This window comes from Nannobrachium achirus (genome assembly GCF_963921795.1).
Source record: "Nannobrachium achirus genome assembly, chromosome: 6".
NCBI lineage: Eukaryota > Metazoa > Chordata > Actinopteri > Myctophiformes > Myctophidae > Nannobrachium > Nannobrachium achirus.
The window spans coordinates 72,409,983-72,554,161 of record NC_137815.1 but is presented as its reverse complement, the minus strand read 5'-3'; the positions used below and the strand labels follow the sequence as shown (position 1 = coordinate 72,554,161).

General features: G+C 42.4%; 2 protein-coding genes across 3 annotated transcripts in view; both read right to left on the bottom strand.

Moving 5' to 3' along the window:
- Positions 1-29,517: 29,517 nt before the first annotated feature.
- ptpra (protein tyrosine phosphatase receptor type A) lies at positions 29,518-97,148 on the bottom strand. The gene is made up of 20 exons (XM_080728631.1): positions 97,034-97,148; positions 95,469-95,489; positions 91,096-91,195; positions 89,885-89,958; positions 87,336-87,472; positions 82,185-82,275; positions 60,788-60,864; positions 60,640-60,676; positions 60,374-60,471; positions 54,125-54,244; positions 48,556-48,722; positions 45,608-45,743; positions 42,022-42,171; positions 41,079-41,172; positions 40,036-40,112; positions 39,617-39,751; positions 36,550-36,675; positions 35,826-35,977; positions 33,939-34,074; positions 29,518-30,306 (listed from the first exon to the last, which is right to left on the bottom strand). The coding sequence occupies exons 1-20, from the start codon at positions 97,107-97,109 to the stop codon at positions 30,232-30,234; spliced, it is 2,079 nt and encodes a 692-aa protein (XP_080584757.1). The 5' UTR covers positions 97,110-97,148; the 3' UTR covers positions 29,518-30,231.
- A 42,955-nt stretch (positions 97,149-140,103) lies between these two features.
- idh3b (isocitrate dehydrogenase (NAD(+)) 3 non-catalytic subunit beta) overlaps positions 140,104-144,179 on the bottom strand; it is a 26,496-nt gene continuing 22,420 nt past the window's right edge. Inside the window, exon 11 of one of the 2 annotated variants that reach the window (XM_080728499.1) lies at positions 140,104-140,235. In XM_080728499.1, the coding sequence (XP_080584625.1) occupies positions 140,158-140,235 (78 nt within the window). In that variant the 3' untranslated portion in view covers positions 140,104-140,157. Of the gene's footprint in view, positions 140,236-141,733; positions 143,247-144,179 lie in introns of those variants that run through there. The other variant, XM_080728498.1, reaches the window with a different exon arrangement.

Genomic DNA, 144,179 nt, shown 5'->3' with positions numbered 1-144,179 from the left:
CTTTTGCACATAGAACACACTGCGAAGTTGTTTACAAAAAGTTACAGTACAGTAGCTACTATGAGAAAAGAATGCCATTGGTGTATAAAATATACCACATTTTATGCACATGAGGATGCTTTTTTTCTTATTCTCTTTGCTCTTTTGCACTCTCTTTCTTCCTGAGTCATTATTACTTACTAGAAGCTGGGCCGCCCGTAGTCGGCGACCTGGCCAACTCGGAACAATGTAAATAGGGAATGAATGCCCCGCCCTTTAGGACCCGTTTTGACCATCTGTCTGCCTGTGTCCATTTATGCCCATATATGGAGATATCTGTATCTGTCTGTCGGCGTCCATTTTATGTCCATATATGGAGATCACTGCAGTTATAGTTCTGGGTCCATTTTATGTCCAGATATGGAGATATCTGTCTATCTGCGTCCATGTTATGCCCATATATGGAGTATCTGTCTGTGCCTCCAACTGTTTTGCAGACACAGTGCCGGTTCCCCCTTTAATGCAAACCTCATTATACCTGTTGTCATAGGACCCGTTTTGAACATCTGTTTGCCTGTGTCCATTTATGCCCATATAGGACCCGTTTTGAACATCTGTTTGCCTCTGTCCATTTATGTCCATATATGGAGATATCTGTATCTGTCTGTCTGCAATCCATTTTATGCCCATATATGGGGGCATTCATTGAACGCGCGTGCCTGTGGGACGAACGGTTCTCGAGATACGCGGATTACATACATACATACACACTCACAGAGATTTTTTGTTGACTCATGTGGCGTACGTGATGTCAGAGCCTTTTATGAAGTGATGTCACAATGAGTCAGAGCTTTCGCCGATTTCCTCCGGAACAGCCTGATGTCAACAATCAACCCCGCATAAGGAGATTCCGAACGTTTCGCGCCGGGTGCCCATATATGGAGTATCTGTCTGTGCCTCCAACTGTGTTGCAGACACAGTGCCGGTTCCCCCTTTAATGCAAACCTCATTATACCTGTTGTCATAGGACCCGTTTTGAACATCTGTTTGCCTGTGTCCATTTATGCCCATATAGGACCCGTTTTGAACATCTGTTTGCCTGTGTCCATTTATAACCATATATGGAGATATCTGTATCTGTCTGTCTGCGTCCATTTTATGCCCATATATGGAGATCTTTGACCATCTGTTTGCCTCTGTCCATTTATGTCCATATATGGAGATATCTGTATCTGTCTGTCTGCAATCCATTTTATGCCCATATATGGGGGCATTCATTTTATGCCCATATATGGAGAACGCGCGTGCCCGTGGGACGAACGGTTCTCGAGATACGCGGATTACATACATACATACACACTCACAGAGATTTTTTGTTGACTCATGTGGCGTACGTGATGTCAGAGCCTTTTATGAAGTGATGTCACAATGAGTCAGAGCTTTCGCCGATTTCCTCCGGAACAGCCTGATGTCAACAATCAGCTCCGCATAAGGAGATTCCGAACGTTTCGCGCCGGTTCGGGAAAACCGCGCGTCGGGTCGGGTCGAGACCCGGCACTGCACTCCGTGCCGCGGCGGGGAACGCGCGTGCCGAATCTGAAGCCGGTGGGACGAACGGTTCTCGAGATACGCGGATTACAGACACACAGACAGACAGACAGACAGACACGCAGAGACTTCTCGCATTTATAGATAGATTATTGTATCTTTAGATGTGTTGTTTTCTGTTCTGCTTTATTTTATGTATAGACTACCACTGCATTGTCTGTAAGGAAGCCGAACAAGAATACGTTTTACTCTTGTCTTATGTACCTGTACAAAAGACGTAACAATAAAGTACAACCTTGAACCTTGAACTCTTAACTCTGACAGTGTACAAATGGAACCAAATGGACCCGTTAATGGATTTGGTTCCATTTGTACACTGTCAGAGTTACAGACTTGTATATGGGTCCATTTAGACCCCCCTAAAGGAACCCACAGAGTCGCTGGAACCAGTGAACTATGGGTCAACAAACAACCATGGGGGTCAACTCTGTAAAGCAGTTGTTCCCCAAACACTGGGTCGGGACACATTTTGTGGGGTCACGCACGGACACGTTTTTTATGGGTCCCTTTATATTTTTTGTTTCCTACATTTTAGGTTTTTTTTAATTATTATTATTTCAAAACAAAAAGAAAAACATAATTTTTCATAATTTCATACTTGTGATTGTGAAATACATAGTGAAAATAGCCGATCTACAAGCTCACAATGCGGCACGATCTGCTATTTTCACAAGTTTGGGTCAAGGACCCCCAAATTAATAATAATAATAATACATTTTATTTATAATGCACTTTCCAATCAAAGATTCTCAAAGTGCCACATTGCAGAATAAAAACATAATCAACAATCAAGAACTTTAGCAGGGTTTGACATCAGACACATAATCAATAAGATTAGCAGAGTTTAAAAGCAGAAAAAAAATAACAAAAAGGTAAAAATCATTCGCATGATCATTAGCATGCAAAGGCCGTCCTAAATAAAAACGTTTTTAGGCCTGTTTTAAAAGAGTTCAGAGTCTGTGATGATCTCAGCTCAATATGAAGGCTGTTCTACAAATGAACATGCATTTGGCCGCGAACCTCCAACCTAGAAGCACTACTGTAATGTGATCAATAACAATAAGTTTTTTTTTTTTTTTTTTCTAAATTTTTATCCCACGATTTTTGTAACCCATTTTTTCACCCGGTGCCAATTGCCTAAGCTGTGATCCTGGGCTCTACTCTCCCTCTGCCAACCTGGGGAGGGCCCCGAACTGAGCTCATGCTTCCTTCAATGCATGAGGAGTGAGCAGGCCGCTTCTTATCACCTGACAGGGGGAGCTTCCCCGGTTGGACGTAGCGCGTGGAAGGAACACGTTATTCCAACCAGTTCCATTCCCCTCCGTCAGGCGCCCCGGCTGGCCAGGGGGAGGCTTTATAGAGACCAGGATTACTGCATGTTTTTGTGAGGGTATCTACCCTAGGAGACACGGGGAGAACATGCAAACTCCACACAGAAAGGCCCTTTTGCCAACCCCACCTAGGGTGTGGGCACTGATGACGCGGAGGAGGGAACACGCCCCCAGCACCCACAGTGTCCCCCGGCGGGAATCGAACCCAGGACCTTCTAGCTGTGAGGCGACAGCACTACTGACTGCGCCACCGTGCCCCCTATAATATCAACAATAAGTTGATAGAGTGGAAATGTTGAGTTCTTTTAAATTGATAGACCACGTAGAAACTCAAATAGATACATTATTGATACTGAGGAGTTTATTGATCAATTGTGACTTCTCTAAATAGCATCCTACTGTTTCCCTTGAGCAAAGGGATGGCGATGGTAAAATAGACCCACCATGAAAATGAACGTTTTTATTTTTTCTCTTTTAAATGTCTTCTGTCCACATGACCTCTGTTTAAAGTCAACAATTTATATATGTTCAGACACATTTAAAATAGAATAGAATTATACAGTGCTTCTTCTGGGCTACGTATAAACAATCTCAAATATTTATTCATTTATACTTTAAATACCATTCATCAGTGACAGGTGAAAAAACAACAACAAACAAACAGTGAAAGTGTGACTCCAATGTGGATCTCAGATGTTCCGTGGTCAGCCAGCTTGTGATGTTGACCTTGTATTTGGCCCTGAAGAAAAACAAATGCCATTCATACATGTGTAAGTCAAATCTAACTTAAACACATTTTCTTTGCTAGATGTGTAAGTTATTTTTTAGAGGACCTCAGTCTCAATTCTTTAAATGGGTCAGCATAGTGGTCCCTAAGCAGACATTTCTCATCACTGGTCCTGTGAGATATTCAAAGTAGACAGAACAGAATACAGAGAGAGGACCTCTACTCACCATGTCTCCAATGAGGGCTGCCAGGTTGGGGCCCACCTGGCTCGTCTTGTAGCTCCAGGCGCTACGCAGCCAGACACACTACGTGTACAATATAGAGCAGTGTTTCTCAACCTTTTTTCTGCATGGGCACACTTTTCATGTCCCAAGAATCCATGGGCACACCAACATAATACGGGGGTGTAAATATCGTCACTGTCGGGAGGAAACCTTGTATCTCCAAGTTTCAGATTTGTACGTTTCTTTCTTTGCAAAGTAAAGCCCTGCTTCATCATACAAGGCTGTTGCACAACAGTAGTGAAAACAGCAGATCTACAAGCACACAACGCCTCGCACCGCAAGGCGTTGTCTGCTTGTAGATCGGCTGTTTTCACTAGTTTAAATCATTTATAAAATGATAAATACAATAGTGGCTTTCAAGCAGTTTCAAGGGGCAATGACCCTTCTCAGGGGCACACCAAAGGTCCCCAGGCACAGTGGTTGAGAAACACTGGTATAGAGAACCGCTCTATGTTGATCAGGTCAGTTGGAGAAATGTCCATACCTGGAAGAAGGGGTGGGGATCAAGGGAATGTCTTAATAATTATCTCTCAACATGTTTCATGATAAAAAAGAGAAATATGAATTTCATGAATAAATACAAGAAAAATCTAAGAAATTCTATAAATTAGAAATCAAATGTTTAAGAAGTAGAGAAAATAGCCGATCTACAAGCTCACAACGCGGCACAGAGTGACACGTTGTGAGCTTGTAGATCTACTATTTTCACTAGTTTGGGTCACTCGCTAAGAAGATTTTTATCTTAAACCTTTTCATGTCAAGGACCCCCAAATGAACATGCATTTGGCCGCAAACCTCCCCATCTGAAAATACATCTGTGATGTTTACCTTGTATATAAATGCAATTCATATACAGAATTCATGTAAGTCTAATTTAACTTCAACACAATTTCTTCAGATTCAATGTTATTTTTATAGGACCTCAGTCTCAGTTCTTTAAAAGGGTCAGCATAGTGGTCCCTAAGCAGACATTTCTCATCATCGGTCCTGTGAGACATCAAAGTACAAGACAGTACAGAGAGTGGACCAGTACTAACCTTGCCTGGCGGTGCCAGCCTCTATCACACACTACCGCCAGGGGGTGGTGTTGAGTGCAGTCTGGTTTATTAACCAGGCAAGTACTAACCATGTCGCCAATGAGGGCTGCTCAGGGTGGGGGCCACCTGGCCTGGCTCGTCTTGGAGCGGAGGTACTCCTGTAGCCAGAGACACCACAGGTCAATTGGAGAAATGTCCATACCTGGAGGAAGGGGTGGGGGTCAAGGGAATGACATGTTTAAATAAGTGGTGTAAAGTAACTAAGTACATTTACTCAAGTACTGTACGTAAAATATTGAGGTATTTGTACTTGACCATTTCCAATTTCCAATAATTTTACTTCTACTCCACTACATCTGAGATCCAAATAATGTACTTCTACTCCACTACATTTATTTGAAAACTTTAGTTACTGGTTACTTTGAAGATAAAAATTATAATATAATAAAACATATATAAACCAATTTATCCTTATTGTATACAGTGGCTATTTGAAAATAGCCGATCTACGAGCTCACAACGCGTCGCCATGTGAAGCGTTGTGAGCTTGTAGATCTGCTATTTTCAAACATTTTGTACTTTTACTTTTGGTACTTTAAGTACATTTTGATGCCAACACTTTCATACTTTTACTCAAGTACATTTTGAATTCCGGACTTTTACTTGTAACAGAGTATTTCCACATTGCAGTTACTTAAGTAGTGGTTTACTTAAGTAAAAAATGTGAGAACTTTTTCCACCACTGATTAACACTGAAAACATTCTGTGAGTGACATATATTGCAGCTTGCAAAAATAAAGTGTGGGTCTTCTCTAGCCTAGTAAACTTGACTCCTCCCATCTTCTGGTTTACGAGGCTAGGTCTTCTCCCCAGATTTGTGCCATCACTGAGTGAGCTGAATCCCCCCCATGCACCCCCCCCCCCCCCCCCCCCCCCCACCCCTCTGTGTTATTTCGGAGGACCATCAGCACACAACAGACCCTTTTCTTAGTCAGCATAGTGGTCCCTAAGAAGAGGTATTTATCATCATTGGTCCATAGACTGTAGAAAAATATGGACGAAATGACGCCATTGGTTTCTATGCAGCGCAAACGGCCCTTTTCCACGCCTTGAAATGGGTGTCGCCATCATAGAAATAAATAGAATTGTAATGCTACCAGAGATGCTATTGGCTGCCAACGGTCACGTGCAACGCAAGGATACTTGGGAGAATGTGTTGAGCTCTGCCGAAAATACAGCAGACGAAGAAGAAAACGTGGATCGCCCACAACAAGCCAACAACAACGCAACAACAACAACAACAACAACAACAACAACACACAGCCTATTTTTCTACAGTCTATGACACAGACGGACCGCAGTGACAGTAAATGTCCGAATAACTTTTTAATTTTGCCACGGAGATTTGAGCACCGAAACGTTTGGACTCTGGAGTAGCCGCTGCAGCCGCCGCTAACCAAGCCTGGGTTCCCGAGGCTACCGCTAACCTGACCGGCCATCTAGGACTCTGTACCCCGCATTGGAAGCCTTGTTGAGGACTCCACTTTTGAAAGTGCCCGTGTAGTTCCGCTGGGTCTTATAATAATCCAGTTGTCCACTAGCCCCATATAGAACCTCACCCGTCGCTGCATACTGTTGTGTCTCGAGGTTATATGGGGCTAATTGTCCACTAGACTTTTCACAAAGCAAAGAGGCATTCGTCCAGAGAAATATGCATATGAATTGTCCATTGTGACTACAGTCTGTGATTGTGACATGCTAAGTAGCCAGCCTACAGTAGAAGAGAAGCTGGATTCACGAATGGATTCATGAACTAATTATTGAGCTGACATGCAGTATCGTGGGTTAATTATTCCGGGAGGCTAAAGAGGTTATTTCAATCAGCGATCGTAAATGCGCTTGATTCATGTCATTTGTTTGATTGAGTTTTTTTTTTACAGTAGCAGGCCTACATCATTCAGCATATTCCTCCTCTTTGATTCAGTCAATTTCATTCTGGTTTATATTTTGGAAATAAAATGTGAGATCAACCTATGTCTATTTGTGTGCGTTCCTATGCAAATTTGTGTGACATTTGTATGTGTGAGTGAATGTAAGTGCTAACTTAGTTTGACGTGCTGCAGACTGTTCTATTGACAATTATACTGTAGCCTCAGTGTTATTTTCAAATGTTTTAATTAATACCATTTGGTGAGGCTAAATGTTGAGTGTTTCTTTTTAGTTTTATATTATATTATAGGCTATACCACTTTATATACGAGTGGTTACTTGGGAGAAATACATTATTACCTAATAGCCGTTCTAAACCTACAAAAAGCCAGATAATTGCCATAACATCACGTCGCCGAAGTCTGCTATGACCAACTTCAAATTCCAAAAGTGCTCCCGACCGAGATCTCCCATCCTGCCTCCAACAACAGGTATATGAGGTATGGCAAGAATTATACAGGATAGCAGGACATGCAACTTCATATAAAAAGTGCTGTTTTCAGTTTCCAAAATGTTACATGAAATATTTGATAAATGGTCTGAAGTAGGCCTATAAAGTAAGTCTGTGGTAGGCATATGATTGACAAATTATCAAGAATGCTATATGCCAATGTTAAAGAGGAGTTTATAAAATAATATAGGCTTCCCTTGGCTTAGAACATAGGCTATTTTGGCTGTAAGTGGCCACTAATATGTTGTCTGGTGTCGATATGTTTATGTAGGGCTATTAGCTTAATGGCATGCCATACTTGCACAAATCAAGACGAGAAAAAACAAATAAAGACGCATTGTTTTGGTGGCATTATATATAGGCTTGTTACACAATCGGGCAGTAGGTAGCCTTCATAATAAATAAATACCAAGTCGTGTATTTGTGGCTGATATGCCTATAAGAGTAAATACATTGTAGGCGAATTAACAAAAACGATGTTTTAACATTTATATAATTATAGAGAATATATGTGTGTTTATTTATGTCCTCACTCATTTTAATAGCTCTGGATTAAGCGTCTGCTAAATGTACATTGTAACCTGGGTTTGTATAATAGATTTATTTTGTAAAAATGTTTACACGCCGTTGTACAAAATAAACCGATCTAGCTAACAATGCGTCGCATTACGACGAGTTGTTAGATCTGCTCTGCTCTGGGTAACCGAATTGTGCATCAGTGCATGCAGGCTGGCCGCAGATCAGTTTCATCAGAAGTCGGCCCCGCCCCCACCCTGCAACTTTATAATTTATTTTAAAATACATTGGACCAAATTTCGACAAAACGCATATGATGGTGATTGAAAGGCTAGCGATAACTAGCGATAGGAACCATAAAGTATTCATGAAAATGTTAATTAAGGTTAGAACACGAAAGGGGAAAATGAATGGGATCCAATGGTGAACAATTCTTTTTGCTATCGGCCGAGGGGGAAAACAGCGCAACTAGCGGCCAATCATAGGAAGTTTTACTTCCGTATTGGAGTCATTTTAAATCGGCAGAACTTGCCCCTTGCATTGGTCCTTAAAACATTGGTGTCCCATACCCGACCCAACCCGTCATCATCAATCAATGAGAATAAGCCTTATTCACGGCCCGCCCACTCAGCACATTTCTCAGCATCTCCCGGGTGCTGACATCAATTTAGAAGGGGAAACTATAACAGAAATAGCTGGACTTAAAGCCAACAAATCATTATTTCGAACGGTAAAGTAAATTATAATGCTTTGTGCCTTTTACTATCTTGTGTTCTTGATCATGCTAGCCGTATTTTATACTTTACTATTCGGAAATTGCATTAAATTTGCGATTTCTGTGTTAACTCTATAGGCTATAGTAGGATTTTCCCCTTCAAAATGTGACTTCAGCACCCGGGGGATGAGTTGGCGGGCCGTGAATAAGGCTAATAGAGATTTATACCCGAGGAAGAGACATGCCCATATCCTCCAGCTCTCTGAAGGCAAACAGTGTTAGCCTAGCACAGCTAAACTCTAACACAAGGGGAAAATACCAGTAAGACTCCCTAATCGGGAGATAAGCGACCGTAGGTGGCTTATCTCCACAAATAGGGCAAAAATGTGTTTTTCCAAAATCCTGATCCATGTTGATGACATGAGTGTAGACATGCTGTGTAGTGATATTCGTGATTTTAGGGCAAAAACTGTAGGAGCAGTGTCCAAAAATGTGTTTTAAAAATCGGCCTGAAGGTGGCGCTAGAATAGGGCCATGTGAGAAATGAGGGGTGGGGTCTCCGCGTTGCCTTGGCGGACGAATAGGTACCGGCCCCGGCTCTCCCGGACGCTCCTAGCCCGAGTTACGGCATTTTATGTGCGCTGCAGTGGCAGGGGGTCCTCCACTGGGGGCGCCACCACTTTTGCATCCGTTCTGGAGCACCAGGAGTCGGTGGTCCCCGGGAATTCCCCGTGAGCAGCCCCGTTGGGGTGGTGATTTGGTAATTTTTGCACATTTGGTAATTTTTTACATCTGGGGGTCCCCCGGGGGTCCTTGGAGGTTGTAGTTTGGCAGGCAAGGAGTGTGTGTGTAAAATCTGGCATGGATCGGGTCAACGGGTGCGGAGATATAAGCAGGGAAAAAGTGTGACGTGTGACGTGTGAGCACATTTGGTCATTTTTTACATCTGGGGGTCCCCCAGGGACCTGGGGGTCCCTGGGGCTCCGGGGGTCCTTGGAGGTTGTAGTTTGGCAGTCAAGGAGTGTGTGTGCAAAAGTTGGCATGGATGGGGGCAACGGTTGTGGAGATATGAGCAGCGCAAAAGTGTGACGGACTGACTGACTGACTCACTCACTGACAGACAGCCGGTGGAGGTTTTGGTAGTAAATGCGACCTACGGTCGCAATAATATATATCCAGTGAGTTGTAGTGTGATATAGTATGGCTAAGCCAGGCTAAAACAGTGTGCCCTCACTGTCACATGAAACTACACGTAACTCCTCCTTTGGAAGAGAGAGTGAGGAATTAGCCAATGACATAATTGTCCGTCAAATAGTTTCAGCAAATATTAGTTGGACAGATCATGCCAACTAGTCATAATGTATGTGCAACGTTGTAGAATGCTTCACATTTGCCATGATATTGTAATTGTAAATCGCTACATTTTTCATTAAAGAATCTTACCTGTAGGCCTTGCTGATCACTGCAGTTACCCAGTAAGAAGTCACACGGGCCTGTGGGGCAAGGAAAAGAAGGATTGGGGGGGAAAAAACATAATTTGCTGAAAACATAATGCTTTCACGTGCCTTTATTTTGTTAAGCCATTTTACAGGACCTCAGCACCAGTTACAGACCAAGATTCTTATTCAGCATAGCGATCGCTAAGAATAGGTTTTTCGTCATTGGTCCTGTGGGAAATAAAAGCCAAGTGCTATTAACTCATCTGGTGCCGATCCCGAACTAGTTCGGCTTTATTTCAATCCAATACAATCTTTTTTTTATTAATTCACTTACCCCGAGCTGCTTGTAGAGTCGTGGGTGGTCCTGGCTCGCTAGCCGCTAGCCAGCTAGCCATTCTACTCTGTCCGACGATATATTCCATTAAAAATGGTTTAAAATACATTTTTGAGCTCCCCAATGTTCACCCAATGTTCGGCGCCACTTCCGATGAGTACACGAGTGTGCCGATCCCGAAGTAGTCCGGCTTTTTTTAATTACATGAATAAAATGATAAGAGGCCTTCTGAAGCCTGGCTTGATTTTTGTAGCTACTAGCCGAAAGCTAACAACGTCCCGGCCGGCCGTAATTTGCGAACGCAATCGCCAATCTCCGCCTAATCCAATGAAAGACCGCATCTTTAAAGGCTTATATCTCTTTTTTGTGTTTTAGGAAAGCGGCGCGAGGTTTATTTACGGCGAAATCGCCCAAAAATGATCTTTTAGATGACAAAATGGGAATAGCCATTCTGTTAGCATCTTCATCCGGGACATTTCCATACCGTGCATGAACGTGAGCACGTCAGGTCCTGGAAGCTGAAGTCCTGGAAGCTAAAGCGCTCGCCTATGAGAGATGCGCTGGCATTCTTTGGCCCCTAGAGGGCGCTGGCACACAAAGAGTTAAGTACAGACTGGCAGGGGTGTCGCTCCGAATTCTGGGCCCTGGGTACTTTAACTATTGAAAAATAGCAGATGTACAAGGGCACAGCGCGGCACTGAGTGCCTCGCTGCGAGCTTGTAGATCTGCTATTTTTTTTAAATCGTGTTTTTTTTTAAAACCTACCTTTCTATGTCAGTGGCGCTCAAACCTTTTCATGTGAAGGAACCGCAAAATTATATGTATTTGGCCACGGACCCCCATCTCAAAATATTTTGTTCCAGGGACCCCCCCAGAAGCAAAATTTTAACTACAAATGTTTGCTTAAAAAATACCTATATTCAAAGATGTGCACACATTTTCACGACTTTTCAAAAGTAGCAGGGGGGGGGGGGGGGGTCCCCAAATTATTTTGGGGGGTCCCCAGATGATTAACTTAATGTGCAACATTGTTTTCTCACTCAACAGTAAACGAACCAACATCACAATTATGTGTATAGAGGGTGTCTGCACATTTCTAATGTGACAATTTAAGGACTTTTTAATACCTCTAAAATGATAAATTAAACATTGGCCAAATTGTCAAATATTAGAGGCAGAAATTGTGAAAAAAGATCTACATGCTCACAACGCCTGCTATTTTCACAATAGAACCGTGTTATACAAAATATAATTACTCAACTTACTCAACTTAGTGCTCGTCAGGGTGGGGCGGTCCCCAGTTAAAATATGATTATTTGGGGGGGTCGCGGCCTGGAAAGGTTGAGAACCACTCCACTGTCCTAAAACAACTTGTAAGAGAAAATAAATCCATGTCCTTACACATAACTGGTCAACTCAGGATGTTCAGGGATGATATGATGCTGTCAGCTCATCGTTCAGGGGATTGAGAGTTAGATCGTAGTGACATCATTACATCAGCACAGCTGAAAACTCACCTTCAGAGAAGGCATTGATGTTCATTGAGGGGCGCAGCCTCCTGGGTGGGGAGGCCTGAAGGCAGGCAGTCTCCGCCATTTAACTTTAGGCCACCTTTCCTGACCTACAGTAGAGAAATGTAAAATGTAATTGAAAGAAGGTTAGTCGTGATGTGCACATTCTATCCATCTGGGTTTAGATCTCTATTCTCTACAGCAGGGGTTTTCAGGGCACCCTGCAAATAACGTTTTCATCCACGGCACCCCTGAATTACACTGTTCATTTTTAGAATCTTACATCCTATTGGAGAAATATCCGTTTCCATCAGAACTGACTGAATATAACCTACATACTTGGCTTGACTTGAACCCCAGCATGCCTATTCTGGGGGAAGGTTCACCAAAAATAGCCGATCTACAAGCTCACAACGCGTCACGTTGTGACGCGTTGTGAGCTTGTAGATCTGCTATTTTTGGTGAAGAGTGTTGTCGTAGACGGAAAAAGAACTCATCAAGTACAGTGCAAATCAGGTCTGTTTTTGCGACCGTAGGTCGCATTTACTACCAAAACCTCCACGGGCTGTCCGTCAGTGAGTCCGTCACACTTTTGCCCTGCTCATATCTCCACAACCGTTGCCCCCATCCATGCCAAATTTTGCACACACACTCCTTACCTGCCAAACTACAACCTCCAAGGACCCCCGGAGCTCCAGGGACCCCCAGGTCCCTGGGGGACCCCAGGTGTAAAAAAATGTCCGTCCGTGAGTCATACGTCACACGTCACACTTTTGCCCTGCTCATATCTCCACAACCGTTGCCCCCATCCATGCCAACTTTTGCACACACACTCCTTACCTGCCAAACTACTACCTGCAAGGACCCCCGGAGCTCCAGGGACCCCCAGGTCCCTGGGGGACCCCCAGGGGTAAAAAATGACCAAATGTGCAAAAATGACCAAATGACCACCCCCACGGGCCTGCTCACGGGGAATTCCTGGGGACCACCCACTCCTGGTGCTCCAGAACGGATGCAAAAGTGGTGGCGCCCCCAGTGGAGGACCCCCTCCACTGCAGCTCACATAAAATGCCCTAACTCGGCCTAGGAGCGTCCGGGAGAGCCGGGGCCGGTACCTATTCGTCCACCTACGGTCGCTTATCTCCCGATTAGGGAGTCTTACTGGTACAAAGTATAGTGAAGTGATGTTGATATGGTTAGGATATTGATGAATTGATAAACTGAAATTGATGAATTCCAAATATTATCAAATTATCTTGCGGCACCCCTGGACTGACATCACGGCACCCCAGGGTGCCCCGTCACCCACGTTGAAAACCCCTGCTCTACAGACAGACTGTTGGCTCACATAATCTTCAAGTGCTTCCGCTGTACAGTCTGTACTTTGGAAACGAAGACATTCTGCAGAGCATAAGAGCGGACGTCCTGTGCACCCCCACCCCACCACCACTTCCGTTCTTGCCCTTGGTGTAAACAAGGCCTGAAATTCTGCTGAAAATAACGCGGGTATTTTGTGCCCCCAACAAACTTCTGTTTCACGCTTGCAGTCGCAAGCGATATAAAGATATTATAAACTGCAAGTACAATATTTTTAAGGCGTGTTTTTGAGAAGGTAAAGTTGACAGCTTCCTGCACAGAACCTTTTAGGAGGCAAAGAGAGGTGTCTGGCTTGAGAGAGTAATTATGCACCAAGAGGCCTTTTGTACGTTTTGAAAAGCAACATGCTTTTACAAGACACATTTTATAGGCCCAGTAATACACCGCATAGCATTCTACCAATGACAGCTGTGTCCATGTTGATTGTACCATATTACAGCTCTGATTACGTGTTTGATTAATCGTAGGCTATTTGACATACTATAATAGATGAGGCGAGTGTGAGTCTCATTCCTTTGAGTGTTCCAGGACTTCAACAGGGGGTCCAGGACCCCTAGGGGGTCCTCAGAGTTACTACAGGGGGTCCTCCAAATCTTTGTGTGATAGAAACCTTTTTTCCCCTGAGAACTTTAGCCAAAAATAGCAGATCTACAAGCCCACAACGCCTCGAGCTGCGAGGCGTTGTGAGCTTGTAGATCGGCTATTTTAGGCAAAGGGGTTTAGTGTAGAGGAGAAAAAGAGCAGACAAAGTACAGAGTGAAAGGTCAAGTTTATTAAGTATTGACGTTTCAAGTGGTTAAATATCTGAAAACACAAATTGACATGAATCCAAAATACACTGATGATTGTGCTGTCAAACGATGAAACTATATGGAATCTGGGGGCTCCCGGCTTCATCTCTCTCTCAGCTAAGGGGTCCTCGTTGAAGACCCCTGACCTGTCGTAGGCTATTTGACATAATAGATGAGGCTTTTTAGTGCACGTCTCATTCATTTGAACCTGCTCTTCACATGAGTGGTGTACAGGAAGTTGCCTGTTTCCGCATGCATAGCTACACTACTGACAGTGTTTCTCAACCTTTTTTCTGCATGGGCACACTTTTCATGTCCCAAGAATCCATGGGCACACCAACATAATAATACGGGGGTGTAAATATCGTCACTGTCAGGAAGAAACCTTGTACCCAAGTTTCAGATTTGTACGTTTCTTCACAAAGTAAAGCCCTGCTTCATCATACAAGGCCGTCGCACAACAATAGTGAAAACAGCAGATCTACAAGCACACAGGTGCGAGGCGTTGTGTGCTTGTAGATCGGCTGTTTTCACTAGTTTAAATCATTTTTAAAATGATAAATACAATACTGGCTTTCAAGCAGTTTCAAGGGGCACACTTGACCCTTCTCAGGGGCACACCAAAGGTCCCCAGGCACAGTGGTTGAGAAACACTGGACTACAGTATAGGCCTAAGTGGCACTCAAATCAAATGTGTTTCTCCCTTGTCGCACTTCTAGGTCATTTTAACGTCTACTCTGGATTTTGAGTTTTTGAAGTGACTTTATTTCAATATTTAGATTTACACAATTGATATTCATTATACTACTGAAGCTGAACTTCAAACTCCAGTTTAAAGGAGTAAGTAGTTCACCCCCAAAATTACTTTTTTTCTATCGATTCCTCATCCCATGGGCATTCCTAAGACAATAATTTGATTATAAAAAAATGTACCCCCATTGTTTCCGGATGGAGACACAAATGCATTTGTGTCTCCATCCGGAATCAATTGGGGTAAATCTGTTATAATAAAATTATTGTTTTAGGAATGCGACAAAAACAAAAGAATATTATGCTATTGAACACAAGCCTCCATGTGGTGTGTAATCGTCATCCTTTAAAATCTAGGCTAAACTGTTGCACCCCTCTTTGTCCTCTGGTCAGGGTTGGTTGGTGGCAGGGTGGTCTCAAAAACATGGCCTAAAGGAAAACTGGCCGAAAAAGACTCACACTCCACAAAACCTTTAGGGATGGTCCTTAGACATAGTCACAGAGACTAAGAAAATACATTTTAGTTTTATTTTATCATGCTAAAGTGCAAAAAACAAGCCTGCAATATGCAAGTCTTATTTTTTTCGTGGCAGTTTTCATATTGGTTTTGATGGAGTGCATCTCTCCACTCCGACATGTCTCCTTTCCGACATGTCTCCATTCCGACACTAACCCTATCTCTAACCCTAACCCTAAACCTTAGGCCCATGGGAGTGTCACCACTCCTACAATAAGAAGTCAATTTCGGAGTGGCGACATGTCGGAATGGAGAGAGCCTCCCGTTTTGATGAGTGATATGGTTGTTAGAATGTACAAGAATGTTTTTTTTTTGTTTGTTTGTTTCTTAATTTATTTTTTAATAGCCACTATTTAATAAAATAAATTATATATACATTAATTAATTAATGATCAAAGTAATTGAAAGCATTTTCAAATGATTTTTACATTTTATTCATTGGGAAACTTGTGAAATGGGACATTTTGCATAATGAGTACATTTTGATACCAATACATTTGTACTTTTATTCAAGTAGGTCTATATTTTAATTCCGAACTTCTTGAAGCAGAGTATTTCTACATTTCAGTAAGCCTATGTCAGGAAGTAGGCTAATACTACAAGTCAATGAAGGCTAAGCGAGTCAACAACAATCCTCATAATTTATAAACTAATAATTACCAATTTAGAGTATTAATTTGGTGCGATCCAATAGATATAGGCCTAGGCCCGGATCAGCTGGTCCACGGTTCCACGGACGGACCACTTGCTGCCTGGGTGCTCTGCATTTGATTGAAACCTTTATTTATTCTCGAAAAGAGCATTGAGGTTCAGCCTCATGTGCAATGCTGACGAGATTACACAAACAAAGATCAACAATAAAAACAATCGGGGCGCCTGGTGGCCTAGTGGACCAGGCGCATACCATATAGGCATTGCCATTTCGGCATCAATGCCTGTTGGCGTCGCCGGTTCGATTCCCGATCCGGGCGACCTTTGCCGCGCGTCACTCCCTGTCTCTCCCCCATTTCCTGTCAGTCTAACTGTCCTATGCAATAAAGGCAAAAAGCCCAAAAACTAATATTAAAAAAAAAAGAAAAACAATAAAGACAATATACAAATATACAGCAACAACAGGAAATAAAATGAAACATCATAGGAAATTAGTAAGGTTAAAAACAATTGCATACTCAGGTAGGTAAATTTAAGAGCATGTTATTAAATTGACCAAAATATATTGGAGCATTAATTTTTAGCAAGCATTTCCTGTCTCTTTCCCCTGTCCTTTTCAAATAAACGCGTTAGACTGTAGCGCTTAAATTATTTAAATTACTTTAAATGACTAATAATGGTGTTTTGATTACATTAACCTATAGCATTAATTTTTTTGCAATCGGCGGAATATAAACACTATAATATCCAGATCTTACCATGATGTGTTCTGTTGCTCCACCGCTGAACACACAGAGTAGACTCAGTAGACTCAGTAGAGGAAGCAACTTTTACGCTCAAAACCCACATTTATACTGATACGCAGGACGGTTACGCGCGCCGAAAATAGAAGTCTACAACAGTGGTTCTCAACCTGTGGGTCGGGACCCCCAAGGGGGTCCCCAAATTATTTTGGGTGGGGTCCGCAGATGATTAACCTAATAATGTGCAACATTGTTTTCTCACTCAACAGCAAACAGAACAACATACAGTATAAGCGTATGGGGCTTTTAAGCCGTGACATCATTTTGTAGGCAGAGGAGAATCTGCCCCCAGAGCATTTTCTGTCCCTCGCTATTTTCAACAGATCCGAGACAAAAATAACGACTAAAGTATAATTCTAACACTTTCCTTTCAACAACAAAGAGAAGAAAGATGTGTAAATAGTAAAAATAGTAAAAAGATTCACGGAAACTGGGGGCAGAAATTCTCCTCTGCCTACAAAATGATGTCATACTTAACAGCCCCATAGTATAAGGGTCACATTTCTAAAGTGGACAATTTACTGACTTTTGAGACCTTTTTAGTACCTCTGGTCAAAATTGGCCAAATGGTCAAATAACTGAGGCCAACGTTGCGAGGCGTTGTGAGCATGTAGATCTGCTATTTTCACAATGGAACGGATGGAGTCAAACTAATGTTATGCCAATCTGGCTAAGGGAACACCCTCTCTGTTTTGTTCCTTAAGACAAGTCTGTTCTTGAGATTAATGTAATGCCAATGTAATGCCAACTCTGGGGGTCCCCAGCTGAAATATGATTATTTGGGGGGTCGCAGCCTGAAAAGGTTGAGAACCACAGTAACCAGACCAGAACCAGAACCACAATAACCAGACCAGAACCACAGTAACCAGACCAGAACCAGAACCACAGTAACCAGACCAGAACCACAGTAACCAGACGTAACCACAGTAACCAGACCAGAACCACAGTAACCAGACGTAACCACAGTAACCAGACCAGTACCTCAGTAACCAGACCAGACCAGAACCACAGTAACCAGACCAGACCAGAACCACAGTAACCAGACCAGAACCAGAACCACAATAACCAGACCAGAACCACAGTAACCAGACCAGAACCAGAACCACAGTAACCAGACCAGAACCACAGTAACCAGACGTAACCACAGTAACCAGACCAGAACCACAATAACCAGACCAGAACCACAGTAACCAGACCAGAACCACAGTAACCAGACCAGATCAGAACCACAGTAACCAGACCAGATCAGAACCACAGTAACCAGACCAGACCAGAACCACAATAACCAGACCAGACCAGAACCACAGTAACCAGACCAGAACAGAACCACAGTAACCAGACCAGACCAGAACCACAGTAACCAGACCAGAACCACAGTAACCAGACCAGATCCACAGTAACCAGACCAGAACCACAGTAACCAGACCAGATCCACAGTAACCACACCAGACCAGAACCACATTAACCAGACCAGACCAGATCCACAGTAACCACACCAGACCAGAACCACAGTAACCAGACCAGATCCACAGTAACCATGACAGAACCACAGTAACCAGACCAGACCAGAACCACAGTAACCAGACCAGATCCACAGTAACCACACCAGACCAGAACCACATTAACCAGACCAGACCAGATCCACAGTAACCACACCAGACCAGAACCACAGTAACCAGACCAGATCCACAGTAACCATGACAGAACCACAGTAACCAGACCAGACCAGAACCACAGTAACCAGACCAGACTTTCACCCCAGAGACAGAGCATGGTGGAAAGGTTATTCACATGTTTTACTTAAGTAAAAGTATCAATAGCCTTGCAATGTAAAAATACTCTGTTTATTACAAGTGAAAGTCCGGAATTCATTATGGACGTAACTTGAGTAGTCTAAAAGACAAAGCCTACGAAAGTAGCCTATAGCCATAGGCCTACTTAAAGTAGCCTACCAAAATTTAAAGTAGCCTACCAAAATGTTTCAGAATAGCAGATAAAAAACTCACAAAGCCATTATAAAATAAATAGGGCTATAAAGTGGTTAATGAATGTGTTATAATTATATGTGCAAAGAACTAGTAACTAAAATAAATAAATGTAGTGGAGTGAAAGTACAATATTTGGATTGAGATGTAGTGGAGTAGGCTAGAAGTGAAAGTAAAGACATTTTGAAATACTCAAGCAGGCTTCTACAAATACCTAAAAATTTGGAAGGCAGTCATTGCCACTTGGAATGAGATATTATGTTGGTAGCCAGTACGTAGCCACTACCAAAACCAAAGGGGTAAATCTCACTTTTGCGAACGCCCATCGTTTCGACCGGAGGGTTAGTGACTCACTCCACGGAGGTTAAGGTTAGCGTGAGGGTTAGAGTCGGGTGTCGAAAAGATGACATGTAGAAACAGCGACACACTCCCAATCAAAGCTGTGGCTGTCAACCATCTCAAGTGCATGCATGGATATAATGATCAAATCCAACAATGTATCACCTTATGAAATTAAAACATATATTTATTCTGACTCTGCAGTAATTAAATGTATCACTGGCAATCTCATCCTATCCTCCTCCTAAATTAAAATTGCCAAGAGGGTTCCCAGTTGGATCCCAGGCTCCCCCAGAGTCAGTGTTGAAGAGTCCTTGAGCAAGACTCTGAACCCCTAGTTGCTCCCCCAGAGTGTTGAAGAGTCCTTGAGCAAGACTCTGAACCCCTAGTTGCTCCCCCAGAGTGTTGAAGAGTCCTTGAGCAAGACTCTGAACCCCTAGTTGCTCCCCCAGAGTGTTGAAGAGTCCTTGAGCAAGACTCTGAACCCCTAGTTGCTCCCCCAGAGTGTTGAAGAGTCCTTGAGCAAGACTCTGAACCCCTAGTTGCTCCCCCAGAGTGTTGAAGAGTCCTTGAGCAAGACTCTGAACCCCTAGTTGCTCCCCCAGAGTTAGTGTTGAAGAGTCCTTGAGCAAGACTCTGAACCCCTAGTTGCTCCCCCAGAGTTAGTGTTGAAGAGTCCTTGAGCAAGACTCTGAACCCCCAGAGTTAGTGTTGAAGAGTCCTTGAGCAAGACTCTGAACCCCTAGTTGCTCCCCCAGAGTTAGTGTTGAAGAGTCCTTGAGCAAGACTCTGAACCCCTAGTTGCTCCCCCAGAGTTAGTGTTGAAGAGTCCTTGAGCAAGACTCTGAACCCCTAGTTGCTCCCCCAGAGTTAGTGTTGAAGAGTCCTTGAGCAAGACTCTGAACCCCCAGAGTTAGTGTTGAAGAGTCCTTGAGCAAGACTCTGAACCCCCAGAGTTAGTGTTGAAGAGTCCTTGAGCAAGACTCTGAACCCCTAGTTGCTCCCCCAGAGTTAGTGTTGAAGAGTCCTTGAGCAAGACTCTGAACCCCCAGAGTTAGTGTTGAAGAGTCCTTGAGCAAGACTCTGAACCCCCAGAGTTAGTGTTGAAGAGTCCTTGAGCAAGACTCTGAACCCCCAGAGTTAGTGTTGAAGAGTCCTTGAGCAAGACTCTGAACCCCTAGTTGCTCCCGGTGAGTAGGTTGGTGCCTTGCATGGTTTCCTCCACCACCGGTGCCCCAGAGTTAGTGTTGAAGTGTCCTTGAGCAAGACTCTGAACCCCTAGTTGCTCCCGGTGAGCAGGTTGGTGCCTTGCATGGTTTCCTCCACAATCGGTGTATGAATGTGGTGAATGTAATGCACAATCTATGTAAAGCGCCTTGGATAAAGGCGCTATAAAAATGCACCATTTACCAGTACTGATTTGCACCGAGTGAAACGCAGTCTCCCACTCAGCAAACAGACAACCTACCGGGTCAATAGAGCAGAGCTGTTGGTCTTGTCTGGAGCAATACATCTACACAAATGCATTGAAAAAGTCTGAAGAAGAGCAAGTGTGCTCAAAAGCCCCTTTTCGACTGGTAGCTTTAGCTACATTTTATTTATATACAAAAATATCTACATTTTCCATAACACAAAAGTACCCCATATTGGTAAGAAACAAATTGACCCTTTTAACTGTGATCAATAAAATATAAAATTGTATTACAACTATCCTAAATTATAATACACTATAATAGATTATAACAGTGATTAACACAATAGAATCTATTATCATGTATTACAACTATATCTAACATCTTACAACTATGGTCTAAACGAAAAGTCAGTGAGTGATCAGTCATTATGAAGTGTTTGGCCCTGTTTGGCCTAGCTCAGACCTACTCTATATTGGATACTTTTTAGTACCACGTTTAGTACCACTTTCACACCACTCTACCCAGGTCCTTGTAGTGGAAAACCTGGCACAAGTGGGCGGTGTGGTGTGGTGTGGTGTGGTGTGGTGTGGTGAGGTGAGGTGTGGAGTGGTGTGGTGTGGTGTGGTGTGGTGTGGTGTGGTGTTGGGCCAGTGGAAAAGGGGCTTTTTTTAAATGTCACTCAGCCCACTCAGGTGGTACCAAATATCTTTTGATTCTCGTATGACCAAACAGGGCATCAGGGCCTAATTTACAAAGACAATTTAGGTTTCTGCCTGAAAGCAACAGTAATGTACAGATAGAAGAACAAACAAGGAGATTGAAATGATAAAATCTCAAGCACTTTATTAAGTTTCAACAGTATCTTGCTTAGAAAGGCCATTTGGCATTATATAATTATATATAATTTTATTATATATATAATTATATACACATATTTTCAAATGTTGAATATAACAAAAAAAAAAACACTAGAAACAAAAAAACGGATGCAAATTAAAAACAAGGATTTTCTTAAGACAATAAAGTAACCAAATTAAAAATGGCCAAAAGCAAAAAACATCTCTTAATACATTTCAGAATGGTCCCCGATACAGTTCAATATACATCCTTAAAAAAAGAGAGAGAAAAGAAAATAAGAATAAGAAGCAAGGCAGCAGAAAAGGAATGAAATATAAATAACATTACATTATGTACAATAGGAAGAGAAGAGGGGGTGAAGACCATTCAAAAGCTGGTCCAAGGGAAAAATACACAAGGGGGGGGGGGTGAGGAGGATAAAGCAACGGGAGGTCAAAGTATAAACCCTAATTTATGCTCCGTTGCACAACCTACAGCAGTGTTTCTCAACCTTTTTTCTGCACTGTCGGGAAGAAACCTCGTATCTCCAAGTTTCACATTTTTAAGTTTCTTTGCAAAGCAAAGCCCTGCTTCATCATACAAGGCTGTCGCACAACAGTAGTGAAAACAGCAGATCTACAAGCGCACAACGCCTCGCGGTGCGAGGCGTTGTGCGCTTGTAGATCGGCTGTTTTCATTAGTTTAAATCATTTTTTAAATGATAAATACAATGCTGGCTTTCAAGCAGTTTCAAGGGGCACACTTGAGCCTTCTCAGGGGCACACCAAAGGTCCCCAGGCACAGTGGTTGAGAAACACTGTCCAACACGCTTCTCAGCCGCGACACCAAGACAAGAGCATAAACTAGGCTGGAGAGACACAAGGAACGTAGTGTAGAAACATAGCGTCAGAAAGAAGACGTGGACAGATTCACCAGGAGAAACGGATTGGGTGAACCTCGTAAAATAAAAAAAGGGTGAACAAAAAAGATCAGAAAATCACTCCTCATTCCTGTCTGTGGAAGAGACGAGTCTCCATTCACAGGGACATTCAATGCTCACCTTATGCTTTATAAAACAATACAAACTCAGAAAACAATGGGTTTCAAACCTGGGGCTCGGGACCAACCTGGCTTCCCTTTGGGATGAGTAAATATAAGACAACCGTCTTTAATGTCTTTGATTCATATTGCAACTGTGGGGCAGAAACGTCTCGTAAGGACCTTATAATAAGACCTTATAATAAGACCTTATAATAAGACCTTATAATAAAGACCTTATAATAAGACCTTATAATAGGACCTTATAATAAGACCTTATAATAAGTCACTGGTCTGATCTGAAGTGAAAGCGAAAGGAATGAAGGAAGCCATGATATTCAGATGGAACGGAAGTGAACTCGGCATGAATGTGAAACTGAGTGGAACTCTTATGTAGAAAAGTTGTCCAACGGGAATGGGAATGTTAATGGAATGGGTCCACTCCTTGCCTTTGGCCCACTTTGGTACAGAACGGCCCGGTATAGGCTATATGGAAAAGCTCTACATCAGGGGTCTTCAACGTTTTCATGCCAAGGACCACTTAGTTAAGAGAGAGATGAAGCAGGGACCTTTGTCCTTTTCAGAGATTTCTTAGTTTCATTGTTTGACAGTGTTTTGGATTCATGTCAATCTGTGTTTTCAGATGTTTAACCACTTGAACCGTCAATACGTAATAAACTTGACCTTTCACTCTGTACTTGGTCTGCTTTTTTCCCCCGCTACACCAAACATCTTTGCCGGCTAAAGTTTGCAGAATATGGACACTAGGGTTCAAGTGGTTAACATAAAAAAGAAGAAAAAGTTTCTATCACAACATTTTTTGGAGGACCCCTTGTAGTAACTCTGAGGACCCCCTAGGGGTCCGGGACCCCCTGTTGAAGACCCCTGCTCTACATGAAATGGTTGTGAAAAGGAATATGAGCAGGAGCAACGCATGGAACATTTTAAAGTGATTACATCAACCATGTTTAAGAAGTGAAGGAAATAAAATGCAATTCTTTTTGAAAACCCACCCGTGAGGCACTTTGCTCCCTTAACCTGTTAGAGCAAAATAATGACACGTCACGTTGGCACGGTGTCACATTTCTCTTGGAACTCCAGGCCAGCGAGGCGACAGTTTCGTTTAGCATTTAAGACAGGAGTCTACAACGTTTTCAGGCAAAGGACCCCTTAGTTGAGAGAGAGAGAGGAAGGGACCCCCACAACCTTTTTTTTTTCATAGATTCCATATAGTGTCATCGTTTGACAGCACAATCGCCAGTGTATTTTGGATTAATGCCAATTTGTGTTTTCAGATATTTAACCACTTGAACCGTCAATACTTATAAAACTTGACCTTTCACTCTGTACTTGGTCTGCTCTTTGCCACCTCTACAACAAAGCTGAAAATAGCCTTGCAGTGCGAGGCGTTGTGAGCTTGTAGATCTGCTATTTTTGAAGTTCTCAGAATATGGACACTAGGGCTCAAGTGGTTAATATAAAAAAAAGACAAAAAAAAAAAGGTTTCTATCACACAAAGATTTGGAGGACCCCCTGTAGTAACTCTGAGGACCCCCTAGGGGTCCCGGACCCCCTGTTGAAGACCCCTGATCGGTCACACAGCAAAATCCTCAGTGTTAATTTAACAAATGGAGACCATTAAGGAAGAGGTGTGAAATAAACGGAGATATTATTTCTCACCAAGGTTGAGTCTCTTGTTTTGGTGCAAACAATGCAGAGCATCAAACAGCTCAATAACCCGGCCAGGCTGGTCCTTCAGGACTTTGATCACTTTGTGCGCATCATAAATTAAAGACTGATTGATTGTGCTCCTTCCTTTGACAACAGCAAGCCAGATTTTTAGAATTAGTGGACAATGTGACGACGCAGGTTTGATAAAAATAAATAAACTATTTACTGTTGACACAGCAGAACCTGCTTAGTGATGTCAACCGAGTGACATTCAGCTGATCTTTATAAATCAATGCATGGCCACTACAGAGTGAGTAGAACCAGGGGCGGGGGGGGGGGGGGGGGGGGGGGGGGGAGGAGTGGGACTGAGTTACCAGGGCCCAAGGTGGGGGGGCCTTAATTAATTTATACTTTAGCTATTGAAAAATAGCAGATATACGAGCTTGTAGATCTGCTCTTTTTGAAAAGTCGTGAAAATGTGTGCAAATCTTTGAATATATGTATTTTTGAAGCGAACATTTGTAACTTCAATTTCTCCACCCTCCCCCTATGAAGAACATCCATGGGGGGCCCACAGTGAATCCTTGTACCCAGGGCCCAGAATTTGGTGCGACACCCCTGAATAGAACACACGTGTCAGACCAAAAATATGATTTTTCTAAAATAAACTATGTGGACATTAATTTAAGTGGTGGGAGAACCATTTGAACTGTGAATGTGAATTCAAATTGAATTTGTAAATCGAGGACATTTCCGGCATCAGTCATTTCGTGCGGTGACCGAGTTCAAACGGCACAGACCCACAAACCCGCCGACGAAGTGACATTAACGTATCTTTCATTACCATCACAGGGGGGCAATGGTGCTGGGGCGGCGGGGGAGGGGGGGGGGGGGGGGGTGGCATTTAAAACACGTGGAATTTTCAAGCCTGAGAGTTGTCATTGGACAGTTATTCATAAAAAGTCACTGCACATATTTCGTGGCACATTTCCACAAATTAAAGTAACAATGTATCCATTTTCCGAGGAATATGCAAGCTACCAACATATCAATTTCCGAGGAATACATAAGCAACAGCAATTAACAATTAAAAACAAACATTCTTCGGCATCAGTGACGATCGTGATAGAAAGGAGAAAAAATAAAAAGGAATAAAGTTGTACAAATGTTGACAATACAGTGTTGTGGCATGAGAGCAGTTTTAACGCATGCTGATTCTCTTAGCAACCAGATCAAAACTAAAACAAAGGAATACTGAATGTCCGTAAACAGAAAAGGAAATATACTGGTTTGCTGAATAATAATGTGTCGCAAACTGTTGGGAATTAACAGAGATATAAAAGGTAGCTTATTTCACCTATAGCTTTTCTTTTACATTAGGCAAAATAAAAATAAAAAACATCACCTACCAACCCTTTCATCCCATTCATATCAGAGAGTTGCCCATCCACCAATAAGTAAAAACGGGTTAAGCCTGGTTTATACCTTGTTGCATTTCACACCGGTGTTGCGTTCCTAAAAACAACCAATCTACAAAGCCCGTGGTGAGCTTTGGAGACAGGCTTGTAAGAAGATAGATGAATAGCAAACGTGCAAAGCTCACACACGCATCACACCGTGAGACACGCATCACACCGTGAGACACGCATCACACCGCGAGACACGCATCACACCGTCAGCTTGTAGATTTTCGGCACGCCACAACAGCGCCCAATGAAGCATAAATTAACCACTTAAAGGTGATACACCATGAAATTTCACTTTTCCTATTTTAAAACCTTTTTTTGAGGTCCCACTAGCACCTTATATCCTCACAAAGTCCCATTTCTGACCGATGTGTCTTTCTCTGGTTTTGAGAAGGCGAAGGTTAAAAGTATCCCACGGGTTCTCAAAACAGGCTGTTCAGATTTGCTGCCAATTGTGACGTCATCTGCCGATTGTGACGTCATCACAAAAAAAAATCTAAAAAATATTTTTTTTCAAAAAAGAATTTTTTCAAAAATAATTTTTTTCAAAAGGATTTTTTTTTGGGGGGGGGGGGGGGGGGGAAGGTGGTACTGCAGCTGAAATGCTCTGAGAGCCATTCAAAAATGAGAGAGGCTCTCTATTCAAGAGTGGTAATTTAGCCTCAAACCTTTTGAAAAACGTTTTTGGGAAATAAACAATATGACATAAATACTTTTTAAATGCATGGTGTATCACCTTTAAACCCCACAGCCTCCGTGCTGTGGGGAAAGCTTCTGTGTAAATTAGCAGATCAACGCGCTCGCAACGCGCTGTGAGCTTGTCGACCGGCTAATCTTCAACGAAAGCTTTCCCCACAATAACAGAAAACGGAAAAGACACTAGTATAGAGCCCTGAGGGACTCGGCTCAACCATAAGATGGGGTTTAAGTGGTTTGTGTTGGTGCAGTAAATCATGTCTCCGATTGGCTTCCAGAGTTAAAGGGCTTTGGCACTAAAAGTGGGGGAAAAGTAGTTCTGGTCCAGAGAGTCAGCGGCACTGACGCTCTGACAGGCTGCTGGCTAAAAGACTGGACCAGAGAGTCAGCTGCACTGACGCTCTGACAGGCTGCTGGCTAAAAGACTGGACCAGAGAGTCAGCTGCACTGACGCTCTGACAGACTGCTGGCTAAAAGACTAGAGCAGGATTTCTCAGCCCCTACGAGGGCTCAACTTCAGTCAAAATAAACTAAACTACTTCACTGCTCACCTCAACAAAGGTAGTTTTGAGTTGTTGAAAGTCTATTCTCCGCAGTGGGAAACCTCTCAGCACCCCACCCACTCTGTAGAATACATTATTTTTGTCATGAAATAAAACACACCCACATCGAGCCACCCAGCGGCCACCGCAGACACAACCTGGAAATAAGCGGCGGTCGAGGTGAGTGCGGTTTATTTCATGACAAAAATAATGTATTTTACAGAGTGGGTGGGGTGCTGAGAGGTTTCCCACCGCGGAGAATAGACTTTCAACAACACAAAACTACCGTTGGTTTGGTGAGTAGTGAAGTAGTTTAGTTTATTTAGACTGAAGTTGAGCCCTCGTAGGGGCTGAGAAATCCTGGTCTTTTAGCCAGCAACAGGGACATGATGGGCCCCTGATTCAGCCCGGGAAAAAGAGTTGTAGAGGCCCTCATTGCGCGCTATAGAGAGAGATCTCTCTCTATAGCGCTGCTGCTACTCAAAGATTTGTGACAAAGTGACAAGCCAGTGGGCCAATTACATGAGTTATATTTCGTCGTTGTCGAGTGGAAACCGTTTGTTTTGTATTTATCATTTTAAAAATGATTTAAACTAGTGAAAACAGCCGATCTACAAGCACACAACGCCTCGCGGTGCGAGGCGTTGTGTGCTGGTAGATCTGCTGTTTTCACTACTTTTGTGCGACGGGCTTTGCTTTGCGAAAAAAATTACAAATTTGAAACTTGGGAGATACAAGGTTTCTGCCCGACAGTGACGATTTACTTTGTTGGCCGCACAGCCCCCAAAATGGAACGAAGGCCGACATTTTATTTTACATTCTTTTGCTAATGGCCGGCCTGGACCGGTCGGGAATGAACCGGCCATTCGGGAGTTGTCCCGTTTTTCCCAAAGGCCAGCACGTCCCTGGCCAGCAATCTGTCAGAGCGTCAGTGCAGCTGACTCTCTGGACCAGAGCAAGGGGGAAAAGGTGAATTAGTGACGTGAGAAGAGAACACACAGCATCACCTGTGGAAGCTGGCTGGGTGTCAGTCAGTGTGTTCACAGTTCCCTTGTTGCTGCCCTGAGAACTACATGGCTCTTTGGGGGGAGGGGGGGGGGTCCTGTGGGAGCAAACTACATCAGTGGTTCTCAAACCTTTTTTAATTTAAATTCTAAATCAAGGACCCCCATAACTCTTGAGTAATATTATAATACATTTGTATCCTCTATGAGTTAAGACCTTTTAAAGCACTGTTTCCCAAACAGTGGGGGTCTCTGGACCTATTTGTGTGAGTCGCCGGTAAATATTTCAAAACATTCATTCCTCCCCCCCGAAAAAGGGATAATGCAACATTCTTGGGGAAGAAAATCTTAACATTTTTTTCAAAATAAATTCATACAATCAAAGGAATTTCATGAAAAAATTAAACAAAATTAGGAAGTAGTGAAAATAGCCGATCGACAAGCTCACAACGCGACGTGTTGAGAGCTTGTAGTTTGAGTCCTGGGAAAACGTTAAAATGTCTCTATTGGCTGAATAAAGATGTTCTTTAAAAAAAAACTTCTCTATTGGGTTTCGAGCTAAAAAGGTTTGGGAACCAGTGTTTTAAAGGGTCCATTTAGAACGCCCTCAAGGAACCTCAGAGGGTCCCCGGGCCCTACTTTGAGAACCCATCGATCACAGTGATACTGATTGGCCAATCAGAATGGCCTCCGCGGGGGTCACAACTCTCTACAGGGCGCGATTGATGGTGTCCGTCCGTAGGAGACGCCTTGTTGGCCGTGGCTTGTGATTGGCTGAACCGGGGGTATAGGGAGCGCTCCGCTGTGTTCACTTGGACCGCGCGGAGGCGCCGAAAGTCAGGGCGACAAAGATTTACTATTCTCGGGACATAACGTAACTCGGATGGCACCGAGACGGCGCGCCTCCGTCGTCTCCACCGAAAACAAGCGCTCCTTTACAAGATATCTCCTACGGATACAATAATAGCCTACAGCTGGGGTCTTCAACATTTTCAGGGACCAAGGACCCCTTAGCTGAGAGAGAGATGAAGCAGGGACCCCCCACTACATATTGTATAAATGTGTGATGCAGATTTACATCAATTTCACAGATAGATTCATAGACTTGTTTGACAGAACTGTCATCAGTCTATGTTGGATTTGTGTTTTTAGTAAATTTGACCTTTCACTCTGTACTTGGTCTGCTCTTTTTTTTTACCTCTACGCCAATCCTATTTGCCGAACATCTACAAGGCGTTGAGAGCTTGTAGATCTGCTATTTTTGGCTAAAGTTCTCCTCAGAACAGCGATGCAAAGATTCAAGTTATTAATTTAAAATAATTATCCTGCTGTATCAGACAAAAATTTGGCGGCCCCCCCTGTAGTAACTCTGAGGACCCCCCAGGGGTCCCGGACCCCCTGTTGAAGACCCCTGGCCTACAGGGCTCAGACTAAGTGTTCACAGAGGGCGGGTATAAACAAATAAACAAGTTAAAAAATGCAACGGTCCGTCTACTGTGTGTGTGTGTGTGTGTGTGTGTGTGTGTGTGTGTGTGTGTGTGTGTGTGTCTGTTGTTTGGGAGTGTGACTGAAAATAAAGCCTCATTTATACTCTAGTTGGTGGCGAGTGCCACAAAAAATAGCCGTCCTACAAGCTCACAACGCACAGCGACGCAATGCGTTACGGGCTTGTAGATCGGATATTTGTATGCACGACACAGACGTGCCACCCACAAGTACAGATCAGGTTTAAGAGAGCCATCCAGGTCGATTCCTGGGGTTTCGCTACGGCGAGGATGTTGTAAAGTCCATATATTTTCTCTCTGTCACTAAAATAGTAACAAAAACGTATAATAAAATAAAATACAATAAACCCACCACAAAATAAACCCCCCAAATACCTTTCCCTCGGCTCTGGACTTTTGACAATAGCCTCTAAAGCATTAGATTTATATTCATATATATTTATATTATAATATATATTTATATAGACTGTAGATACCAATAAAATACATTACAAATGCCACCCTAAAATGCAGCCAAACTCAAATTTGTGTCTAAAAAAAAAAAAAAAGAAGAAAAGATGCAACATGGTAAGTATATACAGAGGCAGGGGAACCAAATGAGGGGGAGGGGGGGGGGGGCGTATTAACACACATTTTACAAAATATTCAAGAAGGCATTTCAGTTATTTTCTCAGTCCGACTGCACTTGGTGCCGTTTGTTCACCGTCTGTCCCAGAATCCCGTTCCCTTTTCCCTCTGGGCAGATCCTCATCCCCGCGTCCACCGTTATGTTATCATCCATCAGAGTGGGAATGTGCGGTTGTGTGCATCATGTTTGTTGTATGTTGGTTGGTTGGGAGTAGTGTGTTTATGACTTGTGTGTTATTATGGACGTCCACCCTGTGTGCCCGCCCGGGGGTCCCTGTGTGCCCGCCCGGGGGTCCCTACTTGAAGTTGGCGTAGTCGGAAAAGGCATCGATGTACTCCTGGACCACCTTGTAGCAGAACTCGTACTGCTCCTGAAGAGAGAGAGAGACACGCCATGTTGGTCACTCAGAAATATCATGCGAGACAGTGCTGACTTTGACAACAAATTTTGAATTAGTTTTAGCAGGGGTTGACACTAAGGCCAGCTTTACACTGCCACTGAGATCTAGCCTGAATCAGATCATCTGAGTCACATCAAAAGTGGAATCCGATTTTTTTTTAAATAATCTAAATCCAGACAGGTCACATGCAGGTCACATGAAAAAGATCAGATCTGTGTCACTTGCAAATGCAGTTTGGAAAGTCGGGCCAAAAGATCAGATTTGAGAACCAAATCGGATTTGGGCTGGATTTGACTGCAGTGTAAATCCGGCCTAAGGTCTCAGAGGTACTTGCCCGTCGGGCAAGTACAATTCATGTTCTACTTGCCCAAAGGTCATGCTCACTTGCCCGGAAAGTAAATCGTCCTTCATAAAATGATAATTACCGCTCAATTTAACACTTATTTCTTTACTTTCTGGGGCTGTGCGATAAAATAATACCTCAATAACTCCAAATCCAAATATCTACATAGCTATGTATGATTGAATATGTCTATGGTTTCACACCGCAAACTATTTTATATTTTTAAGAGTAGCAACAGTAAAAACAGCACATCATAGGTAAACAGTGCTCTTATTTTACATTCCACAGAGTGCGCTGGCCACGTTCAGGTGTTTAGACGGTATAGATGCCGGTCGGGGAACCTAAAAGCAAACTTCACCTGCCCGAAAGTTTTATTTACCTGCCAGGGGCAGGTGGGCAAGCCTTGCCTGTTTAGTCATAGTCTTTAATAACATTTAATTTAGTTTGAGTCATATTTTAGTCTTGTTATAGTTTTTTTTATGGTGTAAAAGTAGTAGGCTAAATCTGAGCTAAAACAGCAACTGTCTTTTCTTCTCCAACAGAACTGACGTCTGTTTATGTGAAGACATCAGCGCCACACTGTGGCAAACCCAGGAAGTGACATCAATAAACTTAAATTAGCACAGATATTCGTGGTTCTCATCCTTTTCTGGATCACCCATCTTACCACTTAACACGGCAGCCAACAGGCTATCATGTTAAGTGGTCAGATGGGTGGGCTGTGTGCATTTTCAGAGCAGTTTTACCTTTTTTTAATAACACATAATAATTCTCAGTTTTTAGATGAACGTTATCATTCAAATCGTAGTGTTTTGCCAATTATTCAGGGGCCTACTTATCCTCACGGCCCACCCAGTGGGCCCACTTATCCTCACGGCCCACCCAGTGGGCCCACTTATCCTCACGGCCCACCCAGAGGGCCCCGGCACTGCGGCTTGAGAACCACTGTTATGACATCAAATTAAAAATGTAGGCTTTTTGTCATGTTTCCTGACCTCAATTACAAAAATAATAATAATAACTTTCAACATTCAATGTTTTTTTCTGTAATCTGTAGTTTTTTGAATAATTAGGCTCAGAAAAGTGAGTTCATTGGCCTCCCGACATACGGTCATTATAGGGGAGGGTGTATCACCTTTGTTGTTACTTTCCACTAGGGATGTGCGCGTGTACACGGTTATCCGTGTACACGGTTTGTAAACCACTATTCGTTTTGAAAATACAATTCGATTATTCTATTAAATATATTTTTAATTATTGAGATATTAACTTTATTAAACATTTAAACTCTGCGCCCATATTACTGTCTTGTCTTAATAAAATGTTACTTTTTAACAAGCAAATTAAGCAATCCCTTGGTTGATTTGTGGAGCATGACTGTCTGTGTCAGTCTGACTGACTGTTGCGCACTGCAGTGGTCGCGCTGACATGCAGTGAGTGTGCGGCAGCCACACACCAGGCAGGCTGTCCGCTGCGCAAGTAAATTAATGGCAATTAAGCGACGTGTATCTTAAACATACTGGATGTGAATCACTCGCCTGCACGCTGCATCTGTGATCCGGTCCATGAATTAATCCATATTTTGAGGTGAGAACAAGCCAAGGAGAATGCTTAATCATACATTGGCTGAGTATTGCTCAGTTACTATAGCGACTCCAGTCAGACAGACATCAGCTGTTGTAGCGACCCAGCTGAGACTGATGCGCTAATTATTACTGACCCAGATTCACGCAATGACGTAATTGATAAATTTGAGCAAGATTTCAATATTATATAACATTTTAAAAGGCTTTTATATACTCTTGATACTTTTTTCAAACGAGATTTGCCCTAATAGATCGAAGTGCTCAGTTTTGGCTATTTTCTGTGTGAAATTACAATTAAAAAAAAAATAACAATTAATTTTCGACTAGTCGAGTATTCGTTTACAAAATTGTCGTGTACACGTCAGTGAAATTAGTCGCTAGGAACATCCCTACTTTCCACTGTGTTTGTATCGTTCCAATGCACCATTTACCACTTTGGTTGTTGCGTTCCAAAAGAGGCGACGATTAACACCTGGGGAGCCAAACTCGTTCAGGGACGAGTTATGGCCACTAGGTGTCCCCCTGCCACAGGAAGTTATATCGTCCACAGACGAGGCAACAAACAGTTAACTTTTTGAGACTGCAGCTGCCCTTTGCATGACCTGAGTCCATTACGTCACCCAGTCAGTGAAGGCAGCCCCTCTGGGGAAGACATCACGGAAGGACTTATCATGCTTTACATTCTACTTTGAAACATAAGAACGGCTTTATCTCAGAATGACATGAAAACAGCCCCATGGAAGCAGAGAGCTGATTGTTTTCACGGCGACACTTTACCGCGATTTTACCGCGATTTTTGGATTTTAGTTTCGCGAGCGTTTGTAAACAAATGGATTATCCTCCTCAATCTTCTCTGGACACGCACGTGCACACGCACGAAGCTTGCGAGGCACGTCAAAACAAAGCGTAAGTCAATGGTGGTGGCAGCAGCAACAGCTATAAATGTTATAAACCTTAGCAGCCCATGTGTTAACAGGAAGGTTCCTGAATCCTGAGCTACGACACCTACATCATTTTAGATATATTATCTTTAAAAGTCAAAAAGCAAAACCCTGCCATGGCTCACAGGAGTGGAGTTTTCAGTTTTAAACATTTTAATACACGTTTTAAAGGAGTAGTTCACCCCTGACTTTTTTTCTATTGATTACTCACGCCATGGAGACTTGAGTTCAATAATATTTTTAGTTTGTTGTTGCATTCCTAAGACAATAATTTGATTACAATAAATTAACCCCCATTGATTCCAGATGGAGACCCACATACTCTCGGGTCCCCATCCGGAATCAATGGGGGTACATTTACAATAATCAATGTTTTGTCTTAGGAATGTGACAAATACAAAACAAGAATCGAATAATTATTCAATATAAGGTTTTGTGGCTTTTTGTTTCTTGTCAAAGTGGTGGACATACAGTTTCTGTTGAATACTAATTACGTGGGGCAAGGTCCAGACCTGACACATCTGTGATCTAGGCACATATTCAAAGCTTAATTAGGATCCAAAACTGATTTGTATAGCATCAGCTTAGTATTGAGAAATACAAAAACATATTATAGAAATCAAGTCTCCATGGCATGAGTAATCAACAGAAAAAAAGAAATTCTGGGGGTGAACTATTCCTTTAAGGACCAGGACAAAGACTTATCATTGGTTAAAAACAGCATGTCCTCACCAGTGTCTGCACCATGTGGGGTCTCTGCAGTCTGAGGCTCTTGACCGTCTGGAAGACATCCAGGATGCCCTCTGCCTTCACCCTCTCCAGGACGGTGCTCAGAGCACAGAACGTCCCCGTCCGCCCTGCTCCCGCACTGCAGACACACACAAACACACACACCAACCTCCTGTTAACCATATCATACACAGAACGTCCCCGTCCGCCCTGCGCCCGCACTGCAGACACACAAACACACACACCAACCTCCTGTTAACCATATCATACACAGAACGTCCCCGTCCGCCCTGCGCCCGCACTGCAGACACACAAACACACACACCAACCTCCTGTTAACCATATCATACACAGAACGTCCCTGTCCGCCCTGCGCCCGCACTGCAGACACACAAACACACCAACCAACCTCCTGTTAACCATATCATACACAGAACGTCCCCGTCCGCCCTGCGCCCGCACTGCAGACACACAAACACACCAACCAACCTCCTGTTAACCATATCATACACAGAACGTCCCCGTCCGCCCTGCGCCCGCACTGCAGACACACAAACACACCAACCAACCTCCTGTTAACCATATCATACACAGAACGTCCCTGTCCGCCCTGCACCCGCACTGCAGACACACAAACACACCAACCAACCTCCTGTTAACCATTCTAGTCTAATCTAACGCGGACATTCTATGGCCCCGACAGATCTCATCGGCTCCTCAGGCGTCTGGGAATGGACGCTGCTGTCCGCTTTGAGTAAATGAGGAAGTGATCCGTGGTGGACGAGTGATAAATCATAGCGATCTTATAATTATAATGGATAAACCTAAACAAACCAGTTCACATGAACAATAGTAACAATAGTTAAATAACTAAATAAGATATCTGAATGGCTACTTATATTTTAAATACAATTAAAATGTGGTGAGCCACAGTTACAGGACACTATCCCAGGCTTTTCTTTCTTGAAAAGTCTGGATCCCGAGGCAAACCATATTCATACGCACTCAAAATCTGTGGGCAAACAGAACTGCATTAAGGAAGGACACACAGCACACATCTTACACACGAATACACAAAATGGTCGCTGCAAATATCTACCTGATGCCTAACATCGGCAAATGAACATTTGAATTGGCTTTTTGTGTTATCCTTTTAACATTACTGTAACTGTACCTTTTGAAAACTGTTAATGAAGATTTCAATTACTTGCAGTGTACAGTGATAGGGTGGTTGTGATGGTGCAGTGTACAGTGATAGGGTGGTTGTGATGGTGCAGTGTACAGTGATAGGGTGGTTGTCATGGTTACCTGCAGTGTACAGTGATAGGGTGGTTGTCATGGTTACCTGCAGTGTACAGTGATAGGGTGGTTGTCATGGTTACCTGCAGTGTACAGTGATAGGGTGGTTGTCATGGTTACCTGCAGTGTACAGTGATAGGGTGGTTGTCATGGTTACCTGCAGTGTACAGTGATAGGGTGGTTGTCATGGTTACCTGCAGTGTACAGTGATAGGGTGGTTGTCATGGTTACCTGCAGTGTACAGTGATAGGGTGGTTGTCATGGTTACCTGCAGTGTACAGTGATAGGGTGGTTGTCATGGTTACCTGCAGTGTACAGTGATAGGGTGGTTGTCATGGTTACCTGCAGTGTACAGTGATAGGGTGGTTGTCATGGTTACCTGCAGTGTACAGTGATAGGGTGGTTGTCATGGTTACCTGCAGTGTACAGTGATAGGGTGGTTGTCATGGTTACCTGCAGTGTACAGTGATAGGGTGGTTGTGATGGTGCAGTGTACAGTGATAGGGTGGTTGTCATGGTTACCTGCAGTGTACAGTGATAGGGTGGTTGTGATGGTGCAGTGTACAGTGATAGGGTGGTTGTCATGGTTACCTGCAGTGTACAGTGATAGGGTGGTTTCCAGACTGCTGCTGCTGCTTCTGCACGGCGGCGATGATGTTGATCATGCCTTTACCGTCGGCGGGGATGCCCACCTCTGGCCAGCCGTGGAAATGGAACTGACGCACCTGCCGGGCCTTGTTCTCCTGGACACAATGCATTATGGGAAGAGATCAGGACCAAACCTCAAAGTTCACGACAACGATTCATGAGTTAAAAGAAGCCAGTCCTGCTATATGCTGCTGTGTAATAACTACTGTATGTATGTACTGTATGTACTGTAATAACTACTACATGCTGCTGTGTAATAACTACTGTGTGAATAAAGTCAAGTCAAGTCGTCGTGGAAAATCCAATATTATACGGCAATAAAGCAACTTAATTTATTCCCAATTGGCATGAGAAAAGTGTCTTTATTGGCAAAAAGTGTCGAAACTGTTGAAAATGGGGAACGCATATACATATTTTTAAGTAAAAGTATCACACTGTATGAATGAGGCATCACCACATTATATGTGAAATATTTTTCATATCATTTATTTGTCCCAGTGCGTAATGACCAAAACTCCCAGATTAGAGAAAGGTAACAGAAGGTCTCAAGGGAAGGGAGGCACAGAAGGCAAGAAATAAGAGGGACTTACGTATATAGCAAGACAATAAGTCCTGGCTATATACCCCTGACAGAATGGAATGTAGTCACAAGACAAGTTATTCTTACCCTGTTGTTGGTGACCAGGAGGTCTCGCACCGTGTAGCTCTCACTCTCCTCTTCTCTCTTGAGCTCGATGGAGATGTCCCCATAAACCATGACCCCATCACTGGGCCAGTACTGGGCACACTTCTCCTGCAATATAATATATATATAGATGTCCCCATAAACCATGACCCCATCACTGGCCCAGTACTGGGCACACTTCTCCTGCAGCAGCAAATATATCTGACAATATAATATATATATAGATGTCCCCGTACACCATTATATCTGACAATATAATATATATATATATAGATGTCCCCGTACACCATGACTCCATCACTGGGCCAGTACTGGGCACACTTCTCCTACAGCAGCAAGCAACACCACAACACAGTGACACAGAGACAGTGTGGTGGCTGAATGTATAGACTGACAAATATATCTCTGCTGTCGGTCCAAAATGTTCATTTTCAGGAAAATGAGCTCAAGTGGAGTTAGGAGTTTTTCATTGGTTGAATATTATTTTAACCAACACACAGACGTAAAGGGTGTTCAATAGCACATATTTATGGAAAAAAGAGAGGGCCAATCGGTTGGAGTTAGCTGGTTTGGCAGAAAGTGTGGAGTTAGGAGGTTTTGTCCCAAGCACTTTTTACTACTTTCCATTGGTTCAATGTTCTTTTAACCAACACTCAGATGTAAAGGGTGTTCAATAGCCCTGATTTATGCCAAAAAGCTCAAAAATAGAGTTAACTAATTTGCTGCCAAACCCGTAGATCCCGGAAATTTACCGCTGTACCTCCCTGCCAAGCCCGTAGATCCCGGAAATTAAAAAAAAAAAAAAAAAAAAATATATATATATATATATATTTTTTTAAATTTTGACCCCAAAAAATGTAGTAGGCATGATAGCAATCGCGAAATCGCATGTTTAACCCCCATAGCAACCCCATCTTTCAAGCATGGCAGCCATCTTTGTTTACATTTTAGGAAAACATCTCAGGCATTATCTCATGAATGCCTGAACGGATTTCCATTCTGACTTTTTTGTTTGAAAGCTGTGAGCAATCTGCACACACGTGGTGCATGATCTAGGCATGGGTGTGCATGATCCGTGCACTATGAATTACATGGAAGTCTATGGAGACTTATGGCAGGATTGGAGTACGAAGGTATTGTTAAATGGCAGCAAATGTTAAGAGGTTTTGGCCAGACAGTGACGATATGTATTATGCATTATTTTGTACTTGTTGACCTTCCATTCAATCTCATGCTCTGCTGAATCTTCCTAATCAATTATCAACACTTCACCTGGATATTAATATTTTCCATTACAAGCAAACCTGCGCCACAGCTTCAAAACATTTCTAACATTCCAGATGTGTCTGTACCCGTTTTCAAGCCAAGATCACAAACTCGCTTCCACTAATTGTAACACAACAGTCTCAGGCAGGAATGTAAGTGTCTGGATTACATAACCAATTCAAAGTCTTCATATTGGAAAATAAATGAGGGTCCCTGAAATTAAAAGGGTTGATAATCATTGCCTCCAGCAGACTTTCACAGATTGGAACAAATCATTCATCGATTGATTGAATACAAAAAGCCCCAGGGGGCTGCTTTCCATTGTGGTCCATTATACTACAATTATAATACTCTGCATAATGACAAGGTCATGTAGAAAATAGCTGATGATCTATTAGCCATTATATAGAGAGACTTTCTCAGAGCAGAGGCTTTGGTCAGTATAGGAGTGGGCGATATGATATCGTATTGTGATACAATGAGGGAGCCTTATAAAAAAATCTTGTTGAATTGTTAATACAGAGATTCATTGCAGAATTTATTTAAACCTGCATTTTAGTCTAAATCAGTAGTTCTCAAACTTTAAAATGTCAAGATCTCCCCTTAACTCTGACAGTATACAAATGAAACCAAATGGACCTGTAAGGGTCCAAGGGTCCTTTTTCTTTTAGTTTTTCTTACCTTGTAGGTGGTTGTACTGTTATTTAAGTAACTTGAAAAATAACCATAAAAACCAACATGAAAAAGAATCGCAATAAGATTGTCTATCGTGATACTGCTTGGAAACATATCGTGATATTGTATCTCCTACCCCCAGGTCAGTGTCAGCTGTATCTCTATATACAATTTGAAACTGACAGAACGGTGCATTCGACATACATACATACAGACGACCCAAAGCAGTCCAATTGGCTAGGACTGATCACGTGACTGATCACGTTCTTAACCGGAAGTGCGTCCGGCGGTCAAATATGTCCGACCGGAAACGTGCGCTGCGGCACAATAGTTCCGCCACAATCATTTTTATTTTTTATTTTTATTTTTTTAACTTTTTTATTTTTAATTTTTTAACTTTTTTTTTTTTTAAAGTTGTACTATGTAACTTTTTTTATAAAACAAATCTTAAAATTGTCCTAACTGTTAAATCGCTAAAGTTTTAGAACCCCCAGTCCGTTATTTTCAGCTTCTAAAGCCTTCTCTTTATATGTTTTCTATGAGCCGTGAGGGGGGACGAATTTCGCGCCAAAATTGCGTCATTTGCATCATCTGTATACGTTGGCCAATCACATCGCAGATCATACACACATGATACACTACCGGCCAATCACATACACTGCCGGGCTCTCTGGTGGGTTTAGGAAACATGCCTTCAGGATGTACACTGCAGTGTTTACACTGGAGGAGTCTAGCATGCAACTCCCCAACCGCTGCTCCTAGAGGGACACGGGAGACCTCATTGAAATCGTCTCGGCGAGGCGAGGCTGACGCGGTGGTCTGACGGCCCGGTCCGCGGCGAAAAACCTGCGAAAAACGGCCGAAAAAAGCAGACGCGACCGCGGTTTGCTATACTGCTACAGACCACTAGTTGGGCAACTTACACAGTATAGCTTTAACTTTTTTTTTTTCAAAAAACTTAAAAAAAAAAAAAAAACTTTTTTAGTAAAGAAGCGGGCGTGGACTCTAGATGTGAGCGGCCCGAAGGGCCGCGAACCTCTAGTAAACTACATTTAATTTTGATTTCCCAAGACTCATCGTGCCAGAGAGCTGCGACTCCTTCACGTACCTGTCCCCTCTCCTCCAGCTCAGTGAGCATGACTATGGAGCAGCTTCTCCACTCCCAGATCATCCTCCAAAAGTCTTCTATGGTGTGCTGCAGGGGACCCTGGCTGGCCATGTATGAGTCCTTCTGCCGGTAACCCTGCCAGCGGGTTAGGGTTAGGGAGGGAAATGAGGCCAGAACAGAAAGCAGTGATTAATAGGAGATGCGCAAGGGCCAGAACAAGGCAAAAGTGTACTGTAAACATTGTTACTGTCAGGCAAAAACCTTGTATCTCCATATTTCTTCTTTTTTGGGGGTAAATGAATGCCTTGCGTACAAAATAAGTGCTATTTCTAAAAAATTTAATCATTTTGTTAATGATATAATAATATAAATAATACAAAGCAACTGTTTGGACAGGTTTCCACCCGTTTTTCACTCACATCGATGAAGGAGGCGTTGACGTAGTCCGTGTTCTCCTCTCCACGTTTGACTGGAATGATCACCCTGTTGAACTCATCTACAGACACACAAACACCATGCTTTGTTAATTATGTCCAAAACTCACATATTCTTTTTAAAGGAAAAATGCAAAATTATAATAACCTTGACAGACACATGTGTGGCGCGTGTGCACACAGACACTCTAATCCAGTGGTTCTCAAACTTTGAAATTTGAAGGTCTCCCCTTAACTTTGACAGTGTACACATGGAACCAAATGGACCCGTTTGTGCACTGAAAAAGTTACAGGTCAATTTAAACCCCCATAAAGGAACCTAGAGAGTCCAACTCCAGGGTTCCCACACATTTTTACCAATTAATTTCCAAAACTTTTCCAAAACTTTTCCAGAATATTTAACCCAATTTCCAGGACAATATAACAACAATTCAGCTCAATAACAGGTCGCAATACCCAAAGACAGGTAGTGTATGCCAGTGGTTCACAACCTTTTCAGGCCGTGACCCCTGAAATAATCATATTTTACCTGGGAACCCGGCACCCTGACGAGCACTAATGCCTCATTCACACTACAGATATATAGTTGAACGTTTTGCTTGGTAATTCAATGTTATCTCAATGGAAACCAGCTTTAAAGGCTGGATTCCAAGGACAGCCGACATGCCCATGCTTTAAAGCTGGTTTCCATTGAGATAACATTGAATTACCAAGCAAAACTTTCAACTATATATCTGTAGTGTGAATGAGGCATAAGAGTTGAGGAATTTTGTAAATAACACGTTTCTATTGTGAAAATAGCAGATCGGCTATTTTCACAATTTCTGCCTCTAATATTTGACAATTTGGCCAATGTTTAATTTGTCATTTCAGAGGTATAAACAAAATCAATAACCAAAGACAATGCATAGCTATTTTTTCCAGGACCCTTGATCAATTCCAAAACTTTTCCAGTACTGGAAAAAAATATTTTTCTAATTTCAAAATATTTCCAGGAATTTCATGACCGTGGGAACCCTGTAACTCACATGGGATGATTTGCAGGACTCTGTTCTTCTTCATGTTAGCAGGAAGGTTGCCCGTTCTCATCTTGTCATTCTGGATCTTGATGGACGTCAGCTTCTAGAAGGGAAGACCCATGAAAGATGGACAACATCTTTAGGGGATTATACTGTATAATAGGTTATTGCTGAAGCTATGGCCAAGCCATACAGTAACCTCGGATCCCTGGCTTGCTTTCTTGCCATTGAGTGTAGGGCTCTGGATTCAAACCTTGGTCTCCCGCGTGGAAAGCCAACATCTTAACCACTAGCCTAAAGGTAAGTTCCCCCTTGGCCGTGAGAGTTATTAAGGCAGAGACTCTGAGCCACTCTGCTACAGTGGTTCTCAAACTGTGACAGTTAAGTGACAATTTGACAATTCAATTTAAAAGAAAAAAAGAACATCACCAAATTAGACCAAATTAATCAGCCGTCCAACTAATTGGAGGGCTGGCCACACGAGACTAGTACACGCTGTACTTATAATAGGGATGGGACGATAGGCGATATTATTGTTTAGCGTGATAAAAAACACTAACGATAATCGTGTCATGGAGATTTAATTTATCGTGAAATCGTCCTGCGTCATGCTCTGGGATCAATTCACCTTTTATTTGCCGAGCTGCATATACAGTACCATTTAAACCCTCTAGAATTGGAAAACGGTACTTATAATACGTGTACTTGATACAGTCTTTTTTTCACTCTCAATCAAATGTCTTTGCCAAAGAATAGCCAATCTACAAGCTCATGACACGCTGTGAGCTTGTAGATCGGCAATTTTTGGGCAAATGTTCCACCCCAGCCAGGATAATGTATTTGGATTATCGCGATAATATCGCGTAAATCACAATTTATTTTGTCACAATAATGGCGATATGACATTTTCATATGGTCCCATCCCCCATCCCTATGTATAACAGAAGCCCACCTTGAACTCTGTCTCCATGCCCCCACATCCTGCCCCGGGCGACGGGGCGTAGAGCTTGGCCAGGTGGGACTCCAGGGAGGTCACCTCCAGCTCCGTGTCCCCATAAAGGTAGTGTTCTAACAACGCCTGGAAGATGAACACGTACTGCATCTGTGGGACACACACAGACAGGAGACAAGGAGAGAGGAGTTAGGACTTCAAAATAATTGTGAAAATAGCCGATCTACTAACTTCTCAATTTGAGCAAGATGAAGTCGCTATTGGTGTCGGTGAGACATATTTTAGGTTAACTGCCCTGCCCTCTGCCATAATTTTACAGTGCACTGGGAAGATGCTAAACAGGTTAATAGAACACATTGTTATTTCTATATATATTGATAAGCTGGTTGCACACTGCTGCGTTTTTTCGTTGTGTTTTGGAAATCCGAAATCTGCAAAAAAGTTTTTCAGGCCAAGGAGAGAGAGAGGAGAGAGAAAGAGCAAGGGACCCAGTGCCGACAGTCTCGAAAATCTGAAAAATAAATCAACCTCCGAAAATAAATACGAAACGGTCGGCGGTGTCCAAACGTGATTGACATAACATATGAGGTAGGTTTTTTTTATTTATGTGCTCCAAAATTCACTGATATTTGGCAGAAAAAATGCAGCAGCGGTGTGCAAACTAAGCTTTACCTTTAGACTGATGCTATGGGTTTACCTGTGATCCTAGTTTCTTGAGGCACTACACGGTCTCTCTGCATTCTATGTATGTATTAACCTTGCTCAGTGTAAGTCGCTCTGGATAAGAGCGTCTGCGAAATGCCTCAATTGTAACTGTGATTGTAAGAAGTCTACTGTTTAGCGTGAGGCACGATGTGTTCAATACGCTGCGTGGCGTAGTAGCATGGGTGTTGGACGTAGTGGTGTTCTAGCATGGGTGTTGGACGTAGTGGTGTTCTAGCATGGGTGTTGGACGTAGTGGTGTTCTAGCATTGGTGTGGGACGTAGTGGTGTTCTAGCATGGGTGTTGGACGTAGTGGTGTTCTAGCATGGGTGTTGGACGTAGTGGTGTTCTAGCATGGGTGTTGGACGTAGTGGTGTTCTAGCATGGGTGTTGGACGTAGTGGTGTTCTAGCATGGGTGTTGGACGTAGTGGTGTTCTAGCATGGGTGTTGGACGTAGTGGTGTTCTAGCATGGGTGTTGGACGTAGTGGTGTTCTAGCATGGGTGTTGGACGTAGTGGTGTTCTAGCATGGGTGTTGGACGTAGTGGTGTTCTAGCATGGGTGTTGGACGTAGTGGTGTTCTAGCATGGGTGTTGGACGTAGTGGTGTTCTAGCATGGGTGTTGGACGTAGTGGTGTTCTAGCATGGGTGTTGGACGTAGTGGTGTTCTAGCATGGGTGTTGGACGTAGTGGTGTTCTAGCATGGGTGTTGGACGTAGTGGTGTTCTAGCATGGGTGTTGGACGTAGTGGTGTTCTAGCATGGGTGTTGGACGTAGTGGTGTTCTAGCATGGGTGTTGGACGTAGTGGTGTTCTAGCATGGGTGTGGGACGTAGTGGTGTTCTAGCATGGGTGTGGGACGTAGTGGTGTTCTAGCATGGGTGTGGGACGTAGGTGTTCTAGCATGGGTGTTGGACGTAGTGGTGTCCTAGCATTGGGTGTTGGACGTAGTGGTGTTCTAGCATGGGTGTGGGACGTAGGTGTTCTAGCATGGGTGTTGGACGTAGTGGTGTTCTAGCATGGGTGTTGGACGTAGTGGTGTTCTAGCATTGGGTGTTGGACGTAGTGGTGTTCTAGCATGGGTGTTGGACGTAGTGGTGTTCTAGCATGGGTGTTGGACGTAGTGGTGTTCTAGCATGGCTGTGGGACGTAGTGGTGTTCTAGCATGGGTGTTGGACGTAGGTGTTCTAGCATTGGGTGTTGGACGTAGTGGTGTTCTAGCATTGGGTGTTGGACGTAGTGGTGTTCTAGCATGGGTGTTGGACGTAGTGGTGTTCTAGCATGGGTGTTGGACGTAGTGGTGTTCTAGCATGGGTGTTGGACGTAGTGGTGTTCTAGCATGGGTGTTGGACGTAGTGGTGTTCTAGCATGGGTGTTGGACGTAGTGGTGTTCTAGCATGGGTGTTGGACGTAGTGGTGTTCTAGCATGGGTGTTGGACGTAGTGGTGTTCTAGCATTGGGTTTGGGACGTAGTGGTGTTCTAGCATGGGTGTGGGACGTAGTGGTGTTCTAGCATGGGTGTTGGACGTAGGTGTTCTAGCATGGGTGTTGGACGTAGTGGTGTTCTAGCATGGGTGTTGGACGTAGTGGTGTTCTAGCATGGGTGTTGGACGTAGTGGTGTTCTAGCATTGGGTTTGGGACGTAGTGGTGTTCTAGCATGGGTGTGGGACGTAGTGGTGTTCTAGCATTGGGTGTTGGACGTAGTGGTGTTCTAGCATTGGGTGTTGGACGTAGTGGTGTTCTAGCATGGGTGTGGGACGTAGTGGTGTTCTAGCATGGGTGTTGGACGTAGTGGTGTTCTAGCATGGGTGTTGGACGTAGTGGTGTTCTAGCATGGGTGTGGGACGTAGTGGTGTTCTAGCATGGGTGTTGGACGTAGTGGTGTTCTAGCATGGGTGTTGGACGTAGTGGTGTTCTAGCATGGGTGTTGGACGTAGTGGTGTTCTAGCATTGGGTTTGGGACGTAGTGGTGTTCTAGCATGGGTGTTGGACGTAGTGGTGTTCTAGCATGGGTGTTGGACGTAGTGGTGTTCTAGCATGGGTTTGGGACGTAGTGGTGTTCTAGCATGGGTTTGGGACGTAGTGGTGTTCTAGCATGGGTTTGGGACGTAGGTGTTCTAGCATGGGTTTGGGACGTAGTGGTGTTCTAGCATGGGTTTGGGACGTAGTGGTGTTCTAGCATGGGTGTTGGACGTAGGTGTTCTAGCATGGGTGTTGGACGTAGTGGTGTTCTAGCATGGGTGTTGGACGTAGGTGTTCTAGCATGGGTGTGGGACGTAGTGGTGTTCTAGCATGGGTGTTGGACGTAGTGGTGTTCTAGCATGGGTGTTGGACGTAGTGGTGTTCTAGCATGGGTGTTGGACGTAGTGGTGTTCTAGCATGGGTGTGGGACGTAGTGGTGTTCTAGCATGGGTGTTGGACGTAGTGGTGTTCTAGCATGGGTGTTGGACGTAGTGGTGTTCTAGCATGGGTGTTGGACGTAGTGGTGTTCTAGCATGGGTGTTGGACGTAGTGGTGTTCTAGCATGGGTGTTGGACGTAGTGGTGTTCTAGCATGGGTGTTGGACGTAGTGGTGTTCTAGCATGGGTGTTGGACGTAGTGGTGTTCTAGCATGGGTGTTGGACGTAGTGGTGTTCTAGCATGGGTGTTGGACGTAGTGGTGTTCTAGCATGGGTGTGGGACGTAGTGGTGTTCTAGCATGGGTGTTGGACGTAGTGGTGTTCTAGCATGGGTGTGGGACGTAGGTGTTCTAGCATGGGTGTTGGACGTAGTGGTGTTCTAGCATGGGTGTTGGACGTAGGTGTTCTAGCATGGGTGTTGGACGTAGTGGTGTTCTAGCATGGGTGTTGGACGTAGGTGTTCTAGCATGGGTGTTGGACGTACGTCGGTCTGGACCATCTGACAGCGCTGGGCTCGGATCCGCGTGACGAAGCCGAAGACGTCCACCTTCCTCTCCGAGTTCATCATGTCCAACATGGCGTCGATGACGATGAAGGTCCCCGTGCGGCCCACGCCCGCGCTGGGACAGAGCACAACACAAGACGAAGGAGTTTAGCAGGGCTGCTTTCACAGGGCAGCGTCTGTGCCCAGACCAGAAGCACACACAAACTACCACACAACTAAAACAACAACTGCAGTGCAAGGTAAACACTAGAAGCAGTGCTCATCCGAGCACAGGTCTCCACCAGGCCATGCGTCCTGATGGTGCTACTATATAATAGGCCAATGTAAAAAGGCTGGCATATGTTCTTCACCTTAGACCGGGGGTCAGCAACCCGCGGCTCTAGAGCCGCATACGGCTCTTTAGCGCCACCCTAGTGGCTCCCTGGAGCTTTTTCAAAAATGTATGAAAATGGAAAAAGATGGGGGACATTTTTTTTTGTTTTGTTTCAACGATTTTTTTTATCGTCACTGTCGGGCAGAAACCTTGTAGGCTATCTCCAAGTTTCAAATTTGTATATTTTTTTTTTTTGCAAAGATTTTTTTTGCATCATACAAGACTGACAAACAAAGGTAGTGAAAACAGCAGATCTACAAGCACACAACGCCTCGCACCGCGAGGCGTTGTGTGCTTGTTGATCGGCTGTTTTCACTAGTTTAGTTAATTTTTGTAAATGATAAATACAAAACGAAGTTTTGGACATACAAGGTTTCCACCCGACAACGACGATATATAAGGCTTTTATAATTTTTTGCGGCTCCAGACAGATTTGTTTTGGTTTTTTTTGGTCCAATATGGCTCTTTCAACATTTTGGGTTGCCGACCCCTGCCTTAGACCTTTCATGGCAATCGGACACTGCATGCATGATTTGAGGCATTGTGTTCCAAAAACTGAGCAATCCTGCAAACTTTGGAAGCCAATATTAGCCCATTAGGATGGAATATGAAATATCAGACGGATCGGACTTGATCACATGACTATAGAGATACTGTGTACCGATTTGCATGATTTTTGGATAAAATCTCAAGGAATAATAGGAAAAATTGTGTTTTACATAAGTCGGCGGCGGCGCTATAATAGGCTGATGTGAAAAATGCAGGGAATGGGTTTTTCCTTGGCCTATAGGGACTGAGCTTACAAAGTTTGAAACTGATCGGTGGAGTTATAGGTAAAACCACGAATCGGCCTGTTATAGTGCCACCATGAGGCTGATAAAAAAAAATGTTGTGGCATTTCTTCCTCGACCTAGTGGGAACGTGTGTGCGCGATTTCATGATAATTGCACTTTGCGTTTGGGATTTGAGGCATTCTTTTCAAAACCGCCAAATCCTGCAAACTTTGGAAGCCAAAATTTGCAGATCAGGATGGAATATGCAAAATCGGACAGATCCGTGTCGATCACATGACTGTCGAGATACTGCCTACCGATTTGTAGGATTTTTGGAGAAAATCTGTAAGAGTAGTGCACAGAAATGTGTTTTGCGAACATCGGCCACTAGGTGGCGCTAGAAAAGGCCCATTTGAAAAATTTAGGGCAGAGGTTCTAGATTGACATCCAGGGAGTGTGTGTGCTCACTTTGGCAGCGTCCGGGCCAACGGCGACTGAGATTAGGTGCTCACAAACTGCGAGGACGCACGCACGCACGCACGGACGGACGGACGCGCGGACGGACGCACGGACGGACGGAGGGGAAAACATACTCTCCCCCATGCCTTCGGCTAGTGGAGACAATAATGCAAACAATGCACCATTTCACGAACAAAGGGTCAAAAAACAGGATTTGAAACGCTATTTCTTTAAAGCAAAAAATGTGCAATACTGGGTTCCCAGTGGGTTCAATAATAGGGCATTAGTTCATTCATGATGTGTTTCTGTTACGTTGGGGTCCCAGGGAAGACACCCATATTAAACATCTGCATTTTTTAATTTACGAGAAGTCTACACAATTAGATAATGTAGAAAATATATACATATATAAATACATTTGCCTGATTATCTCTCCTATTGTACCACATCAATACAGCATGGAATTGTGGACACAATCTTATCCAAGGATAACAAAAAGTTCAACGTTTTGGGTCTGAGAGGCTAAATGTCATAATGGTGTCTGTGGCTAAAATGGCAAATAAATAATGGACCTTGATATGAAGAATGTTGGAAACCACTGCTAAAATCAATACCTGCAGTGGACCACAATGTTAGCCTGGCGGGGCCTGACGTCATACTGCGTTCACTCACTCATTCTTTCCCCAGTATATGTCTGGCCTTCCGGGTATAGGCAGCGAGTATACTGATTATTTTCTGATCGGGGCCAATCAGTGACCGCACAACAAACGTAGTCTTCCTGACAACAAGTGAAAAGCTTTCCCTGATTGGTCCATGTGTAAACGGTGAAGTCGTAGATGCATGCTGCAGCATTTTCAAAACAACAATGGCTGCCCTCGCGATGCAACAAGCCTAACAGTTAACGCTCTAACGATAAAACAAGCAATAAGTGCAGTTATTTCAGAGTTGGAATCAATTACAACAATTAAAAAGGAACACGGGGGATGCGCTAGCGGAGTTCATCGGCCGAAAAGACGTGTTTGTTTGCCGTTCTTCCGACTGGCTGAGAGATGTTTTGCTACGCTGATTGGTTAGAGGAGTCTGTCTGTCAAGGCAAGTAGCAAGTACCATAATGGAAGAACCTGTACTATAATAATGCATACTGCAGTGGACCACAATGGAAGAACCTGTACTATAATAATGCATACTGCAGTGGACCACAATGGAAGAACCTGTACTATAATAATGCATACTGCAGTGGACCACAATGGAAGAACCTGTACTATAATAATGCATACTGCAGTGGACCACGATGGAAGCTCCTGTACTATAATAATTCATACCTGCAGTGGACCACGATGGCGCCTGCGTACTGGGGGTTGTAGGTCTTGACCTTCTTCAGGAACTTCAGCATCCCGATGGGGGTGAACGGCACGCCGAAGTCGGGCCAGCTGGTGAAGTGGAACTGGGTGACCAGCCGCTGGGGCTTCTTCCCCGAGACGTCACCCACCTGCAGAGCCCACCACACAACCACGGTTAGGGTTTGCCAAGCGTCCACTGAAATAAGGAGTCGTCCCTTATTTGGAAACTAAAAGACGTGTCCCTTATTAAACTGATTAAGGGACTACACTGAGAATTTCACATTCTTCAAGCCCAAAAAAAAACAATTCATTAAAGGGGAAGACCACCCATTTTCAATATTGAACTAGGTCATTAATCTAACTTAGAGGAGTTGTGGGGAAATAGAAAAAAAGTTCCCCCCCTTCTGTGTTGCCTAGAACTGGAAGATTGATTTTGGGGTTTGTATTGTAAAGTACAACTTGTGATGTCATCAAGTTGTACTTAACAATACAAACCCCCAAATCAATCTTCCAATCTGCTCATTTGAAATCAGCCACATTCTATGTCACAGGGGGCTCATTTCCATAGTACCGCCCCTCCACTTCAGTTTCCTGGCAACTTTTGAGGTGGATTCTCTTGAGACTATGGGGTGGGCGGGGTAAAGTGGTGCTAAACTTGGAAAGATACAGGGAAGATTAGCATGGTGCAATGCTAAAATTGGAACGATACATGCATCAGTATTGCATCTGAAACGGCTTGGAATTAGAGACAGAGAACATGAGTGGTTGTTTAGGCTAAAACCTGTATAAAACCGTATTATGGACCAATATTTATATAAAATATATATATTTTAAAAGCATTTAAGGGACACATTGTGTTCCTTATTTTTGGGAATTAATCAATGACACTCATCTTACAAGTTCAAACAGCTCATATACTACTAGTAAGACACCTGAGGGTGACTTGCGACCTCAAGGTGACATGCAACCTCGCCCTTTTCACGCCAACCACAGCGTTTCTCTGACGATTCTAGTTGTTGTCATTCTGGGGGGAGTTTGTTCATGTTTTTGTGAGGGTATCAACCCTAGGAGACACGGGGAGAACGTGCAAACTCTACACAGAAAGGCCCTATCGCCAACCCCACCTAGGGTGTGGGCGCTGATGACGTGGAGGGAGGAACACGCCACCCATATTATGTCCTTAATATTGATAACATAATATCCTTAATATTGACAATATAGGAATCTCCATCTATGGGCATAAAACGTACGTAAGTAATACCAAGCAGGGCCTTGGTGAGTTAAGGCCTTGGTTTGATGCCTGTGGATCTCCATATATGGGCATAATACCCTAACATTCTCATTTTCGGCCTGGGATTTATGACATCAGAAATCTCCATGTATGGGCATAAAAGTTTTTTTTTTTTTTCTGCCCCTATATTTATTGTATGAAAATACATACAATAAATATAGGGGCCATATATGGTACCATATAAGGGTGCCGGAAAAAATAGATATGAATCGATTATCGGTTTCAACACTAGCGATACGGCTGCATCGATGCGCGTTTACCTGGATCGGTCCAAATCGCGGCCGTATCGGTCGATGTATCGGTCCTAAAGTTATTAATCGGATTCACTGGATTTTAGCATTAAATAATTAACCTGCTGTGAAATTCTGAACTCACTTACTCAGCGTTTACTGTTACAAATCATTAGTTCAAAAGTGAGCGCTGCTAAACACAGGAGTGCAACGGAAAGAAAAAAAAAAGAAAAAGTTGCCTGCTCTGTCCTCCAATAGAGCTGGGTTTCTGCGTACTGCAGTCATACCCGTCTCCTATCCTGCGGGAATGCCGCAGATCTACAAGCCCACAGCGTGTTGCATGTGGATGGGTTGTAAACTTGCAGATCTGCCTTTTCCGGCGCAGCACACTGGTGCGTGTATGATGCTCGCAACTGTGCGACAACAGCGACTTGTAAACAAACCAACGTGGTAGTTCCATAAACTCTATGGATTATTCCAGTGGAGAAACGCAACGTTTGGATTGTATAAGAATGCGACAGTAATGGGTTGGATACATAACACTTTTCCCAGTGGAACCATCAGAAGTCCCCGCACTTGGCGACAGCAAAGGTAATAATCACAACATCAGTTTTTAAAAGGGCTTTTTGCAAAGGGCTACTATAGAGTATTGGTTTTCAAAGTGGGGTCCGGGGACCCCCAGGGGTCCTTGAGGGAGTTCTAGGGGGTCCTCAGCGAAATGATAGGAACCAAATGGACCCTTGACGTGGGTATGTGTAACTCAGGGGAGTGTACAAATGGAACCAAATTTACACTTAAGAGCCTGATGCATGTCAAACTGGGGGTCCTTGACATTGATTTAGTTTTTTTTTAGAACTACTGCAGTAGAGGCATAAGATAACTAGAAAAGAAAATTTCTAAGAAATTTTAAGTGTGCCTGCAGCTCGCTAAGTCTGTGCAACCTTGTGTAGCGGTTGGTGTTAGCATTAGCGTTATTAACATTAGCATTTTTGTGCATAAACTTTAACATTATTGTTCTTCATATGACACCACCCACATGTCTGTACGACAAACGGTTCACGAGAAAACGGGTCACTTCCTGTTTGGTGAGGGGCACTTCCTGAAAAAAAAAATTGAGAAAAAAAAATTTGAGAAAAAAAAATTTTTTGAGAAAAAAAAATTGTGAGAAAAAAAATATTGTGAGAAAAAAAAAATGAGAAAAAAAATTTTGAAAAAAAAATTGAGAAAAATAAAATTTGAGAAAAATAAAATTTGAGGAAAAAAAAAATTTTTTAGAAAAAAAAAATTGAGAAAAAAAAAATTGAGAAAAAAAAATTGAGAAAAAAAAATTTGAGGAAAAAAAAAATTTTTTAGAAAAAAAAAATTGAGAAAAAAAATTGTTTTAGAAAAAAAAATTTGAGAAAAAAAAATTTGAGAAAAAAAAAATTTGAGAAAAAAAAATTGAGAAAAAAAAATTTGAGAAAAAAAAAATTTGAGAAAAATTTTTTTTGAGAAAAAACATTTTTGAGAAAAAAAATTTGAGAAAAAAAAAATTTGAGAAAAAAAAAATTGAGAAAAAAAAATGTGAGAAAAAAAAAATTTGAGAAAAAAAAATTGAGAAAAATGACACCAGCCGCGAGTCTGTACGACAAACGGTTCATGAGTTATAGAGGCACTTCCTGTTTGGCGAAGGACACTTCCTGTTACAGAGGGGGCGGGGCTTAATCAATCATCCCTATTGGCCGGAAAAAGACCAAAGTTGTGTGTGCATTTTAAAGTTTAAATCACGTTGCTAGGCAAAAGAATGGCAGAGTTATGTGGCGCCAAAGTTTCTGGTTTTTTTTCGGAGTCCCCCATTCTAAGTCAATGGGGTTTTTGGGCGTCGTTTTTTGCGAATTACGTCGCAATGGTAACGCGGATCGGAAAGAAAAGTAATAGCACACCATTCCCGGCCGAGCCGCACGTTTTGATGTATATATTGCGGCGGTGGCGTAAATCGTGCGGCAGTTATTACGTGCCGAAATTTCCCCCATTCTAAGTGAATGGGGTTTTTTGGCGTTGTTTTTTGCGAATTACGTCGCAATGGTAACGCGGATCGGAAAGAAAAGTAATAGCACACCATTCCCGGCCGAGCCGCACGTTTTGATGTATATATTGCGGCGGTGGCGTAAATTGTGCGGCACTTATTACGTGCCGAAATTTGTGGGATCATTATTATTATTATTATTATTATTATTATTAAGTATGGCGGATTACAATAAGTGTTTTGCTATTGCATAGCAGGCACACTTAACAAGAAGACATGATGTGTGCCAGACTTCAAATGTTGCATTTATTTTATACTGCTGTTGTTACTGTTGTAAAGTGGATCTCTTTGAAATGATCTTATTGACTGAATAACAGCAGGCTCTTTTACTAGTTTTATTTGGTGATCTGATCTGTGGCATTGGTGAGGATTGATCTGATCTGTGGCATTGGTGAGGATGTAATATTTTAGTTTTTCAGTGTTATTATAGCAGCTTTGCAAAGTACAATTATTGCACTGTACTGATGCCTGAAGGGCCAGGCCTTTTGTGTGTTTGTTTTATATTTCTCCACCTGACTAACTGTAACTGCTAAAGTGAAACTGTTAGAAATGGGGGTGTGAGACAGATTTTCAAACCATGTCAGTAGGCTTTGTAGTTTACATTAATTATTTTTTGTATCTACATGTCTGTGTCTATTTAGAATGAACACAACAATGACATGATACTAAAATGATTTGTCATCCATCTTTCTCTACAATTTTCTGTTATTCCTTGGTCTTTTATGAGATATCCATTATTTGAAGGTCGGCAATGCTACTTTATAGATTATAGCTTCTTAATTGAGTGGAAAATTAATGTTTCATTAAACATATGTATCAGATCACACCGTATCGCATCGAATCGTATCGAATCCAATCTAATCCAATCGAATCGCATAAAATTCCTAAAAATCGGTGCAATCGAAATTGCACCGAATCGATCGTATCGAAACGTTCTGTATGTAAGATGTATCGTCTCTGAATCGAATCGTAGCCCATGTATCGGATACGTATCGAATCGCCTTGTAAGGGATGGATACACACCCCTAGTACCATAACATTCTCATTTTCGACCTGGGATTTATGACATCAGAAATCTCCATGTATGGACATAAAACGTTTTCTTCTTTTTCTGGGAATGACCATATATGGACTTTTATACCCTGAAGATCTTGTAGCTTGTCTATTATGTTATTAATATTGGTTGCAGGATCGCAACCAACAACATCTAGTGATGTCACGTGATGTCAGTTGAGCCTGACAACGAAACGTTCTTTACACAGCCGCCCCCATATTTACTTTAGAAAATATGTTAAATTCTAAGAACGTTTCGAGTACCGGTTTGATACAAGAGCGAATAAGTGCTACACTTCTGCATCGACTTAAAGTCGGATCCAGGCCTAATAACTTTATCTGGCCGCCCCGTTGCCACCTCCTTGTTACATTTTCTTTTCTCCAGGTGGATGGACATTCTTTCATGGACATCCTTTCATAGGTGATCTAAGTCCAGCCGCCCCGTATCAGATCGGAGGAGGATACCGCACATTGTACCTCATCCACCCTTTCTTCTCTCTCCTTTTGGTATCTTTATCCTCCTCCCCCTTTTTTCCTTTTTTATTCTTCTCTTTTTTTGTCTTTCTTAGTCTTGTGTATCCTTCTCTTTTTTTTTGTCTTTCTTAGTCTTGTGTAGCTGCCCCGTACAGGAAGTGATGTCACGACTCACTGACATCACACTGACATCACTTCCTGTACAGCCAGACGGACGGACGGACAGAAGGTCAGACAAGCGACAAAGTTTTTCAGGGTAAATGCGAACTTCGGTCGCATTAATACAGGTTAGTAATCTAACACAGTCAGCCCTAGTAGTGGTACCTGTTGGATGCAGAACTTGCGTATGGTGTAGTCCTACCTGTTGGATGCAGAACTTGCGTATGGTGTAGTCCTACCTGTTGGATGCAGAACTTGGTAATATAATAGCAGTGGTACCTGTTGGATGCAGAACTTGCGTATGGTGTAGTCCACCAACACCATCATGTCTTCTACTGATACTCTGATGTTCCCGTAGGTCCAACAGCCCTGGTCCGGCCAGTACTGAGCACACTTACACTGACGCACGCACGCGCGCACGCACGCACGCACGCACGCACGCGCACACACACACACACACACACACACACACACACACACACACACACACACACACACACACACACACACACACACACACACACACACACACACACACACACACACACACACACACACACACACACACACACACACACACACACACACACACACACACACACACACACACACACACACACAGAAAGACAACCAGTTAGGACAGTGTTTTTCTGGCCCCACTTGAAAATCTTGGAAGGCATCCACAGGCACGGCCCACCCATCTGACTACTTGTTAAGTGGTCAGATGGGTGGGTAACGTGTATTTTCAGAGCAAGTGATATAATGTGAATCCTGTGTGTGTGCAACCATACAACTATACAGAAAATACTCTTATGCTAACTGAGGAACACACCTCCACAAGTGTATGTTACAAGACAGAATGGGAACAGTTCAATTAGGAGTAAATTAGGAACTGATAAAAAGGGAAACATCACAGATATTCAACCTATATCCCATTGTTCTGTAAGGATATGAATAATATAGTGTGGAGAAAAGAAGAAAATAAAAAAAACTACATCTTGAACTGAATTACACAGAAGGTACAATGGGATTTGGCCACGGTTCACTTTAACTCATACAGTGCCTATCCCGAACTAGTTCGGGATAATTTGGACCTTATTAACGTCCTGGGTGCCTATCCCGAACTAGTTCGGCTTTTAAAAAAAAGCCGGGCCGCCGGCCGTCATCTGTTTACACGGCCCGCGAGAGCGTCGCGCCGCCGATATTTGCCATCCACTCCAATGCAATCCAGGATCTTTAGAGCTCATTTTCTCTGTTACATGCATATCCATGAGGTGTGCAAGGTTTAATCACGGCTAAATCGCCGAAAATAGGGCTTCTAAATGCTTGGTAGCCAATAGCTAACTTCAAGCTAACTTCATCCTGTTCCTGTACATGCACAAAGGAAAGTGTTCAGGCACGTCATGGCTGCGCACGGCTTGTGCATATACCAGCGTCTGTCTATGGTGTATTTTATGGCCATTGGGCGCCCTCTAGTGGTGAAAGCTGGCACTGGAAGGGTTAAGACATGGTCCCGGCCTGTGTGAATGAAACATCTGGTAACGTACAGACATTTAAAGTGGCAGTTCAGTGAATTAAGCTATTTGTTTATAGACACATTTTACAAGTAGAATATTCATTTCTGAACCCCTGTTAAAAAAATTGGAACTTTATATTAAAGCATTGTGGAATAAGACTGCTTCACGTTTTGGAATCATATCTGGGGTCTTATATTTTCATGCTTATTACCGTCGTGCGCATCACGGTGATAGTTATTAAATAATTACTTTTGATAGGCTACTTAATAGCCTATCAGGTCCGTTACCAGGCAGCTTTCTTCCCTTCATGTTTAGCCCCGGTCGCCAAATGCTAACATACCCACTGTCTGTCTGTTGTTGCTGTTGTCCCCTGTCATTTTACACACGCACGCACACACGCACACACGCACACACGCACACACACACACACACACACACACACACACACACACACACACACACACACACACACAAAACGCACAAAAAAAATCAAAACAAAATGTTTGACCCCAAAAAATGTAGTAGGCATGATGCGTGATTCAAAATAACAACGGAGTTCGGCCAGTGGAGACGCCCCTCTCGTTCCGCTTGCCTCTGATTGGCCCGTTGCCTTAAGTATGACAGTAGTAGCTTTAAGGCAGGGGTCGGCAACCCAAAATGTTGAAAGAGCCATATTGGACCAAAGAAACTAAAAACAAATCTGTCTGGAGCCGCAAAAAATTATAAAAGCCTTATATATCGTCGTCGTCGGGTGGAAACCTTGTATGTCCAAAACTTTGTTTTGTATTTATCATTTACAAAATGAACTAAACTAGTGAAAACAGCCGATCTACAAGCACACAACGCCTCGCACCGCGAGGTGTTGTGTGCTTGTAGATCTGCTGTTTTCACTACTTTTGTGCGACGGCCTTGTATGATGAAGCAGGGCTTTGCTTTGCGAAAAAAAAAAACATACAAATTTGAAACTTGGAGATACAAGGTTTCTGCCCGACAGTGATGATATTAAAAGTCTATATTAGCTATATATTAGCCTACTGTCAAAATGACTAAGTAGGCTACAAATAAATAATGAGCATTTAATATTTATTATACACATTTTTACAGCATTGGAAAGCGTTAATAATGTTTGTGTGATGTTTGTCCTCCTACAGAAACCATATTAAAACAAAAAAATATATATATTTTTCCTTTAATACATTTTTGAAAAAGCTCCAGGGAGCCACTAGGGTGGCGCTAAAGAGCCGCATGCGGCTCTAGAGCCGCGGGTTGCTGACCCCCGCTTTAAGGAAATGCTGAGTATGAACGTTAAATCACATTTTGTGTAAATAAACAGTTTTTTTCCCTTCTTTTTAGTGGCTGTGCATTGTGCAAAATGCAGGCTTCAATTAACATTTAGTGCAAATTATTTTGATACAAAATATTTTGATACAGTTAAAACATTTAATTAAGTCACCACAGGTTCTGGGTGCCACGGCAGAAACAGTGCAGGCTTCAGCGTGTGTGTTGTTAACTCATTGACTGCCAAGGCACGAGTTTCACGAGTTATTACAGTAGTCCCAGGCTGCCACAGCCCGAGTTTCCCGAGTTGGAAGCCATTTTGAAAAAAAAAAAAAAAGATATTTTTTTTTTTTTTTTCAAAAAAAATTTTTTATAAAAAAATTTCTAAAAATGCCTCAAATGTATTAGGCATGATCGCAATTGCGAAATTGCATGTTTAGCCCCATAACAAACACATCTTTCAAAATGTCAAAAATGGCTGTTTTGTCTGACTTTGAAGGCTTGTATCTCATGAATGCCTGAACGGATTTCCAAGCGGATTTTTTTGTTTGAAAGCTGTTAAAAAGTACTACACATATGGTGCATGATCTAGGCATGGGCGTGCACGATCCGTGCACTAAAAATGTAGCCGTGCACTAGAAATTTAGGAAGGTGGCAGTGTTGTTTTGTCTGACTTTGAAGGCTTGTATCTCATGAATGCCTGAACGGATTTCCAAGCGGATTTTTTTGTTTGAAAGCTGTTAAAAAGTACTACACATATGATGCATATATGGTGCATGGGCGTGCACGATCCGTGCACTAAAAATTGATCCGTGCACTAGAAATCTAGGATAGTGGCAGTCTGGTACTTGGGGGCCATCTTGAAATGGCATTCAATGAGTTAAAAGGGGGCGTCTCCACTGGCCGAACTCCGTCGTTATTTTGAATCACGCAGGCATGATAGCGATCGCGAAATTGCGTGTTTAACCCCCATAGCAACCCCATCTTTCAAGCATGGCAGCCATCTTTGTTTACATTTTAGGAAAACATAATGGCTGTTATCTCATGAATGCCTGAACGGATTTCCATTCAGATTTTTTTGTTTGAAAGCTGTGAGCAATGTGGACACACGTGGTGCATGATCTAGGCTTGGGTGTGCATGATCCGTGCACTATGAATTACATGGAAGTCTATGGAGACGAATGGCAGGATTGGAGTACGAAGGTATTGTTAAATGGCAGCAGTTGAGTTAATTACAGTACTTGAGTAAATGTACTTAGTTACTTTTTTGAGTAAAAGTACTTTTTTAACACCTCTGAAAACGGAAGCAGATACCTACGTGAATGGGCGTAGCTTCATGCTGTACATAGGCCACGCCCCTACAGCCCTTGGCAGAAATGACAGAAAAATATGTATTGGATTTCACACATTTTTGAAATGTAATTTTTCAAAATTTTAGATTTTTTCATCATTCAAATTTTGTCCGTTGGTTAATAATACATTACTCTGTTGTGTGACAAACTGGGAATACACTTGTTATCATATTTATTTGACTGAACTCCCCCTTTAAGTATTATTTATTTTACAGTGGGGCAGAGCCCTGCGCGGGTGTGTTTTCTTAATCCCACTGCTTAATCCCATCGGATTTCTGACTGTTCCCGCTCCGCCCCGGCAATGACTTCATTTCGGAGTTAATGTCTGCCCGCCACTCCCTCCCGCAAAAAAAAAGCCATTTAGTCGCGCGGCGCATAGTACTTTAATGTATATATTTCCTTCCATTGAGATCCAAAAACATAACCAGACAGAAGTGGGCGTGAGCGAGAGAGGGGCTGTTTATTTGTGAGGAGTTGCTCCCAACGGGACATACAGTGTAACATATAGGTATGCTATATAATATATTATATAAATTACGTTCTCCTCTGCATTAGGATTGCAGCGGTACTTTACTTGCACACCGATAACACCGTTAAATAAAAAGAAAACGCAGCCGCTGCTCTGCTCTGCCCCGAGGAGCGCAGTAGAGATGTGACGTTCGCCAACGATTCCGCTCTTTTGAAAAGCTCTTTTAACTCATTGACTGCCAAGGCCCGAGTTTCCCGAGTTATTACAGTAGTCCCAGGCTGCCACAGCCCGAGTTTCCCGAGTTGGAAGCCATTTTGAAAAAAAAAAAAAAAAAAAAATCAAAATTTTTTTTTATAAAAAAATTTCTAAAAATGCCTCAAATGTATTAGGCATGATCGCAATTGTGAAATTGCATGTTTAGCCCCATAACAAACACATCTTTCAAAATGTCAAAAATGGCTGTTTTGTCTGACTTTGAAGGCTTGTATCTCATGAATGCCTGAACGGATTTCCAAGCGGATTTTTTTGTTTGAAAGCTGTTAAAAAGTACTACACATATGATGCATATATGGTGCATGGGCGTGCACGATCCGTGCACTAAAAATTGATCCGTGCACTAGAAATCTAGGATAGTGGCAGTCTGGTACTTGGGGGCCATCTTGAAATGGCATTCAATGAGTTAAATGAACGATGGGATTCGGTTCTCAATCGCGGGAGGCCGGGAGCTGTTCCTTGTGTGGGAGTGTCGAGAACATATCCAGAATCAACGGATCATCCACAGGGCGAGGCACAGCCCATCAGACTGCATGATATCTCGTCCCCACTCGCAGGGCACGTTCCAGGAGACTAGGTGTGGCTTTATAATGTCAAAGCGTGCCGTAGGCAGATAAACAACGATTAGCCAAACAAGAAAACGCAGGGCTGTTGTAACACTAAGTGGTGTTGCTTTTTTACAAAGCTGAATTTGTAATACTAGCCCTTACCCGTTCAAAGATATGAGCTCCGAAATGATGTGCAGTGTGTGGGTATATGAGGGATGGAAAGAAACTTTAACTGGTGCTTGCATGATATTATGTAGGAGCATCAATGTAAGAAATACCCGTTTCGTTTAATGGCTACAGAGATACTGTGTACACACACACACACACACACACACACACACACACACACACACACACACACACACACACACACACACACACACACACACACACACACACACACACACACACACACACACACACACACACACACACACACACACACACAGCTGGTGAAACATGTTGCCTCATGCTAGATGCAGAATAGGTATGCCTCATGCTAGATGCAGAATAGATAATAGATACACCATAAAAATGCTAATATACAGCATATGTCAGGTGTGTTCATATGCTAATGGTGATGCGGATTCAGATCAATTGGTCCAGCCATCGAGGAGAAACGCTGTGACAGACAGACAGACATTCAGACATTTGGAAAATGATATGTTTGATGGTCGGATGGTTGTTGTTGTTGTTGTAGCTTGAGGTAGCATTGGCTGCTACTGAGTGCTCACAAGACGACAAGACACGCAATGGTGGTTGAAACGGTGTTACCGATAACCACAGTGTTGACACGGATGATATTTTCCGTGTTAAAAATCTCATACCGTTGCAACCCTACTCTGCATGTATACATATTCATATCTTGCTCAAGTATATATAAGCTATATATCTGATTTCCAAAGGGTCTCTTTCTTCCAAACGAAACCTTGCCAAATTTTGAGTCATACGTCATCGATAAATATCGCGAGAGACATACACAGTTACACACAGATGACCGCGATCATAGGCAGGCCACATGAAGTGTGAGTTCCACAGTGGAGCAAGGCTACCATGTGGACTGGGTTTCTGTGTTACTTGTGGATCACTACCTCTTTCCTCTCCTTCAGGTTGGTCACCATGACGATGGTGGCCGTGTTCTGCTCCCAGATCATTCTCCAGAAGTCATTTACTGTTTCCTCCTTTGGCCCTGGGAGACGCAGAGAGACGGGGAGACAAAGAGAGGACAAACCAAAAGATGAAACAGCCAATACCTAGGATAGTCACAGAATAGTTTTAGTAAAGATACCGTTAACCTTTGGCCTATAGGCTATATCTCTCTCATTATCATTATTGTTAGTTTTTTTTTTTCTTTTACCTTGAGCTCCAATAAATTTATTCTTCTCTTGGTAACCCTATACAAAAAAGAAAATGGAAAGAATTATATTCAGGCATTCAGAGGTTGTTTAAACGTGGATTCAAACAGCTGTATGCGTGGGAGAAAACATCATAATCATCATACTGACATTTATAAAGGAGGCGTTGATAAAGTCGGAGTCGGGGACCCCCTCCAAGGACGAGAGATGAACCCTGGAGTGATCGTCTGAGAGGAAGAGGAGGGAGGAAGAGGAGGGTGACAGAAGTTCAAAATCATATTATTTACAACCCACTTCTATGGTGGACCGGAGTACCTCAGGGCTCTATGCTAGTGCCTTAAACAGCAATACAAGCTTTTTCTGCAATCATTGTGCCCACAATACTGATGCTGGAGTTTAAGTGGCTAAGCCCTAAAGCCCTAAATCCTTCGACATTATGACGAATAGCGAAAATACTACAGACGAACTACAAGCTCACAACAACACATTGATTATTCAACGATTATAATAATACTGCTTATTGATTGATTGAAAAGAGGAGTGTGCTTGGAGTTCAGGAATTACATTTTGTATAACATGGTTCTCTTGTGAAAATAGCAGATCTACATAATAGTCCGGGAAAAAAACGGTGATTTTTGGCTGAACGTGGTTTCGTCGGTAAAAGTTTTTTTCTCAACTGGTTCTTGTAGCTTGGGGTCACCTCTTAAGGATTCAAGAGGATGACCAGTGATATCCATTGAGCATTTTTTATTATTAACCCCTTAATGCCTGAAACATGGGCTCCCATTGACTTTCTATACAGGAGGAAAATACCCAGAAAAAGATTATTTTTCGGGGTATTTAAGGAGGATCTGAGGGGTCTAACTAGGGGTTTGTCATGATGCTGAATCCATTGCAGGCATTTGTTTTGCACAAAAAACATTCTGTGGGCTAGAAATAGCCTCAGAAAACAATACACGTATGGGTGAGTATTCATGTTAGTCGGAGGCCTTAGGGGTTTTTTTCTCGTGCTAATCAGTCTAAAAGTGCAAAATTTTGCACAGATGTAGCTCAGGGCTTGCTCTAATGATTTAGCTAGGGCGCCCGAGTCTGCGACATTCGGGGTCGCCACAGCGGCCAAATCAAGTTGGGCTCCCATCGACTTTAGTGATGAAAAGTGATGAGTCATCACTTTTCAGAGTTTTGTGGGTGTTGTGAGTAGTCACTATATGTACTATGTGGGTGCAAAATTCCTACCACTAGGGGGCGCTGTTTTAATTAATGCATAATTAATTAGATGGATTAAAATATTTTAATTAATGAATAAATTAGTATAAATTAATTGAATAAAATTTCAAAATCTGCATATTTAATATAATCATAACTAATATTTTAAAGTGTTATGGTTTTATGTTTTATATTGTTGGTTTATAAGTTTTTAAAAGTACTACAGTATGCAAGAATGGAGGATAGGAGGAGAAGAGAGGAGAAGAGAGGAGAAGAGAGGAAAGGGGGGAAGGGGAGGGGGGGGTGGTCATGAATGGGGAAATAACAGCCCCTCAAGGATGTCGCAAAAATCGGTTGACTGTGTGTGTGTGTGTGTGTGTGTGTGTGTGTGTGCGTATGTCTGCAACATTGCAACAACTATTTTTCGTTCTAATCAATACCTCCATTATTAAATAGATATAATATAATAATATAGACACTCTGAGGATATTATCTGATTTTATCGCTTTTAATGTATGCCTATCAGATTTGACACAATTGCGATGGGGTATGCGTAAATTGATCCTCTAGTGGACATTGATACGGTGATAAATGGTACTGCAGCTGTGAAGACTTAATTGTTAAATTGTTTAATTCGTGTGCATGTCTTTGTGTGAGAGATAGAGTGGATGAGAGGAGAAGAGAGAGAGAGGAAAGGGGGAAAGGGTGGGGGGAATGTGTGATGCATACTGTGTCTGTGTGTGTGGGATGGTGATAGCACGACCCAGGTTGAACAAAACATATTGCAAGCAATGTGTGTAATAGTCATCTTACAACTTTTCAGCCAACAGCCGTGTATTGCAGAATGACAGTGCATACAGTAGCAACTTCTTTTTCTCGTTCCAACGTACGTTGTCTGTGTAAACAAAACGTTTAAATGCTACGTTACACTAATACAGTCCTTGTGACATCCATTATTACCAAATAATATTACAAAGAATTATAGATTGACAGCTTGTGGAACTGTATTGGCTCATAACAGGGTCATAGGGATATGTATGGCAATGAGAGGCTATTGCATGAGAGGTAGCGTTTTCAGGCCATCGGCTCCTAGTTGAGAGAGATGAAGCAGGGACCCCCACAACCTTTTCATAGATTCCATATAGTTTCATTTGTTTGACAGCACAATCATCAGTGTATTTTGGATTCATGTCAATGGCTCTTTTTCATATATTTAACCACTTGAGCCATCATTAGCTAATAAATTGGTATTATACTCTGTACTCGGTCTGCTATTTTGTCCCCCTACACCATACCTCTTTGCGAAAATAGCCAATCTGCAAGCTCACAACGTCTCACAGTGCGAAACATTGTATGCATGTAGATCTGCTATTTTTGTGTACTGTTCTACAGTGTTAATATAAAATGATTGGAAGCTTTTGAGGACCCCCTTTACTAACTCTGAAGCCCTTAGTTGATATTAAACCTACATTATAATTTAGTTTCATCTACACCTGTGATTTCAAAACCCTTCCACCCATGCATAGTCATATTGGGTACTGTATGACAGGGTGCACTAATATATTTCCTTATCAAGGTATCTAATTACCCTTATCTGACCCCCACATATGACACCAAGAGGGTACTCTATATCTTTATCTCTGATCATACTAGCAGTAGCTGATCTGTCATTTGAAAGTGTTACACGACAATCAGTCATTCGATAAAACAATGTGTTTATACATAAGATATTTAAAAGGGTAAACAAAAATTAAATCAGGTGTAAAGTAGGTGAAATAACTACATGTTGTACCAAGTGCCCCCCTCTCTGGGTAGTTAATCCTAAACTTCCTCATTTTTCACAAGTCTTCTTATCTACACAGCCCAGATGATATCAAGTAGGCTACTATGCTATCTTTATCTCTTATCACACTAACATTAGTTAGCCTGTTATTTGAAAGCTTCTCATAACTAATCAACCTTTTGATAAAATATAATGTGATCATACCATGGTTTTATAGGGTAAAAATAAATAAAATCAACGTTTAAGTAAATTATATAACTACATATGTTGTCCCAAGTGTTCCAACTATGCTTAGTTAATCCTACACTTCCTCATTTCTTCAACCACCAAGTTTTTCTTATCTATTTCTTCAGCCATGATCTATCAGGGGTGGTCACACTTTTGTGACTTTAGAAATTAAAATGAGTAGTTCAAAGCGATCCAACTCCCCAAAAAACAATGTATCTTAAGGGGGTTTGGAATAGTGGCACTAACATTACATAAATGAGAGAGGAATCCAGCTTGTAGATAAGCTATTTTCACTAGTTTGACTAACTATACTACTTATAGTTGTATTGTGGAGGTCTAATCTGTGTTCTCAAGATACTAGATTATTCAAAATATTTACCTCAACATGACCAATGTGTTGCATAGTAATACATTTAACTTAGATATGCTGTCAACCAAACCGGGTTGTCCCAGTCATGTATATATTAGGTGTTTTTGCACTGAATGGATTGATATTGGACAGAACTGACAATACACATGACAATGTCCTAATATTAGAAAGAATTATAGAGTGTCAGCTTGTAGATCTGCTATTTTCACATTTGTTTTTTCTTTGTTGCACAGACGTGCATAGACCCAGGGGGAAGGGTGCTTATCTTTAGAGTCCATACACCTGATTGCAGTAAAAACAGTTTAAAGACTATGACACACTAATGCAACTCCTTGTGTCACCCCATCTTACATTTATTTTGTATAATAATTAAATTAGATGTACAGTATGTTAGTTTTGTAGATTTGTGATTTTGAACCCATAGGCTAACAGCTTTGCAGATGTGTTATTTTGGGGTAATACCTTGCATACCTATTATTTTCACTGGGATGTGATGTACGTGGGGTTGTCCCTGTTGAATAATATATTGGAATATGGTGTGATTTATTCATGGATTTGATGGGTTAGGGTTAGGGGGATTATTTGTATGGCCACTAGTGGTACTACACCGCTAGAATAATAACTCTATTTCTCATTAACATTACATAAATGAGAGAGGAATACAGCTTGTAGATCAGCTATTTTCACAGTTTTTATTTTTTCATTGTAAGAACATGGGTGGGCACTAGTGACCACTAGTGGTACTGCAGCTGATGTAAAACAATTGTATTGTACAATTTTTTTTTTTTTTTTTTTTTTTACTATTCATGGTCATCTCAGAGAGATGAAAAATAACCTTATACTTAGCATTGTAGCCACTTGAACCCAATCTAGGCAAAAACGGCCTATCTACAAAGGTTATCTAAAATACAATGGAGGGGCATTACATGAACAGTTTAACATTTTTTAAGTTTTGTGCCATTTGTCCAATACGCTGAAAACATGTATTAGTAGTAGTATATTATGGGGTTCAAATACTAGGTATTCCTTAAAATATTAAACTAAATATTGTGTTTAACCTAAAGATTTATCTTTACATACAGCACCTTTACATATAGGCTTCCAGGTATGCTTATGCAATGGGAAATTCAAATCCGTCATATGAAATTATGGATTACTAAGTTGACAGATGTATGTGAAATAGCGATATCTGTTGGGGTGAATCACTAACAACAGCATGTGTATTTCTTGTAATTGATGGAATAGGGAGATCATATATTATTTTTTGACAAACTAAATTGAAATGCCAATATATTTACCGTACAACCCTATTATTTTATCCTGTTACTTCCATCCTATACGGTAGATATTCACTAAACGTGTATGCCTTAGAAACGCCTAAATGGATTTAGTATTTTTAAAGCAAATAATTGTTTCACTCATACAATAGTTTAGTTTTATTTAAAAATAATTGCTTTGACAGTAGCTGGGAAAATAGTGACATCTAGTGGATATGACAAGTTAGTTTAGCTTTATCTAGAAATAATGCTTTGACAGTAGTTGGGAAAATAGTGCCATCTAGTGGATATAGTTTTTCTACCCTGAACTTTGCAGCCTGAATGACTGATGAGGGAAAATACTGCCCTCTGGAGGATGTAGGGGAAATACCACCCCCTGGAGGATACAGGGGGAATACCAAATCAAACTGTACATACATATAATGAACTCGAATGTATGACACCATCCACTCACTCATCACTAAGAATTTCAACTAACACAAAACAGACAAAACTAAAAATTACTGCACAAACATCTCTAAGAAAATTTAAACTAATACAAAACAGACAAAAATAACGCTACTAAGAAATTTAAACTAACACAAAAACAGACAAAAACATCACGAGTCATCTAGATTACCATAGGTTCCGCAACTATCACTATTGCAGAGTCAGTAGCTTAGGTTACTCGTTGTGCTAAGGTATTGTTAATCTTTGAATTTGTAGATAAAACATATTTCTAGTGTTAGTGGTTAGATCATACATAATCTCACAATCTCTCTCTCCAACACAATTTCACTCATAATTTCTGTTTTTTTTTTTTCTTTTCTTTTTTTTTCTCTCTAAGCATAACAACTAGTAAACATAACTAATACGGTAGTTGCTCAGTACACCGTATAACTCATACAATAACTTATATTATTAAGAAATAATGCTCTGACAGCTAGTTGGGGAAATAGTGACATCTAGTGGATATGACAAGTTTCTCTACCCTGAACTCAGCCGTATAAATAACTGATGAGGGAAATACTGCCCCTGGAGGATCTAGGGGAAATACCATACATACTCATATTTAAGGATTGAATCCTTTTAGCGATAAGCTACAGATACAGATAACTAGAAAAACTAGCAGATCTATAGTCCCATCGAATATCAATACAATTAACATACAATGCTTTCCCCCTTCATCCCTATCCCACTGGTCATGTGTAACATAGTTGTTCTTTTCCTGGGGTGAAACACTAGCTAGATTTGTCTACAGTCTCTACACAGATCATACTCAGTAAATCAATTTGGTAGACATACTGGTTTGCCACCAACACAATTATCTTACACTTTATATTCTGACACTCTGGTCTACTCGTTACACGATGTGTCACTACTCTGCATAGCATAACACTATTCATCTGTACAAACCATGCACTTCCTCATTCAACACTAAAACGCACAAAACATAACAACTTTGCCACATAACAGAAACATTTTACAAAAATAACACCACTAAGAATGTTCAACTAGCAACATAACAAAAATATTTAAAAAAAAATAACACCACTAAGAAATTGAGACTAGAAACTAGAAAACATGGAGGATTCTTTTCTCTCTCTAAGCCATAACAACTAGTAAACATAACTAATACGGTAGTGCTCATTACACCATTTCATCAAAATCGGTAATCTATTTGGCAATAACTTTATGGTTATGATTCTATAAAATCTAAAAAACATTTGTAATTCAACCAAAATGTAATTCTGGAGTTTACTAAAATTGTACAAAGGGTGCTCAATCAAAATAGTATATATCTATTAATAGGAATATTTTTTAAGTTGTCTGATTTACACATTATTGTAGTAATTTAGTGTTGAGAATTGTTGTGTCACCACATGTGTGGTGAATTGTAACTTGAACGATATTACGGTGATATATACTTTTTACTATTATTGATGCCTTACAATTGTCTAAATAACTATATGAATATGGGGAATAAATCACTGATACTGCTAATATTTTACTTTTGTAGTTTATTCTGTTAGGTACACACCAACACCATTCAATAATTTATCAACCACTCATGATACCATCACACTGTTTAAAAAACCATTTGCTTTGAAAAAAGTATAGTCAATAAAAGCTGTTACTGTTAGGGTAAGACATTTGTTTGCCAAGAAAGGATAAAGAAAAAATAACCTCATGTTTTAACCATGTGTCTTTTATTATTATTATTTTTTTTTCCAAAGTTTACATTTGATCACACCGAGTGTGTTTCATACTAGGACCTATGCAGGATACCCATCTGTAACAGTATGGGCTATATGTATTGGTGAAATATTCACACACAAAAACATTACTAGTCATATTAGGCACATGTAATTATTCAGTACCATCCTACGTCACTGTGGGTGGGGGCCTACAGAATGTATAAATGATGACATCCATGGCTGAGCATACATAAAGCTCAAGAGTAAAAAAGGTAAAAATGGACTCTAATCGTGTGATTTACCAGGACAACGATGATGTGATATGGAAATTGTCTAATGAACGTAAATTGCGATGCCATTTTTCGCCTACCACCCTTTTTCCATTCGTTGATCTGTATACAGAGGAAGATGGGGAAACATCATGGTCTGAGACGCATCGTGTGAGAGTATACGCTACTGAATTTGATCGGTTTGAGACAGCTATCAAGGATTTCACCGATTATCTACACTGGGGGAGATGGACCAAAGATGATTTCATCAAGCCATCGGATATGGTGAAAGTAGATGAAGCGATGCCTTCTCGCTTATCGGGCGGAGAAGCATTCCTTATCGATTGTTCACGATCATATTTATGGTTGTTGGTAAGATTCAAGACAAATGGACCAACTTGTGAAATACCAAAGACTGCTATGGACAAGGAAATGTATTTTCCAATCCGTTTAGCCTTTCATGCAGGAGATTTGTGGCTTCTGCAGGATGTGCTGAAATTAATCAATTGGTTTTTCAGCAAAGCAAAAGAGGCTCACAAGATGACGCTACTGAATGAACGCCTGAACGGTGAAAATCGTTCTCTACAAAACCTCTCTACAAAGGACCCAAGACGCATACCCCTAGTGCATGATAAAAAACTCTTGAATGAACCTAATCACAATCACCCCTCTGGATCTACTCTGTTTCCAATGTACAATAAACCAATGTGGGATAGGATCGACTATAATAATGTAAAACCCTCTGGAACTACTCTGTTTTCAATCCCTAGTGCATGATAAAAAAAACTCTTGAATGAACCTAATCACAATCACCCCTCTGGATCTACTCTGTTTCCAATGTACAATAAACCAATACAGGATAGGATCGACTACAATAATGTAAAACCCTCTGGAACTACTCTGTTTTCAATGTTCCATAAGCCAGGTTGGATTGATTCCATAAAAGCACCTGGAAATTCAAAAAAATCACAACCATCTGGAGCTAGTCTGTTCAATGGGGCTTCTCTGTTTTGAATGTACCATAACCCATGTTGGATTGATTCCATAAAAGTACCTGAAAATTCCATAAAATCACTATGTTGTGTACATTATTATTATAATTATTTGAGAGCAAAACATATGATGCGTTGATGTCATAATTATGTGATAATTATATTATCACAAAATAAGTGTTTATGTGTTACATGTCTGTAAAGCTGTATCATGTTCTCTTGTCAAAAATAAAAAATATCAAAAAACATATATTTTTTCTCATCGCATTTTTCTACCATTCTATCACATTATAGCCAATCGTTAGATGGTTCCCCTTACTTCTACACCCTCCCTACCAACCACGCCTATTGCCCTTACAATATATAAGGGTATTTCTCATAATGTACTCTACACCAGTAGCCATGGCAGATTTTGATGACAATGGCAAGCATGACTCTATCGCTACTCTTCCAGAGAAAACTATACAATATGATGCCTGGGCAGATTTCATGTCTGATACGGATGGTGTATACTATCCAACCCCTGATTCACCATCACCATCACCTGTATGCTATTCTAAACCTTACTTTTCGCCACCCTATCCAGAGGAAGGAGACCTCATTGGTAGTAATGCTCTAAATCTATCATATGAACGATCAGCAAAATATTTGATCAGAGAAAACTCTAAAAAACTTCAATGCATACTGAGGCATGATGTCCTTTACCTCCTTCAGTTGGCTTTTGGACATGAAGAACATTTGTTGGATCTGGAGGACTACAATAAGCTCAAACATATGGTATACAATAACCCAGACAGTTCAGAGACAGTTCAAAGACTCTTGGAAATAATTATGGCCAATGGCGAAACTGCTTGCAGTGAGTTCCTATGTTTGCTACAAGGATCAAGCGCAATAGAAACATATCCTGATCTGCAGCACGTGCCTTGGTATAGTCATCCATGTAGAATTGACAACGGTTGTGTAACATCACATGATATGATACGGAAAAACCTTTCAAAAATTAGAAAAATACTGTGTCCAGATATCAAATATGCCATCCAATGTGTTTTCGAAATCGAAGAAACCCCCCTGGTGTTTTATGAGTACCGTGACCTCATGCGGATGTCTTATTTGGATGCAACATATAGGCTCATTGATAATATCATGAACAAGGGTGAAAAGATTTGCCAAGTGTTCCTGTCTCTGCTAAAAGATGCAAAACTTACAGACAGGTTTCCTGATCTGATGGAAATGCCGTGGTACGGTCAACCAGCAATGGTTTTTGAAACAGAGAGGGAAGGATTTCGTTTCAAGCAGGGAATGTCATTTACAGAGATTTTAAGGTTAAACAAGTCTCGACTGCAAGAAATCATCATGTCAGATGTGCGATCTTTCATCAATTTTGCTTTACAATCGAAGCTTGTTGACAATGTCTGCTACGCAAAGCTCATGGATACACAATCCACCTACACAGCAGCTGTTGAGCTTTTGGATAAAATGATGTGTAAGGGTGAAGAATTCTGTCATGGGTTCATAGCTATGTTACAAAATAATGAAGTTATAGCAATTAGACCTGAATTGAAGGCATTGCCTTATGCAGTACAACATCAAGGACAACCCGGATACATGGATTGCAGTGATACAGTCAGGAGAGCACAAGACAATATAAGAAAAAACAAGACAACACTTCAAAACATCCTGATGTCCAATATTGACAATCTCTTCAAGCTTATTTCACTTATCTATGATCGAAAACTAATCACACCCCTGGATAGGTATCGCATCTCCTCAGACCCCGCCACTGAACTTGTGGACGCTATTATGGCCAAAGGTGAATCAACATGCATTGCTTTCATGGATATTATGAAAACAAGAAGTGTAATATTAATGTTTCCTGCTCTAAAGACATTGCCCTGGGACAATTCTAGTGATTCTGTAGAACACAAGCTAAAAAGGAAACATATGCTTACAGTCAAATCAGATGAAAACAACATGATGCCAGAAACAAAGAAGAAAAAGAAATGATCTTTTGATTTCAATCAATTAGGCCATCTAGGTTTTTATTGTTGGATTAACATGGGCTGACCTAATTAGCTAACTAGGGTCACACGCCCACCTTACTGTTCCACCCTTCCCTTCCAACCACGCCTATTCCCCATAGACAATATAAGGGTATTGTGCGTACGGTGCTCTTCACCAGTAACCATGGAGGAATCTACTGAAAGAAGAGAAGAAGTTGACAATGACAAGCATGACGCTACCACTACTCTTCCAGAGGAAACTGTAGAATTTGGTCCTTTACCTCCACCATCACCAATATTTTTTGACTCTCCTCTAGACTTAAGTCTCAATGCTCCACCGTCTTCACCTGTGAATTACCCCGGACTACTCTCCATCACACCATGGCTTTCAGCATCCTCTCCAATGAATTCAACTCTGACCATGGACCAACCTGATGGACTGGGCAATATAATGCATTTGGACATTATAAAAATATGCATCGCCAAGTTAATGAGTGTGGTTATAAATAACCAGTGGAAAGATGACTGCGAGGGATGTCAAATAGATCATCCCAGTCAAACCGAACATCGATGCCTTTACCCCATTCCAAAATATTACACATTCACTCATTTTAAAAAGTTAATGGAAAAACTATGGACTCGCCGATTCATACCATGTGTTATGCAGGTGTTGGAAACTCAAGGAATTGTCATCACACCGTCCAGAGTGCAAGGGATATGTGAAGCTATTCTATATGACTGGAGGAATGTGAATGATATCATGGAAAAAATCGATAATGACATGAATGTTGATAATGTGCTTGGTGGATACATGAAGAAAGATGAATTGCTAAATGGATTTCTTACATGTTGTACTAACACCCCACCTGATGCTGCAAGCTCTGACGCTGGTAATTATTTGAGAAAACTAGTTTGAGAGAATAGTTTTGCACATATAATGTGTGTTATATTCATAATTTCATGGATATTCATAAGTTGGAAACAAATTCTTCTTTTCTCCTCATCACCAACGGTTTCATGGCCCTCCCAGTGACATCACCACTGGATCTGGATCAACCTGCAACTTTACTTGGTTCACGCTTTCTGCGTATTATAAAAGTATGCGTAGCAATGCTAGTGGATGCTATACTAACTGATCTATGGAAAGAGGATTGTGACGGTTGTGAACAGTGTCTATCCCATCCATCAAGATATTTTTTCATTCATTTTGAAGAATTAATGAAAAGACTATGGACTCGCCGATTCATACCATGTGTTATGCATGTGTTGGAAGCTCGTGGCATTATTACAACAACATCCAGAGTGCATGGAGTGTGTGAAACTTTTCTACATGAATTGAAGGGTGTTAAAGATATTCCAGGATATATCAGAGCGATTGTTAATGCCAATCTGGTATTGGGTAAAGACAAGAAAACGGGTTCTGTTCTGAGTGAACTTGTTACATTATGGAGGAACTCTCCAGCTGTTGAACTAAAGAATTATTAGATAAAGTATAAACACCTTAATAATTGATTTATTGTTACTGTGAATAAATTATATTTTCAATTTGTTATGTATATATTTGTACACCATTTTCATTAGCTATGCTGTTCATGTTCATATTCAATTATTTAATGAACTCTGTGTATATTTTATTACCTCTGTACCATTTACCATATAGTAATGTTTTGTCAGTTGTATTGACTATGATTATCCTTGTAAATACTTTTTTTTTTTTTTTTTTTTGTTTTGGAGTAACACACCATCTGTAGAACCAAGTACTGAACATTATTTCTCAATAATGTACATTTTACTTAGAAGAATATAATGTATATTTTACTGGTGATCATGTTCAATTATTTAATGAATTCTGTGTATATATTTTGTTACCACTGTGTCATTTGACATATAGTAATGTTTTGTCAGTTGTATTGACTATGATTATCCTTGTAAATACTTGTTTATGTTTTTCTTGTCAAAATAAAAATATACTGATATACTGAATATTTGGTATTGGTAGTATTTTTGTTCAATTAAATGGAGGTTTTACTGTAATAGCTTTGAAATTAGTTTTTGTTTCACTAGAGAGGCCAGTTTAGCTCGATTCTAATGTAACCAAAATTATATACATGTATTTTACACCATTTTCAATAGCTATGGTGATCATTCATATGGGTAATAATGAGGGGAAAATGTATTTAATTATCCATGTGAATAATTACATGTGCCTAATATGACTAGTAATGTTTAGTGCTGATTATTTTACCAATCCATATATCCCATACTGCTACAGATGGGTACCCTGCATAGGCCATCGTATGAAGCACACTTGGTGTGATCAATGTAAACTTTGTAAAAAATAAAATAATAATAAAAGACACATGGTTAAAACATGAGGTTATTTTTTCTTTATCCTTTCTTGGCAAACAAATGTCTTACCCTAACAGTAACAGCTTTTATTGACTATACTTTTTTCAAAGCAAATGGTTTTTTAAACAGTGTGATGGTATCATGAGTGGTTGATAAATTATTGAATGGTGTTGGTGTGTACCTAACAGAATAAACTACAAAAGTAAAATATTAGCAGTATCAGTGATTTATTCCCCATATTCATATAGTTATTTAGACAATTGTAAGGCATCAATAATAGTAAAAAGTATATATCACCGTAATATCGTTCAAGTTACAATTCACCACACATGTGGTGACACAACAATTCTCACCACTAAATTACTACAATAATGTGTAAATCAGACAACTTAAAAAATATTCCTATTAATAGATATATACTATTTTGATTGAGCACCCTTTGTACAATTTTAGTAAACTCCAGAATTACATTTTGGTTGAATTACAAATGTTTTTTAGATTTTATAGAATCATAACCATAAAGTTATTGCCAAATAGATTACCGATTTTGATGAAATGGTGTAATGAGCACTACCGTATTAGTTATGTTTACTAGTTGTTATGGCTTAGAGAGAGAAAAGAATCCTCCATGTTTTCTAGTTTCTAGTCTCAATTTCTTAGTGGTGTTATTTTTTTTTAAATATTTTTGTTATGTTGCTAGTTGAACATTCTTAGTGGTGTTATTTTTGTAAAATGTTTCTGTTATGTGGCAAAGTTGTTATGTTTTGTGCGTTTTAGTGTTGAATGAGGAAGTGCATGGTTTGTACAGATGAATAGTGTTATGCTATGCAGAGTAGTGACACATCGTGTAACGAGTAGACCAGAGTGTCAGAATATAAAGTGTAAGATAATTGTGTTGGTGGCAAACCAGTATGTCTACCAAATTGATTTACTGAGTATGATCTGTGTAGAGACTGTAGACAAATCTAGCTAGTGTTTCACCCCAGGAAAAGAACAACTATGTTACACATGACCAGTGGGATAGGGATGAAGGGGGAAAGCATTGTATGTTAATTGTATTGATATTCGATGGGACTATAGATCTGCTAGTTTTTCTAGTTATCTGTATCTGTAGCTTATCGCTAAAAGGATTCAATCCTTAAATATGAGTATGTATGGTATTTCCCCTAGATCCTCCAGGGGCAGTATTTCCCTCATCAGTTATTTATACGGCTGAGTTCAGGGTAGAGAAACTTGTCATATCCACTAGATGTCACTATTTCCCCAACTAGCTGTCAGAGCATTATTTCTTAATAATATAAGTTATTGTATGAGTTATACGGTGTACTGAGCAACTACCGTATTAGTTATGTTTACTAGTTGTTATGCTTAGAGAGAAAAAAAAAGAAAAGAAAAAAAAAAAACAGAAATTATGAGTGAAATTGTGTTGGAGAGAGAGATTGTGAGATTATGTATGATCTAACCACTAACACTAGAAATATGTTTTATCTACAAATTCAAAGATTAACAATACCTTAGCACAACGAGTAACCTAAGCTACTGACTCTGCAATAGTGATAGTTGCGGAACCTATGGTAATCTAGATGACTCGTGATGTTTTTGTCTGTTTTTGTGTTAGTTTAAATTTCTTAGTAGCGTTATTTTTGTCTGTTTTGTATTAGTTTAAATTTTCTTAGAGATGTTTGTGCAGTAATTTTTAGTTTTGTCTGTTTTGTGTTAGTTGAAATTCTTAGTGATGAGTGAGTGGATGGTGTCATACATTCGAGTTCATTATATGTATGTACAGTTTGATTTGGTATTCCCCCTGTATCCTCCAGGGGGTGGTATTTCCCCTACATCCTCCAGAGGGCAGTATTTTCCCTCATCAGTCATTCAGGCTGCAAAGTTCAGGGTAGAAAAACAAGGTGCTGTATGTAAAGATAAATCTTTAGGTTAAACACAATATTTAGTTTAATATTTTAAGGAATACCTAGTATTTGAACCCCATAATATACTACTACTAATACATGTTTTCAGCGTATTGGACAAATGGCACAAAACTTAAAAAATGTTAAACTGTTCATGTAATGCCCCTCCATTGTATTTTAGATAACCTTTGTAGATAGGCCGTTTTTGCCTAGATTGGGTTCAAGTGGCTACAATGCTAAGTATAAGGTTATTTTTCATCTCTCTGAGATGACCATGAATAGTAAAAAAAAAAAAAAAAAAAAAAATTGTACAATACAATAAACCCTTTTGTAAATCCCGCCCCATTCTGCCCTGTTACTATGATGGGACATTAACCCTGGGCAGATTGTTTTTATAGTGGAAGTGGATGGGATTTTTTTCCCCTTCATAGCCTCATTACAGCTATATAAAGTACCAAAGGAAAAACACCTAGGTGATATTAATAAAAAGGGAAGACAAAGGTACAGTAGTTACATTGCAAAACAGGGGGTTTACCCGAAAATATATGTTTTAATTTGTTTAATCCCAGTGGGACAGAATCCTCTTTGCAGATTCTTTTATAGTGGTAGTGGATGCGATTTTTTTTCCCTTCATAGCCTCATTACAGCTATATAAAGTACCACAAAAAACACATCTACGTGATATTAATAAAAAGGGAAGAAAAAGGTACAGTAATTACATAGCAAAACAGTAGTTTTCCCCCGAAAAATAAATGTTTTAATTAGTTTAATCCTCTGGATCAGAGATAGAAAGAGAAGCGCATTGCATCTTGGGTACTAGGAAGAGGACAGAGAGAAAGTTTCTCCTCACATAATAGGCTGGCTTTTCGTAATTCTGCCCATTTAAATTATATGTACCCAATCGTGACTCTTAGACCATTGATAAGGTACATGTGAACTAGTTTGTTGAAGCTTATTCGTTATGATGAGCGAGATCGCTTGACGCTTGCCGTCGCTATCACCGTACCGGCCGATCTCCGTGTCGCGCACTGCGGACAGTTCTTGAAAGACGCATTCAATATTCTCCACTGCACAAACTCCACCCCCGATAGCAAAAAGTGAATGTTTTTTTCTGGTTGGCCAGTCAGGGAGTCTCAGGGACCAATCAGAAGGCTGACAAACGGTCTATTGTTTTACATCAGCTGCAGTACCACTAGTGGTCACTAGTGCCCACCCATGTTCTTACAATGAAAAAATAAAAACTGTGAAAATAGCTGATCTACAAGCTGTATTCCTCTCTCATTTATGTAATGTTAATGAGAAATAGAGTTATTATTCTAGCGGTGTAGTACCACTAGTGGCCATACAAATAATCCCCCTAACCCTAACCCATCAAATCCATGAATAAATCACACCATATTCCAATATATTATTCAACAGGGACAACCCCACGTACATCACATCCCAGTGAAAATAATAGGTATGCAAGGTATTACCCCAAAATAACACATCTGCAAAGCTGTTAGCCTATGGGTTCAAAATCACAAATCTACAAAACTAACATACTGTACATCTAATTTAATTATTATACAAAATAAATGTAAGATGGGGTGACACAAGGAGTTGCATTAGTGTGTCATAGCCTTTAAACTGTTTTTACTGCAATCAGGTGTAAGGACTCTAAAGATAAGCACCCTTCCCCCTGGGTCTATGCACGTCTGTGCAACAAAGAAAAAACAAATGTGAAAATAGCAGATCTACAAGCTGACACTCTATAATTCTTTCTAATATTAGGACATTGTCATGTGTATTGTCAGTTCTGTCCAATATCAATCCATTCAGTGCAAAAACACCTAATATATACATGACTGGGACAACCCGGTTTGGTTGACAGCATATCTAAGTTAAATGTATTACTATGCAACACATTGGTCATGTTGAGGTAAATATTTTGAATAATCTAGTATCTTGAGAACACAGATTAGACCTCCACAATACAACTATAAGTAGTATAGTTAGTCAAACTAGTGAAAATAGCTTATCTACAAGCTGGATTCCTCTCTCATTTATGTAATGTTAGTGCCACTATTCCAAACCCCCTTAAGATACATTGTTTTTTGGGGAGTTGGATCGCTTTGAACTACTCATTTTAATTTCTAAAGTCACAAAAGTGTGACCACCCCTGATAGATCATGGCTGAAGAAATAGATAAGAAAAACTTGGTGGTTGAAGAAATGAGGAAGTGTAGGATTAACTAAGCATAGTTGGAACACTTGGGACAACATATGTAGTTATATAATTTACTTAAACGTTGATTTTATTTATTTTTACCCTATAAAACCATGGTATGATCACATTATATTTTATCAAAAGGTTGATTAGTTATGAGAAGCTTTCAAATAACAGGCTAACTAATGTTAGTGTGATAAGAGATAAAGATAGCATAGTAGCCTACTTGATATCATCTGGGCTGTGTAGATAAGAAGACTTGTGAAAAATGAGGAAGTTTAGGATTAACTACCCAGAGAGGGGGGCACTTGGTACAACATGTAGTTATTTCACCTACTTTACACCTGATTTAATTTTTGTTTACCCTTTTAAATATCTTATGTATAAACACATTGTTTTATCGAATGACTGATTGTCGTGTAACACTTTCAAATGACAGATCAGCTACTGCTAGTATGATCAGAGATAAAGATATAGAGTACCCTCTTGGTGTCATATGTGGGGGTCAGATAAGGGTAATTAGATACCTTGATAAGGAAATATATTAGTGCACCCTGTCATACAGTACCCAATATGACTATGCATGGGTGGAAGGGTTTTGAAATCACAGGTGTAGATGAAACTAAATTATAATGTAGGTTTAATATCAACTAAGGGCTTCAGAGTTAGTAAAGGGGGTCCTCAAAAGCTTCCAATCATTTTATATTAACACTGTAGAACAGTACACAAAAATAGCAGATCTACATGCATACAATGTTTCGCACTGTGAGACGTTGTGAGCTTGCAGATTGGCTATTTTCGCAAAGAGGTATGGTGTAGGGGGACAAAATAGCAGACCGAGTACAGAGTATAATACCAATTTATTAGCTAATGATGGCTCAAGTGGTTAAATATATGAAAAAGAGCCATTGACATGAATCCAAAATACACTGATGATTGTGCTGTCAAACAAATGAAACTATATGGAATCTATGAAAAGGTTGTGGGGGTCCCTGCTTCATCTCTCTCAACTAGGAGCCGATGGCCTGAAAACGCTACCTCTCATGCAATAGCCTCTCATTGCCATACATATCCCTATGACCCTGTTATGAGCCAATACAGTTCCACAAGCTGTCAATCTATAATTCTTTGTAATATTATTTGGTAATAATGGATGTCACAAGGACTGTATTAGTGTAACGTAGCATTTAAACGTTTTGTTTACACAGACAACGTACGTTGGAACGAGAAAAAGAAGTTGCTACTGTATGCACTGTCATTCTGCAATACACGGCTGTTGGCTGAAAAGTTGTAAGATGACTATTACACACATTGCTTGCAATATGTTTTGTTCAACCTGGGTCGTGCTATCACCATCCCACACACACAGACACAGTATGCATCACACATTCCCCCCACCCTTTCCCCCTTTCCTCTCTCTCTCTTCTCCTCTCATCCACTCTATCTCTCACACAAAGACATGCACACGAATTAAACAATTTAACAATTAAGTCTTCACAGCTGCAGTACCATTTATCACCGTATCAATGTCCACTAGAGGATCAATTTACGCATACCCCATCGCAATTGTGTCAAATCTGATAGGCATACATTAAAAGCGATAAAATCAGATAATATCCTCAGAGTGTCTATATTATTATATTATATCTATTTAATAATGGAGGTATTGATTAGAACGAAAAATAGTTGTTGCAATGTTGCAGACATACGCACACACACACACACACACACACACACACACACACACACACACACACACACACACACACAGTCAACCGATTTTTGCGACATCCTTGAGGGGCTGTTATTTCCCCATTCATGACCACCCCCCCCCTCCCCTTCCCCCCTTTCCTCTCTTCTCCTCTCTTCTCCTCTCTTCTCCTCCTATCCTCCATTCTTGCATACTGTAGTACTTTTAAAAACTTATAAACCAACAATATAAAACATAAAACCATAACACTTTAAAATATTAGTTATGATTATATTAAATATGCAGATTTTGAAATTTTATTCAATTAATTTATACTAATTTATTCATTAATTAAAATATTTTAATCCATCTAATTAATTATGCATTAATTAAAACAGCGCCCCCTAGTGGTAGGAATTTTGCACCCACATAGTACATATAGTGACTACTGTTGTGGTGACCCCGAAGGTCGCCGACCTAGCTAAATCATTAGAGCATGCCCTGAGCTACATCTGTGCAAAATTTTGCACTTTTAGACTGATTAGCACGAGAAAAAAAACCCTAAGGCCTCCGACTAACATGAATACTCACCCATACGTGTATTGTTTTCTGAGGCTATTTCTAGCCCACAGAATGTTTTTTGTGCAAAACAAATGCCTGCAATGGATTCAGCATCATGACAACCCCCTAGTTAGACCCCTCAGATCCTCTTTAAATACCCCGAAAAATAATCTTTTTCTGGGTATTTTCCTCCTGTATAGAAAGTCAATGGGAGCCCATGTTTCAGGCATTAAGGGGTTAATAATAAAAAATGCTCAATGGATATCACTGGTCATCCTCTTGAATCCTTAAGAGGTGACCCCAAGCTACAAGAACCAGTTGAGAAAAAAACTTTTACAGGCGAATCCACGTTCACCCCCATTTTTCCCGGGAAATAATCACAATGCCTCACGTTGTGAGCATGTAGATCGGCTATTTTCACAATTTCTGTCTCAAATATGTAACGATTTGGCCAATGTTTAATTTGTCATTTTAGATGTATTAAAAAGTCCTTAAATTGTCACTTTAGAAATGTGCAGATACCCTCTATACACTTAAACTTTATCTTGGTTTGTTTACTGTTGGTTGAGAAAACAAAGTTGCACATTAAGTGACCCACAGGTTGAGAACCACTGTGTTAAGCCAACGGCAGCCAGAGGGTCAGTGCTCGGCTCGCTAACAAGTTTTTGGGGTTATGATCAGTGTTGAGTCAGTGTGGGCCCTGTGTGACCGTCAGGTCCTGTGTGACCATCAGGTCCTGTGTGACCGTCAGGTCCTGTGTGACCGTCAGGTCCTGTGTGACCGTCAGGTCCTGTGTGACCGTCAGGTCCTGTGTGACCATCAGGTCCTGTGTGACCATCAGGTCCTGTGTGACCATCAGGTCCTGTGTGACCGTCAAGTCCTGTGTGACCGTCAGGTCCTGCTGTGTGACCGTCAGGTCCTGTGTGACCGTCAGGTCCTGTGTGACCTTCAGGTCCTGTGTGACCGTCAGGTCCTGTGTGACCGTCAGGTCCTGTGTGACCGTCAGGTCCTGTGTGACCGTCAGGTCCTGTGTGACCATCAGGTCCTGTGTGACCATCAGGTCCTGTGTGACCGTCAAGTCCTGTGTGACCATCAGGTCCTGTGTGACCGTCAGGTCCTGTGTGACCATCAGGTCCTGTGTGACCGTCAGGTCCTGTGTGACCATCAGGTCCTGTGTGACCGTCAGGTCCTGTGTGACCGTCAAGTCCTGTGTGACCTTCAGGTCCTGTGTGACCGTCAGGTCCTGTGTGACCGTCAAGTCCTGTGTGACCTTCAGGTCCTGTGTGACCGTCAGGTCCTGTGTGACCGTCAGGTCCTGTCTGACCGTCAGGTCCTGTCTGACCGTCAGGTCCTGTGTGACCGTCAGGTCCTGTCTGACCGTCAGGTCCTGTCTGACCGTCAGGTCCTGTCTGACCGTCAGGTCCTGTGTGACCTTCAGGTCCTGTGTGACCGTCAGGTCCTGTGTGACCGTCAGGTCCTGTGTGACCATCAGGTCCTGTGTGACCTTCAGGTCCTGTGTGACCGTCAGGTCCTGTCTGACCGTCAGGTCCTGTGTGACCGTCAGGTCCTGTGTGACCGTCAGGTCCTGTGTGACCATCAGGTCCTGTGTGACCGTCAGGTCCTGTGTGACCGTCAGGTCCTGTGTGACCGTCAGGTCCTGTGTGACCGTCAGGTCCTGTGTGACCGTCAGGTCCTGTGTGACCGTCAGGTCCTGTCTGACCGTCAGGTCCTGTCTGACCGTCAGGTCCTGTCTGACCGTCAGGTCCTGTCTGACCGTCAGGTCCTGTGTGACCGTCAGGTCCTGTCTGACCGTCAGGTCCTGTCTGACCGTCAGGTCCTGTCTGACCGTCAGGTCCTGCTGTGTGACCGTCAGGTCCTGTGTGACCGTCAGGTCCTGTCTGACCGTCAGGTCCTGTGTGACCGTCAAGTCCTGTGTGACCGTCAGGTCCTGTGTGACCGTCAGGTCCTGTGTGACCGTCAGGTCCTGTGTGACCGTCAGGTCCTGTGTGACCGTCAGGTCCTGTGTGACCGTCAGGTCCTGTCTGACCGTCAGGTCCTGTGTGACCGTCAAGTCCTGTGTGACCGTCAGGTCCTGTGTGACCATCAGGTCCTGTGTGACCATCAGGTCCTGTGTGACCATCAGGTCCTGTGTGACCGTCAGGTCCTGTGTGACCGTCAGGTCCTGTGTGACCGTCAAGTCCTGTGTGACCGTCAGGTCCTGTGTGACCGTCAGGTCCTGTGTGACCGTCAGGTCCTGTCTGACCGTCAGGTCCTGTGTGACCGTCAGGTCCTGTGTGACCGTCAGGTCCTGTCTGACCGTCAGGTCCTGTGTGACCGTCAAGTCCTGTGTGACCGTCAGGTCCTGTGTGACCATCAGGTCCTGTGTGACCATCAGGTCCTGTGTGACCATCAGGTCCTGTGTGACCATCAGGTCCTGTGTGACCGTCAGGTCCTGTGTGACCATCAGGTCCTGTGTGACCGTCAGGTCCTGTGTGACCGTCAGGTCCTGTGTGACCGTCAGGACACTCACATGGCAGGATGTTGACGTATCTGTTCTTCTCCTTGTTCTCCTCCTTGGAGGCGGCGTCGCACGACGCCTGGATGGGACACACCGGTAGCGCCTGGACGGGACAGGAAAACAATGCAGGGTACAGGGTTAGTGGACGGACAGGAGAACAATGCAGGGTACAGGGTTAGTGGACGGGACAGGAGAACAATGCAGGGTACAGGGTTAGTGGACGGGACAGGAGAACAATGCAGGGGACAGGGTTAGTGGACGGGACAGGAGAACAATGCAGGGTTAGGGTTAGTGGACGAGACAGGAGAACAATGCAGGGTTAGGGTTAGTGGACGGGACAGGAGAACAATGCAGGGTACAGGGTTAGTGGACGGGACAGGAGAACAATGCAGGGTTAGGGTTAGTGGACGGGACAGGAGAACAATGCAGGGGACAGGGTTAGTGGACGGGACAGGAGAACAATGCAGGGGACAGGGTTAGTGGACGGGACAGGAGAACAATGCAGGGTACAGGTTAGTGGACGGGACAGGAGAACAATGCAGGGTTAGGGTTAGTGGACGGGACAGGAGAACAATGCAGGGTACAGGGTTAGTGGACGGGACAGGAGAACAATGCAGGGTTAGGGTTAGTGGACGAGACAGGAGAACAATGCAGGGTACAGGGTTAGTGGACGGGACAGGAGAACAATGCAGGGTACAGGGTTAGTGGACGGGACAGGAGAACAATGCAGGGTACAGGTTAGTGGACGGGACAGGAGAACAATGCAGGGTTAGGGTTAGTGGACGGGACAGGAGAACAATGCAGGGTTAGGGTTAGTGGACGAGACAGGAGAACAATGCAGGGTACAGGGTTAGTGGACGGGACAGGAGAACAATGCAGGGTACAGGGTTAGTGGACGGGACAGGAGAACAATGCAGGGTACAGGGTTAGTGGACGGGACAGGAGAACAATGCAGGGTACAGGTTAGTGGACGGGACAGGAGAACAATGCAGGGTTAGGGTTAGTGGACGAGACAGGAGAACAATGCAGGGTACAGGGTTAGTGGACGGGACAGGAGAACAATGCAGGGTACAGGGTTAGTGGACGGGACAGGAGAACAATGCAGGGTACAGGGTTAGTGGACGGGACAGGAGAACAATGCAGGGTACAGGCCAACGAGTCACTCTCAATTCCATTTGGTTCCACTTGATTTGTTTACGTAACAAAATGTTGACATTCCATGACAAATGCAACTGGGGTGACCGTGAGTCTGTGACTCACTGTGTGTGTGTGTGTGTGTGTGTGTGTGTGTGTGTGTGTGTGTGTGTGTGTGTGTGTGTGTGTGTGTGTGTGTGTGTGTGCGTGCGTGCGTGCGCAGTGGTGGAAAAAGTACTCAGATGTTTTACTTAAAGTGGGCATGACACGGCCAAAACAGCTAATTATGGCTATCAAATTAGCCAATTTTTTTAATGATGTCATGTACCCCCATGTTAAATTACCCAATCAAATTAATTTATTGTAGTTACTGTACTGAAAGTAGTACTTTCTGTACAGTAACGGCAATACATTAATTTGATTGGGCTAATATGGGGGGAGGGGCGGAGACTCGCGGAGTCGAGTATCCATATCATTATCTTTTGAAACTGCCCCAAAAAAAGCTGTCCGAGGTGTGTTTGCGACTTTCTAAACCAACTTTAAAACTATCAGTTCTAGGGGTAAAAATTTGATATAATCTGCTATAGAATCCCCCCTAACCGCGTACAGGGTACAAGTCTTCTAACTAAAAGGTGTCAGAGATTAGAACGAGGGTCCTCCGCAGCACAGACCACTTTTTAGCAGCCATCTCTGCTAAAAAGTGCTCCAGTCCAGTGCTTCACCGGAGCTGCTGACCACTTTTTAGCAGCCATCTCTGCTAAAAAGTGCTCCAGTCTTCACCGGAGCTCCGGAGGACTGAAGTCTGTGGTAGCCTGTGTGTGTGTGTGCGTGCGTGCGTGCGTGCGTGTGTGTGTGTGTGTATGTACAGTGCACACACACAATAGCTCTTGAAAATAGCCGTGCGGTGCGGCGCTACCAGCTAACAACAACACATTAACGTTGTGCGCGGCACCGCACGACGGACGAAGTATACATTTACTAATAACTGATACGGCCCCGCCTCCTTTTCAGACCGTTTGAAGAAAGACCACGTGACTTACTGTATCATAATGTTAAACTTCGGCCGGTGTCCCGCCCCCTTTAAGTAAAAGTATCAATACTGCAATGTAGAAATACTCTGTTACAAGTAAAAGTCTGGAATTCAAAATGTACTTGAGTAAAAGTACGCAAGTGTTGGCATTTTCAAAATGTACTAAAAGTACAAAAAAGCTCACAACGCGTGTTGTGGATTGTAGATCGACTATTTTCAAATAGTAACGGTATAAAATATGGCTAAAGTGGTTCAGCTATGTTTTATAATATTTTTTGATTCATATCTGCAAAGTAACTACTGTAGTAATTAAAGTTTTCCAAAAAAAATTGCGGAGTAAAAGAACAATATTTGGATCCGAGATGTAGTGGAGTAGAAGTAAAAGTATTGGAAATTAGAAATACTCAAGTAAAGTACAAACACCTCAGAACTGTACTTTTAGGTACAGTACTTAAAGGGGGCCTAAAGGGTTACTGTCACTTTAAAAGGATCCCTGGCTAATACGACAAATGTGCCTTAATACATTATAATTGTCCTAACCCTAACCCTAAAAACACCTTAAATATTTTATTTCTTCTAGAAATAGCTAATCTTTCACTCAATAGGGGAAATGCCTGTCGCAAGTTGATGACGTCATAAATGTCATGTGTAATTTTTATGGCATGCATGTTCAAAAAAACAAAACACAAACACATTTGAAATATTGATTTGATGCTCATATTAACCATAGGAAGTATTAAGTTTGTTTTTATTTGCACATGCATGCCATAAATTCCATAGGGATAGATTCTGAGTATTTTGCTTTGTTTAACAATGACAGTGAGATACTTGTTGCACTAACTAGCATTGACTGCTATGGTCTCTTTTTGTAAGACACTTTATGTATATTATTTATATACTAGAAATACTGTTCCTTCGAAACAGTGTGGGCTCGGTTCCAACCCAACAAATAGGATACTTTAAGGTACTGTAAGGTACAGTACCTTACAGTATTGTACTGTACCTTACTATACTGTACTGCACCTTACTGTACTGTACTGTACTGTACTGTACTGTAACTTACTGTACTTTACTGTACTCTACTGTACTGTACTTTACTGTATTCTACTGTAACTTACTGTACTTTACTGTACTCTACTGTACCTTACTGTACTGTACTCTACTGTACCTTACTGTACTGTACTGTACCTTACTGTACTATACTATACTGTACTCTACTGTACCGTACTGTACCTTACTGTACTGTACTCTACTGTACCTTACTATACTGTACTTTACTGTACTCTACTGTACTTTACTGTACTCCACTGTACCTTACTGTACTTTATTCTACTTTACTGTACTTTATTGTACTTTACTGTACTCTACTGTACCTTACTGTACTGTATTGTACTTTACTGTACCTTACTGTACTGTACTCTACTGTACCTTTCTGTACTGTACCTTTCTGTACCTTACTGTACTTTACTGTACTCTACTGAACCTTACTGTACTTTTACTGTACTCTACTGAACCTTACTGTACTGTACATATTATATGTGTTCTAGATCTACATTTTTGATTCTGTGTTTGGGAACCAGCAACTGTCAAATGGACTCCAACTGTAGTGGAGTATATTGAGTGCATATACTGTAGGCTAACAATCCCAGATCACATATGTCCTCCACTATGTCTATAACCAAGGCGTTCTTCTATGTGGCCACTCCAGACTGAGGAGTGGAGCATGGCTTTTATTGTGTTTGTGGATCTGACTTGGAAATGCATTGGTTTTGATATCTCCCTGACAACCAACAACAACCACTAATATGGCTGACTGTCCCTGCGGGCTCTAGGATATATGGCTATGGGATTTACATCCCATCGCCCGGACTTGATTCTTGATCACAGCTGTGTAATCAGTAGAGTGGAGAGGGACATTTATTTATAGTTTTAACTATAACTATAGTTTTATACATCACACAGCTTAGACATTTGGATCAAATCAGAGAGCAGACCTGTGTGAACGCAATGATATAGATAGCATATCTGAAGTGTGAACACTGCAGCCACAGCGCCTTAACATAAACATGGGTCTATTATCCTTCTCTCCACTCTGGGGACCCATTGGAAATGCATTGGGTGCTTAAAGTTAAACATTTTTATTTTTTTATAATTAAACTACAAAACATTTCAAAAAGAAAAATACACGCACACTTGTCCTCAGTAAGCTGAACACATAAAAATTTGAATGGTGTTGAAAGGTGTAAGCGTTTAGGAGATGAAGCGCGCCAAAGTTTTAGGATACTGACTAGTATAGAAATAAATAATGAAGATAACATACGTGTGCTCGCCTTTAGGCGAGCCCACAATTATTCGCCCCCTCTATTGATGCACCTTCTCTTTACTGGTACTGTACTGCTCTTGTTGATCTTTTTTTCTTACTTATCTGTAACTTTGTAAATAACTGTATACTGCTGTGTTACAACTGGACAACTGAATTTCCCCCTTGGGATAATAAAGGTATCTATCTATCTATCTATCTATCTATCTATCTATCTATCTAGAAGAAATACAATAATTAAAGTGTTTTTACTTTTACATTGTAGTTATAGAGGACAATTATAATGTATTAAGGCATATTTGTCGTATTGGCCAGGGATCCCTTTTAGAATCATCTTAAAAAACTATATTTTTATGATGTCATTGTGGGGATGCACAATTATAAGCCAATCAAGTTAATTGTCTGTATAGCCTGACTGTATGACTACTTACTGTACTGGTCAGCTGTTGTTGGGGGGCGAGGGGCAGATTACACTGTGACATGAGCTTCAGACTGTTTCAGACCGTTTTCAGAGAAGCTCATGTCACAGTGTAATCTGCCCCTCAACCCCTTTAGGTGACAGTACCCCTTTAAGTAAATATACTTAGTTACTTTACATCACTGTGCGTGCGTGCGTGCGTGCGTGCGTGCGTGCGTGCGTGCGTGCGTGCGTGCGTGCGTGCGTGTGTGCGTGTCATACGTTGAACTCCTCCCTGAACAGCTTGTTGTCGTCCGCCATGCGGCGGTTCATCTCCTCCTCCAGCTTGTCCACAGGAAGGGGCGGGTACTTCCTGTTTGTGCTGGGAGAGCGAGCCAATAGCGGCACAGTCTGGAGTTCTGAGGCCAGGAAGGGAGGGGGGAGGGAGAGAGAGGGAGAGAGAGAGAGAGAGAGAGAGAGAGAGAGAGAGAGAGAGAGAGGGAAGGAATGGGAGGATAGAGATAGGTAGAGATAGAACCATGGGAACAGAGAGAGAGAGAGAGATAGGGAGAGGAAGAGGGGGAGAGACAGAGAGAGAGACTCACTTTTTAAGCACAAAAAAGTATAGGTAACATAACTTAATCTGAGCTATCAACTCTATGTCACGATAACTACATCTTGACATTGTAGTTATCTTCCAAAATGTCAAGGATGTCCACGATTATAACACCAGAGCCAGCTCCACCAATCATGTTCAACCCTGTTTTAACACTATAAAAGGCTCTAATTTGTTCTCCAGCTATACCACACATAGACATTGAAAGGTAGACGCCTCCTTCGGCTAGGGGCATATGCATTTAGCAACTAAGGGAATCTTCATCGCTTCCGTGTTCATTGCTTCCGTGTGCGTCACACATAGGGAAGTCGGTAAGCCAATCAGAGGCAGGTGGGGGCTGGTCTTTACGTATGCAGCCTGTAAAGCCGACATCATAGTCGCCTGGGCGGTGGAAGGCTTTACACCGCGGTGTAGTCTTTTCGAGTCTTTTTGAGTCATGAAACTACGTTACATCATTCCTCGCGGTGGAGAGCTTTACACCGCAAGTCCCAACACATCTCTCTGTTTTTACTATCAGACAGACAGGCTCTACACCCCGTTCACTGATTGGTCGACCTGAACCGGTCTAGACGGTAAAGGACTTCACCGTGGGCCCCGTGACTATGATGTCCTACACTTATTTTCTGACTTGAGGTGGAAAGCTCTCCACCGGTGGATAGCTCTCCACCGTACACTCTGATACGGGCTTAAGAACAGCTGAGCAGCGCAACATCGGAACTGGCTCTGTTGAATTGAATTGTAGTCCTTGGATAAGTACCGGAAAAGACACGCTGTGATTGGCCAGTAGTCACTTTGACTGACAGCGTTCCCTTAGTTTTTCCAGGAAGTCCGGACTAGAACTTTTGCACATCGCTCCAATTAACTGCAGAGGAGAACGAGGCATCTAGCTCTTTATATCTGTGGTACCACCAACATGTGGAACCACCTAACCCTAACCCTCCAGCAGGCCTTAAAGGAGAGCAAATCCCTAGCCTCCTTCTGAAAAGTCACCTTCAGACAGTTGCTACTAGTGACTTGTTTTTATTATTTTCTTTTCTGCTTTTGTAATTGATGTTATCCTATGCAAAGTACTCTGTTCTATCCTTCTGTCTTTCAATGTTATATGAGATACATAAAGTGGTTCCTGTGTAAATAAGCCGTAAAGCTTACTAGGATCTCCTTTTAGTTGGCCTTGTACCAGTGATTTGTGCTGTCATGAAACTCTTTTCTATTGCAAACTGCTAATAAACTCTTCAATCATTGTATGCCAAAACTCTCAACTATAACAATGATTGGCCACCAGGTGGCAGTATAGCTCAACACTGCCTCCCAGCCTGGTTAGGTAATCTCATATGGAACAAAAGCCTGGGCCAACAGTGAGAGTCAGCCACTACTAACATGTTATCAGTTATAGCAGAGGAGGATCAATCCAATCTAATGTAAACCACACAGTCTGGTAAACGGATATGGGCGCACACTTCTATAGATATTAACCTAGATCAGGGGTCTTCAACGTTTCAGGCCAAGGGCCCCTTAGTTGAGAGAGTGATGAAGCAGGGCCCCCCACAACCTTTTCATAGATTCCATATAGTTTCATTGTTTGACAGCACAATCATCAGTGTATTTTGGATTCATGTCAATTTGTGTTTTGAATTGCCAAAACACACTTGAATTGCCAATACTTAATAAACTTCACCTTTCACTCTGTACTTAATCTGCTCTTTTTTCCCTTCTACACCAAACCTCTTTGCCAAAAATATCAGATCTACAAGCTCACAACGCCTCGCGCTGCGAGGCTTTGTGAGCTTGTAGATCTGATATCTTTGGCTAAAGTTCTTAGGATATGGACACTAGGGTCAAGTGATTACCGGTAATATAAAAAAGGAGAAAAAAACTTTCTATCACTTAAAGATTTGGAGGGCCCCCTGTAGTAAGTCTGGGGACCCCCTAGGGGTCCTGGACCCCCTGTTGAAGAACCCTGACCTAGAATAAACTAAACGGGTGCGTAAGATGAGTTAAGACATAAATAAATAAGCCATATATTTGCCCTCACAAGACTCGATAAGCTCCACACACACACACACACACACACACACACACACACACACACACACACACACACACACACACACACACACACACACACACACACACACACACACACACACACACACACACACACACACACACACACACACACACACACACACACACACACACACACACACATCTTTACCTGTATCATCTGACCTGCCATTGGTCAGTCTGAAGGAATTGGAATGGCTTCCGGCCTGCTTGTACTTTTTAAACCTGTCAATCAGAAAGCAAAAACATAATGAATACACGTGCACTAGGGCATTAACGAAAAAGTCGACAAGTCAACTCAGTCGACTTCATTACACAAGTCGACTCCCACCAGAGAAAGTCAAAAGTCGAAGTTGAAAAAAAATTATTGTGAAAATAGCACTGCGTTGTGAGCATGTAGATCTGCTATTTTCACAATTTCTGCCTCTCTCTCTCTATATATATATATATATATATAAAATTTTGACAAGGTTTAATTTGTCATTTTAGAGGTATTAAAAAGTCCACTTTAGAAATGTGAAGATATCCTCTATAAACTTAAACTTTATGTTGGTTTGTTTACAGTGAGAAAACAATGTTTCACATTAAGTTAATCATCTGGGGACCCAGATGATTATTTTGGGGGGTCGTGTGTGATGCGATGACGTCATCAAACGTAAAGTCGACTTCAACTCAACTTTTTACTGAGTCGAGTCGACTTGCAAAAATCACAAGTCGTTAATGACCTAACGTGCACTGGTTCTCAACGTCAGGTCCGGGGACCACCAGTGGACCACCAGTGGGGGTCAAAATGGACCCATTTGTGTGCCACTCTCAGAGATAGATGAACAATGTGGATTTTGCAGCGTTGTAATGTCCAGGAGATAAACCCTGCTGTGCTCCGAGGAGTTGGAGGACCGCCGTAAGAGTCCATTTGGACCCTTTGTGGACTAGGCATTGAGAAACAGTGGTTTCACTCACTCACACACTCACACACTCACACACTCACACACACACACCTCCATGGTAACAGCAGTATATGGGTTCTAGCCACTCAGCGTAAGGAACATTCGCGGCGAAGAACCAAACGAACGCAGCAACCAAACCGAAAGCACAGCACAGCCGAGGAAAGACATCAGAAGGAAGGTGGAGCCCGCACACCAAACAATGTCTTTGTTTGAGAAGAATCTGACAGTGATTCATTCAGGTCCCTGACCTGAAGACTGATTATCGGATCGAAGCGTCCCGATTTTTTCTCAAATAAAGACGTTGTCTCTCCTACGTTTTAAGTATTGTTTTGTCCAGCTCCCACAGTCAACATGCGTATAGTTAGGTGTCCTTTAAAGTTACCAGAAGTCCCATTTGAATGAACAGAAGGCTGACCTGAGCATGTAGAGGATGATGATGATGAAGACGATGACGAGCAGCGAGGACAAGGCCACCATCACGGCTATGATGGGCATGTCATCTGACGGGGTGTCTTCTTGGTCGCAAACACAAACGGAGGGGAGATTAAAAGAAAGACAGGTCAGTTTGCTCATTTGAACATATTTAAATTTGACCTCTTATTAAGCCCTGCATACTTTTTTGTAGAAGGAATAACAGATCTACAAGCTCACGACGCAGATGATTAACTTAATGTGCAACACTGTTTTCTCACTCAACAGTAAACACACTAACATAATGTTTAAGTGTATGGCACATTTCTAAAGTGACAATTGAAGGACACTTTTAATACCTCTAAAAAATGACAAATTAAACATTGGCCAAATTGTCAAATATTAGAGGCAGAAATTGTGAAAATAGCCGATCTACATGCTCACAACGCCTCGTGTTGCGAGGCGTTGTGAGCATGTAAATCTGCTATTTTCACAATAAAACCGTGATATAGAAAATGCAATGCCTCAACTATTGGTGCTCCCCAGTTCAAATATGATTATTTTGGGGGTCGCGGGCTGAAAAGGTTGAGAACCACTGGTCTAAATATTGTCTGGGATGTTTTCTGAATGAATGGCAGTGTCTTCAATGAAAGCCTTGCCAACCAGCAGGTCCAGAGAGAGCCATGCAAAGGTCACAACACTCCTGAACGCCCAGACCCACTGAGACCCCCGTCAAGATGACCTTCTGGGTCATCTTAACGTGCTGGTCTCATCAGGTGACCTCTCAACACTCGCAGACAACTTTCCTTTCCAGCAGCTTCAGCCAAAGAGCAACATAAAGGATGTCCTTGTGTTAATATTTCATGGAGGAGCTGAAGAGAAAGGCCTGCACACACAGATAGAGGAGGAGGGGTGGACTCGTCCTTCACAGTGTGCAGATACATTACTGTTTAAATCTTAGGGTCGACCTTCTGTTTCCACTACTGGTTATACCCTACCCTACCCTACCCTACCCTACCCTACCCTACCCGTAAAACACTGCTCTCTGTACTGTTGGGCTGATATTAGCAGTGCAGTCAATGTCAATTATTCAGTTAAGAACAGTTAAATACACCCATCTCTACCCCACAAAGCATGTAGGCCTAACATCAGGTTTTTTTTATTTTTTTATTAGATATTATTTATTAGATAATATGATTATTTTATTTTATGATTTTTTATTAGATATTATGTTGTGTTTGTACAAGTTAAAAGAATGTGTGCACGCATGAATAAATCAGACATGCTGTCTTGGATTTACCTTTGTGTGTTTACATTATTGCAATAAGTTGATAAAACCTTTACAATTATCTGCTTTCATGCGGGCAGACAAATCCTGATATCCTATGAATTGAATTGAGAATCGTTTTGAAACGAGAATCGCTTTGAATCGGGAATCGTTTTTGAAATCGGAAAATAATCGTTTCTGAATCGAATCGTTTGGATTTGAAAGAATCGAAAAGAAATCGAATCGTGAACCCCAAAGAATCGATTCTGAATCGAATCGTGGGATACCCAAAGATTCGCAGCCCTACTGCAAAATCCAGAGTAGGGCTGTGCCTGTCACGATTATGACATTTTACATGACGATTAATTTTCTCTCAAATAATTGCGATTAACGATTTAATTGTGTTTTTGTCGTTGACAATTACATTTCGGTTTGGCTTTTAGGCTTTGAAGTTGCACATGGCAGATATGACACATAACCTAAATACACAAAGAAATTACTGACATATTTGACAACTTTATACTTAAAAAAGAACATTGATAGTGGAAATAGCCAATCTACAAGCTCACAACGCGTCGCACCGCGACGTGTTGTGAGCTTCTATTTCCACTATTTTTTTACTAACCCTAACCCTATATTTACATTTTTCAACATGGAAACGATCATGACGATTATGAAAAATAATCACGATTATGTCAAATAATTGCGATTAGACGATTATGTAATAATTGTGACAGCCCTAATCCAGAGTGTCAATATAACTGAGAGTGTAAAAATAGACAATTTTTCCAGTGCAGGTTTGACATTACACATTACATGGACAGCCCAGTGATCTATTCTAGGTGATGTTTGTACGGCAAGTTAAAATGGCTCAGCTATTTGTGTCCGTCTCTGTGGTGTTCATGAGCTTATTGATTAAAGTGTGATTCTATGGACATGCCGTTATGCTTCATGGTGCGGTTACCTCACATGACATGACGTTTTTAGATCAGAGGTCTTCAACAGGGGGTCCGGGGACCCCTAGGGGGTCCTCAGAGCAACTTACTTGGGGTCCACCAAATCTTTGAATGATCATGTTTGATCACTTGAACGCTAGCATCCCTATTCTCAGTGGAACATTAGCCAAAACATAGCAGATCTACAAGCGTACATCAGCAATGTTTTGGCACAGAGGTTTGGAGTAGACAAGAGGGAAAGATGATAGTGCTGTCAAGTCTAAACTGTATAATAAATAATCCATGTACATTTCTTTATGATATGTAGTGGGGGTCCCTGCTTCATCTCTCTCAGAGCTAAGGGGTCCTTGGCCATGAAAACATTGAAGACCCCTGTTTTAGATGAACCATAAGGGATTACTGTAAAAGACCGTATTACTGTCATTTTGCAAGCCCAGATACCACTAACCCAAATGCAATTGTTAATGACAGAAATGTTTCCATCGGCGGCAAAGAACGGTGAAATCGTGAATTTAAGCACAATTTAGCATTTTTGTTATATCGGCCATTTCCGAACAATGGATCATTTGACCACGCACTTCACATGTGCTTTCTTTGGCAAAGCGGTTTGGAATGCTGCCCAGTTATGTTGCATTTCCATGCATCATTCCTGGAGACTTTGCAGTGTCCTCGGTCAGACAATGTGTACATTGAACAGAGCATCAGCACAACAAGCTGTGGGTATCATGTGAAAATGACGTGGCCAACGACTGCTCTAATGTCCTATAGAACAGCTCAGAGCACAAGACCCATAGACTGCTCTAATGCCCTGTAGAACAGCTCAGAGCACAAGACCCATAGACTGCTCTAATGACCTGTAGAGCAGCTCAGAGCACAAGACCCATAGACTGCTCTAATGACCTGTAGAGCAGCTCAGAGCACAAGACCCATAGACTGCTCTAACGCCCTGTAGAACAGCTCACAGCACAAGACCCATAGACTGCTCTAATGACCTGTAGAACGGCTCAGAGCACAAGACCCATAGACTGCTCTAATAGACCCATAGACTGCTCTAACGCCCTGTAGAGCAGCTCAGAGCACAAGACCCATAGACTGCTCTAACGCCCTGTAGAGCAGCTCAGAGCACAAGACCCATAGACTGCTCTAATGTCCTGTAGAACAGCTCAGAGCACAAGACCCATAGACTGCTCTAATGACCTGTAGAACAGCTCAGAGCACAAGACCCATAGACTGCTCTAACGCCCTGTAGAACAGCTCAGAGCACAAGACCCATAGACTGCTCTAATGACCTGTAGAACGGCTCAGAGCACAAGACCCATAGACTGCTCTAATAGACCCATAGACTGCTCTAATGTCCTGTAGAACAGCTCAGAGCACAAGACCCATAGACTGCTCTAATGTCCTGTAGAACAGCTCACAGCACAAGACCCATAGACTGCTCTAATGACCTGTAGAACAGCTCAGAGCACAAGACCCATAGACTGCTCTAATGACCAGTAGAACAGGTCACAGCACAAGACCCATAGACTGCTCTAATGACCTGTAGAGCAGCTCACAGCACCGAGTGCCGCGCTGCGAGCTTGTAGATCTGCAATTATTTTTTTTAAACTGTGAAAATCGATTTTGTCCCGAAGCCATCGTCAAAGAAAAGGTCCTTTTCACTTAACTGGAGCTCAGTTAGTCTGTTCTTGAGAGACTACTATGTCAGTGGTTCTCAAACCTTTTCATGTCAAGGACCCCCAAAATGATATGCATTTGGCTACGATCCCCCATTCTCAAAACATTTAGTTCCAGGGACCCCCCCCCCCCCCCCCCCCCCATACAAGGTTTCTACCGACAACAACGATATGCTATAAATATAATGTGCTGGGAGTGAAAATTATAATGTAGGGGTGCCTCGGATTAAAAAAATATTTATGGGGTGCCCTGAGACAAAAAAGTTTGGGAACCCCTGCCTTATAGGTCTGTAACTGTGAGAGTGTACACATGGAACCAAATGCACCCTTATGTGTCCATTTGGTTCCATTTGAGCACAAGTTATGGGGGTCGTTGAAATCAAAACGTTTGAGAACACTGGATTAGACTGTAGCATACTTAATAGCACTAGTTGAAGATCTGACATGCATGAATGCATTAAAACTCATAATGTCTTACCTGTGTCACCTTCCTCCTCATCTGTGAAAGACAAGAAACACAAGCAGTTACCAGCAGTAACTGGCACACACTCGCACGCTCGCACGCACGCACGCACGCTCGCACGCACGCACGCACACACACACACACACACACACACACACACACACACACACACACACACACACACACACACACACACACACACACACACACACACACACACACACACACACACACACACACACACACACACACACACACACACACACACTCCAAAATGTTGTTGTTTTTGCGATCATGTAATTTCCTGTTTCAAAGCGTCACTGAGGTTCAAATGTTGGATCTTCGTTAGCGAAGAGCGCCATCTAGAGTAATACAGAAAAACTGAAAAAGACGTCAGAGACGTTTTTAGCGCTCTGGGCATAAGAATCTCCTAAATATGTTTTTTAAGAAAATCGAGCCGTGGTGTAAAGTACAATGTTGCAGTATTTATACTTTACTTGAGATTTTCCAATTTCCAATATTTCTACTTCTACTCCACTACATCTCAGATCCAAATATTGTACTTTTACTCCACTACATTTATTTGAAAACTTGAGTTACTACTAGTTACTTTGCAGGTATACATTATACTATTATAAAACATACACAAACCACTTTAGCCCTATATTATACCTAGGATATTTGAAAATAGCCGATCTACAAGCTCACAACGCATCGCATCGTGACACATTGTGAGCTTGTAGATCTGCTATTTTCAAACATTTTGTACTTTTACTTTTGGTACTTTAACACTTTGCAAGCCACGGGGAGCCCCTTAATATTAAAACCGGAGTATACCGGACATCTGAGCAAGGAGTCTCAGCCGCGCCGTCTTTTACAGTACTGGGTCATTAAAAACGAAATAAAAGATTTTTATCCGAAAATCGCCGATCGTCTAACCTTCCCTAGTCACCACTCATCCATCGATAGCGCATGGCTCGTCTGACATGAAGCAGAAGTGACGTCAGGTCCATCCCTTCCAGAGGCTTCCCTGCAGCCGTTCATTTTCTGTTTAGATGTTAGTGCTCGCATAGCAGGAGTGCTGGGGGCTATGCGAGCGAAAATGCTCATATCTACTCTGTCTTGAGTCATCCGTGGATTATTTGAGCCGACATTTACGTGAACGGATCGCGCACGCGAAACGCGCGGGGATAAGATGCGTCGGCCGAAACCCCCACTCTAAAGCCAATGCAGATTGAAGAATTTCACTGGGAACTGTGGTGAGTATACAACGGGGATCGCGGTATGGTAATGGGGGATGAAGACCACGTGATATAGCGCTGGATGTCTGGTAAAATGAATGCGGTTCAGATCATAATATAATAATAGAAATTTCACGGCTAATCTACAACAAGCCATTCTATTTCGGCTAGCAAAGTGTTAAGTACGTTTTGATGCCAATACTTTCATACTTTTATTCAAGTACATTTTGAATACTGGACTTTGACTTGTAACAGAGTACATCTACATTGCAATACTGATACTTTTGTAAAGAGTGCAAGACAAGTACTTCTTTCCACCACTGGTGTCACTGCACTCACCTGGCAGGTGGTCTGGTGGGGGGTTCACGGTGGTCGATGTCCACAAGCGGTAGTCGGGGTCCGTCCCTGGGGTCATGGGGTCATCAGGCTCTGTGGCGTCCGTCCCGTTCTCGCTCCCCCCGTCTGGGACCGCCGGCGTGGCAGGAGGGGTGGGCTGGGGGGGGGGGGGGGGGGGGGGGCAGGGATAACATGACAATATAACTCAAAACTAGAACTGGTAAAAACATTTTAGTAAAAGAAAAAACAAACAAAACTAACAGAAGCTTTATCGAGTGTTTACACAACTAATACCAACTGAAATCTATATATTCTTTTCCTTTGTGAAGTCTTGTTCAAAAATAGCAAAATATTGCAGATCTACAAGCTCACAATGCAGTATCTGCTATTTTTGCAATCTTTCTGAATGTGTTGCATCTTGCCCCTGAAAAAATAATCACACCTGTGTGAACTGAGCGGTGGTCGTGGTGTGTGTGTGTGTGTGTGTGTGTGTGTGTGTGTGTGTGTGTGTGTGTGTGTGTGTGTGTGTGTGTGTGTGTGTGTGTGTGTGAGACCCCCCCCTCCCCTCCCCCTGTGTGTGTGTGTGTGTGTGTGTGTGTGTGTGTGTGTGTGTGTGTGTGTGTGTGTGTGTGTGTGTGTGTGTGTACGTGTGTGTGTGAGTGTGCCTGGCCTATCCTGAACAACAGCGCCCCTCCCTTAACATGTGTGGTCATAAAAGGTACTGTAGGCTACATACAGACACGGACGGAGACAGACAGACAGACAGACCCACACACACCGCCACGTATAGGAGCGTTGTGACCACCGCTCAAAAACTAAAAAACTAAAACTAAAACTCACACCAAACTAATAAAACCATATATGGAGGCCACAAAGTAATCATTTTATCCTTTTCAATGAATAAAATAAAATATTAATATTAACTAGTAAGACGCCTTGCGCCAATTCTTGGCCATCTGGCCACTATATTGGACCAGTTACCCATATATGGAGACCCCTGGTACCCATATATGGAGACCCCTGGTACCCATATATGGAGACCCCTGGTACCCATATATGGAGATCCATGACTGTACTGTATATAGAGATATGTGCTGTGAGAGCCCAAACACGATTACTCAGTTATTCGTTATGTGAAAGTCCTATGATGTCTATGACATCTGACATCATACACTTTTATGCCCATACATGGAGACCCCCGTCTATAGAACCAGCCGTTAGTGTGATATGTGGCCTCCATATATGGGCATTCCCATATGAAGTCCTGTTAGATATGGGCTTAATATTGATGACATCAGGGAACTCCATAAATGGGCATGGGCAGAGCGGCAAACCCATTCTGTTAAGAGTGGTTCCCCTGACAACACAGTGACATCAGAGCATGATGTCAGAGCGACAAGCTGTGACCGTTCACATACTAAACTTGCAATCTATGGTCGCAATTGAAAATCAAATCAAAACTATAAACTGAAATTGAAAACAAAAAAAGGTAAAAAAATATATATATATAAAAACGAATGCAAAATGTGAAACTATACCGGTACTAACCTGGGTGGTTGAGGGTGCATCCATCGGGGCATCTGTGGGGGCTTCGGTGGGGGTTGATGGAGGAGGAGGAGGGGGGAGGATGACGGGGGATGCTGTGGTGGCCACGCCCCCATCCCCCGCCGGGTCCCCCGCAGCGGCGGTGGAGGCCGGCGGCGTCGTGGCGGCAGGCGCCACGGCCAGGGTTGTGGGCGGAGCCGCGGGCGGGGCTGTGGCGGGGGCGGGCGTGGCCGGTTCTGTCGGCACGGCAGCGGCCGCGGCCGCCGTGGCGTTCTGAACGGCCGCCACGGGAGGACGATCTGTGGGTTTGGAGGTGACGACCGGGGGGCCTGGAAGACCACATGCATGCTCTCAGTTGAGCCATTTAGGGCCTAGAATTGTTGAATGCTTTAACCAGTGAAAAATATCAGATATACAAGCTCATGAAAATTAGCCACCACTGCTGACTTAGATTAGGTGTTGTCATTCTAAACCTACAGTATGTTCGTACTGTTCTACAAGAGATTGCAGATTGAGGCTTCAACCTTTGCTTTTATTATGAGCCTTCCAAGACTATCAGTGTTTTATTTAAATGCTTCCTATTATTGCTTGTTTGACTCATTGTAATACCCTTTCATTTCATCAAAATGACTGAAAAAAATCACACCCAATGTGAAGTGAGCGGTGGTCGTGCTTGCATAACGTCTTCAATTGGTAATTGGTGATGTAATACAGGCTACACACACGCACATTGCTATGGCAAAACGCTGAGGAAAACACATTGCTATGGCAAAACACTGAGGAAAACACATTGCTATGGCAAAGCGCTGAGGAAAAGTGGCTACAGATAGTGGCTACAGATAATTGGTGATGTAATATGATGTAATATGGCTACGCACACACACATATTGCTATGGTAAAACGCTGAGGAAAACACATTGCTATGGCAAAACGCTGAGGAAAAGTGGCTACAGACACACGCACAGCCACTCTTAGGAGCGGTTTACCACCGCTCAAAAACAGTAGTGGTGGCGACTGAGAAGTGTGTGGGCGGTGTGGTGGGAGGGGCCTGGGTGGAAGGGGGAGGGGTCATACCTGTGGTGGGAGGGGCCTGGGTGGAAGGGGGAGGGGTCATACCTGTGGTAGGAGGGGCCTGGGTGGAAGCCCCGAGGGCCAGACTGAGCACCAGGAGCAGGGGATGAACACCCATTCTGCCCTGGAGAGAGAAGACAATAGACATGGACACCATGAACAGTCTCAATGACATTAAATACATTTCTTTTTAACTCGACTAGATATATATACTAGACTAGACTTATTGAATGCTTTAACCAGTGAAAAATAGCAGACATACAAGCTCACAGCTTGTAGATCTGCTATTTTGGGAAAAAGTAGTGAAAATGTGTGCAAATCTTTGAATATATGTATTTTTAAAGCGAACGTTTGTAACTCAAATTTTGCTTCAAGGGGGTCCCTGGAACTAAATATTTTGAGCGGCACTCACTTTTCAATAGTTAAAGCATAAGATAATGATACACAATAATGTGTACCCGTTCTGAATGGGTTAACAGAGCAATCTGGGTTTTCTTTTCATCAGTTTTTTTATAAATCATGTTTCATTTCAACTACCTGAGCCGTACACACTAAATAGCTGATCTACAAGATCACAATGTGTCATGATGCATTGTGAATATCTCTGCTGTCGGGCCCAAACTCCAAAATGTTCATTTTCGGGAAAACTAGCTCAAGTGGAGTTAGGAGGTTTCGACCGAAGGGCTTTTTACTACTTTTCATTGGTTCAATATTATTTTAACCAACACACAGACGTAAAGGGTGTTCAATAGCACATAATTATGAAAAAAAAGAGAGGGCCAATCGGGTGGAGTTAGCTGGTTTGGCAGAAAGTGTGGAGTTAGGAGGTTTTGTCCCAAGCACTTTTTACTATTTTCCATTGGTTCAATATTATTTTAACCAACACTCAGATGTAAAGGGTGTTCAATAGCCCTGATTTATACAAAAAAAAAATCCAAAACCTCAAAAATGGAGTTAAGAGGTTTTGGCCAGACAGTGACGAATGACGACATGTAGGCTACAGTAAGTCTGTAAGATATGCTACTACTGCTGTTTTATTCGGGGGCCAGGTTGAAAGATGAAAAGAAAGTATCTTATTTTCAAATCAAAAAAGTGTAATGGCACAGTTGAGAGTGTTTGAATTGATCTGACCTTTATTTATCTTGAACAAATAATCATGAAGCCTCTTGGCTCTTCTCTTACCTTAACAAGCGAAGTTGGCATCAGTCACTCATTCGCCCAGCGTAGTCCTGTGAACGACACGAAGCACAACAAAGCATTTAGCATTGGCAACACCATGTGTCTCTGGTCTAACAGTAGCCAATGTATTCATTCATTGATCCTTCAACTTGCTTTTTATTTTGGAAATATTAAGTCCTCCCCTGCCAAGACATTTACGATTGCGTTATTATCAAACCACCTAACAAGAAAACTGGATTCCTACAGAATCTGCAAAGCAACACCCACGCTTTCACCGCACTGTGGCATTCGGTATCCATATGGATAATAACAAGCCTTATTATTCTAGGGAAGAGTCAGACAAACGACAAGGCAGCCTGTGCAGGAATCTATAGCCGATGCATGGGAAGGCTGTCGGAAGATAGGAGGAACCGTGGAAGAATAACAAGCCCGATTCACAGCATTTTCTCTATTAAGAAAGATGTACGATTGTACATACACAGAAGATGTTCTGAACTACTCAAAAGGGTAAAACCACAGGGATCCAGATTGGAAACAACATGTTATGAGGAGGCAGATTAGTCTGTGCTGATGACCGTTCCACACCGCCTACACCCAAGCATGAGCGACGAGGGCTGACAAAATCAGTGTCACATTTTAAATTCCTGCAGTGAGTGGCGAGGAGGTGATTCAGCGCTCAGCCCTCTCCTCCTCCTCCTCCTCGTCCAGCTGAGACGGAGAGGAGGGGGCGCAGGAGGAGAGGAGACAGGAGGAGGAGAGGACCAGGGGTGGGACGGAGAGGAGGGGGCGCAGGAGGAGAGGAGACAGGAGGAGGAGAGGACCAGGGGTGGGATGGAGGGGGCGCAGGCCAGAGAGGAGACAGGAGGAGGAGAGGACCAGGGGTGGGACGGAGAGGAGGGGCGCAGGAGGAGAGGAGACAGGAGGAGGAGAGGACCAGGGGTGGGACGGAGGGGGCGCAGGAGGAGAGGAGACAGGAGGAGGAGAGGACCAGGGGTGGGACGGAGGGGGGCGGTGGGCGCAGGAGGAGAGGAGACAGGAGGAGGAGAGGACCAGGGGTGGGACGGAGGGGGGCGGTGGGCGCAGGAGGAGAGGAGACAGGAGGAGGAGAGGACCAGGGGTGAGCACCAAACTCTGGGCCCTGGGTACAAGGATTCACTCACATTTTGTGCTTTAACTATTGAAAAATAGCAGATATACAAGCTCGCAGCGTAGATCTGCAATTTTGAATATTTCAAATCCTTCTAAGGTTTTTTGAAAACCCTGTGTCTCCATGTCAGTGGTGCTCAAACTTTTTCATGTGAAGGACCCCCCCGCGCTGCAAGCTTGTAGATCTGCAATTTTTTAGAAAAATCATGAAAATTTGTGCAAGTCTTTGAATATTTCAAATCTTTCTAAGGTTTTTTTTTAAACCCTATGTTTCTATGTCAGTGGTGCTCAAAGTTTAACCTTTTCATGTGAAGGACCCCCAAAATGATATGTATTTGGCCACGGACCCCCATCTCAAAATATTTAGTTCCAGGGACCCCCCAGAAGCAAAATTTGATATACAAATGTTGGCTTAAAAAATACATATATTCAAAGATTTGCACACATTACTTTTCAAAAATAGCAGATCTACAAGCTCGCAGCGCGGCACTCTGTGAGCTTGTATATCTGCTTTTTTCCATTGCTAAAGTATAATGTAATTAAGGCCCCTCCACCATGGGCCCTGGTGACTCAGTCCCGTTATCCAGTTATTGGAACAATAAAAAAACAATACAATTATGTTTTGCTTTTAGGCTTCGTAAACAAAAGGTGCACAGGGTAGGTAGACAAAGCAATTGCTTTTCTACCACTTCTACTATATAAATGAAAGAAAACACAGTTGTGACTTGCAAGGTTATTTAGTTATACAACTGCAACACAACAGTGGACGGGGTCCATGAGCCAACTCAAGGTTGTTGACTTATTTACCACTGTTTTAAGCCAATCAGAATCCAGTATCTGAACATGTGACCACAAAAAGTGGTAGAATGTAGGTTGGATATTTTGGGGCCGGTGCGACACCATCACACGACGGAGCATAAATTCACTCTGTGTCAAATCCCACCCCATGTCGTTCTGTTACTAGGTGGGACAACAAAGCCAGGGAAGAATATTTTTATAATGGTGAAGTGAATGGGAGAAAAGTCCCACCCCATGTTGTTTTCATAGCCTCATTATTGCTATTTAAAGTACCAAAAGAAAAACATCTACGTGATATTAATAAAAAAGTAACACAAAAGTGCAGTAGTTACATTGCAAAACGGGGGTTTCCCCCCCGAAAATACATGTTTTAATAAGTTTAATCCTCTGAAACAGGCAGAGGACAGAGAGAGAGAGAGAGAGCAGTGCATCTTAGGTGACTCGCAATGACCAGGAAGTTGTGGAACTATAATCTCGCCCTCAACATAAAATGTATTTTAATTGTAATTCTGCCATTTTAAAATAATGTACCCAATCGAATCTCTTAGTTACATCGATATCGTTCACGTGAACTAGTTTGTTGAAGTTTATTCATTATACTCATCGAAATCGCTATGACCGCGCCGCACCGTACCGCATCGTGGCCGTACCGCGCATCACTGCACCATGCAGTGTCTAGCAGGAGACTTCTATGAAAGACTAGTAATCCATATAGCGATTCTTTTTATCATTTCAACAAATATTCTCTGTGTATTCACTCCATTTTGTTCCAAAATTATCCTATTTATCATGACAAAGCAAAAAGTTAAATTAAAACATAAATAAATATCAATTTAAAACTACACTCTCGCCATTAATATTAATGGTAGAATGTGGACTTTGTCCCACTGCATAACTCTGCCCCTGGTAGCAAACGAGAATGATTTTTCTGGTTGGCCAGTCAGGGACCAATCAGAAGGCTGACAAAGGGTCAATTAAACATCATGGCCTGACTGTTGGTCTTTGGTGGTGTAATCCCAGAAGCCCCGGGGTGGCTGCCGTCTCAGTGACCAAACTGTGATAATCCCTGGGCATCTCATAATCCCATGGTCTTGACCCACAATGACCCAGGCATAATCCAGCCCGTCTGCAGGCTCCGCCTACAGGGAGGAGACACTGCAGGGACTCACAGTCAGCCTGCTGCCGCTCAGCATCACAGAACCATGGTGGGCATCCTGGCAGTGCCAGTTCCTCCTCCTCCCTGGCATACATGCATCTCTACCAGACTGGTTTATTAGACCCTCCAGAAAAATGCAGGCAAATATCCTGGATTATGCAGACTAAAAGAATCATTGATTTTGCGATGAAATATGCTGGGTTTTATGTGATTTTATGTGGTGAAATTGCGAAAAGTTGCGGAATATGCAAAAAGTTGCAAAATATGTGACATGCAAAATATGCGGAAAGTTGCAAAATATGCGGAAAGTTGCAAAATATGCGGAAAGTTGCAAAATAGAGAAAAGTTGGGAATTACGCGAAAGATGTGAAAAGTTGCGAAATATGCAGGGGGTTTATGTGATTTTATGCAGTGAAATATGCGTGTAGTTCCGAAATATGCGGGCGGAAATATGTGAATATGCTGCCTTTTTGAAAACATGCAACCCCCGCATAATCTGCGGCATTTGGCTGATTATGCAGGAAATTCTGCGATCGCATAATCACATTTTTCTGGAGGGTCTAGTTTATGGTATACCCAAGACAAACAGTAGAAGGACAAGTCAATTAGATCTTCATCAGGATATAATAGACGTGAACACCGTTCCTGAACGACTCTTTATCCCCATGGTCGCTAAGATAAATATTGGACCCATCCTTTCTCGGTCCCAGCATCTCTCGCGAGATCTAAAACCAGCAATCATGGGACAGAGACATCCGTGAGATCTGACATCAGATGGAGCCCACTAGGGTTGGGCCATCTTCGTAAGCATCTTATTTATACCACACTTTGATTTACAGCCTAAAGAAAGGGGCTCACCTATTAACCTACAAAGCCAATGTCTGCTTCTTACAATCTCACAGCCACCATCCATCCAAGCCAACCATTAGTCTCTCTGGGAAACAACACAATGCCAGCCTAGTGCCCAAACTGCCCATGCCAAGAAATAATTCCTTCATAACAGACCTGGTCTGTTGTTCTCTGGGATTACTGACTGCTGCTTTGACCCTGGCACACTTACTACTGATCTGATGACAGATTGAATATACTTACATTCATTGTTGACAGACAGTGTACATTCTATTCATTCACACAGTAGACTGTACATAATATCTTATCCAGTCAGACACTCACTGTTGGAGCCTGTTGACACTACATAACACTGCTGATAGACTGACTCTGTACATACTGTTACTGTATATCCATTCACACATTCACTGGAGATGAATGTATCACTCATATATTCATTAGTTCATTGGTGATAGAACGATGTATCATTCTGACTTATATTTATAGACTATACATTAACGGTTAACCCATGCATTCAGACAGAGCAGATCCTAAGACAATGTATTTTATTTGACCTAAAATAAAAATAATGTTTCGAAAATATATATGAAACACAGGAGCAGGTGAGAGACGAGGGAAATTAAAGCTGGAGCTATAGTCAACTTTTTCGCTAAAATAAAAATGTTTCGAAAATATTTTATAAAAAAGATTAAGCTTCATATATGTGTTTCTATTAAGAAATGACCACAAAAAGCGTAAAATAATGATAAAATAATCATTTTGGCCATTTTCAGACTGACTTTGTTGTTTACATCCCTCTTCTATAGATTGATAAGGATTTATAAACTAGGAAATTGTAGGAAACATGTTTCCTACATTTGACACCTGAACCCCCCCCCCCCCCCCCCCCCGTGGATCAATAAAGGTTTATCTAGCTATCATCTTAGGTAGGTAATAAATGGATTAGAGGACATTACAGTGAGTGACAGGTGAAATGAACAAGCACAGTGAAAGCTGTCTTACTCTTTTTTTCTACGATAGCAAAGTAAGTAGACTTTTCTTCTATCAACACAATGGCAATTTGTTGATAGAGGAGGATTTCAGTGGGGGTTCAGTTATTCTCAGCAGCCAATGAGGGCAGGGCAGGACACACATCTGGGCTCCATAAATAGAGGTGTTTCTAAATTAGACTCAGGGTGGCCTTGCATATCACAAAGTGTCTTTGCTTCATAGCGCCGACTAATTACACATGATTATGGCTGCGCTGACGTCAAGAGAGAAAGACAGGGGAACAGCTTATATAATCATCCACATCCTCACATGCTCAACGCTGGTATGAATGAATGAAACAGGGTTAAAGTAAGCAATTTACCCCGAGTGAGAGGACATTATGCTCTCATAATGTCCGACCCCGAGTGGTAAATAGCTTTTCTACCACTTTTTCCCGTATACATGAAAGAAAACACATAGTTGTAACTTGCAAGGATCTTAAGTTACAATCATTATTGCCTATAAAACTTCCGCGAGACAGCAGATAGTTCCACAAACAACATCTTCTACTCACCAACAGATGGCGCCAACTCCATAGTAATCCATGCGTCTAGCTTACAGCTAAGCTAACGTCAGTTAAAAGCACCGTTCCGGCCGTAAATAGAGGCTGTTCGCTTCCAGAAAGGCATAGGTTCAGAGAAAAGGGGCTTTAAAGTTGGCGGATTGCATTGGATCCAAATAAATCGGCGACGATAGTACGCACGTTAGTAAACATAGGACCGCTGCGACCTTCATTTGTTGGTTGGGGGAAAGTCCCCGGATGTACACTGAGGCGCATTGATCTCGGACACACAACTTTGCGGCAGTTGTCCTCTCATAACCTCCGGAATTTAGCCAATCAGAATCCAGTATTTGAACACGTGACTCGAAAAAGTGGTAGAAAGGGGTTTGGAGCACCGAAGATCTTGTGCCAGTGAACTGTACCGTCATGAAACTGTACCTTTTCCTATGAAAACTTCTAATAAAGTCTTCAATCAATCAATGAGGCCACAGTGGCCTTAATGCCCCAGCTGACTGACTGCATGCACCACTTTCCCAATCCAGTGACTTTGATTGGTGCAGGGCTGAGCATGGATCAGATTGGAAATACCATAATATATTTATTTGACTGCAAATAGTCTAAACAACCCTTAAATTCAATTAATTCTCGATGGACTAAAATCTTGTTTTATGTGATGGCCTTCCTGCCCTGGCATTTGTGCCTTCAAAAAATGGACGACACCAAAGGCAAAGTGGCCTTGACCCTAAAATGATGAAATTCCAGGCCTGCTGACATCATTTACACATCCTACCCGGGTCCCGTTTTTTCCCCCATAGACTTGTTTTCATATTTGTGTCATATAAGAACTGTGTTCCAAACATAAACAAATGATCTCGGCGGTTTGACTCATATGGATGTGAAGCATCAACTTAAAGCGAGGAAAACGCTAATGTTACTGCCACCGAATTAGTTACATTTTCGCCAGAAACAGACTGTAACAAATATGAGTAAACGATACAGAGCCTCCTCCCCGACAATATCGCCGAGACAGTTTGTTTATTTTTGTTATTCTCCGTAGAGAAATGACTTCCAGGAACCAGGGGATGAACGACTGATGTCAGGACTTCTATTATACTCTATTTCACTTTAAAGCACTTCTGGGATCATTTTAAGTTCTGCTCAGGCTTTTGTGTGCATCCCAGCCTGTTTTTAAAAAAAGGTGCTTGATTAGATATTCATTTTATCAGACACGTCCCCTTCCTATACTGTATAGTGTAAACCCATTGTAACTTCAAACCATGATGGACTCATTGAAAACACGAGTCCTTGGTTTTGGTGACTGATCAATCAGTCACCATGAGAAACATCACAGCTCGTCTCCGTGTAGACGTGTACACGGTCTATGGGCAAACCCATAGACGGTAAAACATTGTCATCATGATGTCATCATGCTCTGATGTCAGGGGAACCACTCTACCAGAATGGGTTTGACGCTTTGACATCATGCTCTGGCTTCACTGTGATGTCACACTAACAGAATCCCTTTTATGCCCATATATGGAGTTCCCTGATGATGTCATCAATATTAATGATGCCCTGTTAGAGAGATCCCTGTGATGCCAGGGGAACAAATCCCTTTTATGCCCATATATGGAGATATGGAGATCCCTGTGATACCAGGGGAACAAATCCCTTTTATGCCCATATATGGAGATCCCTGATGTCCACATCACTGTGGCGCGCCCTGAGGTGTCTTACTAGTATTGTTATTCTAAAGTGTGAGCCATGTGGGGCCGGGTTTTTAATTAAACAGAATTACATAATAAAATCACACCCGTGTGAACTGAGCGGTGGTCGTGGGGGGGGGGGTGAGGGGTGCCTGTGTGTGTGGGGTGGGTGTGTGTGTGTGTGTGTGTGTGTGTGTGTGTGTGTGTGTGTGTGTGTGTGTGTGTGTGTGTGTGTGTGTGTGTGTGTGTGTGTCTGCCCTGAACAACAGCGCCCCTCCCTTAACATGTGTGGTGAAAAAAGGTACTTCAGGCTACATACAGACACGCACACACGCATACACACACGGCCACGTATAGGAGACGGTGTAACCACCGCTCAAAAATATATAGAAATGAAAAACATTCACGCATTAGAAGGACAATATCAGTCACCAGAGTAGACATTAAAATGACCCCAAAGTGTTTTAAAGAGAAACGCCCCTTTGATTAAATATTATGGCAAAATAGAGAGTTAATGTCACCTGATTCTATTGTACGTCCAAGATAGAAACGGGTTACTTTCTCTTCCTGTGGACTGGATTCAGACATCACACACACACCGTTAAAATCCTAAATGTTACTTTAATTCAGGGAGTGTACAAATGGAACCAAATGGGACCCGTCAAAGGTTTTATAGTGCAGGGAAGTCATAAAACAGAGAGTGCACATGGCTTCCTTCCCCTGCTGTCTGTCTGGCCCCGCAGACACAAAGACAAAATAACTCTGGACTGTTCCAAAAATGACAAGGCAACCGTTGACCTCTCCGTAATGCGCCAGCCCAGCGCCACACCTCCCATTTAGTCCTCCTTCAAATATGACTGGGTTTTAACATTATATTAGCGCTCAGTCATGGGTAAAATGAGCTTGAACATCTGGTATGATTGAATACCTGTCTGTTCTCCACATGAAGAGACACGAGTGGTGGGTTTTGCACACACAAGGTTCCTTCAGACTGATGCCATGGCATAGACCAGGGGTTTTCAAAGTGGGTGACGGGGCACCCTGGGGTGCCGTGACGGCATTCCAGGGGTGCCGTGAGATCATTTGATGATATATGGAATTTATTTGGACACTACTTAATATTTAGTGTCATTTTAAACTTTAAGTACAAAGTTATTTTCTGTGAGTTCGAACCAAAATGGCTATTATCTCAACGTTTTCCTCGCAACATAATCACTAAAATATCGTCACTGTTGGGCAGAAACCTTGTATCTCCAAGTTTCAAATGTGTACGTCTTTTGGTAAAGCAAAGCCCTGCTTCATCATACAAGACTGTCGCACAAAACTAGTGAAAACAGCCGATCTACAAGCACCGGTAGATCGGTAGATAATGCCGGTCTTATATAAGGGTCATTTGTGTACGGTGTGATGTCATACTGATGTCAGCAGTGTGATGTCATACTGATGCGGAGATATGAGCAGGGCAAAGGTGTGACGTGTGACGTGTGACCAACGGACGGCCGGTGGAGGTTTTGATACTAAACTGCGACCTAACGGTCGCAATAAGACCGGCATTATCTACCGACAGCTGCTATAAGCCAACCCTGGCGATAAGGTCTGAGTCAAAGAAATGCTTCTTTCCTGGCAAGAATTGCCCCTTTATACTGTAGGGCTCGTTTGTGTATTGTATGACATCACGCCACATCATCGGCTGAGGACTGTGTGATGTCATCATATCTCCATATATGGAGACATAAGTTGCTCATGCCCAAATATGGGCTGGTGAGGTCAGACTTAGTGTGATGCGTAGGTTATCTCCATATATGGAGATTCAACTTCAATGAGTAACCATGGCAAACTGTCAACTGCCCGTATGTCTTGATAATTGGTAAAACAAACTTTTGGCCTATTTGTGGAGATAAGCGACCAACCCGATTAGGGAGTCTTACTGGTACCAGTAAGAAGAGATAAGCCACCGTCACGTCACATACACAAACTTTAGAAGGCAGTCCTAGCCAATCAGGAGGGAATATGGGAAATGGGACAGATCCATGTTGATGACATGACCTTAGAGATACTGTGTATCACTTTGAGTGATTTTAGGGCAAAATCTGTAGGAGCAGTGTCCAAAAATGTGTTTTGCAAGAATCGGCCTCATGGTGGCGCTAGAAGAGGGCCATGTGAGAAATGAGGGGTGGGGGTTGTGGTTTGACAGCCAAGGAATGTGTATGCAAAGTTTGGCATGGATAGGGGCGACGGTGGTGGAGATATGAGTAGGGGAAAAGTGTGACGTGACAGACTGATTGACTGACTGACTGACAGCCGGTGGAGCTTTTCATAGTAACTTGCGACCTGACGGTCGCAATTAGGGCTGTCACGATTATGACATTTACTGTAGCTTGGCGATCAATTGTCACTCAAATAATTGTGATCAACGATTTAATGGTGTGGCTTTTAAGGCATTGTAAAAAAAGTTGCACGGACAGGGCAGACATGACAAAAATCTTAAAACACAAAAAGAAATGACTGACAATGACCAACAATAATCAAAAGTAATAATGTACGGGGGACGCAGTGGGCGCTGGGGGGCGTGTTCCCTCCTCCGCGTCATTAGCGCCCACACCCTCGGTGGGGTTGGCGAAAGGGCCTTTCTGTGTGGAGTTTGCATGTTCTCCCCGTGTCTCCTAGGGTTGATACCCTCACAAAAACATGCAGTAATGCTGGTCTCTATAATGCCTCACCCTGGCCAGCCGGGGCGCCTGATGGAGGGGAAAGGAACTGGTTGGAATAACGTGTTCCTTCCAAACGGTACGTCTAAACCGGGGAAATCCCCCCTGTCAGGTGAAAAGAAGCAACTTGGACTCGCATAGAAGGAAGCATGAGGTCAGTCCGTTGTCTCCCCAGGCGCGGCAGAGGGAGAGCAGAGCCCAGGATTACATAGGCAATTGGCACTGGGTGAAAATGGGTTACAAAATTGTGGGATAAAAATTATATATATAAAAAAAGTAATAATGTAGGAGAATCAATTATGGCCAAAATACACCATATTTTATACTCAAAATAGTGGAAATAGCAGATGTACAAGCTCCCAACGCGTCATGCGCTTGTAGATGTGCCATTTTCAGCTATTTCTGTTTTTCTTTTCTTTTTTTTGAGCGGTGGTTACACCGTCTCCTATACGTGGCCGTGTGTGTATGCGTGCGTGTGTGCGTGTGTGTCTGTCTGTATGTAGCCTGCAGGCCTGCAGTACCTTTTATGACCACACATGTTAAGGGAGGGGCGCTGTTGTTCAGGCCAGGCCAGACCAGGCACACACACACACACACGCACACACACACACACAGGGGGGGGGGGGGGGTAAACCACCGCTCAGTTCACACGGGTGTGATTTTTATGTACAGTATGAATATTTACACGGTTATGTGGTTTTGGCATTGAACATTGGAACAGAATAAAGACAAATTAAATTTGGCTTTTTAGCCTATGGCAACAAAAATGCCTTGTGTGAGCTTGTAGATCCGCTATATTCCGCTACTTTGGCAACATATTGCGAAATAAACACGATTGGGTAATTTTATGCATGTTCTGTGACGGGCCAAGGAGGCACACCTGACATGTTTCTGTTCTGTGACGGGCCAAGGAGGCACACCTGACATGTTTCTGTTCTGTGACGGGCCAAGGAGGCACACCTGACATGTTTCTGTTCTGTGACAGGCCAAGGAGGCACACCTGACATGTTTCTGTTCTGTGACAGGCCAAGGAGGCACACCTGACATGTTTCTGTTCTGTGACAGGCCAAGGAGGCACACCTGACATGTTTCTGTTCTGTGACAGGCCAAGGAGGCACACCTGACATGTTTCTGTTCTGTGACAGGCCAAGGAGGCACACCTGACATGTTTCTGTTCTGTGACGGGCCAAGGAGGCACACCTGACATGTTTCTGTTCTGTGACGGGCCAAGGAGGCACACCTGACATGTTTCTGTTCTGTGACGGGCCAAGGAGGCACACCTGACATGTTTCTGTTCTGTGACAGGCCAAGGAGGCACACCTGACATGTTTCTGTTCTGTGACGGGCCTAGGAGGCACACCTGACATGTTTCTGTTCTGTGACGGGCCTAGGAGGCACACCTGACATGTTTCTGTTCTGTGACAGGCCAAGGAGGCACACCTGACATGTTTCTGTTCTGTGACAGGCCAAGGAGGCACACCTGACATGTTTCTGTTCTGTGACGGGCCTAGGAGGCACACCTGCCATGTTTCTGTTCTGTGACAGGCCAAGGAGGCACACCTGCCATGTTTCTGTTCTGTGACAGGCCAAGGAGGCACACCTGACATGTTTCTGTTCTGTGACAGGCCAAGGAGGCACACCTGACATGTTTCTGTTCTGTGACAGGCCAAGGAGGCACACCTGACATGTTTCTGTTCTGTGACGGGCCTAGGAGGCACACCTGACATGTTTCTGTTCTGTGACGGGCCTAGGAGGCACACCTGACATGTTTCTGTTCTGTGACAGGCCAAGGAGGCACACCTGACATGTTTCTGTTCTGTGACAGGCCAAGGAGGCACACCTGACATGTTTCTGTTCTGTGACGGGCCAAGGAGGCACACCTGACATGTTTCTGTTCTGTGACGGGCCAAGGAGGCACACCTGACATGTTTCTGTTCTGTGACGGGCCAAGGAGGCACACCTGACATGTTTCTGTTCTGTGACGGGCCAAGGAGGCACACCTGACATGTTTCTGTTCTGTGACGGGCCAAGGAGGCACACCTGACATGTTTCTGTTCTGTGACGGGCCAAGGAGGCACACCTGACATGTTTCTGTTCTGTGACAGGCCAAGGAGGCACACCTGACATGTTTCTGTTCTGTGACGGGCCTAGGAGGCACACCTGACATGTTTCTGTTCTGTGACGGGCCTAGGAGGCACACCTGACATGTTTCTGTTCTGTGACAGGCCAAGGAGGCACACCTGACATGTTTCTGTTCTGTGACGGGCCTAGGAGGCACACCTGACATGTTTCTGTTCTGTGACAGGCCAAGGAGGCACACCTGACATGTTTCTGTTCTGTGACGGGCCTAGGAGGCACACCTGACATGTTTCTGTTCTGTGACGGGCCTAGGAGGCACACCTGACATGTTTCTGTTCTGTGACGGGCCAAGGAGGCACACCTGACATGTTTCTGTTCTGTGACGGGCCAAGGAGGCACACCTGACATGTTTCTGTTCTGTGACGGGCCAAGGAGGCACACCTGACATGTTTCTGTTCTGTGACGGGCCAAGGAGGCACACCTGACATTTTTCTGTTCTGTGACGGGCCAAGGAGGCACACCTGACATGTTTCTGTTCTGTGACGGGCCAAGGAGGCACACCTGACATGTTTCTGTTCTGTGACGGGCCAAGGAGGCACACCTGACATGTTTCTGTTCTGTGACGGGCCAAGGAGGCACACCTGACATGTTTCTGTTCTGTGACGGGCCAAGGAGGCACACCTGACATGTTTCTGTTCTGTGACGGGCCAAGGAGGCACACCTGACATGTTTCTGTTCTGTGACGGGCCAAGGAGGCACACCTGACATGTTTCTGTTCTGTGACGGGCCAAGGAGGCACACCTGACATGTTTCTGTTCTGTGACGGGCCAAGGAGGCACACCTGACATGTTTCTGTTCTGTGACGGGCCAAGGAGGCACACCTGACATGTTTCTGTTCTGTGACAGGCCAAGGAGGCACACCTGACATGTTTCTGTTCTGTGACGGGCCAAGGAGGCACACCTGACATGTTTCTGTTCTGTGACAGGCCAAGGAGGCACACCTGACATGTTTCTGTTCTGTGACGGGCCAAGGAGGCACACCTGACATGTTTCTGTTCTGTGACAGGCCAAGGAGGCACACCTGACATGTTTCTGTTCTGTGACGGGCCAAGGAGGCACACCTGACATGTTTCTGTTCTGTGACGGGCCAAGGAGGCACACCTGACATGTTTCTGTTCTGTGACAGGCCAAGGAGGCACACCTGACATGTTTCTGTTCTGTGACGGGCCAAGGAGGCACACCTGCCATGTTTCTGTTCTGTGACAGGCCAAGGAGGCACACCTGCCATGTTTCTGTTCTTTGACGGGCCAAGGAGGCACACCTGCCATGTTTCTGTTCTGTGACGGGCCAAGGAGGCACACCTGCCATGTTTCTGTTCTGTGACAGGCCAAGGAGGCACACCTGCCATGTTTCTGTTCTGTGACGGGCCAAGGAGGCACACCTGACATGTTTCTGTTCTGTGACGGGCCAAGGAGGCACACCTGACATGTTTCTGTTCTGTGACGGGCCAAGGAGGCACACCTGACATGTTTCTGTTCTGTGACAGGCCAAGGAGGCACACCTGACATGTTTCTGTTCTGTGACAGGCCAAGGAGGCACACCTGACATGTTTCTGTTCTGTGACAGGCCAAGGAGGCACACCTGCCATGTTTCTGTTCTGTGACAGGCCAAGGAGGCACACCTGCCATGTTTCTGTTCTGTGACAGGCCAAGGAGGCACACCTGCCATGTTTCTGTTCTGTGACAGGCCAAGGAGGCACACCTGACATGTTTCTGTTCTGTGACAGGCCAAGGAGGCACACCTGACATGTTTCTGTTCTGTGACAGGCCAAGGAGGCACACCTGCCATGTTTCTGTTCTGTGACAGGCCAAGGAGGCACACCTGACATGTTTCTGTTCTGTGACGGGCCAAGGAGGCACACCTGACATGTTTCTGTTCTGTGACAGGCCAAGGAGGCACACCTGCCATGTTTCTGTTCTGTGACAGGCCAAGGAGGCACACCTGACATGTTTCTGTTCTGTGACAGGCCAAGGAGGCACACCTGCCATGTTTCTGTGACGGGCCAAGGAGGCACACCTGACATGTTTCTGTTCTGTGACGGGCCAAGGAGGCACACCTGACATGTTTCTGTTCTGTGACAGGCCAAGGAGGCACACCTGACATGTTTCTGTTCTGTGACAGGCCAAGGAGGCACACCTGACATGTTTCTGTTCTGTGACAGGCCAAGGAGGCACACCTGCCATGTTTCTGTTCTGTGACGGGCCAAGGAGGCACACCTGCCATGTTTCTGTTCTGTGACGGGCCAAGGAGGCACACCTGACATGTTTCTGTTCTGTGACGGGCCAAGGAGGCACACCTGCCATGTTTCTGTTCTGTGACGGGCCTAGGAGGCACACCTGCCATGTTTCTGTTCTGTGACAGGCCAAGGAGGCACACCTGACATGTTTCTGTTCTGTGACGGGCCAAGGAGGCACACCTGACATGTTTCTGTTCTGTGACGGGCCAAGGAGGCACACCTGCCATGTTTCTGTTCTGTGACGGGCCAAGGAGGCACACCTGACATGTTCTGTGACGGGCCAAGGAGGCACACCTGACATGTTTCCTAACAGTTTGCTAACAGGATGCTTGCTGTGTGAATCAGAGAGTTTATCTCAGTGGCGTCAGTTCAGCCAAAGCTAGGGTATGGCAAAGATGGGAGTCTTCATGGATAAGAGGCATAACATTTTGTATAACATGGTTATATTGTGAAAATAGCAGATCTACATGCTCACAACGCCTCGCGCTGCGAGGCGTTGTGCGCATGTAGATCGGCTATTTTCACAATGTCTGAACAAAACAAATTTTGGCCGTTTTTTACACAGGTTTCTACGGTTTCTTGGGCTGGATATGGCAGCCTGGAACGGTTGTTCAAGTGCAGCTACACTTGGCATGTTAGTAAACGTGCCACAATTAACAATAATGAATTGCACCTGTGCAGCTGACCTGCGGAACCTGGGAATATACCATTCTGTCAAGATGGGGAGAATACAAGTGTGGAGAAAATAATTATAATACCTTGTTAAAGTGACCATTTTGTTACATTTTGCATTTGTAGTTATTTTACTGTAATTTAACAACATAATAACCAGCACAGATAGACAAAGAGACATTCATGGATTTATATTTAAAAGGAACTTTGGCTATGGCAGCTGCATACCCCTGCCATACCCAATTGACGCCCCTGCTTTATCTATAGGCTTGTGGTCTAAATGCACGAGTCCCCAAGAGACCCGACTTAATGTGTTCAGACCTCCTAAAAAGCACCCCAACCGTGTGTGTGTGTGTGTGTGTGTGTGTGTGTGTGTGTGTGTGTGTGTGTGTGTGTGTGTGTGTGTGTGTGTGTGTCTGTCCTACCAACAAACATAGCTACATGGCGATGGAGGTCATTATGAATTCAACAGACACGACAGGGCAAGTGCTTCTACTTTTGCCACTTCTAAGATCAGCCCTCCATCAGTGCTACGCTATTAAAAAGCTGTTGCCGGGTTGGCTGGGCATAATTCACACCCACATGATGCATGCATGAGTCACCATGAGGAAATGGGACCTAAATAATCACAGAATAATTGTTATAGGCTGTTGCGTAACCGTGAGCGTGTGTTAAATCTGTCTAAACCACTTAACGTCTATTTGTTATGACGGCCGGGGAAGAGACAACAACAACACATCATTCAGCGACTACTAATAATAGGCCAATACTAAATAATAAAAGGCTAATAATAATAATAATGTCTATGCCTCATTTGTATCCGTCAAAGGGCTTATAAAGGGAACATCAATATTCAGCCATTACCTGGCTCTGCAAGGGGCGTCACAAGGGGGGGGGGGGGGGGGAGTGGGACTGAGTTACCAGGGCCCAAGGTGGAGGGGCCTTCATTATTATTGAAAAATAGCAGATATACAAGCTCACAGTGCGGCACTCGAGGGGGGGGGGAAGTGGGACTGAGTTACTTGGGCCCAAGGTGGAGGGGCCTTAGTTATTTTATACTTAGTCTTTAACTATTGAAAAATAGCAGATATACACGCTCACAGCGTGGCACCGAGTGCTGCGGTGTGAGCTTGTAGATCTGCTACTTTTGAAAAGTCGTGAAAATGTGTGCAAATCTTTGAATATATGTATTTTTTTAAGCGAACATTTGTAACTCAAATGTTGCTTCTGGAGGGGTCCCTGGAACTAAATATTTTGAGATGGGGGTCCGTGGCCAAATACATATCATTTTGGGGGTCCTTCACATAAAAAAAAGATTTGACCACCGCTGACATAGAAACATAGGTTTTTCAAAAAAGATAAAAAAAAACTGAAGGATTTGAAATATTCAAAGACTTGCACACATTTTCACGATTTTTCGAAAATAGCAGATCTACAAGCTCGCTGTGAGCTTGTAGATCTGCTATTTTTCAATAGTTAAAGTTACCCAGGGCCCATAATTTCATACGACACCCCTGTTGGCTGCTGCTAATATGCTGTTATTGATTTGATCTCATGTCACATTATTATGTGACATGAGAGTTAGTATTACGCCAATCTACCTTTTTCATTGTTCCCTCCATTCCAGCCTGCTAAGCAGCAGTGTTATGATCAGCCTACACTACAGTACAGCTCATCCAAACATGTTAATCCCCCCCCCCCCCCCCCCCCCAACCCCACCCCCCAGGGAGGAAACCAGTGACTGAATAGGCCTATCTTTCACTTTCATAATAAGCTCAGAATGCAACGTCATGCTCTGCTGACTGCTGGCGTGTCTTGCTGCGTCCCCGATGAGTGACTGAGGATCTTGGAAGATGACTTAATCTGCAGCCATGCAGCCTCTACCTGGCTGGGGTCAGGTCAGCGTCACGCTGAAAATACTCTGGCCCCGTTTCACATCACAGAACAGGGCGGCTAGGCTTGTCCTGGGCTGCTCTATGAGAACCAGTACTGAAAAGATGCACTCCAGCCTCTCATGGCTCACTATTGAGCAAAGGATTTCTTCGGGCTTGGCTACATTTCTCAATTGTATTATTAATTCAAAGACTCCCTTGTTTCTGTTTGACCAGGTGGATTATTGTAATAACAGACATTCTCTTACAATACTAGATATGCTGCTAATGAGCATATTATTGTACCTAGTTCAAACACTAATTCAATGGAGGAAAAAAAAACTGTCATTTGATTTATAGAGCCATAGACTATTGGAACACATTACCACTTAACATTCATCTAACACAAAATAAGTCAACCTTTAAGAAAAGAGTACTGAGGTATGTACTGGAAATCAGTTAGGAATAGCTTCAGGATAAATTAATTTGTAAATATTATTTCCTACTAGTAAGTGTTTTTATCTATATCATAATAATGTACTAATGTGAATTCATGTAATTTAATGTTGTAGTTTTATTGTGATTGTCTTTTATTGCTTTTTAAAAATGTATTTGTAATATATCTTTGTATGGACCCCTGGAAGACTAGCGGATTGCTACGGCATCAGCTAATGGGGATCCTTTTCAAATAAACATCGCCATGACGTGCGGTGAGCTTGTAGTTTGGCTATTTTCGCCACGTAACATGGATGTATGACTAAATATATAAATCAGGCTGCTGCAAAGGGTAAATGTTCCAGAGGACTGCACTCCTGCTGTTTGTCATTTTTGTCCCTAGGTTGGGATAAACATCACAACGCATGAATGCAATGCTCCATGATTATATGTAATACCAGTAAGACTCCCTAATCGGGAGATAAGCGACCGTCAGGTTGCATACACAAACTTTAGAAGGCAATGGTAGCCAATCAGGAGGGAATATGGGAAATGGGACAGATCCATGATGATGACTTTGCGTGATTTTAGGGCAAAATCTGTAGGATCAGTGTCCAAAAATGTGTTTTGCAAAAATTGGCCTCATCGTGGCGCTAAATGGGACAGATGCATGTTGATGACATGACGGTAGAGATACTGTGCACCGCTTTGTGTGATTTTAGGGCAAAATCTGTAGGAGCAGTGTCCAATCATGTGTTTTGCAAGAATCGGCCTCATGGTGACACTAGAAGAGGGCCATGTGAGAAATGAGGGGTGGAGGTTGTGGTTTGCCAGCCAAGGAGTGTGTGGGCAACGTTTGGCATGGATAGGGGCCACGGTGCCGGAGATAAGCGTAGGGCAAAAGTGTGACATGACGGACAGACGGACAGCCGATGGAGCTTTTCATAGTAATACGTAATACAACATTTATGTTGTCCAGATGGACAATCTGCTTCATGTCACACACAACTCTTTCTCTCCACTTAACTACAGTATCAAACTATAAAAAGGCCCAAAAGATAAAAGATTAAAAAAATAATAATAATAAAAAGAAAACATATAGGCCTCCCGTGAAAGGGACACACTCAAATTTGGACCAATACTTCCAAGAGCAGAGCATGCATTTCATGTCTCTGTGTTTGTAGACTGCATCAGATTTCAACAGTTCCCTGGGCTTGACATGACTATCAGACTATGGGCTAAAAATGGCTTGCTGGCTGTAAGGAACACATACAGGAAGGATGTGTGGTCTCAGGCTCTCATGTGTGGAGGAGCTTAACTTTTAATTTTCACCGTTCTCTGCTCTGATAGATGTTTATCAAGGTTCCAAAACAACAACTCCCATGGTAGTATTAGTAGGGCTGGGTGAATTGGCGATATGGAGTCAGGACAAAGTCTAATTTCATATATCAATATCGTGAGTGTGTCCACTGACCATAATATCCTATTGTGTCCATATTCCATAATGGAGAGAAGAAGAAAAAAAACATGTTTACGCAAAAATATATAGATCGGCTATTTTTAATAAAGTGATTAAAACCAGGAAGAGACAACACCAAGGCCATATCACGATATTCAAAATCCCAGGCGATATCTAAAATATCATATCATATTTGAGTGGTAGCATAGCTGAATGGTTAGGGAGCCCGCCTGGGGAACCAGAGCCCCTGGTTGTCCCAGGTTCCATTCCATAGCTGAATGGTTAGGGAGCCCGCCTGGGGAACCAGAGCCCCTGGTTGTCCCAGGTTCCATTCCATAGCTGAATGGTTAGGGAGCCCGCCTGGGGAACCAGAGCCCCTGGTTGTCCCAGGTTCCATTCCATAGCTGAATGGTTAGGGAGCCCGCCTGGGGAACCAGAGCCCCTGGTTGTCCCTCCATTCCAGGCCAGGGTAGCAATGACGATGTCTGTCCCTGAGCAAGACTCTTCACCCCTAATTGCTGACACGCTCCTTGTGGGCAGAGAATCAGCTGGGTTGGGCTGAAAATACTGAATTTCCCTCTCGGGAGGAAATAGGTATCTATTATTATATCAATACAGTATGTTGCCCAGCCCTAATATGCATCTTCATCCAATTAAAGACACAAACTACATTAAACTCTCCAACCAAAAGCTAAGTCCAGTTCAACACATAATCCCTACACTACAGTGACAGGTGTGATTTTTTTTCTCTTCTTTTTTAATAACACCAGTGATTGACAGCAGAGTGAGCAGACTGAAATGGGGAGTTGGCTTCAGTGTGAAAGTCTTGACAGTTCACCTCACCTGACATACTTTTCCCAGACTTTACCAAAAACTCAAATTGCGGGACACCCGCTGGCCTACTAGTCCAGGCGCATACCACATAGGCATCTATGCCTGACGGCATCGCCGGTTTGATTCCCGATCCGGATGACCTTTTCCACATGTCACTCCCCGTCTCTCCCCCCATTTCCTGTCAGTCTACTGTCCTATCAATAAAGACCTGTCAGTCTACTGTCCTATCAATAAAGGCATAAAGGCCAAAAAAAATCTTTTAAAAAAAGCTCAAAAAAAAAAAAAAAAAAAAAAAAAAAAAAAATGCGTTCAGGACGTTAGTTTCAATTTCTATTTAATTTCCCCAACAATAGTCCTGTTAGTAATATTGGCTATCAAAATATGATCAGTTAATCAATTAGTTTGATTAATTGTTGCACCCCTAGACTGTTCCCTTAGTTATTACTTACTAGCCCTTACCCGTTCAAAGATATGAGCTCTGAAATGATGTGCAGTGTGTGGGTTATGGGGTGTGCACTGTGCACACAGTATATGAGGGATGGAAAGTAACTTTAACTGGTGCTTGCATGATAATATGTAGGAGCATCAATGTAAGAAATACCCGTTTCGTTTAATGGCTACAGAGATACTGTGTACCGATCTGCATGATTTTTGGACAACATCTGTAACAGGGCCAGACCCCCCCCCCCCCCCCCCCCCCACACACACACACACACACACACACACACACACACACACACACACACACACACACACACACACACACACACACACACACACACACACACACACACACACACACACACACACAGAGAGAGAGCTGGTTAAACATGTTGCCTCATGCTAGATGCAGAATAGATAAGCCTCATGCTAGATGCAGAATAGATACACCATAAAAACGCTAATATACAGCATACGATTTGTGAAAGTGACAAACCGGCTTCACAGTTATGTCAGGTATGTTCATATGCTAATGGTGATGCGATTTCAGATCAATTGCTCCAGCCATTGAGGAGAAACGCTGTGACAGACAGACAGACACTCACTCAGACAGACACTCACTCAGATAGACAGACAGACAGACAGACATTTGGAAAATTATATGTTTGATATGTGGTCAAATAGAGAGCTAATAAAAAGGAAGTACATTCCAGTCACATAATCATCCCATCCAAAGCCTGTCAATCATATGACAGGTATTTATTCACGTGACTGTGTGACCTTCTTCTGATACCAATAAACAGGGCAGGAATTTCATGAAGGCCATGAAGGCCAAGGCCGCCGTTGCCCCTCAGTTTGGCCTTGTGTCCCTCAAAACAATGGCATGACCTGAGGCCACAGTGGCCTTAATGCCCCTCAAACCAATGGCATGACCTGAGACCACAGTGGCCTTAATGCCCCTCAAACCAATGGCATGACCTGAGACCACAGTGGCCTTAATGCCCCTCAAACCAATGGCATGACCTGAGGCCACAGTGGCCTTAATGCCCCTCAAACCAATGGCATGACCTGAGGCCACAGTGGCCTTAATGCCCCTCAAACCAATGGCATGACCTGAGGCCACAGTGGCCTTAATGCCCCTCAAACCAATGGCATGACCTGAGACCACAGTGGCCTTAATGCCCCTCAAACCAATGGCATGACCTGAGACCACAGTGGCCTTAATGCCCCTCAAACCAATGGCATGACCTGAGGCCACAGTGGCCTTAATGCCCCTCAAACCAATGGCATGACCTGAGGCCACAGTGGCCTTAATGCCCCTCAAACCAATGTCATGACCTGAGGCCACAGTGGCCTTAATGCCCCTCAAACCAATGACATGACCTGAGACCACAGTGGCCTTAATGCCCCTCAAACCAATGGCATGACCTGAGGCCACAGTGGCCTTAATGCCCCTCAAACCAATGGCATGACCTGAGGCCACAGTGGCCTTAATGCCCCTCAAACCAATGGCATGACCTGAGGCCACAGTGGCCTTAATGCCCCTCAAACCAATGGCATGACCTGAGGCCACAGTGGCCTTAATGCCCCTCAAACCAATGGCATGACCTGAGGCCACAGTGGCCTTAATGCCCCAGTTGACTGCACCACTTTCTCCTCTGTCTCTTTCTGGTCGATATGTAGACAGTAGACACCGGTGTCTTTTGTTGAGATTCTGAAATCTTAACTCCCCCGAGTCCCCATCTTTAAACCAATCCAGTGACTTTGATTGGGCTGAGCATGGATCAGATTGTAAATACCATCATTTATCTATTTCACTGCAGATTAGGTTATCATCCCTAACCCTTAAAAAAAATTATTTGATGGCCTTCCTGCTCTGGCATGTGGCCTTTGTGCCCTCAAAAAACTGACAAGGCCTAGTAGCCTTGTCAGCCTAAAATGATGAAATTCCAGGCATGCCGATATATGTACATTTATATTTGTATGGGAAATTGTTATATTTACAAAACTAAATTGTGTATATCACAATTCACAGGATTACATTAAACAATCTCTTGATAATATTTTACAATCAACGATAGACAATACATTGCCCAGCCCTAACTGGTGGTAGTATTGCTGGTTTTCTATTCTACAGGGTATAAACAGACCTTAACTAGACAACTAGAAATATAAGTGATTTGGATTTACGTTGTGGTACATAAAACCAGCAGTAACCATGGACTGTGTCGTCTCTGACTTTGGATTGCCAGTTGAGCTCCAACACTGTGATTAATATACACTCCTAGTCTCCTTCCTTATCAATAAACATATTTTTCCCCCCTAGACATTATTAATTAAGAGCAGTTATAGTCAAGGACACACTGGATCCAACTCTAGCATAATGAAGCCAAAAGTACTGAAGTTAGAGGTGAGGACACACTTGTCACACTGAAGCCAACTCTGCATTTCAATTTGCTATAACCGTAGTAGTAGTAGCCTTTGGATATGGGGTAAATATGTGTAGACCACAATGAAAAACAATAGTTTTTTGGTTACAATAATTGTCACAAGGAATTTCCCTCATTGGCACAACAAAGGCACTTAAATAGCTTTAAGCAGGTCTATGAGACGAGTGCACAGGATCTTTAGCTGCTTGAACATTCATCTGATTCTGGACATCTTCGATTCTGATCACACCGATTTTATACTTTGTCATATGACTGTGAAAATAGCAGATCTACAAGCTCACTGTGTATCGCGGTGAGACACGCTTTGAGCTTGTAGATCTGCTATGTTTGCTATTTAAAAAAAAAAAGAGTTCAAAATGTCCAAGCAAATTCATTTTCAGACTAGTCAATACCTTGCAATTTACACCGTCTCACCGGCAACACAGATACACAGCCCAGAGGCCTTCCTGACATGATGATGTCAGCTGTGATGGGTGGGGGAGATTTCACCGATTCATACAGTGAGAAAACTTCCCCCGGCGTTCTCCAGGGCTCCCTGCCCCGGCCAAGTCATCGCAGGGCCAGATAATGGTTGTCTGTCCGTTTCCATTCATGGCATATTAATACAGTTTCTGTGTCTTGGGTGGGGGTCCGGCCGGGGCAAACAGGAATACTGGGAGTGAATGCCTCTCTTCATGGGGAGGCTGAAGCAGGGCCTATAAGCCCAGGGCTGCCAGGGAACCTTGCTCTGCAACAGACCACAGATTATACGTCCCCAATGCCACATACAACAGCCACAATCCTCTGGACTTCCCTTTCTGAGGGCTCCTGCTTTCTCCTCCGCTGCTGTGGTTTGTGTTCCTGTTGGCTTGGCTCGACAGGCTGGTGAGTTGATGAAAAGACAGGCCCACAGGCTGAGCAACAGGGTTGTTGCACTGTGGCTCGTAGCGGCGCAGGAGAGGAGGACCTGACCGCCGCCGCGTCTTGTTATTAAAACCCATTCAGAACGGGTACGCATTATTGGGCATCATTATTTTATGCTTTAACTATTGAAAAACAGCAGATATACAAGCTCGCAGCGCGGCCCTAGCTTGTAGATCTGCTATTTTTGAAAAATTGTGAAAATTTGAATTTTGACCAGATTCTATAAGTGTCTTTTGAATCCTTCTAAGGTTTTTTGAAAAACCCTATGTTTCTATGTCAGCAATCTGGCTTAGCCATCGTCAAAGAAAAGGTCCTTTTGACTTAACAGGAGCTCAGTTAGTCTGTTCTTGAGAGACTACTATGTCAGTGGTGCTCAAACTTTTTCATGTGAACGACCCCCAAAATGATATGTATTTGGCCACGGACCCCCATCTCAAAATATCTAGTTCCAGGGACCACCCCCCAGAAGCAAAATTTGAGTTACAAACGTTCGCTTTGAAAATACACATATTCAAAGATTTGCAGACATTTTCACAACTTTTTCAAAAATATCAGATCTACAAGCTCGCAGCGCGGCACTCGCTGTGAGCTTGTATATCTGCTATTTTTCACTGGTTAAAGCATTCGATAATCCTAGGCCCTAAATGGGTTAAGCCTCATATTGATGACTGCTTGGTTCTGTCCGGCTTTGAGGAGCGAGAATGGGAAGTAGTGAGTCAGTGAGGCTCTGTGCCTCTCTGACTTCTCTTTGTTGTGGGGTTTCTCACAGGCCATGCCAAGGGCCTCTCCTCTCCTCTCCTCTCCTCTCCTCTCCTCTCCTCTCCTCTCCTCTCTGCCCACATCAGACACAGAGAGGATGTAGAGGCGCTGGCCATGGCCTCCCCACAGAAGCCACAGTGACCCCGGAGCGTGGCAACCCAGAGGACACTTCTAGGCGGGCCAAAAGGCCACCAACCCTGATTCAACCTTTTCTTCTTGGTCAATGGACGTCGTCTCCTAGTGAAACCTGTGGCTTAGTGAAGCCTGCTGCCTGTCTGTGGACCATATATACTACTGCCACAACTGAATAGGCCATCTCCATCACAGAATTCTAGGTCCAGGACTGGAACAAGAACCGTCTTTTCAGGCAATTATTTTGTTATTATTTTGTAAAATGAACCGTCTAATTAACTGTCTTTATTGAACCTTTTTTTAGTGAAATTGAGAACAGGAGCGCTCGTCATGCGGCGCGGGGCGGAACAAGCGGTCGCTAAAGATCCACAACGACAACGTAGCGTCGGCAGGAATGATAGCGCCTCACCCCACGGAGGTTAGGGTTAGGGTTAGGCATAGTAAGCTAATGGCTAAACACAGCTGAGCTGGGCAAGTAGATAAACAACGAAAGAGGTGTCGCAAATGAGTGACTTCAGCGACTACACAAGTGAATGGCTGTTGTCGCCATCTCATGGTGAATACGCAGAACTACACAGGTGTGCTGATAATCCACACAGGTCTACTCCTTGTGTTTATCTCTGCGTTCATCTGTCTACAGACTCTGCACAACCAATTCCCCTTAGGGGACAAGAAACAGAAGTGAACTACATAATACGGAGGGAGGGGAGGGAGGGGAGGGGACCCAGTAAACACAAGCCGTCATTTAGCCCAATGGTTATGTTTAGCCCTCATTTGAACCGTCTATCGTCAGTCTGTCTATAGACCGATTGTAGCTGATTACATTTAATCCATTATTCCATACTTGTTGATTAAAAAAACAGCTTTAATATCCACACCTGGTTTTCAAATATTGGACTAAAGTAATTTTAAGAACCAATTTCACTATATAGTCTAGTTGAGTTGTAGCCGTCATCTGAACGCTTCCATAATAACGATATATTACCGTTCAGGACAAACGTGTGTTAGACCATCTTTTTTTTAAATACATTTTTATCAAGTTGTTCATTATCGGATGCTAACAGTATCTCCCGGTTTTACCTTAATAGTTGATTGCATCCACTGAGCAGTTTCTGGCCATTGCACATCTTATAGCCGTCTAAAAGACGTGCTGGTCAATACCTTTGAAAAATTCTAAAAGTGTATTAAATAATTGCATAATGCCGTGGTACGCTGCTCATGACAGCATACTATTACTTCTCTGAGTTACATAATTCATTCTGACACAACAGCCACAAACACACAAGACTGCATGTCACCCCCACCATACGATAATGATTAAATAAAATCGTTTTATAGCTATGCATCAATATAAAGTTAGTTTGTGTTGTCAAACAAATGCACCGACCTCAAACGAACAGCGGGAAGCGATATGTCAACTACTAATAGCTGCTGGAACCCCTTTGAATCACAAGCTGCCGTGGTCGAGCGGTTAGCGCGCAGGTTTCAAGTACAGTAGATCCTGAGTTCGAACCCCGTCGACTCCCAGTGTCAAATAATAACAGTGCAAGAAATCATCACAAATACGATCAGCTGCGGTGGTACGGGTAGGATACGGCTCTCAGAGCTAAGGAAAAATGATTTTAAATCCTGCTGGCTGCCATCATTTTCACTAAATTTTCACTACTTTCGGCGGCCGCTAGGGGGCCGCTAAAGGCGTTTAAATGACGGTGATACAATGGCTTGGCTTGGCATAGACGGTGAAAAAACTTTAACATTTAAACTCGTCACAGACTGGATCTAGCTATACGTCCGGTTTAGGCGAAGACGTCATCTGAACGCGATTTAACCCCCAAATTGCTTAGTGGGGAGGGGAGGGGAGGGGAGGGGAGGGAGGGGGGGGAGGGAGGGAGGGGAGGGAGGGGAGGGGAGGGAGGCCCAGCCCAAATCCCTGCACAGTCAAATCCTCAGTCTTCATTTAGTATATAACCCAGAGTTAAATGAACACTTATGGGTCCATTTGGTTAGGGTTAGAGTTAGAGTTATTAATGGATAGATCAGGGGTCTTCAACGTCGAGAGAGAGATGAAGCAGGGACCCCCACAATCTTTTCATAGATTCCATATAGTTTTCCATATTATTTGACAGCACAATCGTCAGTGTATTTTGGATTCATGTCAATTTGTGTTTTCAGATATTTAACCACTTGAACCGTCAATACTTAATAAACTTGACCTTTCACTCTGTACTTGGTCTGCCCTTTCCCCCCTCTACACCAAACCTCTTGGCCAAAAATATTTTTGGCTAAAGTTCTCAGAATATGGACACTAGGTTAATATAAAAAGGTTTCTATCGCACAAAGATTTGAGGCCCTCCTGTAGTAAGTCTGAGGACCCCCTATGGGCCCCGAACCCCCCGTTGAAGACCCTTGGGATAGATTAATAGTGAGGATTTTACTGCCGCATTTTTCTTTTGAGTGACTTTGGCCCTGCAGCAGAATAGGATACAAACAGAGGTATCTGAGGTGGCCATCCCTCCTCCCCCATCCCCTCTGCTTCCTCTGGAAGATAAGAGCTCCAAGATGGAGAGACAAGCATCTGAGAGCCTGAACTGAACGGAGCTGCAAAGAGCACTTCCTCCTCCCGAGACTCTGTTCTCTTCCTTGTCCTTTCTTTAGGTGGGGCAGGCAAACGCTACAAGAGGCCTCCAGACATTTGTCACCGTGCCACTTTGTGACAACGCAGCCAAGTGGGCCGTGTCAGAGCAGAGGACCCAGAAAGGCCAAGGGCTGCTTTTAAATATTTATATATAAGTGGTTCTCAACTGGTTTCGCATCAGGAACCAAACGTGTGCAAGTCTATATGAGGTATGAGTTTATTCTGTTGACGTGAAATCCCTTTCTTGGTGGAGCCGATTTCATGGTGGTCACACAAATACCTCCTTAAAGTTACACGTCTTGGCACGCTTCCTGATGAGTAATGTTGGGTCCTGAAACTTGACACTTTCTGTTTGTATCATTCGTAACAGCCGAAATATAACGTGATTTAAATAAGAACAAAAGCCACACTGGGCTCGAGAGAGACGGCATCACTTTAGGAATACACACAATGTGGCTCAAAAACAACATAAAAATCACACCCAATGTGAAGTGAGCGGTGGTCGTGCTTGCATAACGTCTTCAGACTAGGATTTAAGTCTAGGATGTACGGGCTATGCTACACACACACGTTTTGCTATGGCAAAACGCTGAGGAAAAAGGCTACAGACACACGCACAGCCACTCTATGGAGCGGTTTACCACCGCTCAAAAAGCTCAATAAAAAACTAAAAACTGGTAAGAAACTAACCTAGCCCAACCCTACCCTCCCCTGCCCCTTCTTTGTATATACTGTTTGTTTAGACTTACTGTTTTCTTTTTTCTTTTTCTTTACATATCTACTGCATAGTACTGTGTTCTATTTGTCTGTCATTCAATGTTATATGAGATACTTCAATGGTTTCCAGTGGAAATAAGCTTAGTCTTTTCATGGATCTCCTTTTAGTAGACCTTGTACCAGTGAACTGTACCGTCATGAAACTGTACCTTTTCCTATGCAAACTTCTAATAAAGTCTTCAATCAATCAATCAATCAATGATAGACTAAGATAACACAAGGAACGCAGGTGCAGCGCATTCTAAAAGAGGAAAAACTGACTCTTAATAAAAAACTGAACACATCCTAACTGTCAGCTAGAGTCTATGGACCGACCAGTTGACAAAAATGTAACTAATTCACATGTTTTTTGTACCATTTTGGACAACGTGATGCAAATGAGCCAAAGAGCCCTGTTGAGATCAAACCAGGTCTACAACAGAACTGTCAGAATCAGTGACATGGTTTTAACATGTCACTCCAAAATGTGTCCTTCACGTCCCACAGCTGTCTATCAGGGTTGCCTGCTTAGGCAAGAAATGTCATTTGTGCCGCTTGAGATTGATCACACTCGTCTAAAATGTATTGTAGCCTATAGGGCTGTCACAATTATTACATAATCGTCTAATCGTAATTATTTGACATAATCGCAAATATTTGGTCATAATCGTCATAAACGTGAATGTTGAAAAATGTTCATACATTGATTAACATTTTCAGAAAGTGGAAATAGCAGATCTACAAGCTCACAACGCGCCGCGATGCGTCACGTTGTGAGCTTGTAGATCGGCTATTTCCACTACCATTGTTATTTTTTAAGTAGAAAGTTGTCAAATATGTCAGTCATTTCTTTGTATTTTTAGGTTATGTGTCATATCTACCATGTGCAACTTCAAACAGAACAGAAATGTAATTATCAACGACAAAAACACAATTAAATCGTTAATCGCAATTATTTGAGAGACAATTAATCGTCATGTAAAATGTCATAAAATCCTATGTGTTAATCTAACCCAGAGAGTGTACGAATGCAACTCCATTGGTACAATCTCTGAGTATAAAGACTCGGATCCCTGGTCGCTCAAACGACATAATTTTACATAATCCCCTAAATATGGTTGTGTTACTTCCTCTCAACAGCCATGGAATTACAGCACTCTTCCTTCTGTCAAATATTTAGGTCTACAGGTGGAAACACAAATATACGTCCTGTCACACCCAGAGTGCCAGCTCATATTATTGCTCCTATTGTTGTGATAGCGGCATGCTGAAATGTCCAAACACACGGAGAGTTGCTAGCATTCACCCATCAACGCGTCAGACAAGTTACATACAGTAGTTGTTTTGTCGAGAAATGAGGCCAATCTTCAAAAGTGTGCTGTGAGAATCACTCTCCTTCTCTACACTGCTTAATCCTTTCTACCCAAGACAAAAATAGCCTCCTGTTCTGAAAGACACGCTTGAGAAGATGAAGTGAACAGAGTTGGCCCCGTCCCTCTGATGTGATATAATATATAAGCCATATTTTCCGTGCAATCGTATCCAGCCCTTTCTTTCTAAGGTGCGGTAAGGTTGCTCAGAAAGGATTCCCAGAGTGGGCTGACCCATCACGGCAGGCAGACATGGTTTTGACAGCTTTTAAGGAGGGGCCGTTAACAAGCCCCGGCTTGACTACTGACAAGTGGGGGTCAAGGTGTACTGGGCCAGCTGGCACGCAGCCAGAGGTTGGTCCACATCTCCACAGGTTTAGAACAGAATACTAGAGAGAACATAACACTTTAGAACAGAATACTAGAGAGAACATAACACATTAGAACAGAATACTAGAGAGAACATAACACATTAGAACAGAATACTAGAGAGAACATAACACATTAGAACAGAATACTAGAGAGAACATAACACATTAGAACAGAATACTAGAGAGAACATAACACTTTAGAACAGAATACTAGAGAGAACATAACACATTAGAACAGAATACTAGAGAACATAACACATTAGAACAGAATACTAGAGAGAACATAACACATTAGAACAGAATACTAGAGAGAACATAACACATTAAAACAGAATACTAGAGAGAACATAACACATTAGAACAGAATACTAGAGAACATAACACATTAGAACAGAATACTAGAGAGAACATAACACATTAGAACAGAATACTAGAGAGAACATAACACATTAGAACAGAATACTAGAGAGAACATAACACATTAGAACAGAATACTAGAGAGAACATAACACATTAGAACAGAATAATAGAGAGAACATAACACATTAGAACAGAATACTAGAGAGAACATAACACATTAGAACAGAATACTAGAGAGAACATAACACATTAGAACAGAATACTAGAGAGAACATAACACATTAGAACAGAATACTAGAGAGAACATAACACATTAGAACAGAATACTAGAGAGAACATAACACATTAGAACAGAATACTAGAGAACATAACACATTAGAACAGAATACTAGAGAGAACATAACACATTAGAACAGAATACTAGAGAGAACATAACACATTAGAACAGAATACTAGAGAGAACATAACACATTAGAACAGAATACTAGAGAGAACATAACACATTAGAACAGAATAATAGAGAGAACATAACACATTAGAACAGAATACTAGAGAGAACATAACACATTAGAACAGAATACTAGAGAGAACATAACACATTAGAACAGAATAATAGAGAGAACATAACACATTAGAACAGAATACTAGAGAGAACATAACACATTAGAACAGAATACTAGAGAGAACATAACACATTAGAACAGAATACTAGAGAGAACATAACACATTAGAACAGAATACTAGAGAGAACATAACACTTTAGAACAGAATACTAGAGAGAACATAACACATTAGAACAGAATACTAGAGAACATAACACATTAGAACAGAATACTAGAGAGAACATAACACATTAGAACAGAATACTAGAGAGAACATAACACATTAAAACAGAATACTAGAGAGAACATAACACATTAGAACAGAATACTAGAGAACATAACACATTAGAACAGAATACTAGAGAGAACATAACACATTAGAACAGAATACTAGAGAGAACATAACACATTAGAACAGAATACTAGAGAGAACATAACACATTAGAACAGAATACTAGAGAGAACATAACACATTAGAACAGAATAATAGAGAGAACATAACACATTAGAACAGAATACTAGAGAGAACATAACACATTAGAACAGAATACTAGAGAGAACATAACACATTAGAACAGAATACTAGAGAGAACATAACACATTAGAACAGAATACTAGAGAGAACATAACACATTAGAACAGAATACTAGAGAGAACATAACACATTAGAACAGAATACTAGAGAACATAACACATTAGAACAGAATACTAGAGAGAACATAACACATTAGAACAGAATACTAGAGAGAACATAACACATTAGAACAGAATACTAGAGAGAACATAACACATTAGAACAGAATACTAGAGAGAACATAACACATTAGAACAGAATACTAGAGAGAACATAACACATTAGAACAGAATACTAGAGAGAACATAACACATTAGAACAGAATACTAGAGAACATAACACATTAGAACAGAATACTAGAGAGAACATAACACATTAGAACAGAATACTAGAGAGAACATAACACATTAGAACAGAATACTAGAGAGAACATAACACATTAGAACAGAATACTAGAGAACATAACACATTAGAACAGAATACTAGAGAGAACATAACACATTAGAACAGAATACTAGAGAACATAACACATTAGAACAGAATACTAGAGAGAACATAACACATTAGAACAGAATACTAGAGAACATAACACATTAGAACAGAATACTAGAGAACATAACACATTAGAACAGAATACTAGAGAGAACATAACACATTAGAACAGAATACTAGAGAGAACATAACACATTAGAACAGAATACTAGAGAGAACATAACACATTAGAACAGAATACTAGAGAACATAACACATTAGAACAGAATACTAGAGAGAACTTAACACATTAGAACAGAATACTAGAGAGAACATAACACATTAGAACAGAATACTAGAGAGAACATAACACATTAGAACAGAATACTAGAGAACATAACACATTAGAACAGAATACTAGAGAGAACATAACACATTAGAACAGAATACTAGAGAGAACATAACACATTAGAACAGAATACTAGAGAACATAACACATTAGAACAGAATACTAGAGAGAACATAACACATTAGAACAGAATACTAGAGAGAACATAACACATTAGAACAGAATACTAGAGAGAACATAACACATTAGAACAGAATACTAGAGAGAACATAACACATTAGAACAGAATACTAGAGAACATAACACATTAGAACAGAATACTAGAGAGAACATAACACATTAGAACAGAATACTAGAGAACATAACACATTAGAACAGAATACTAGAGAGAACATAACACATTAGAACAGAATACTAGAGAACATAACACATTAGAACAGAATACTAGAGAACATAACACATTAGAACAGAATACTAGAGAGAACATAACACATTAGAACAGAATACTAGAGAGAACATAACACATTAGAACAGAATACTAGAGAGAACATAACACATTAGAACAGAATACTAGAGAACATTACACATTAGAACAGAATACTAGAGAACATAACACATTAGAACAGAATACTAGAGAGAACATAAACACATTAGAACAGAATACTAGAGAGAACATAACACATTAGAACAGAATACTAGAGAACATAACACATTAGAACAGAATACTAGAGAGAACATAACACATTAGAACAGAATACTAGAGAGAACATAACACATTAGAACAGAATACTAGAGAACATAACACATTAGAACAGAATACTAGAGAGAACATAACACATTAGAACAGAATACTAGAGAGAACATAACACATTAGAACAGAATACTAGAGAGAACATAACACATTAGAACAGAATACTAGAGAGAACATAACACATTAGAACAGAATACTAGAGAGAACATAACACATTAGAACAGAATACTAGAGAGAACATAACACATTAGAACAGAATACTAGAGAGAACATAACACATTAGAACAGAATACTAGAGAACATAACACATTAGAACAGAATACTAGAGAGAACTTAACACATTAGAACAGAATACTAGAGAACATAACACATTAGAACAGAATACTAGAGAGAACATAACACATTAGAACAGAATACTAGAGAGAACATAACACATTAGAACAGAATACTAGAGAGGCAGAAAGAAGGCTGCTTCAGCTTTGCACTTGGCTGGTCCTGACATGAGCTCAGCCAAGAGGAAAGTGTATTCTGGAATGGCATGTAGGTCTGGGCGATAAGGACACAAGCAATTTTTTTACCAAAAACCTAAACGTCTATATTCTCTATATAAACGTCTATATTGTGACAAAATGTGTCAATCTCTGCCATTTTCTTGTAATATATTTTTGAACATTTTCTAAAGTGTAACAGGGGCTTAACAATGTCCAACATCTCAGACAATATATAGTCTCATATCATGATGATTGTCTCTGTTGGGTGCCTATAACCCATATGTCTAAAACTGTTACTTTTCAGGATTTAAATTAAAAAATTGTAAAGTTGCAGATCTACATGTATGCTACTTTTGATACTTGTGACACTGTAGTAGCTATGTATGATGTGTGAACTGTTGCGACAAAAGAAGGCTAGAAACACAACCACCCATAGACTATAAAAACCATGGATTGACATCTAGACCTACTGCACACAGTATGAAACAGAGCTGCTACCTTAAAATGCATTTTGAGGAAAATAATGCTGCTATTTGTACCCTGTATATATATATAAAATGTCACAATGCGACATAGCTCTGTTTACACAATGCTGTACCCCCTCCAACTGTATATATGTTCCCCATTTTCAACTGTTTTTATTGTATTTGCGACACTTGCTTTGGCAATGTAAACGTATGTTTTCTCATGCCAATAAAGCTCCTTTGAATTGAATTGAATTGAATTGTATGATCAAGTTAGGCATTAATTTACAAAAAATAAATAAATAGTTAAAATATGGAGAATTGGAGATACAAGGTTTCTGTCCGACCGCAACAATATATAACATTGCTATCATGCCCAGCCCTGTGTGGAGAGGCAGGTTGTTGGAGGCATGCAGCAGCAGCTCAGGGAAACATAATGAGCAGCTCCAACAGACATAATATGATACCACATGTCGTTGCAGTCGGCTGGAAACCTTGTATGTCCACCAATACCGTTCCGCTTATCATTTAAAAAAATCACACCCAATGTGAAGTGAGCGGTGGTCGTGCTTGCATAACATCTTCAGACTAGGATTTAAGTCTAGGATGTACAGGCTATGCTACACACGCACGTTTTGCTATGGCAAAACGCTGAGGAAAAAGGCTACGGACACACGCACAGCCACTTATAGGAGCGGTTTGCACCGCTCAAAAAGAAATCTTTAACTATGTGGTCAAAATAGCCGAATCGATGTACAACAAGCTCACAACTGCTATTTTCACTACTTCAATGCAACACTCTTGCACAATGAAGTAGGGTATTCATTCACTGTGGATCATGATGATGACGAGGATGATGATGATCTGCCACAAGCTGTCAATTCAGAGCTCTTATCATCACCACAGCATTAGTCAGAAGTGCAAGCGCTTAATCATTGTTCACCAAATCCATCCTCTGTGGCGTGGGGAGCAATTTGTGAATGGCTGGGACAGGAGGACATTTCATCATCATTGGTAAGGCAAGCTTGCCGTCATGTACCTCCAGAAACACCCTGCCTCTTGAATAAAGGGTTTTCTATCAATAAAGCATGACTCAAAGGTATCAATCAAGTCTGCATATCAAGACTGACTGCCTGAAAACAAGCCCTAAAAACAGTAAAAACACCAAAGGGCCTCAACTCAAGCCCCCACAAGAAGTTTATAATAGTCTGCCTGCCCTGATTACGCAGAAAGAAGAAGAAAAGAAATGGGAAAAATATAAAAGAATTGGAAGAGGATGTAAAAGGATGATGCATTATAGCTCATAGGCTATAGCAGTGTTTCTCAAAGTTGATTCCAGGGACCCTGTGGGTTCCTTTAGGGGGCCTAAATGGACCCTTACAAGTCTGTAACTCTGACAGTGTACAAAATGGAACCAAATGGACCCGTTTGTACACTCTCAGAGTTAAGGGGAAACCTTGACATTGTAATGTTTGAGAAACACTAGCTCATAGATTAGTGGTAGGCTGTTACACTTTAATGTATCAATATGTAACTCAGAGTGTGTGCAAAATGTAACTGTGTACACCAGGGGTCTTCAACAGGGGGTCCGGGACCACTAGTGGGTCCTCATTACTACAGGGGGTCCTAGCTTCAAATCTTTGTGTGAGAGAAACGTTTTTTCTTCTTTTTTATATGAACTACTTGAACCCTAGCGTCCATATTCTGAGAACTTTAGCCAAAAATAGCAGATCTACAAGCTCACTTGTGAGCTTGTAGATCTGCTATTTTCTGCTTAGAGGGTAAAAATCGAACCTCTGTTCGAAGTGGAGCTGTGTGTGTGTGTGTGTGTGTGTGTGTGTGTGTGTGTGTGTGTGTGTGTGTGTGTGTGTGTGTGTGTGTGTGTGTGTTGCAGTTGATGCTCAGGGCAGGCTAGACTCAACAGCACCTCTCTGGTCACCCAGGGTTACTACATACAGGCTACATACAGACCCACAGACCCACCCACATACCCACCCACATACCTACACACACGGCCACGTATAGGGAGCTTGTGTTCCACACAGCTCCAAAAAGAGCACACTAAGTACATAATGAATTGCAATTTATTAAGTATTGACGGTACAAGTGGCTAAATATCTGAAAACACAAATTGACATGAATCCAAAATACACTATATGGTCGTGCTGTCAAACAATGAAACTATATGGACTCTATGGGGTTGTGGGGGTCCCTGCTTCATCTGTCCCTCAACTAAGGGGGTCCTTGGCCTGAAAACGTTGGTATACACACTGTGAGTTACTGACCCCCCCTTCCTCCACCCACTCATCCCCCCTCCAGTCTAAACATGTAATAACAAAGCGATGATCAATAAAGTTGACTTTCTGGCATCAAGACGGACCGCCGTCTCTTTGTGTTCAATCCGTTATTATTGCAGCAATACGTTGTGTGTGTAGTTTGTTGGTTGGGACAAAACGTGCTGCTCGCTTCAAGCTCTGCTCGTTCTGACTTGTACAGCAGCAGTTACAGTTATATTAGTAATGATAATCATAATGATAAACAAATGCTGTCCCATTCTCTCTACCGTCCGAGCCCCCTAAAAATGTCCCCTCCCTGCCTCCAAGGCACTTCTACTGAAATGTTCATGTACTTTACACACACACACACACACACACACACACACACACACACACACACACACACGCACACGCACACAAACAAGATGATTCACAAGACAAGAACACGATCTTTTACATGGGGATCGAACCCTAGCTGGGATGTCTTTGCATTAATGCTCACTGCAGTGGAAGTGAACACACACACACACACACACACACACACACACACACACACACACAGACACACACACACACACACACACACACACACACACACACACACACACACACACAGCTGCATGTTATAGAAGGCTAAAACGTGTTACAAGTTAACGTTACATCAAGAAAAGGAAAAACATTTTAAAGTGATGATCAGGGCTGCTTTGCTTTAGCTTGCGCAACAAAAACAAAACTCACCGCAACTCCGTGTGTCGCCCCCAGGAAGGAAAGAAGAAATCCCCACAGTTTAGAGTAAAAAAAAAAAGAAAAAAAAAACTTGGCTGCGATTGTTCTTGTTTTCAGCCACCCCAACACAAACCAGGCTGTGGTGGTCCCCGGACCCCGGTCGGTCGGTCCTCCACGCCCCGGGCAGGAGCAGCAGCCAGGCGGATCGGACGGAGAGGAACCTCCCGGCGGATCGCAGCAGAACCAGGGAGAGGCAACAGTTCTTCCAGCCAGGGCCCCTAAAAGGTCCCCTCCACTCCCCACAACACAACAACCAAACCCCGGAGAGGAGATGTTCTTCCCTCCTCTACTCCTCCTCCAGTCCAAGGATCTTCTTCTTTTTATCCAACAACGAGCTGTTCTTTTTAGTTCCCCCAACCGACAGATTTTCACGAGGAGACGTTAGAAATCCCAACCGCCACCACGGGTTTGATCCTAAAGCTACTAGCGCTGCTGTATCCGGGCTGTTCTAGTCCGCCATGTTGTGTGATGTGTGTGTACTATGTGTGTGTGTGTGTGTGTGTGTGTAGTGTGTGTGTGTGTGTGTGTGCATTGGGAAGAATGGGAAGCAGAAAGCAGGCAGCACATTCACATTCCCAGGCAGGCCAGGCCCCTCCGCTCCCCTTTCTGCTGCCCTACTGCGGCCAGCAGCGACATCTACTGGTCGTCACGTGAAGTTTCAGCCCCTAGAGCAGTTGGTACTTTTTGGTTCTCAAACTTTTTTTTTTTTTTTTTTTTTTTTCATTTCAAGGGGACCCCAATTTGATTATTAGGCCAAGTACAGTAGGACACCCAGTCAAGGCTGGATTAACCATTGGGCCGGTGGGGCCGTTGCCAGGGGCCCTTGGCTCTCTTAGGGGAACTGGGCCGCGTGGTCACAAATGTGTGTGTGGGCCCCTCCTCTGTTGTCTATGAGCAGAAAGGCTTTCTTGGATCTCCTTTTAGTTGACCGTGTACCAGTGAACTGATACTGTCATGAAACTGTACCCTTTCCTATGCAAACCTCTAATAAAGTCTTCAATCAATCAATCAATCTTCAATGTAAAATCCTTAGTGTTAATTTAACTCTGAGTGTACAAGTTGAACCAAATCATTTGCACACACAGACCTGTAAGGTTCCATTTGGTTTCTTCAATTTCAATCATTTTGCTGGGGAGTGGGGAGTTGACGTCCACGTGTCATGGTTGTGTAGATCTGCTGTTTGGCAAGTGACACAAAAACGCGCAAGCATTTATTTTAAAACTGGTGCTGAAAAAAGGTATCATTTAATTTGATAAAGAAGATTGTGGTGAATGGTGAGCCTTCTATTCCATAATTCTTCTAGGTCCATTTTGTTATCAGTATTTTTAGGTTATTAGAAACATTAAGCAGCATATTAGATCAGTACGGACCAGACCTGGAATTTTGTCATTTTAGGGGCAAGGCCACTTGTTGTCCATATTTTGAGGGCACAAAGGCCAAATGCCAGGGCAGGGAGGCCATTAAATAAAACAAGGTTTTAGTCCATTGAAATAATTTGTTTAATTTAAGGGTTAGGAATGATAACCTAATCTGCAGTGAAATAGAAAAATGATGGTATTTACAATCTGATCCATGCTCAGCCCTGCACCAATCCAAAGTCACTGGATTGGTTTAAAGATGGGGACTCGGGGGAGTTAAGATTTCAGAATCTCAACAAAAGATACTGGTGTCTACATGACAAGAAAGAGACACCGGTGTCTACTGTCTACATATTGACAAGAGAGAGACAAGAGGAGAATCAGCTGGGGCATTAAGGCCACTGTGGCCTCAGGTCATGCCATTGGTTTGAGGGGCACAAGGCCAAACTGAGGGGCAACGACGGCCATGGCCTCCATGAAATTCCTGCCCCGGTACCGACATCACATAAATTAAATGAGTCTATATTCAGACACTATGGGCCAGATTAGAAGAAATTGGTACCACCTCATAACGTATTATCATTATCAGACTTCAAACAATGAAATATTTTCCACACACACACGATCATATCATATCCATGATTTATTAATGTACTCATAAATGGACATGGAAATGTTTCAGTTAAAAATGAATAAATAGCAATAAATAAAACAAGTCTTCCTCATGTAGAGGAATAGAATGGTAAGGGTACAAAGTACAGTATGCTAGTAGAGGGAATGTGTCCGAAATGTAACAGCATTATTGCATGATCTGAAAACAATATTTTGAACAGAAATATTATAAGTCTCACCATTCCTTTAACTTCTGCCTTTGAATTCTATTCTAAGTCAGTGGTTCTCAACCTTTTCAGACAACGACCCCCAAAATAATCATATTTTAACTGGGGAAGAGTTGAGGCATTACATTTTGTATTACACAGTTCTATTGTGAAAATAGCAGATGTACATCCTCGCAACGCAAGGCGTTGTGAGCATGTAGATCAGCTAATTTCACAATTTTAGCCTCTAAATTTGACCAATGTATAATTTGTAGATACCCTCTATACACTTAAAACATTATGTTGGTATGTTCACTGTTGAGTGTGAAAACAATGTTTCACATTAAGTTGATCATCTAGGGACCCCCCAAAATTATCAGAGGACCCCTCTGGGGGTCCTGACCCACAGGTTGAGAACCACTGTTCTAAGTCACTCAAGTCATTGGTGTGTAAAGCAGTGTTAGGTTTATTTTACAGTTGTGCGTTTCCTTTGGTTGAGTGTGTTTTAAGTCAAGAGCATGGTGGGTGTGTGTGTGTGTGTGTGTGTGTGTGTGTGTGTGTGTGTGTGTGTGTGTGTGTGTGTGTGTGTGTGTAAGCTGTTTGCACAGTCTCTATAGAGAGAGCAGCTCATATGAGAGGTTAATGCCATGATGCTGACAGACTGTCAGAACAGCACTAGAGATGCATGTTGGCAATGACAGCCCGGGTGAACTCGTCACTGGTAGCATAGCCTCCTAAATCTGCAGTGCGCACCTGTTGCAAACATAAGAACAGCCACGTTACACATATATACAGCTGCAGCAGCGTCCATGCACGCTAAACACACACACACACACACACACACACACACACACACACACACACACACACACACACACACACACACACACACACACACACACACACACACACACACACACACACACACACACACACACACACACACACACACACACACACACACACACACACACACACACACACACACACACACACACACCCATGGCCAGTGTTAGAGAGCCTTTAACAAACAGCTGTCACACACATTGAACGGGGGTGGGGTGGGGTGGGGTGGTTGGGGGTCATAAAGCAGCTTCCCTCATCAAAATCCAACGTCACACTTTTGACTTTAAGAGACATTATAATGTAGACTTCTAGAGAATTGCAGTATTGGTTTTAGGCCATTCTCCAAAATGTTTTTTTTTATTCATGCAATGCTGATCAAACAACAGGAACAGTCAACTGTCATCTGTGAATCACAGAATTCAGTGACAAATCAGTGAGTTAGTAGTCAGTAGCATATAGTTATACAAGGAAAGAATACACCTTTTCCCCCCAGTTTACAGTTCCGGCATTTAGCAGATGTTTTTAATCCAAAGCGACTTACAAAAAACTAAGCAAAACCAATTTGATCCAATAATATTTTATTTGACCGCGTTGGACCATAACATCATTCAGTGTTCTAAACATCCTACACCAACTGTGACATTCAGTGATGAAATTGTCAATGATTCACAATAACCCATTTAAGACTATTATAAATATGCATATATGACATCCCCTAAAAAATAAAAGAAAAAGGAGAAAAATAAATAAAACTACATTAAAGTACATGTGTGATCTAGAAAGTAGTTACATTTGTCTGTCAGTAACAATATTCTGATATGACATTGGTTTGTTTGGTCCTGGTGAATGAATGAAAGGGATTTCAAAATACGAGTTGGACTTTAGCCTAGGGTGACCAGACGTCCCGTTTTACCCGGGACAGTCCCGTTTTCAAGCTGCGTGTCCCGGTGTCCCGACAAATATCTCTAAAACACTAATATGTCCCGGTTTTCAACATTCACTGCAAAATTGTCCCGGTTTTCACCAGAATTAAAATAATAGTAGCTGTTTTCAGTGGTTGCAACCGTTGCATAGACATTTATCATGTTCTTTTCATGAAAACATGCTCACCTAACCAATCAGAAAAAGGAACAAATTCATTGCGTGTCTGAATTCAACGCTGAGGCTGTTTGTCAATCACTCACTGCCTGTTTGCAACCCTGCGGTGCGTGTGTGCGCGTGCACGAACGTTAGAGAATGGGCACGCGCGTGCGCGGTAACGTGCGCATTGTTTTTAGGGTCCCAGTTTTAGGCAACAGTGTTTTGCGTCCCAGTTTGAGTGGCTGAAAATATGGTCACCCTACTTTAGCCCTTTGTGTCAAATGAGATCTCCTTCAGTCCATGTAATTTAGTCCAAAAAAAAGATTAAACAGTGCAGCATTAATTCATAAAAGCATGATTATTGTTACGCTAATCTAGTATGTCATCAAGTGATGCCGATTGGATATTTGAATATTTGGGGGTTATGGAGAATGTACTTACTTTAATAAACTAAGAAATGTAAGACCAAGGGAGTTATAAAAGTTATAAACATTGAGTGCCTGTTGTATGAAATGAGCTTGAAGTTTATAAACCTACAGAGTCAAGAAGTCACCCATTCATTTGCCAACGGCAGCCCAAGGACACACTTTGATGACACAGAAGATTAGTTTCCCTTTGTGGTCGTTTTGGGAGAGCAGATGTTCACAGATATTAACTGAATGTTCTGAAAATGGGAGAAAGCATGTGAGCTCTGCTTCAGCGAGGTTCACCCTTGGCTGTCCAGAAACATTAAGACACATCAAGTAACATGCTCTGTGTTTACATGCCCCATTAAGATGCAAGCCACATCAACTTTACGGTTTTGAGCCGTGATTGAGAGGTCAGAGCTGTTGAACTATTACAGTGAGTCATCGTAACGGAAAACCAAGACAGCAATCGCCATGGGTGTGATCTCCAGCTGGTTCAGCTCTGAGTCATTATTAGACCCAACAAAGTGGAAAAAAGTAAACACATGAAAATTAAACGTGTTGTAGAGAAGCAGGTTAGATTAAAGCGTTTTCCACAGCAAACACTGCGCCTTTGCAAGTCTGTTAATACTGTATGTCTGGAGTGGCCAGCAAGACCATTAGGCGATGGAGTGATCAAAATAGAGGAAGACAGCAAAATAGGCCGATGGAAAGGTGGACCAGGCTTGCTGTGAATTCTACATCATAAAATAAATGTCTGAATGGACAGAGAACTGCAGCACAGCAGAACACACTGAAGAACATGAATATGAAGCCAAAATCATCAGACATGGGGGTGGTACAGGAGTGCAGAGGAGTGACCAAAGATTTAGTGATATGAGTAGGAGAGGAGTGCTTAAGACCTTTGTTAAATGATGATCGATCTAAAAGCTCACAGCAAGTCACATTGCGATGCGTATTTTTGAACAATCTTGAAGATAGTTTGGATAGTTTATTAAAGTTTCACACATTTTTGAAAATATCTTATGACCTCCCAAAATAGGGACACCAGGGTGGCAGTGGTTTTATAGCCAAAGCCAATACAAGCTACATTCACTTAGCAATGTATTGACAGATATGAAGTTATGATATGAGGCTATGAATTATGAAAAACATAACAGGTGGGGAATGCACATGCAAACACAAGTGATGGTTGTCAAAGTGGTACGGTGGTTAAACGGGGATTAACATGTTTATCCAGTACATGTTAATGCCTAACTCATAGTCCATGGCACTGGAGCGGAAATCTGATGGCTGTCAAAAGTAAGGTAAATGTCAGAGGGGCAGGGGAGGGGGGACATCTTAGTAAACAGATCGGTGACGCATGTTGTCCACTACGGCACGCACAAAGTCTCCAGTGGTGGCGTAGCCGCCCAGGTCTCGCGTCCGCACCTGGGACACAAACACACACACAGACACACAAAGACACACACATTCATGGTTTTTGTGCACACACAGGAGCGAGGGGGTTATCAGACGAGAGGAAAGGGGTGGGGCAACGAGCCGACACATATTCTTCATGATCATCCTGACGTTCACATTCTCACATTCTCCCAAGGTCAACCTCATTAATTCTTAACCACTTTCAGTTGTGCTTGAAATTATTCAACCCCCTCTGAAAGAATTGTTCATTAGTGTAGCCTCTGTTCCTTTGACTTAGAACTTTTGAACTCTGCTCAAAACTGTACTTTATGGAACATTCTGTGTCTTTGCAATTGTTTTATATCCTTTTCCTTTTTTGTACAAAACAATAATGTCTTCTCTTTTTCTGACCATTCCTTAGATTTAGCCATGTTTCTAACTAAAAAAAAATCCCCTCCCCCAACTCTCTTCTCTCCTTTTCTGTCAAACTAAGCGGACATAGACACATGATTTAAGTAAAATACAAACAATTCTCTCTCTCTCTCTCTCTCTCTGTCTCAAACTTGAGACTATAAGAGACACATGTTTACTTGTACTTTTACTCAAGTACATTTTGAATTCCGGACTTCTACTTGTAACAGAGTGTTTCTGTTTCATTGTGGTATTGATACTTTTATTTAAGTAATACATTTGACTACTTTTTCCACCACTGATTTTAAAAGATGTTTACTTTGAACTAATTTTGCATCAGTAAAAGTACAGTTTTGACCGCAAAAAGTATCATTGGATTATCGTGACCTGTGGTGATATACTGTGAACTCCCGCTTAGCCACTACTTTCTGCCACCACAGACAAGATAAAGACAAATATACTGATGTAAAATCACCCAGTGGATAGCGGTAGCCTATAACATGATCCTATAATCCTTTTTTGCTGTCAAAACGCTACTTTTACTGAGGATAA

What these genes read in the sequence shown, in the direction of transcription:
- ptpra (XM_080728631.1), bottom strand. Translation starts at nt 97,109, where the DNA reads ATGACCCCAGGGACGGACCCCGACTACCGCTTGTGGACATCGACCACC. An exon ending in ACCTGAAGGAGAGGAAAGAG is followed by an intron (nt 54,245 to 60,373) that starts GTAGTGATCCAC and finishes TGCGTGCGTCAG; the next exon opens with TGTAAGTGTGCTCAGTACTG. An exon ending in GTCAGATGGTCCAGACCGAC is followed by an intron (nt 42,172 to 45,607) that starts GTACGTCCAACA and finishes TGTGTCCCACAG; the next exon opens with ATGCAGTACGTGTTCATCTT.